The 118,614-nt window shown below is 26.6% G+C and overlaps 2 protein-coding genes across 2 annotated transcripts; one reads left to right on the top strand and one right to left on the bottom strand.

Annotated features, from left to right (window-relative positions):
• Nucleotides 1-11,615: 11,615 nt before the first annotated feature.
• On the bottom strand, nt 11,616-74,091 carry LOC129975291 (zinc finger protein 62 homolog). Its single transcript, XM_056088345.1, has 12 exons — nt 70,080-74,091; nt 63,063-63,119; nt 59,839-60,026; nt 55,219-55,499; nt 45,311-45,525; nt 40,860-41,131; nt 32,654-32,729; nt 29,781-29,999; nt 26,270-26,416; nt 18,415-18,591; nt 15,937-16,224; nt 11,616-12,988 (listed from the first exon to the last, which is right to left on the bottom strand). Exons 1-12 carry the CDS (start codon nt 70,216-70,218, stop codon nt 12,708-12,710), a joined length of 2,340 nt encoding a protein of 779 aa, XP_055944320.1. The 5' UTR covers nt 70,219-74,091; the 3' UTR covers nt 11,616-12,707.
• Nucleotides 74,092-100,068: 25,977 nt separating this feature from the next.
• Nucleotides 100,069-108,124, top strand: LOC129975988 (dual specificity protein phosphatase 14-like). The gene is made up of 4 exons (XM_056089309.1): nt 100,069-100,087; nt 101,593-101,779; nt 103,517-103,655; nt 107,088-108,124. Exons 2-4 carry the CDS (start codon nt 101,618-101,620, stop codon nt 107,345-107,347), a joined length of 561 nt encoding a protein of 186 aa, XP_055945284.1. The 5' UTR covers nt 100,069-100,087; nt 101,593-101,617; the 3' UTR covers nt 107,348-108,124.
• The last annotated feature ends 10,490 nt before the right edge of the window (nt 108,125-118,614 follow it).

Raw genomic sequence — 118,614 nt, 5'->3', positions numbered from 1 at the left:
TTTTTATAGTATATGTTAACAATGTTTGAGAATTCTATTCATAATTTAAAAAAAAAAAAAATCTAAAATATATGCACATATTTTTTTTTTTGTGCAGCATTGAAATTTTCATCCAAAATCTTAATAGTCCAGGTTAATATAAAAATTAAAGATTTGCTTTTTTCTTCCTTGGATGCTTTGAGCTTTTTGAAATCTTGATGCCTATTTTCTAAAAATTTGTTGAATATTTCTTATTTCAAGTTTATCAATGTACCTTAAAATATGTCTTTATTACTTGCATGTAAACTTTAGAACAAATTTAGATTTGATAATTCATAGTTATTGGTATTTTATTATATTTTACACTCAATGTCCTAAATGTATTTTATATGACAATTTTATATTTGTCAATCCTGTAGATAGTAAAAAGTTATATCACTCTGTCAATGGTAGCTTGTCCATTCAAAAACAATTAATGAGGTAAAATATCATTCTAATAGAATATAATTAATACAATTGCGTACGGCTTTCTGCGCACTCCCAGGGCCTGCACATTTCTGAACACTCTAGAAGCATGCTTGGTAAGCAATAGGATGCATATATGCACATATTTAATTTGCATTTGGTATTACATTTACATAAAGTATTCTTAAATATTACTATGTATTTTATACATGTATTTACTATATAAAATTTTTTTTACATTTTAACTATTATCTATTTTGCAGACTTGAATAATGCTTTAGAATGTGATATTTGGTAAAGCATATTCCCTTGCTTTGTAGCAGTATCTTGTTTTAAGACATTAAGGACCGCTCTCGCGTTTTCTCGAGTTTCGCTTCCCATCTGTTACGGACCGCTTGCGAGTTTTCTAGTGTTGTTTGTCCCGTCTGTTATTGCTTCATAAATATCAAAGTTATGATGATTTTAGAACGTATGTTTGCCCAAAAACGTGCTGCCCTAGGCGTATGTCTTACAGATTTTTTTGCATTAATGTGTTAAATAGTTGACTTTGTTTGGTTATGTATCGATTTAGCCGAAGAAACATGAAAACGGGAAATCTCGTGACCCGTACGCAATGTGTTAAAATACAATAAAGAAAACCAGTTTTTTATGTCTGAATAGTCCAAGATTTCTAATTGTATTCATCCAAATTGCATTAAAACTAGTTTTGGGTATCTTTCTTCACTCAGCAATTTCTAAAGTAACAATGATATTTATTAAACTGATGCGATTTTATCTGGGAAATATAAAAGTACAACTGAAAATATAAAATAGAAAAAGCGGAAAAAAATATGAGGCCAAATTTGACCTTAGCTTTGAGGGAACAGCTTCTTGAGCACCTAACCAAGGGCTGGATTAAGCATTTTTGGGACACTTAGGCAAAGATGTTGTGGTGCTCTCTTTTACCCCTCTCCAACTTCGAAAGTCAGATATATTTTTGTTCATTATATTTCTATATAAAAAGTTTTAAGTAGCAAATTTTGACAAACTGAAATAGAGAAACATTAAATTATGGATTAACTTCAAGAGACTTGATTTCAGGTTATTGTTTTTAAAAAAATTTCGAAATTGAAATTATAGTTTTTTTACTGAAAAATAAAAGAAAAAATGACAAAAAATTTTAATGTAATTTAAATTTGGTTTAATTATAAAATTGGATTTATTTTTTTAAAATTATGAAACAATCTAATATGAAAGTTACAAAAGATAAGTAAGAATATTTTTCAAATAATGTTCCAAAATATAAACGATACTTGATTTTAATTTGAATAAGCTCCGGTATGCAACCTTCGTGAATTCAGTAAAAGTGCTCTGAATTGCTGCAAAAAGTTTTGGAGCTCCTAAACAGTTGCAATTAATAATTTGCAAAGATCTTGCTGTGCCATCGCTAAATTCAAGGGTTAAAAGGCAACCTTTTTTCTTCTGATCTGTCACTGTGTTGTGCAACAAGCAATTTTTGATATTTCGAAGGCAAAGTGCCATGCAGCTCTAGGCCAGTGATTTTTTTATATTGCATAGTGATTCATTTTCTTGGTTTTTCTATCACTTGCCCCTCATTTTTGTTGTTAATGAACTTTAAATACAATAAAATTACTGAATAAATTTTTTAAAAACGAGAGAGCAAATTTTAAAAATATCAAGAGAGACTGCAGTCCTAATGGATGAGCTGCCGTTGCATCTTGTAGATATGAGAATACCACCACATTATGTATAATTCTAATTCTGTATAGTTATTATTATGTATAATTATTCTAATTATGTCAGTTTCTGATGCTCAATATTGTAAACAAAGTAAATTAGTAGAAAATGTTTGTTTTATTCAAAGTATTATTTTCATTCCTCCGATATGAATTCCTGCCAAAGTATGAATATTTCTCAAAATGTAAAGATTTTTTGAAATTAGTCATATTAACCAAGTGACTTTGTTGTTTTGCATGTATACTATATGTGTGTGTCAGAAAAAAAATGTTTTTATACTAATGTTGTGCTTGTAAACGAGATTATAAAATGTTATTTATAATAAAGCAGCTTTGTTTGATTCAACAGTTGTCATTATTTAGATTAAAATAATAATTTTATAACAAATTTTAAGCAAATTTTCAGTATAGCCTACAAAAATAGTAAAAATATATTTATATAATAGTCTTTAAAGAAAAAATATTTTGAATACTAGATCTATTGTGATATGTTTGAAAAAATTGAACTAACACATCTAAATAGACATTAACGATTCATTAGTGAAAGTTTAAATGGATTTTAATTAATATTTCAGTTATCATGTAAAAATTGATTATAAATAATATATTGAAAATCATAATTAAAATGCATTTAAATAGATCTTTAGAAAATCATTTGTTTTTGCTGCAATTCAAATACAGTGTAAGAAAAGCTTAAAAAAATAATTTGGATGAATGCAGAGATTCTGTTTTATGACTTTTCACTTAATGTGTATAAATATGTCTAAAAAACTCCATCCTTTTAATATGTATATAATATAATTAGAAATTTTCAATTTTAATTAGTTTGAATTAAATTTAATCAGTTATTATTAATTTTTAATAGAACTGCAAAAGTTTATTGTATTCCAACTGATCGAAATACTTATGCAAATTTTTATTTTCATGTGAGCAGATTACTACAAATCATATGCCTTTATAAAAAGATGGAACGAATATGCTTGTGCTCTAAACTGATTGAACTGGCGTTTTCAGAGCTGTATGCGATTATTGTAATTTTGAATCTTGTTCAGATGGTGAATTAGTATTTTATTCACATATTTTTGATAGGAATATTCCACTTATAACGCAATGAAAATTCAATATAAATGTCAGATTTTTGGTAAAAACAAAACTCAAATGATAATCTCTCATTTATAAATTCAAAACTAATGGTCAGGTACGTAAAATGTTTATAGCATAGTAATTTTTTTTCACACTCTTATCATAGCTTGATACAAACTAAATGATATAACTAACTGAGCAGATTAAGGTTCTATTTCACTTAGAGACTAAGTGCATTGTTGGCTTTTCCTTGGATTTGAAAGGAATGTCATTTGAAGTCATAAAAAATGTGTACATATAAAAATTTTGTTTTAACAAAATTGTGAGTTTAGTGTTTGAGAGTTTGGCACCTTTAAAATATATGTAATATTTTGATAATACTTAAATATTTAATTGTAATTTTGTTAATACTGTTAAAAGCATACATTTAATTGGAAAAATTCATTTAGACATGGTGCCTATAAACAGACACATTTTTAATATTGTGTCCCTGGCATTTCCTGTTGCTATGCTATAGTGATGTCCTGTAACATTATTATAATTTTATAAATATTTGGAAATTCTTACAATGGAAAAACATTAATGATCTTTATAGAAAACTGGATTTTTAAATTCATCAATCTAATATGTTTATCACATTCTATATCCTTTAATAAATTTTATTAATATAATTTTATTAGAGAAATGAACATACATTTGGAATTTATATCAACAGTAAAAGTCAATTGCTTCAAACTTAATTTTTGCAGGAATTTTTTTAATGTATTACTAAAACTATACAAAATAAATTATGTTATATTTTATAAATTAAAGTTTAAAAAATATTTTATAAAATAAAGTGAAAAATATTTTTATGTACAATAGCAATACAATTGAATACTATTTTACTGTTATTTTCCTTTTATACTTTTTTAAATTTCAAAATGTAATCAGTTTAATAAAACTTTTCTTACACATTGCATTTAAAATATTTGGCTCTTACAATATAAATGAAAAAAAAAACAAAAAAAAACTAAATTTTGATGACAAATAAATAAATAAATATATTTTATTTTGGTAATTGTTAAATAACACACAAGTTTGAAACTTTTACTATTTGCAGTTAAAATCTTACAGTACTAAATAGAAATAATAAGCATTACAAAAATTAATCTAATGGTGGGATTCAATATGATACTTCAGGGAATAATTAAAAGAACAGCTGTAATTGCACATATGACAGCTGTATGGTTTTTCCCCTGTATGCACACGATTGTGTACTGTTAAATTGGATTTACGACTAAAAGTTTTATGGCATATTTTGCAGATGAATGGGCGACACTTTTCTGTTCTTGGAAGACACACATTTGTTTGCGATTGTAAAGAATCATACACGAAGTGGTTTGAAGAATTGTTCTTGAAAAATTTTTCCACTGAGCTTCCTAAAAAGAAAACACTGAATGAGTTATTTCTCCTTATGAATGCTGTTGTTCTTTACAATAAGTGATTTTCATTTTATTACAGTACATTTCAAAATATTAACCCACTGGATAAAAGCACTGAAAATGCATTTGAAAGAATACTTGAAGTAAATTAAAATACACACTATTTTTGTGACTGAAAAAATAAATAAATCTACAAATGTGTGTTAAAGTAATATTTACAATTTAAAAACAATAATTGTTAATTTATTACTTTCAAAATAATGTTAAATGTTTTCAAAATATATGACTATTTAACCTTACCTTAGCATCCAAAATGCTGACCTAAACGTTGTAAATTGATAGCCGTTTATGATGAAATATATGATTTCTCATATTTGGTATACTTGCACTCATTTCTTCCTACAGCCCAAACAAAAAAGTGACATTTGTTCTTAACATGTATCTTGGCAGCAAATGCTTTCGATTATATAACAGAAAAGCATTCTGCTATATGATTCGATTCGAAAACAAAGTATCTAAGTGGTGGTAGGTAGCTTAGTACTATGAATGGTACAGTAGTGTGTTCACTTTTAGCATTACTCCTCTGTTTCCATACAAATCACAAGACATCAATATGTTTTTAAAATGATTCAATTACTATATTGAACTCAAGCTCCATTTTGATACAAAATAATCTTTGAACATTTAAATGCAGTTATGAAATTTTCTTTAGATTTAATATTCTGATATTTGTGCAAAAAATATCATATAAATTATTTTTAGTCCATTAAAAATGAAATTCACACTGACTTATTGAAGCAATGCAAATATATTTTTCAAGCAATATGTATGTATCATGTAAATATGTATTTTTGGAGCCTTTTTAGACGGTCTATTGAAACCAAAATCAGAAAAGGAAGTACAGTCGTTACAAAATGATAAACAGAATTCATAAATTTAAATCATTGTGTGTATGAATCATTATATTTACGTGTAGTCATAAAATACTAAGTAGTCATAAAATACAAACAGATTTGGTTCAAAATTTCATAAGAGTTTGTATTTCAGATACTTGATCTGTGTACCACATTTTATTTATCTAGCTCTTTGTTTTTTATAGTTATAAAACTTATTGGTGCTCGGGCAGTTGGATAGAGAGTCTTCTTCGGATTGAATTTGATTCAAAATTTGGAAGGAATCTTCAAATTTGATGTAAAAACCACATGCCAAATTTCATCACTTATCTCAAAGCGTATTCGATTTATCATGTTTACAGACAAACATTCAGAAGTCAAAAATGATTTTTTTTTTTTTTTTTTTAAATTCAGGGTGGAATAATTGTTAAAATGTCAAGCTCAAATGTTTGATAATCACAATATTTCTTTTATACTTTTTCTATAACATGTTTCACTTCTATAACTATTTTCTCAAATCTTAATATATTTTTCAATCAAATCAAAATATTTTTAAACACTGCGTTCCTACAAAATTTTGTGACAAAATTAAATACTTTTTATTGTGCACATTATTATTGCTATAATGAACTGAAAATTTTAAAAGATAAATCTACCTTACCTTACTATAATGTTTCAGACTAGATGTTCAACTTTTCGATAATTATTTTTTTTTAAAAAGTAGTTCGAGAATTTTTCATAAATAATTCCAATGTTAGTTTGAAAATATCTTAATAACAAAATACAGAAGTTTCTAATTTAATTTAAAATTTATTTCAATGATTTTTTTTGTGCAGCTAACCCTTCCAGCAATTAAATTTTAGAAATTATATAATAGATGTTGTTTTATAAAAGTAAAAGAATATGATTTTTGAATACACATATATTCAAAATCTGATATTTATGCACATAATGATGAACAGGTAATACAGGTGTTTTAATACTAAATAGCTTCTTTTTTTACATCTTGCTACTTTTATGACATTATTCATAAATATGAAGATTAAATAAATACTAAATTAAGTTACAGAGCCACTTAAGATACACAGTTATAAATTAAAACAGGACATCAAGATATTAAATCAATATGCACAGAATATACATGGTTCTTTAAACTAAACCTGTGGTTAAAACTTCGATGGCAAATATTACAAATATGTGGTCGCTCTTGTGTATGAACTAAAGAATGTCTTTTATAATTAGATGAATCATTAGATGAATAGGAACACATCTGACACTTGTATTTCTTCTGATTATTTTGGGAATTTACAAATTGTGTGAGTCCTGAAAAAGACAAATTAAACAATTATATTTTGGAAAAAAAAGATACTATAAAAATTTCTCATACATTCCTTTATTAAGTTCTTCATATATAACAAATAATTTCATACATAATAAAAATCACATTTACATTTATATTTAATCAATCAAACAATATTTAAATCTGAAAAGAATTTCACATTAAACACTTATCCATAAAACCAGAGCATTATTGTCTAAAAACTTTTCCTTCATTATTTTTCTCATAATATATAAAATCTATAAATCCCAACATGTTTTAGAAAAATTGGCAAATCAAATTTCATTTAATTCAAAACTAAACGAGATAATAAAAATATTTCCTCTTTTGGTAGGCCAGGGGGAGGAGAGATTCCAGTATCCTGGAATGTATCTCAGAGCCAAAATAGGAATAAAACATTCAAAAAATCTTGAAATGAAAAATAGAAAACTTAATTAAAAAATGACAGCTTTAAAAAGATATTGAGAAAAAGAAAAATAACAAATAATTAAACTGCTGTGTAGTTATAGTAAAAAATAAAAAATGAAGCTAACAGTTTATAATAAAATTTATGAGCACGATAAAAATTTGCCTTGACATGTATAGAAAAATTATTAACACTTAATAATAATTAACTGAGCAATTTCAAGTTAATAATAATATACTTAAAATTAGTCACGATAATAATTTTTATACAGAATATGGTGAAGGAGCAATTATCTTCGATAAAAATTTATTTAGGTTTAAAATTTTTTTTATAAATTGGTAATTATGTAACAAGAACAAATTTTATTCTTCTCATATTTGTTATAGCTTCCTAAAAATGCTTTAGAAGCAAAAAATACACAATCATTAAATTTGTCTTTGAATTTTTAACATAAATAATGGATATCAAATCTTTTTTTCTTTTTTGAATATAGTATTTCTTCCCCAAATCGGTTTCCCATTTATTTCAAAAGATCTTTGAAAATTAGAAAAACAATTTTTTTAATGAAATTAAATACAAAGAAAAATATGGATATTGTGATTTTTTAAAAATTGCTTTATTTTGCAATAACAAAATAAAATATATATTAATAAATATTTTTTAACAATATGGAACATTTACTATGTGAGGTTTCATCAATAAACTGCATGTCTTAGTAATTCTAAACTTATTTTTTAGAAATTTATAATTTTATTTTGAATTTTTAAATTTTATTTTTCATTCTTTAAATTATCAGATTAAAATCCTCAATATTTAATGAGGTACCCAACAAATATATTTCAAAATTCTTTTTTAATATATTTTTCAATTTATGTTTTATATATTTGATAAATAACCATAATAACACATTTATTCTCAGCAAATCATTTAATTAAAATTTTGAAAAAAAAAAAAAATTGATGCAACATTCTAACAAAAATCCTAATTTCCAATTCATCAAGAAATCAATAAATTTCATTTCATCTTTACAGTATATATTTGTATAAAATAGAACATTATGACATAAAATTATGATGTACACAAAATAAATGATTTTTCAAATTAAATCTATGGTTAAAACTTTTATGACAAATTTCACATATATGTGGCCGTTCTTGTGTGTGAACTAAAGAATGCCTTTTATAATTAGACAAATCACTAGACGAATAAGAGCACATCTGGCACTTGTATTTCTTTGGAGTATATTGGAAATCTATGATTTGTACATTTCCTGAAAAAGACAAACATCATGTTAAATATTAGAAATTATATTTTGGGATCATAAAGATGATTTTAATGAATTTTTTAAATATTTTATGCTTTTCTTTTATGGTATCCTTGTCTTATATTTTTAGAAAGTCTATTTAGAATAAGAAATTAATCAAAAATGCAATCATTATGAAATTCAATTAAAAATAAATGTTTTCTAAACCAAACTAATAAAAGATGCATTGTATTTAGAGAGTGCTAATGTTGCTAGCACTAAAACACAGATGAACTTAATCAAATTAGAAAAAAAAAAAAAATATTAAGTTTAATGTAAACAGAAAGAAATGATGAATCCGGCCTAAAGACTTTCTCAAGGGTCACCCTCAGGCAGGGATTCAAACTAGGGATTTTTCCTGTGAGGGGTCTGACTTTCGTCCAAAAAATATTGACCCCTCGTGACCCGAAAATCCTCAGAAATTGAGGCCTTAGTGATATACCAGTATCACAAAAACAAAAAATAATACAATAAAGAAATTATAACTTCCAAATCCAAGCAAACCACAATAGAACAAAACACAAACTACAAAAGACTGGGAAACAATTCCTGCCTGAGAGTGACCCTTGAGAAAGTCTTCAGGCCGGATTCATCATTTATTTCTTTTAGCATTAAACTTAATTTTTTTTCTAATTTGGTTCTGTTTAGGATACATATGCACAAGTATAAATAATCAATTATTTTAATTTATTAAATTTTATTAAAGTAATTTTATTTAATTATTAAAGAATCGCTCTAAGAATAAATTATTTAGATTCACTAAGTTTCAATTATGTTGGACAAAAATTGTTAAACTATTTAAGTATTTTTTTATATATAAAATGAATTTTGTAATTGTAAACATATTTCACATGAATAAGAAAATGTATAGAAATATATATATATATATATAAATCAGTTCTAAACATACAAAACGTATAACTGAAAATATGATTTTACAGCTTACAGGATTAACAATAAAGTGAATTACCTTTTTATCCTCTACCTTTGATTTTGATATAAATATTCATTAGCATCACTAGAAAATAATTCAAATATGTATTCCTGATTTCATCATAAAGTAATCTGGTTGTTTAAATTTTTGAATGTCTTCTATAGAAAAACTGACCATAATCCAGTCAAAAAATTAACTATAATTATTGTCAATATAAATTCCCTTATTTCCGGAAAAAGTGGTTTCAAAAGATATCTTTTCAATTGTATGGTACTATTTCTAAGTAGTCATAAATAATGCTTCGATTCTTTTAACTATTTTAAATTAATGGATTCACAGAATCAGCTTCAAATAACATTTTTTTAGAAAGCCAGAAATCTGGCATATATATTTGTTTAATAAATACTATCAAATTTGTAACAATTTCATTTGCATTCTGGCTGTGATTAGACATATAATTTTCAAGATGGTTGAATAAAGGATTCTGTCAGCATATTTCTATAATCTGTCCCATGCCTCTGAAGCATTTTACATAAATTTGGGGAAAAAATTTTATTGATAGATTTAAGTAACGAAGTCTCGATATAAAATTATAGTTGGAAAGAAGAATTTCATTCTAACTAGATTGATGAACAATGTAACAAAACTAAATTCTTCAAACAGCCTATTTCCTGGATACTTTAGTATATTTTAAGCTGAAACAGTAATATGCTTTAATTAGGAGCAAATCAAATGCAGAGGTTCGATACATAATCTCTTATTCATTGCAAAGATTGGAATACAATAGCATATATCACTTGATATAAGAAATCAGAGTTTAAAAGTTGACAAAAGAAAAAAAACTATTCTAATAAAATTAAGAGCACTTCTGCAATGAACAATATGTAATACCACAGATGTGAATGAAAGCTGATATTATAGAGTATTTCAAATCAGAATTTTTTACTTAAAGTTATTTTTACTATAAAAAGGAATGATGGATAAAAAATATTTCTGCATTAAAAGAATCAATAAAACTTTCTATCATATATATATACTTTATTTTTCAATCAAATTTTAAAAAATGAAATCCTAAAAATCTATTTTTTCCAATTAAATGCAATAATTCAGAAATATCACACATACACACACACAATGCAATTGTACTTAAGCATGTAAATTTATACCAATATTTTTCACAATTAAAAAGAAAATGTAAATTTTCAGTTAAAAATTAAAATATTTTTGTATTTACTTTTTTTTTTATTAAAACCCATTTTTCCCATTGGTAATTTAAAGCAAAAAATAAAACATAACAGTAAACATAACAAAAAAAGCAGTAACTTTTTAAATATAAACAGTATTATGAAAATAAATATGTAAAATACTTTTGAACTTTTTAAACACATTTTAAAAGAATAAAATTTTTATTAGGAAACAAATGTTTAGTACATTGCGTGCCACGGATAAGCTGGAAATATTTCCCAAGGAGAAGCAACTTTTTCTTTTTTTGTAATTCGCATCCATTTGTCATCAAATTTTTGTTGTATGATTTGATTAAATTGTTTTTATATATTTTTTATTTGAGCTTATTTTGATGCTGCTCATACATGAGCAATGCAATGCCTCATGCATTTTATTAGTTTACAACTGCAAAAATCACACTTAAAAAGCGTTTTTCTACAGGACACAATATTATGCACCTATATATAACTCAGTATAATGCCATATGATTATGAAGGTGGAAATCCCTGTTGCACAAGTGTGCAATGCGGCTTGGAAATATTACCATCATGCAAAGACAGCATAGCATGTAATGTGTTAAAAAATTATCCCAGACTCATACTTAGTTTTTAAATATATGGTTCATAGGTTTGGTTTAACAACCTTACACGCTGAGTATACATTTACTGAGTATACATGAATGAATTATTTCAATTTACATATTTTATTATGACAAAGTTAGTAGAATGCTGATTTGATTTTAAGCTCTTTTTTTTTTTTTTTTTTTAAATGTGTAATAGAAGCATAAGATATCGATAAAAAACTTTTGAGGAATTGGATAATTCTGCTATTCAAAGTTCCAATATTACTTTGAAAGCATTATAAAAAGAAATCATTTGAAAGTACCAGTTTAATTTCATAGAAAGATATAATTTTTCATTGAGTATACAGGCAATTATGCTTTTTTTTTTTCATATACGAAATAAAAAAAAAGTAGTGTAATTATCAACACACACACAGTGCATTTTGTTTGCATTATATTAGTCTATTTGTGGCAATGATAGCACAAAAACGTTTTGAGCTAAGTAGTTGAAATTTGGTATACAGTCGTTACACTACATTAGTAAATTTCTATATGAAATTTTGAGCAAAATCAATTCAGAGGAAGTTTGTCTGTCTGAATATAAAATAAAACGAAACTTCAAAATAAAGAGACTTAAATGGATAAATTTTAAATAAAAAAAAGTATAGATAAAACAGATTTAATAATTAATCGTAAGTATGAATGGCTATCAAATTTGAAATCAAATCCCTCAAGAAATTGATTTTTGTCTGTCTCTTATCTTCACAAATGAAGTAACTCAAAAAGACAATGACTTAAATATAATAAATTTGGTATGAGATTTTGCGATTGCAGTTGTAGTCCTGTGTCAAATTTTGGTTTCAATTGATAAGGGAAAAAAAAGTGTCTAAAACACTAATTAAATTTTCTGATATAATTAACCATATGGCAAGGATCTCTTGAGAGATCCTGTAAAAATACTAAATTCATGCCAAATATCAATATTTTGTACTATTGTTTGTCAATGCCATGCAAGGTCTTTGCTCAAAATTAAATTTTATGTGGCGTGAAGGGGGGAACTACAACTTTATTAGAAAGTATGTGAACAAATTTGGTGGAGGTTTTCCCACTGATTTTGAATCTCCCTCTCTCTGACACACACACACAGGGAAAGAATACTTCTATATAAGATGCAACATGTCATTTAATCTAGTAAATATAATGGCTAGTAAAAACCATGAAGTAAATTGTAGATTGAATTCCAGTAAAAACATTTTATCTACAAATGCATACAAAAAATATCAAATTAAATAATCAAAATATATGATAGTACATCAAAATGAGACACATTATTTAAATATGTGAGTATAACCATGTGGTTTAATAGATATTATGACACTGTGCTTTATGATATTTTAAATTTTCTTTCTGAGTGAAACTCCGCAAGCAAATTTCACATTGAAATGGCTTTTCTCCAGTGTGCATTCGAAGATGACGTTGCAAGAGACTTTTATAACCAAATGTCTTTTTACAAAACTGACATTGATGGACATTTATCTTCTGGAGAGCACTTTTAGTCGATACAGCAGTTACTTGTTCTATACACTGCTGTTGCACAATTTGAAGCATACTGAATGATGTTTTATCTAAAAAAAAGACAGAAATTTCTGTTTTTCAATTCCTTGAAATAAATACTTTTAAATTCTTTATCCCTCTAATGGCCCATAATAGCTCATCTGCTACACTGGGCATTAAAGGGTTTAAATGTATAAAAAAAGTAGGACTATTATAATATAAAACAATTTTAATGAAAAAAATCAACAAGTAAATCTAAAAAAATTACTGCATATAGCAATTGTACAGCAAAATTCATATGAAAAAAATCAAGGAAGTTGGTAAAAGAATTTAGTAAAACTTTTAATTGTAAAGTAACTAAGATTTGGCTAACATAAAAATGATGAGGAAAACTGAAAATAATTCTTAATGAAATATTATAGCATTTATTATAAATTGGATGCATTAATGTAAATAGGGAACAACTAAAAAAATGCAAATATAGGAAATTACTTCAAAAAAAAAATATTTGAATAAAAAAAAAATTAAAATATCGAAAAGTTTTAAATATAATAATCATATTATAATTATGTTATAAAATTTGGGCAGTTTAGGTTTGTATTCACTCTCAAGTGCAATATAAAATGGCCAATATGAAATCAATTGGATCTGAATTGCATAACTGTATCTAATTAATAGATATTAAATATACAAAATTTTTCAAAACATTTTCTTTGACAAGTACTAAAAAAATCTTTTTTTACACACAACTTAACAATTCATTATGTTTTTAAAAAGTTCACTATTTTAAAGGATAAATTTAATGACAAAGGTATTTAAACACATTTAAACACAAAGGTATTTAAATAAGTCAAATAAATGCAAAAAAAAAGTTTAAAGAGATGGGAAATTTTTGTAATATTTTTAACAATAATATAAAGTAGTTCTTTAAAAAATTAGTCAGATGTTCTACTTTTCAAGAAAAACTATGCAATTTGGAAATTGCTTTACAAAATTATTGCTTGGCTATTAAGCAACGGAGGGGGAAAAAGTTCTTTCATTCTTGATAGAAATTTACTGTTCACAACAACAACAACAAAAAGTATGATTAGAATTTGTTTATTCCAAATTAATATTTTGTATCAAATAAGTCTTAAATAAAATTAAGAAAAATCATGAAGAAAAGCTAAAAAAGTTATTCCAATAAAAAAATATTTCACCAAATTACATGTAATAGAATTTATGTATAATTTAATAAAAAAAACAAGATAATATAGCGATAATGTTAGCAGATATAATATTAAAAAATATCTGCAGTAATAATAAAAGAACATATGATCACATAAAAATTCATAAAGTATTCTCTATAAAGAAATTTTATAATGAATTATAACCGAAGCACAGATTTCACACTATTATATACATTCAGTTCTTTAATTTGATAAAATAATGAATATTTGTAATAATTATTAAGTAGTAAAATCTCCATACAAAAAAGAAGGAATTAGTCAGATTTTTAACAGCAAAATTATTTTATATTTATTTGTTTCAGATATTTGCAATAAATGCTCAAACCATTGTCCGGAGATGAGAATTTCTGAAAGAGAAACAAATACCAAACTTATTCAAATCTAGAAAAAGTATTCAGTATGGAGATGAAAATTTCTGAAAGAGATACAAATACCAATCTGATTTAAATCTAGAAAAAGTATTCATTTATTACATAAAACCCGAATTTTACCAAATTACAATTAATAATTTCAAGACATCTTAGCATTATTTTTTTGGTTGTTTGTGGTTTTTAAATCAATTAATCTCAGAACTGTCAGTTTAATTAAAGCCATTAATTAAAATGCAACTTTAAAAGCTTAAAATATAATTTGAAACTGCTATTTTATTAGAAATTTATAAACAATGTTTAAAATAACAACAATGAGTCTACAGGTATAGAGATTTTTTTAAAAGTAACTTACTATTATTTTTATAGAAAATTTTTTTGTGTGATAAATATCTTACACTTTCTTAATTGATATTTCTTAATGGAAGAATGTCTTTAAGAAACATAATATATCACAAAACATAGATCAAATCTATGTTTTATTAAAGACAAAAAGGTTTATGATAATGAATAATTTTACTTTTACATATGAGTTTACAAATATAAAGCTTCTCTATAGTTAAAAATTTTTTAAAGTTGCATTCTTTAGAAAGACTCCTGTCTTGAATTCAGAAATTCAGAGAAAACATTTTACTGTTGGTTAAAAGAATATAAATAAAAAGCATGATTTAGTAACCAACAGACAGTCGGATATATATTTTAGCATCAAAGTATAAAATTCATTAATCATGCATACTGATATAGATGCAAAGATAGATGAGATCACAGATGTCATCCTTGGTTATCGGCACCACTTTTCAAAACTACAATGTCTGTTTGAAAACAGACTTTGTGACGACTAAAAATTATACACAACTGAAATAAGATTAAAAATTATCCAATATTTAGTCTTTTAGTAAATGACGTATGAAGGAAAGATAAAGCATAAAATACACTTGCATTTTAAATTCTACCAATTTATTTAATACAATATTAACTGGTATTACATTAAAGAGCAAAATCACATACATGAAGTAAAATATCAAGTCACATTTTTAAATAGGTTAAATTTCATTAATGATTTAAGAAAGTTATATTACGTCTCTTGCAGAAAATATACAATATGTAATTCAACAAAATAGAATTTAAAGCATATAATAATTAAAATATAAATAAATAAATAAAAGGATCGTTGAGAATTTTAACTTGTCATGGCTTGAAATATTATTATTTTAACAGCCAAATAATATTTAAAGAGCAAATGCCAGCATAAAATTAGTACATATTTTAAATGATTTCATCAGTTTTCTTGAAACAGCCAGATATATTATGAAATAATTTAACTATACATTTCAATTAATAAATAATAAATTTCAATTGATAATAAATTTCTAATGGTATAAATTTCAGATATCCCAAACACTAAATAGTTAAGAAATGCATTAAAGAATCATTAACATTTTTTATACGATATAAAAATATTATGCTGAGTAGCTTTGTGAATTTTTAAAGATTCTTTCTGATTGAAGCTTCTGGAACAAACTTCACATTGGAAGGGTTTTTCACCAGTATGAACTCGGACATGGCGCAATAATTTACTTGGAGCAGTGAAAACTTTTGCACAGTATTGACATGTATAATCTGGTTTCCTACGATCATCTGTTGCTCCATCAGGAAGGCTGGATTGATACAAATTGAGACCAGAATGAGGCTGAGTTATTTCCATAATAGAAAAAGATGCAGATACTAAAATAATAATAATAATGACATATTAGAACATAAGCACACATTTAAAAGTAAAGCTAAGAATTTTTGACACTTCTGACAAAAGATATTTTTATGAACAACTTTTAAAGAATTTCATTGAAAATAAAATAACGAAAATAGAACGGAATGGAATAAATAAATTAGGACACTCATCAAAATTATGGTAACATAAATGTATACTTTTTTTATAAGAGCATCTTATAAATGAATTTAAGAACAAAGAATTTTTTTAATGCATGCATATCATAGGAAACAAAAAGAGTCTCAATCAATGATGATTTAATTTCAAGAAATTTAATATATTACAAATTTATTTAATACTTTTATACTTTAAAAATTTTATACTTTATTCTTAATACAGAAAAAGATACATAGTAATAAAACAGCATTTTAATGTAATATAGCATAAAGAATCAAAAAGCACATTTTTCCTTTTAAATATTACAATTTTAAAAATCTGAATAGCACTTCAATATCTAAATTTTAAAATCATCTGAGAATATTTGCTGGTGTACATTGTAAAGTATATATGAGTTAAACTCATCATCCCTTCTCTCATTTATAACATTCAAATTCCAATCACATGTTTAATTAGAGAAAAATCTATTAGCTGAATGATTAATTACCATTAGTCACAGATATGAACAGAAATGTATAATTTGTAACAAATATGAGAACAGGAATATTAATTGCATTTGTTGAGAAAGATATAATAAGATCAAATAGTAAAAAAGAACACAATTTTGTAGAAATATTTACAAGAATTAAATGAATTACTGTACATGATTTGTTTCACATTTTTTTTATTTGCATTCTTAACAACAACAAAAAAAAAAATCATTTGCTATTTTATAATACTTAATCCCCCTGCCTTTACACTAGTCATTTAAATTTACTTTGTAAGAAATATATCATTTAAACAAAAAAATTAAAAAGGAAAATTTCAACGAACGGTTAATTTTTGATTCAATTTGTTAATATTGTAAACTTGAATATTATACAAGCTATTGGTCAATTTACATTCCTTTAACAACAAATATTGAATTCACAAACAGAAACAACACAAATTATATTTTATATCAACTGAATTGTTTGTATTTTTTATACTAATGATTGAATATTCACAAATAAGTTCAAGTTAACAATTACATTTTTAATATCATAAATCATTAATTAGTTGTAGATATTTTTAATAATAACATAACAAGTATGCCATTTTTAATATTTTTTATATATAAAGACACAAAATCAATATCAATTACAAAGTCCACAAAAAACAAATAATTAATTTTAGACATAATTGACACATTTACATGCTTTTATTTGTAATATAATTTTTTTTCAGGAATAGCAAAATCATGAGATTTAAGATCTACTTATTGCTAGTTAAAACAAACAAAATTTTGTGCTTCTTTTTGCAGTTAATAATAATTTTAATTTTTGTAAAAATGATATTCGAATTAAAATTATTCAATAAATTCATATTGTCATTTAAAGATTGACTTTCATTTACAAGTTTTATGCAGATATCTCAATTTCAGAACTTTCTTAAAGTGTTAAAAATGTATTTCAGCCAATGCAATAGAATCAAGGAACCAAAGGCTTGTAGATGCTCAGGAATCAAACACGTCAGAAAAAAGAATCACATTGAAATTTAAAATCCAATAATATTTTAATTTAGATACTCCCACCCACATTTATTATTGAAAAGCACCAGAACAAAAACCTTATTCAAATTATAATTAAGACTCTCGTTTTATAATTCACCATTCATGTATTAGAATAAGAGCTTTACAGTGTTTATTAAAACCAGTAGCCATGTGAGAACATGCCTCAAAATTCTGAATAATGATGATATGAAGATATCTAATTCTTCCTCACGTTGTAAATTCTGAGAAATTTAGAAAATAGATTAATGATTTAAATAGTTTAAATTTATATAGAGAAAAAAAGATTTGAGAACAAAAATATTAATACATAAACACACAATGTCAATCAATTCATTTGAAAATAACCTCAATGTTTAAGTTTTAATAATACAGATATTCATATTAAGAAAATAATGAAGAGTGCAAGTTTCTCCCATTTTTTCCAGCACCAATTAATGATTTATTATAAAATGATTTTTCAATGATTCATTACGTGTAAAACATTTGCCACATTGATTACATTTAAAAGGTTTTTCTCCAGTGTGACTTCGGAGGTGTTGCACAAGATGACCTTTTTGATTAAATTTACGACCACAATATTGGCATTTGTGAAATGAAAATGAACTTTTCCTTGTTTGAATGTTTCTTTGGCTTGAAATTGATGGTGCCACAAAACTGTCAAAAACTACATGCTGACCTAAATGTACAAAACATTCTTAAAATATCTTGATGCAATAAAAATAATACAAAGACATAATAAATAAAAGATGAAGCTATGGAAATCAGTTATGAAAACGGCATATATAAAAAGACATTTCCTTGTCAACTTTAATCATAATATAGAACATAACACAATGTGAAAATGTAGAAGACCATATACAAATCTTTAAATTTAAAAATTACAACGCCTTACTGAAAGTATTAAAAAGTATTTCATCTCTAGATTTAAAGGATCCTAAACATTTCTTTTCTATTTAATTTGAAAAGTAATACACTTTCCAAAAATTGAGCAACATTTGCTACAAAAATAAATACATTAGCCCGAATTTGACTAATTAATATTGGCAATGCAACTCTTTAATTTGTTTAAAAATTGAATTCAACATAAACAAATTGCTCAATTTTAAGGCAATGAAATATTTATTAATGTATTTCAAATATAACCTCCTAAATGGCCAGTTGGTACAAAATAAAATTTTGAATTTAAAATTTGAACTTTTAAGATATTCATTAGAGAAATTATTCTAAATATATTCAACTTGTTGATTTTTCAAATAATTTCTTTCTCGCTCTGCGGTTACGAGGCTTGGTGGCTGGATCGGCAGTGTGTGGCACTTAGTTTTCAGGTCTTCAGTTCGAAGCGAACAAATGTTTTTATATATTTTTCTTTTATTTTTAAATTTAATTTAGCTGTATTTCTCCATTATTCCTGCAGTTAAAATACATTTTTTTTAAGTGAGCTAATGATAACCACTAATGCTATCCACAACAATCTTTTAATCCATAAACAGTTTCTGAAAAATTCCTTCAAAATTTTCAACACTTGGTCAATATAAATTTACATAGTTCATGAAGTTATAAATATAATTATTTTGAAAGTGATGTGAGTCCACTTTTTGCCAAGACATACTATTAGGGTCAAAAGTTGTATCACATAATTTATCTGTTTGATAATATTAATAAATAATATAATAACCTACAATGATATGTACACTGGACAAATTAGGAATTTAAAATTAGCTTTAATGTGGCTTAAAATAAGCAGTCTTCTCAGAACACCATAGAAATTACTGGTCATAAATTTTGATATTCTAAACCCTTCTGAACTATTGCCGATTTTGGAACTATTGAGACATCCATAAGAAGAAAGAAAATTACTATATATTCCTAATTATTATTACACTATCATACAACATTACCGAAAATATAAAAAATGAATTTTATTTAAAATGCAATGAAACGTTTCGTCAAAACTATTGGAAAATGCAATTCTATGATGAAAAAATACTACAGATGAAAGAGTAAATTGGCTAAAAATATGTCAGATAAGGCATTTAAAAAACAAACAATGAACAATTCTAAATAAAATTTCATTTAACGAAAATGAAGAGTTTAAAACACTAGGCTTATCATTCCAAACGAGAAAGACTACAAAAATGTGGAAATATAATACTACCACCTTTATATCACCATACCAGGCCCATTATATATGAAAAATTTAATGATAGGATGGATCTATTGCTTTACATGCTCCAATACAACATGGCTACTTTCAGAAATCTCACATGATGATAATTAAAAATGACACATGTTAATATAAATAGTAATAACTTTAATGACATTATCTGAAGAAATACTGAAATAAAGACTTTTAATTTTTTAACACGTTTAATAAAAATTTCATTAAAAAATTAGTTTGATTCAACTGAAATCCCATACTTAATATTTCACAAATGTATAATTTTCATGTTTTGTTGATTTGGAAAGTGGCGTAAGTCCATTTGAGGTCATCAAAAGTTTAAATTTCTTTTAACTGATACTTTAAAATAAATATTTAAAAAAACATAAAATGAGTGTATTACCATACTCCAATATTTTTCAAACCATTCTATAGCAAACTCTTAAATATTTAAAAATAATATAAAATGGACTTGTACTATTTTCTAAGAACATGACTCATACATCAAATAATAAATAATTTTTCCTATTGCAAATGGCAGTATTGCATGATTCTTAAAATTGGAGAAAATGTTTCATTTGAAAATGATTTAGTTATAATCATAAAAAGATGTTACAGCAACCTTATTATTTATTTGCATTATTAGAAGTATTATTTATATTTTTGCAATGTTCATGGCCTACAGTCTGAAAGTTAAAATTTTAAGTTACTTACGACAATTCAAATTTTTGACAAATAATTGTTTGGAAGAGAATTGAATAAGCTACAGGTATTAAAAAGAAAATTTTCTGCAGAGAACAAATTTAATTTTTTCTTTATGTGTGTGTATTCCAGTAAATTATCAAAAGTTGATTCCACCTCAAGTCTACAGCCTTCCATAGAAGATAAATTGTACGGCTTAAAAAATTTCTAGATAAATCATCACACACACATATATAAAATATTAAAGTAGGACGATCCATAAAATTGGAAACAAATACTGAAGGAAAGGATCCATTTTAAAATAAGTTTTTTATAAACAAATATTTAAGAAATTCTTAAGACATATTCTGACTACAGCTTTCCATAGAATACAAATACTAATTTGACAGTGTTGGTAATAAAATTAAGGATATTATACATGATTCAATGCAATATTTGATTTCCTCGCATATATCTGAAACTAAAAAAAGACAAGTAACTTATATAATTTTTTCTAAAATAAACAATTTATTTTTCCAACAATTTTAATTGAAAAATAATTGCTAAAATTCAAAAATTTCAAATGCAAAATTTGTTACTTGATCATAATTAAGTAATACTAGAGAAGTTCACAGCATATAAGAAATTTCGTTCGTTAAAAAACATGAAAAAACCATGTATGTAATAGAAAATTTTAAAAACACATATTAGGTCAAAAACATATAAATGTTACAAAATCTGTGACATACAAGATACAAATGAATATTTTCAATATTTAGATTCTAAATGGGACAGTGCACTATTTTATGAATAAATATTAATGCACATATATTTGGTCATTTATTCAAAAATATTCAACAAGAAAATTTTTCTAAAAAAATAAAAGAATATTTGCCTTTTTACAATAAAATGAAAACAAACCACAATTTTTTTTGTTATAATTAATATAGTATAAATTTGACATCAGTAATCAAGATTTCTTATGCTTACAAAGTTTAGATTCAAAAAATAATTAATATGAAAGAAATTTCTCTGTAAAATAAATCATAATGAATAATTTTTTTTTAATGAGCATTAAACTTTATGCATAGTTCCATAAAAATTAATATATGAAAGCAATATATCAAAATGCAATAAATAATAAAATGAATGCAAAAGAAATGGTGCAAGAAATTTAGTTAAAACAATACCAAATCATATTAAAAAAGAATCTTCCTCACTTTTATCACAGCTTTAAAAATTAATTCAATAAAAGAGAAAGAAATGAATCTTCTTATTTAAGATAATCAACAGTTAAAATTATGCCATTAGTAAATACTCTTGATTGGAAAACTGAAAGTCAGAAAACATAGTACATTCAAGCAAGTCTCATGCTATGATGAAATTTGCTATTTGTTGAAGGATGATGCACTTGCAAATAAAATAAACTGATGTCTTCTCAAGAATAAATGAAAAGAGTATGACCTATGAAAGATAAGCATGTATTTTAATAAAGGAAATAAGGAATAATATACAATAATGCATGGATTCCAGATATAATATCTGTAATAAGAATGAAAAGCATCTAAATCCCTTTTATTTTACAAAGGTATATTATTGCCAAATGGAAATTTTATGCAAAATTAAGATAAATCAAAGAGATTCAATTTACTAATTAAAATAAATATAAATTTTTGGTATAAACTAACTTTGATTATTATTTGCATTTCATGAATATGCTGAGATGTTATTTGGGCAATTTTAAAAACTTTTTTAAAAATACTACAAAATATTAATTGAAAATCACAGTTTCTTTGTAATGAAAATCCTCACATAAAGCCTTTAAAGAGTCTTTAAAAGTTAATAGTATTACAAAATATTTAAAGGAAAATTGATACATTTCAGCAAAGCTTCTATAAAACTTATGTCATCTTAATATTAGTAGAGGAAATAAATTGAATAAACAGCAACATTTTGCTTTGTAGCACACTATTTCAAAGGAAGTATATTCTTTATACAGCTATGTTTCAAAAGTACAAAAAGGAATGAAAGAAAGAAGAAAATAATCAAACACTTGTTTGACTAAAAGCTTCCAAATTGGAAGAAGAAGTAGATTTAGAATTCTATAAGATTCATTAAAATTGTGTACTAATCACAGCTGAGAAAGAAAACTAAATGAGCAAGACTCATTGTGAATTTGAAGCAAACATCAGTTTTACAAAGTCGGAAGAATTTGTATGTAATATCTATAGAGAAGGTGTGAATTTTGAGTGTCAGGAGTTAATTTTTTGGAAAGAAAAAGTTTTAATTGCTTATTTTATACATAGAATGTGCTGAAATAAAATTAAAAACTAAGTTAATCAAATAATTTAAAAATACATTTTCTAACGTATTTTTAAAAAATATAAAGAAAAATAATTGTGATATTATAAAAAAAGACACAAAACCTTTATCTTTAAATTTTGGACAAGAACGAGAATGAACTTTTAAACCCTGCATAGATTTAAAACTTCTTTTGCACAGACACTTATAAGGATAAACTGCATTGTGGGCAGAAAATAGTTCACTCTGTAATATTTTGTCTTTCGAACTTCTCGAAACAGGATCATTAACTGATGAAAGAGTACCTACATTATGAAGGAAAACAAACAGATTTAAAGTAAAGGATTATTAATATATATTTTTAAAAAATTTACATCAAAAATTCAAAGATTAAAGCTTAGAAAATCTATCTTACAAAAAGTGAAAACGTATTTTTCTTTTTAAAATTTGTCAATTTGAAACAAACAAATGAAACAACAACAAATAATCTAGCCAATATTGATGTCTATTCTTTTTCTGATAAAAATATATAAGTTTCTTGAACAGCGATTTCAACTTATGAGAACAAAAGAAATAAAACCCGATTTCCTAACTCTATTAAAACTGCTTCACATTTGAAACTTATATTAAAGGACTGAAAAATAATAAAATATTTAATATGCAAATGGAAAATTTTTAAATTTTATAAATAAGAGCAAATTTATATGAACATAAAAACATTTATGAACTAATTGAAATAGTAGAGAACGTAAATTTTGGAACATCAGAAAAAGAATAAATTGCAGAATTTTTTATGCTATAATAAGAACATATGAAAGGATAGAGGAGAAATTATCAAAATCAATATATATGAGCACAGCTTATTTAAGAAATGGAAGAAAATAATATACTTTGCAATGTTTGTAGTGATAATATTGCTATAACAGAAGAAATGATTAACAGTTATGTTAAAAAAATAAAATTCCTGAATAGCATGTTCATAACAATCAGTTTATAATAAGTACTAGAACAAAAGTTTATGTTATGATAAATCATATAATTAAGTCCATGTATGCAATCATTAAAAATAGAAGAAACAGGTTTCAAATAAATACTAAATAACTATGCAAAGATTAAGCTATGCTATGATTAAGAAAAGGAAAATGTAAAATTTAACATCAAAGATTGTTTTTAATAGTATAGTTAAAGCAATACTCTGCAAATGCTGAAAACGACTACATTGCCAAAGAAAAGATTATTCACTTTTTTAAAGGTTTGCTTAGAAAATAAAGCAAATAATTTGATAAAATAAAAGAATATTTAACTAGTTAAACAATTATTAATTGCTCATTAAATCAATAAATGAATTAGTGGAATAAGAATATTTAAAAATTATATATTTAAGCAAACAAAAATAGATATTAAAATTTTAAGACATTTTACAAGTACCTATCTTAGAATGTCTCTGATAGTGTAGCAGTATTTCAATGATGTTTTGAAAAAAATTTACTATGGATGATGAATTTTATTTATCTCTTCAATTAACAGTATAATCTGAAGTGCTATGCTTTTAAAGTTTTTATACAGAATTTTAAGTAATGCATGGTCTTCAATATTGATCAACATAAATTAAATTTAATTCAAAAAATTATAAAACAAAGGCAATCAAAGGAAAATTTTTATTAATAAGTGATGATTACTTTTATTAATTAATGAGTAGTCAACTCTTCATAAGTAAAAAAGAAATTAGTTTTTTTTCTTAGCCTTATAAAAATGAATTTATGGCAATATTTGTTGGTTCTTTAAGGCTCATAACCAATTTAGATGAGAATTGCCAACATAGTCAATGCAACTAATAAAGTTGTGTATTTAAGAGGTAAAGTATCACCTGAAACTTTATTTTATTAGAAGATTGTCAACTATATCATTCACAAATAGGAGGCAATGAATCCTTTTTCCAAAAATTTCCTCCCTACTTTCCTAGAATACTTTTTGAAGGTGAAAAATATTTATGTTATACCTAATATAACTTTTATTTCAGAACTATAAATTTTATTTAAAAAAAACTTAAAAATGATATTTGTTATTTTACAAAATATGAATTTGCAAAATTAAAGCTTCTGTATAGGTAATATTTTTTTTTTTAAAAAAGTAATAAGTAATGAAGAGAAAGAAAGATTTTCATTAATTTAGAGGAAATTTTTCATAATTGATTAATAAATAAATTATTACAAATATTAAATAAATATCACGACTGAGCAAATGGCAGACAGTCTGCCAGATAAATTTTTTAACATTAAAATATAAATTCATTGTTTCAAACATTCTGGCAACATGGATAGAAGTTTGAAAAAAAAATAAATCCCAACTTAGATGTCAGTCTTGTTAAATAAGCACACTTAGATATTATAAAGTTTGTTTCGAAACAAATTGTGGTTATTCAAACTGAGATATAATCATAATTAAATTAAAAATAATTTCATTAAATATCAAGCTGTTAAGGAAGTGATGGATGAAGATCATAAAATACATTTGCTTTTTAAGGTGGTCTGACTATGTATGTCACAGATTAGGGATTGACATTAAGTAAAAAATAACAAGCAAGAATTAAAATAGCTCATTAATTTTCTTAAGAGACTTTCCACAATTAAATTACAAATGTTCCATTTACTTTCTTTCAAAAAATATTCAATTCAACCCAACAAAACAAAATTTAGAGCCGTAATATTTAAAATATGAATAAATTTGTCATACAATATAGGGAGAAAAAAAATAAAAAAGACTAAAGGAAAGAAATGTGCGAATCTTGACCAAACACAGAATTAAAAAAAAAGCTCATTAGGAGCCAGTTAAAAAAATGGCATATTTATTTTATGATCTAAATGCTTATGTACAAAAATTAAATAAGTTTGCATGTAGTTATTACACATTTCAAATAATTTCATTTGTTGTTTCCTTATATTTAATTATTTCATCTGTTGCATCACAATATTTAATCAGGAAGTGTAGATCAATTAACAGTAATATGTTTCTAATGATCTAAATTTGAGATCACCTAAACACTAATATAGTTAAAAATGCAATAAGGAATCATCAACATTTTTTTAAGACATAAGATTATGCCGAGTGGCTTTGTGCATTTTTAAAGTTTGCTTCTGGCTGAAGCTTCTGGAACAGACTTCACATTGGAAAGGTTTTTCACCAGTATGAACTCGGACATGGCGCTCTAATTTACTTGGAGTGGCGAAAACCTTTAGACAATATTGGCATGTATAATCTGGCTTCCTGTGATCATCTGCTGCTCCATCAGGAAGGCTGGACTGACACAATTTGAGGCGGGAATGAGGTTGAGTTATTTCCATAATAGAAAAATAAGCAGATACTAAAATAATAATAATAAAAACATGTTAGTACATAAACAGACATCTAGAAGTAAAGGATATTTTTATGAACAACTTTAAAAGCGATACTTTGAAAATTAAGCTGTGAAAATGCAATGGAATTGAATAATTAAACTATAATAATCATCAAAATTATGGTAATATAAACATGTACTCCATTAAATAAAAGTATCTTTTGAATGAGAAGAAAATGAATTTGAATGTACGCATATCTTAAAAAATAAAAAAAGCATAAATTAGTGATTATTAAATTTGAAGAAATTTAACAAAACACAAAATTATTTCATATTTTTATAATTAAAAAATTCTTTATCACTTAACACAGTAAACAAGCATAGTAATAAAAGAGAAATTTTTATTTAATGCTGTGTAAAGAATCAAAATGCACTTTTTGTTTCCGTTAAATACAACAATTTTAAAATCTGAACAACAGCATTAAAATAATCGGAGTGAAATCGCCAGAGTACATTATAAGGTAAAACTGAATTAGATTCTATATTTTTTCTCACTTACAAAAGATCGAAGTTTTCAGTTAAATTTATAATTATATAAAAATAAATAAAAATCGCTTGCTTCAGGGCTGCTGTGAACAGAAATGTGCCATACATAACATACATGGTAACAGGTAACTTATTATATCGTTGTCATGAAATAAAATAAGATCAAATAAAGATAAGGTTTAAAATATTTGACTCTTTTAGTGCCCAATTTAGGATTAATTTGAAGAAATCTTTACAAAATTCAAATGAATTATTGTAATAATTTTGTTTTAAAAGATTCTCTTAATTGTATTCTTAACAAAGGAAAAAAATTCGTTTGGTATTCTTTTTCCTTTATACTAGACATTTAAAATAAGTGTTAAGAAAATCACTCTTAAAAATAATAAATAGAAATATAAAATTAATGGACAAATCATCAATTTTTGGTGTAATTTATTTGTTAGTGGACCTGAATATCATACAAGATATTAAGAAAATTTATAATTCTTAAACAATACATATTGAATTTGCACGTGAATAATAACATAAATTTATGTTATATTGAATTACATTCCTGTTTATACTGATTAATATTTGTCAAAAGCAAAAGTTAATAATCATAAACATTTTGAATACCAGCAATCAATAGTTAGTTGTAGATATCTTCTAATACTAACATAGCAAGAACAGTATTTTTCATATTTCTCAATATAATACACATATAAAGAAATGAAATCTATATAAATTTACATAAAATCCAATTCCTACACTTGGAATTTTTTTGATACATGAATCAAGATTATAAAATGGCATGTAAGAACATATGCCATTGTGATAAAGCAAAAAATTTTTTTAATTGATAATAATAATATTTTTAAAAAAAGCAGGGATTAAAACAATTTTAATAATGGAAACAGTTAATATACATGAAAATTTTGATAAGAATAGAAATTTATTTAGAAAAGGCTGAAATGAACTATGAAAGATCCAATATTGAAATGAACACTTAAATCATAATTAAACTCGAGGCATTTTACAATATGCACAACTGAAATGCAATGATTTTCTCTGCAATAAAAATTTAAAAGCAAAAATAATATGCAGGAAGACATCAAAGATGAACAAAAAGTATGAAATTTATTTTAAACACAACATATTAAATGAACACAATTAATATTAAATATATGTTTCCATAAACTGAACAGTATATGAAAAAAATTATAAGACTGAATTCAGATAATCTGATGGTATTTTAATTCTGCATTGCTACAATCAAATAAAAATACACAGTAAAATAAATGCTTTATCTATATTTTCAGATAATTTATTCCTAGAATTAAAATAAGAAAAATGCTTTGTAGTAACACAACAATTGAACAAAAAGTTTTTATAAAATATAAATATATCATTGCCAAATTACAATTGGTTCCCGTTTGTACTGATTAAACTTGCTACAATGTTTAAATCCACAAAATATGAAATAATATCTGGCATAATCGAAACATTAAAATGATTTTGTTAATCATGTTACTTTTATACATTTTTTTTTATCTCACAATTTCTAACATTAGTGAAGTCATGAGATTTAAGATCTTGTGAATTCTTTTACTTCAGTGAACCCAAGTATATTAATTATCAAGGAGCATTTAATTAGCAAATAATAGAATAATTTTTAGCATTTGGATATAATTTAGAATAAAACATAATAATATGTTTTCTTTAAACAATTCATATAATTTTTGAAAAAAAAAAAAAAAAAAAAAAAGCATCCGATTTAGAATTATTTCATAAATTTATAGTATCATTTATACTGTCTACATTTAAAAAACAAGACTGATCGTTTGATCAATTACCTTAATGCAGATTATCTCAAATCCAAAAACTTTCTTATAGTGTTAAATATAGTTTAACTTATAGTACAGAATCAAGGATCAAAATACATGTACCCTAGGCACGACCCATGGAGAATATATCAAAGATAAAATTGAAATATTTATAAGATTTTTCCAAAACAACATATAATGGGAATAGGAGAAAACAATTTCTTAGGGGTTCCCTATTTTCACAGCTATAACACTAACTTTATTTATAAATGCATGTATAAGACTATAAGAAATTTTTTCTCACAATAAGATTATATCTAAAAAATTGAGATGATATTTAAAGTAAATACTTAGAAAGTTTTATGAATTGTGATAATCTTAAGATAATTAATTTATTGAAAAAAATATTTTAATTGTAACTTAGTTATATCGTACATTTTTTTAATTCATCAAACATGCTAGAAATTTTTATTCAAATTTAGAATTGTTTTAAATTAGAATCATTCTTTTTTAATTTGTCGTTCAAAACAAAAAACTTAGTAAAATTTAGATTAAATAACATTTTAATTTTCAGCATCTTTTTAATTAATCATTCTAATGAATTAAGAATTTTAACAAAACTGAAGAACAACAGCTTTAAACAGAATTTTAAATATTACATAAAATTTTGCCCAATTTTGAAAGTTAATAATAAATTGAAACAAGAGTTAGTATATTAATGTCTCATTTAGAAGCTTAACAAGGCTATTTGAAAATATACCTCATAATTCTGAACAATAATCTAATGAAGGAAAACCATATCTGAGCAGTTATACCCTTAACTCTAATGTTAATGGATTTGAATAATTTAGAAAGGAGATAATACATTCAAATACAATACACAGAATAAAGAGCTCGAAAAAATAAAAATACAAATTCATCATCACATAATATAAATCAGCTTATCGACACAATATAGAATTTTAAAGTTTTAATGCCAGATATTGTATGCAATATATATATATATATATTAAAGATTTTTTTTTCTTTTTCCATTTTTTAATTATGATTTGTTATAACATGATATTTCAATGATTCATTTCGTTTAAAACATTTGCCACATTGAATGCATTTAAAAGGTTTCTCTCCAGTATGGATTCGGAGATGCTGCACAAGATGGCCTTTTTGATTAAATTCTCGACCACAGTACTGACATTTCTTTACTGCAAATAAACTTTTTCTTTGGATTGATGCTGTCAAAGGGCCAAATATTACATGATGACCTAAATACATAAAACAATTTTAAAACATATGAATATAGTACACAAAATATAGAGGCACAGTGGTTAATACAAAAACTTGGAAAAAAATCAGTAATTAAAGGTATGCATAAAAAGATTAATCTCATTAGCTTCTTTAATCATCATAATATTAGTATATAACACAATGTGAAAATATAAAAGACTACTTAAAAACTATCAAATTTAAAAATAATAATTCAATTTAGAAAGGAACAATATAATCTCATCTCAAAATCCCTGATCATTTCTAATAAGAAATCTTAAACATTTCTTTATTTCTAACTCGAAAAGTAATGCATTTTCCTAGAACTGAGTGGCATCTGTTATTAAAGTAATTCAGATGAGACTAATTCAGCTTACTAATATTGGTCAGATCAGCTATTTAACCCTTTCTAGGGCCATGGGAAGTACGCTTCCCACCAAATTTATTAATCTTTGCATGAAATTATGTAGGTTGGCATAAGTTCTGACAAATATTTTTAGGAAGACAGAAACTTAGATGCTTCAGTTTTTTATCTCAAACAAAATGACGTCTTGATTTGTTACTTAATTATTAATTAACCAAATTAATTAATTAATCAAATTAAATTTATCTAATAAGCTAAATGAATCCCTTTTCTAATTCTAATTTCAAGCCTAAAAATATTTTAACATAATATGACTAGAAAAAAAAAATAGCCCTTTACAGGGTTAATTTGTTGAAAAACTGAATTTTACAGACATTAAATGTTCTCTCAGCTACTAATCATTGTTGTCAAATAGGACAAAACACTTTATCCCCATGCAACACCTGTTAACACATGCACCAATTGTTTGAGTTTTGAGTTTATTAGATTTATTTATTAGAATTATTATTATTTATCTAATGTATCATTAATTGCCACAGGGAACTAAAATTTTAAATTGCATACGCCAACTCAAAATTTTGAGCAATTTTGTTAAAAAAAGATTTTAGTAAATTACTGTATTTGATAGCAACTTTTTCATAATAAGAATATCCTAATAAATTATCATAGGAAGATTTAATAAGAATATTAGTCAACCAAGTCTACAGCTTCTTTTAAAAGATATATTATACATTTTATTTATCTGAAAATTTCTAGATAAATGAACGTAAGTTTTTTTTTATGGTATAATGTTAAAGTAAATTGATTTATAAAATCAGCAATGAAATGTGATTTTATTTTAAATTCACAATTCCTTTTCAAATTGCCAAAGATATAACACTTGATTGAGCTTATTACTTCAGTTATTTAATTGTCATCATATATTTTTGCAATTATAAAAGACGCTGAACTTAAAAGTTTGATTTTTTAAAACAAATGAACTATTTACCTTAAAATACATTTTTATTTAAAAAGTAATGTTTTCAATTCGAAATTTCACATATGAAACTTATCAAGCATTACTTTGAAACGTAATGATCAAATAATAAGTTCATAATAGATGAGAGATTAAAAAAAAAAAGAAAAAGAGAGAGAGAGAGAGAGAGAAATGCATTTCTATAACAACAAATTTTAAAAATACTTAGAGTGGAAAGCATATAAAAGCTATAGAATCAATTTCAAACATAAAGCAAATACTTTAAAAATTCATTTTTCATTAATATTTTATGTCATTAAGCTTATTTCAAAACAAGTAATCATATAAGAATCTTCCCAAGACACTTTAGTGACCAGATGTCCCAGTAATCTAATTTAGTTATTCATGTAAACACATGTATTCTTTGGATACTGGAAAATATTAAAAAAAAAAATTACTGTAAAAAAATAAAAAGTCAGATTTCTTTTTTTATTATAATCAATGTTTTATACCAATTATAAAAAACAGATTTATTATGACAAAATTTTGATTAAAATGATAATAAATATAGAAATAAATTTCTCTTTAAAATATCACAAGTTTTTTCTGAAAAAAAAAAAAAACCCTATTAAATGATAATTAGAAAAAATATATATAATAGCTATGGATAAATTATGTTACATTAAAAAGTAAAAACCAAAATAAGTAAATAAGAACAGTATTAAATTTTATGCATGGTACCATAAAACTTTATACGTGAAAGCAACATAGCAAAACTAGAAAATAATAAAATGATAGCAAAAGTAATTACACACACATACAAAACCCCATTACATTTATTCAAAATATTTTGTAGTAAGTCATGTAAGATTTAAGTAGATGGCCAGAAATGACTTCGAATACTATATTTCAGTGACCAATTGTCTGCAAACAGTTGGATCACATTTGAAAGATTTTTCTCTAGAGTGACTTCGAAGATGCCGCTAAAATGGACCTTTATGATTAATTTTATGGCCACAATATTGCAATCTTAAGCTGAAACTGAAATCATCAAACATTATAAGCAGATGAATACTAAGTGAAGAAAACACACTATCAACCAATAAGTAATTGGACACTTGTGATGAAAGAGATAAACACAATTTATTCATATTCAATAGTTGGTAGAGCCTCCACCTGAGGCAATTACAGCCTTAATCCCCGGGGCATAATTTCCACAAGTGTTTGAACGATGGACAGTAATGTTTTCTTCCACTCGGCTATGAGAAGACATGCAAGTTCTTTCACAGATTTTGGACGATTGCCGTACGTCTTAATTCGACGATCCAACTTACCCCAGAGGTTGTCTGTAGGATTCAAGTCTGGACTCTGGGCAAACCAATTCAGTCCGTTCTCTCCATTGTCATCATACTAATGCATGATGGACTTTGAAACGTGACAAGTGGCGCTGTTATCCTGGAAATAACAATGATTCAACCCAGTAAAATTACCACAGCGTAGGAAGCACATTGCTGTCTAGAATAATAGAGTATACGTCGGTGTTCTAATTAACGTGAATTGGGATCAAGGATCCGAGTCCATATCACGTGAAACATCACTAGACCATAATTCCACCACCACCACCAAACTTTATAAGCCAAATCCAGTCTCTGCCATCTGACAGGTAAAAGATTGAACCTTGATTCATCACTCCAGAGAACCTATTTCCACTCATCTACGGTCCAATTTCGACGTGCCTTGCACCACTTCAATCGAGCAGCGCGGTTGGATTTTGTAATCAAAGGTTTATGGGCGGCAGTACGACCATAGGAACCAAGCAAATGTGCTTCCTTGAGGATGGTATTTATCGAAACAGCAGTCTCGAATGCTTGTTGGAACTCCTGGAGAATGAGTGCCTTCGGTTTTTCCGAATTTCTTTAGGTTGTATTCGTCGGGCCCTATCTCTTAGTTTCGTGGGTCTGCCAGGTCGAAGCACATTCGTACAATCACCACTCACTTTACACTTCTTATTCAAAAAACCACTGTCGCTTTTGGAATGTTTAATTCAATACATATGCCCCTTAAGGATCGGCCATTTCTATGATGTCCTACAATTAGCCTTTTTGGAAGTCAGGCAGCTCTGAATTTTGTGGCATCTTGCATGCGACTAATGCCAATGATGTTTCCTATACGATATTTACGTACAGAATGCATGACGAAGATCAGAATCGCAGATATCCTCATTTGCATGGGTGTAAAAATACTTACTTATAGACAATGCAGTTTTAATACAGCTGGACATGGCAGAAAATGGCAAAATAGAAAAAAGCTAAAAAAGGCATAGTTACGAAAATTCATGTCCAATGTATCCATTTTAATCACCAATATAACTATTGAATATTTTACATAATTATATTAGTATATCACAAAAGATAAAAAAAAATATTACAAATCATTCGAACTTCTTCAAATTCAGCAATTATGTCATCTTATTCTAAATATAAAAAATTGTTCAATCTTTTAATGTCAAAAAGTCCATGATATTTCTTTATCACTTAACTAGAAAAGAAAAACATTTTTGGAGAAATGAGCAATATTTTTTACTAAAATAATTATTTTAAGAACCATTTGGCTTACTAATTTCATCAGATCAAGTATTTAATTTGTTGACATATTGATTTTAACATAACCTGTTTGTTTAATTTCAATGCAATGAAATATTTATTTATGCATCCCAAATATTACCATCTGAATGATTCAATTGGCTTCAAATTAAAGTTTGCATTAAAAACTTCTTGTATGATATTGCTTAGAGTAACTGTTCCACATGCAACTTGTTTTTGTTTTAATTAATATCTTAAAATCTTTTGATAGAATATATATCAAGTAATTATTAACTTTGTAATAGTAAGCATTAGTACAGAACGATTCTTACTACTGGAGCGCAACTTTTACTTGAATTTCATCAAGCTGCAATCATAGAGTAATGTTAATAAAACAAGTGTTCTGATCTGAAATTTTTGCATGCATTTTTTTCTTTTTTACTAATGTTGTATCCAGCTTCAACCTTGTTCCTTCAACCAGGGCCGGCCATCTGGGGAGTGCGGCTGATGTAATGCATTGGGGCCCCACGACTCAGGGGATCCCAACATGTTGAGCTAAAATAATGTTCTGAATAATAATAGCGACATGGAAAGAAGAGAAGAAGAAATTTTACTGAAATAATTGACAGGTTTGGAAATATATGAAGTTTACAGATATACTACATTCTAGTGTTTTAACTTTCTCCTTATGATAAAAATGTAATTTACATTTCGTATCTATTATAAGAAATAACAATAATTAATGGCTTTAATATAAAATAGATGAACTATTTTATATTAAATATTAAAAAAGAATATAGAAGACAAATTAAGTATTAAACTTTATGTATGGCACCAAATGTATGGCAGTACTAAGACACCAAAGCAAAACAAATAAAATAAATGCGAAAGAAACTATGCATAAAACGAAACAAAACATATATTTAGGGAAAAGAATAATATCAAAGAGTTCGTTAAAAAAAATCATATTCACGTTCACTGTAGCTTTAAAAAATAATTTAATCCCAAGACAAAGCATCTTCTTATTTAAAATAATCATCATTTATAATGACTAATAACAATTATGCCATAAGTTTTTCTTCAATTGAATACTTTTGATTATTTATTACTTGTAGAATTAAAGGTCAGTGGAATGCAATAAAATTAAATTTACTTAATCTTATGATGAAATTTGTCATGTGATGAAAAATTACCACTTGTAAGATAAATTGATGCTTTGTCAAAAACAAATGAAAAGAATGTAAAACAGTAAAAGATATATATTTTAACAAACAGAATTAAGAAATAATATTCACAGCAGAGAGGTATTTTTTTTTATTACTCTGCCAGATTATTGAAAAATGAAATAAGCAGGATTTTGATAAATAAGAGAGCATAATTTTCGAATTATAATTAAAATAACAAATATTAAGAATAAACTACAATACCTGATCTCTTATGTTAATATTTATGCTTCAAACATATGAAAAAAATACCATTTTGACAAATACTATCTCACAAGCATTAAAAAATTATATGTTAATTAAAAAATTGCCTTTTTAAATCATAAAAACTTTTATTTAAAACCTAACAAATCTTTGTTATTAAAATATGAATGACTTTTTTAGTAATAGAACTTTCAAAATCATGGAAATGAAACAAAATTTAATAGTAATTCAAAATATTTGTGGGGAGAAAAAACAAAAACAAAAAACGATGAATCTGAGCAATGCTTTAATGCAATTTAATTTAATACATAGTAATATTTTTCTTCATGGCCCATTGTTTTAAAGAAATTATACTCTTCATATTACTTTGTTTCAAAATAACAAAAAGGAAAAGAAGAGGAAGAAAAACAGTAAAACACTTACTGTTTTAAAGAAATTATACCCTTTATATTAATTTGTTTCAAAATAACAAAAAGGAAAAGATGAAGAAAAACAGTATTTAGAATTCTTTAAGAGTGCTAAGACTCAAAATAACTAGGTATTAGTCACAGGAAACTAGTTGAGGAAAAACATATGACCAATACCAGAGTCAGATTTGCTTTATAGGAAGGGAAAAGTTATAACTAACAATTGTGCATATAAAATATGTTAAAATAAAATTATAAGCAATCTTGGCTAACTAATTTAAAATATATTGTTATCAGAGGAGAGGGGAAAAATCAGCCTGGAGGGTGTATGTTGAAACTCCAACAGCCTAAGTAAAGGATACTTGATTCTTTTTAAACACAGAGAAGCAGCATACTGTTGAAGAGTACACACAGACAACATTTGTAGTAAATAGCAACACATAAACAACAAATTACTATTAAACAACCCTAACAGTACAAAGCAATAAAAGAGAACATGCTAGAGATAAATGCCTATGCTCCTTTGCTTTTATAGTTCCTTTGAAATAGCATTGGATGTTCAAGAATATATGCTGGAGCTGGAGTCCCAATTAAGAATTCCATCAAGATTTTTGAATATTTAAAATATTTAATTTTTGTCATAAAAATTATCACAGTCAGCATAATTGATTCAGTATAAATCTCTGTTCTTTATTATGAAACTAACTATACAGGGAAGCAACATTACAGGTTTGTAACATTATTAAATTTGTAATCGAGAGCAAATTAAAGAAAAAGTAATTAATTCTACAGTTTAAATGTTATTTGTGAAATTATTAAAGAAGATGCATTACCTTTATTTTCAATAAATGGACAATAACGATGATGGATTTTAAAATTACTTAGGGCTTTAAATTTTACTTCACATAAACACTTATATTGAGTAATTGCATCTATGTCAGAAAATCCTTGCTTCTGTAAAGTTTTGTCATCCGAATTTTTCAAAATAGGATCAGAAACTGATGACAGAATACCTTAATTATAAAGAAAAACGAATAGGTCTAAAACAACATATTATTTTTAATAGATATGAAAAGAATTCAAAGATTAAAACGTACAGAAAATCTATCATAGAGAAAATAGCATTTTTTGTAATTTATCCACACAATATAAGCAAACAAACAATACACACACACACACACACACACACACACACACACACACACACACACACACAATAAAGAGCACGACTAATACATCATATTCTTTTTCACAGAAACATAAATAAGTTTTCTAAATTCACAGCTGATTTTTACTTATGAGATCTAAAAGAAATAAACCCTGCTCGTTTCTTAGATCTAACACCACTGTGTTACAGTTGAACTTTGCTTAAAAGGACAGACAGACAATAGAAATTAAATACACAGATGGATAAAGTTGTCATAAATAAGAGTTTTATGAATGACAAGTTGAAGTAAAGAACATGCTGAAATCTGAATCAATAATAATAATAAAAAAAAATGCTGTGTAAAAATGCCATAGTAACATACAACAGAATTATCAGTATCAATGATAGATAATGAAAAAAACAAACAAAAAAAACTCACGAATAATGTGGCACAACAATTAATTCACAATAAAAATTGGAATAAAGTATTATACTATAAATGAACAAATATAACATGATATATTTTTAAATGAGGAATTAAAGTAAAATATAAAACTTGAAACAAGAGGCTATTTTTAATAATATTCTTACAATAATACATTTAAAATGCTAAAAACAAATGTAATATGCCAAAGAAAATAAATTCCTCAATTTCTTTTTTTTTTAAAAATTTGTTTTAAAAATTATAAGATAAAGATAATTTGATAAAATAAAGGAATATTTAATTAGATAATATCCTCAACTAATAGCATATTCTTATGTGTCATGCCTTTATTGCTGCTAAATGCAATTCTAAGAAATATGATTAATTTTTGTTATAACCTTGCACCCCCACAGTCTTTGTACACGAATTAATTTTAATACTACTCTAATAAGACAAAAAAAAAAGTTCAATTATCATTAAAGTTACTGGAGAATACAGTATTAATGTTTTGGTATTGACAACTCTAGGAAACTCAGTATTCGATTTTCAAATATAAATTGATCATCTTCTAAACAATATGAAATAAATCTAACTTCATCATATCAAAATGATTATAAAAAGAAGACCCATTAATAGTAGAAATAAACAGAAAACCTTCAATAATGCTTTTAGAAACATTCATAAATTTAAGAAAAACTTATTGGAAACATCAATTTTAGGACAAAATCGCTATGATGGTGGTGTAAACAAGATGACATTCATGAGTATATTAAGTTTAATGTATATGAACATCATTTTAAATTATAAAAAATAGCTATACAAAATTTGAAACACCAACAAAATCCTTTGAATACCATTTTTCCAATAAGGATTTCACAGGAGAAAAAATCTTAACCTCATGCATTATAAAATTACTCTCTTTATGCATAATAAGTATTTTATTTTTTACAAATGTGAATACATGCATATGAGGATATTTTTCTTTTTTTAGGACATGAAATTTAAATATATTGAATAAATTTAATAAAATACAAGAATTAAAGAAGCATAAACAAAGATAACATGATACAGAATATAAATTCTATAAACACACATCTGGACTACATTATTTAAAAATACATAACTGCTTCTAGAATGTTTCTTCTTTTGTAACTCCTCTATTACTGAAGAAATTTGTCAGATATTATCTAGAATTATTTACTTTAAATGAAATGATAAATATGTAAACAAATGAAAAAATAAAGGCTTAATGTTTAAAAAGCAATCTTCTCAACAAGTTGAAAGGCAAAAGCAGAATCCTTTACATCTAAGTTACTTTCTGGCAACAAATTTTTGATGTCAGAAACAGTTAAAATTACGAGTTGAAAATCACATTTCAGCCTTTAACTTTTAAGATATTGCAGTTACCGAAAAACTTAAAATACAAAAGTTGTTTGTCTTAATGAGGAGCTAATCTGACTAATCGGATCTATTTTTCTATCTTCAATATTAAGAAAGGTATAGCGAAATAAAAACTTCAGCCTTTATTACACCCATTATTTTCATCCTCTTTCAGTTAGATGGTTTATTTACGAACTCATCTGAGATTTTTACATTTGGAATAACATATTTCAAGGTAATTAAAATCCAAGAAAAATTACTCTAATTAATCTGTTCACATGGGTAAAACACTGTACACATATTATATATATAAACTTTTAAATAACGGGTGATTTTGGGTTTATTGTAATTAGTTTTTGATTTAGTTGGTGGTTAGTTAGTTTGGTTCTAGTAGGTGGTTTTGGGTTGTTTACCAGTCATGGTTAGGGACTATGATTGGCAAAGAACTGAAGAAATTTTCCCAAAGTCTCGTCCTGAGAATCATAGAAATAGGCAGTCTTCCTATGAAAATCTACCAACTATTAAAAAACAGAAACACCCTTCAATTAGAAAACAGTATTTAAAGCAAAATATTTCAATTATAAACTGAACTGATGTACCAAAAACAGATTTTTTACCAAATGCCACAAACACTGAAACTAACTTTATTGTAATGAATTTGAAAATTTTTATTTAACTCCAAAAACAAACATTTAAAAATATTTTACCTCTTTAAAGCAAACTAAGAGTTGTCAAAAATCCATGCACTCTGTGAATATTATTTTATAATATGCATACAATATATAAAAAAACGAAAATATTTTGAATATACATTCTTTTACTCAATATATTTCTATTATTTCATGAGCAGTAGAATGAATGTTTCACTGTACCTTATATACAATACAAACTGAGCAAAAATTGCATACAATAGTTAACTGTCTGTTTGTAAATAAACATATATATTTAGCTGCATATATTTTTCTCTGAGATTAAAGAAAATATAGTTTAATAAAATAATTACAATTTGTAATAGTTTTGTAATCTTGAGATATTTTGTACAGTACAGTAACAACATTTACAACATTGAAAGTAATATAAGTGAATCATAAACCTATTCTCAATAAATAAACAATAAAAATTATAAGAATTACTATCTAGTCAATGAGTTGAATACTCATAAATTGTCATTCGTTCTTTCATTTGAAATTTAAAAAAAATGAAAAAGAATATATATATATCAGACAGTTTTAGATATCAGTTTTGTTACCAAACATTAAAGCATTTCAATACAGCACCCAGTTTAATATAATCTAAATATATATATATATATATAATATGAACATGCTGCATAAACCGAGAAAAATAATACAAAATACCAGATGGTAATACTACTGTTTCGATGCCAGTACTACTGCACACTTAATTGTTTCGATGACATTACAGGAAATTAGATATTATTTAATTTTTTAAAATGAAGTTGTAGCTTTTTTTCTTAACAGATTAATTATTAAAACAAGGTATACAAGTAATCTAGGATATGAAATCAAAAAATTTATATTTTATCTTTAGTTAATGACTTGAGTTTTTCCCCAAACTAATAATAAATCACAGTAGAAACATTTGCATAAAAAAATTGTTTTGCTACACGTTAATAATACTTTTCTCACTTAAAGAAAAAACAATTTTCTGGCTCAGATAGAAATTATAAATGAATATAACAAATAATGCATTTGTTATATTTTGACAATATAACAAAATTTACTTCAACTGAAAGTTTTTATTTAGAATTCAAACAAGTTTTGGAAAGAACTGTGCTGTTTTAAAATTGGACTTTAAATTGATGTATTCATATTTAAAATATGTTTCATAACCTGTTTCAAATGTACATCAAAAATACATAAAGAAATACTAACAATTACTCTAAAATAACTAATAATAGGAAATAACAGGACAAAACTTATTTGAAAAAATATAAACTCTATTAGATTCATTAATTTCTATAAACCAAACAATGAACAAGAATCAAAGTTTATAGTAGTTTTCAATCAAAGTGGTAGTTTTCAATCAAAAATCCAATTTTAAACATTAAACTTAGATATTAGAGAGAACAGAAAATACTTTATAAGCAAATTTTTGGTAGAACACAAATCTTAATTATTATAATCTTTCATTAAAAGATAAAAGTTTAAACTGATGACTTGAAATGGGTTTGAATTCGATGATATTTCAGAGACTGATTACTTGAAAATAGCCGAAAGCAACTATCACATTTGAAAGGTTTTTCTCCAGTGTGAACTCGTATATGACGTTTTAAATTAGTTTTCAGGGCAAATTTTCTACCGCAGAATTCACATGGAAATGAAGCGGGTGCATCATGCATGGCAAGGGCTTCAGCTTTTGCAGATGTATTGGTATTTCTTTTTTTCTGCTCTTTGAATGGAGAAGCTGCATCATGAAATATTACTAAAATTAGAAAGATAGAATGTAATTATCGAAAAACTAAACTATTTTCTATCAGGTATTGGCACAGTAAACAGAAATTCAATATATAAAACGAAACATATTAACACATTTGTCACAAGTCAACAACATCTGTTTGTTTCATTAATGCTGTGAAAGCCATAGTGGATCTAATAAAGTAGGCTGATCTATGAGCTTTTGTTCAGCACTGCAGGATTCACTTTCTGTGTTTTTTACTATATAAAGTGACCAATGAGGCTTTTCTGCACTTTTACTTAAAAATATTATCTGGAAGAAATATAACAATATGTTCATTTAAAGTAAAATTATTCCATTAGTGTTGCGATAAGTATGTGTAATGGCATATATATAAATACATATAAACTTTGTTAAAAAATGTATTAAAATACCAAATATGTTTATATATTCTCACAGAATAAGTTTGAAACCAATAGTAATTTTGTAACCTATTTATATAAAATACTATGCTGATCAATATATTAAGAATAAAAAGAAATAAAATTAAAAACTTTTATTTTATAAATGGATTGCAAGAATTATAATAATTATTGACCTCTTTAATAATGAAGATAATCAGAATCAGCAGAATGGTTCAAAAATAACCATAATTACATCTGATGAATAAGAAAACATTCACTATAGAGTAATATAAAAAAGGAAACTTAAAATAACATTGAAAAATTTGTCATCAATGATCTGAATAAATATGTAAACATGAAAACAATTGCTTAGTTTAGATGGATTAAAGTCAAAGTTTGAAACTATATGATCCACATAATTTTGAATTATTGTTAGATGACATCAACAAGAATGTTAGGAAGATTTATTTAATGTACAATTATAATCCTCTTTTGGTTATATTATATTAACAGATGATTAAAAAATGATTATATTTTACACATATAATCATCTTTTTGCAAAATGGACCAATGATGAGTCACAATATGTGACCTTCCGATCTTGAACCAAGACTGCTTTGAGATTAAAATGGGTCCATTCTTTCTAGAAAGGACACGATCATATATAGAAAGCAATATAAAATAAATTGATTTATTTTCATTAAATTATATGAAATTAACAAATGATTTAAGATAATTAAAAAGATGTTTTCATTTGTAACCCTACATCCATGTACCCTATATTCAGCTGATGTACAATGCAGTTCTTAAGGAAAACATTCTAGTTAATTACTAACTGCTTGCCAAAGGCACCAAAATAGGGTCAATGGAAAAAGAATATAGTTGCAAATATATTATTTTGTAGTTCAAAAGATTTGATCGTGATGCCTGCTGCATCATAATCAGCAGCATGATCCTGCTGTTTCTAAAAATTCCAAAGACTTCTAGGAGCAGAAAATATAAAAATTTTCAAATATACACATATATCAAATAATAATATATTTAAATTAAATATAATCAAATATAAACAATATATTTAAAAACAGAAAAATTTAAAATTAAACATTAAAATTTATCTATTATTAATTCAAATATAAAAATTTTGATGAATATATAAGCAGCTAATTTCCAGATAAATTTATCTCACAAGCCAGAGCCTTCAATTACAAAAAATTCTCAATGCAAAACATCAGCCTAAGAATTTTTAAAGATCAATTATGTCTAAGACAGCATATTTCTCCTCATTTATTTGAGATACTTTTGCATTTGGAAAGAACTTGACGACCTATAACAGCAGTCTGCCTCTCAAAATTTTTCTGATCAATAAACTGATAATGTATTTTTAGGAATGAAGTTTGTCTATAATCATATATAGATTATGATCAATTCCCATATTAACAGCATCAATGCCAGACCTACTAATATATGGACAATACTTCCCTGTAAGGGGGGGGGAGATAAAAATATAAATAGATAATATAAAGGCATAGATGGAAAATGTAGGAATTAAAAACAAAACTTCATTCCTAATAAAATATTATAATAATTTTGGAAAAATTGGAATAATTTTGGAAAATAAAATTTGATCAAATAAAATCTGCTTTCAAAGCTTCATGAGAAACAGCTTGATTTGTAGTTAATAAAAAAACAATAACAAAATACAAAACATAAGAATTTAAATAAAACAGATATATCTGTTCAATGAAAAACCTTTGTTAAAACCAGCACAATCAGTTAAGCTTTGACACAATGAAATGAAAAGCCAATAACAGGAAAGATCCTTAACACTGAAATTTATTACAACTAATAAATGGAATATTTTGAAAAACATTAAAATTTTTATAGCAAAATTACAAGTGCATAATAATCAAAATAAGAATAAAAGATGTCGCTACAATCTTTTAAAAATCATAAAAAAATTAAGACAATAATAAGGTTATAGGACATATACAAATATTAAGAGAAATAATATTGTATCAGTAATCACAGGAAACAGACAAATTCAAAGGTATTCCAAACTTATATAAAGGTTATTCAGAAAATAAAATTCCCATAGATTTTATCAATATATTGTATTTAGTATAAATGCTTGAAAGATTGAAAACATTGATATAATACATGAACAGAACTTCCTGCTCTATTTGTTCTTGCAGTTGCATTGCCTGAAAATACTGATTTTTATTCTCGCAAATTGAAAGGATAGGTTTGAAAATTTTCTGAACATACAGAACACAGTGGTAATCAAAACTCATCATCAAATGAGAGAAATTTATGGGTTAGGTGAAGGTAATTTTTCCGGAGTCATCAATGACAAGTGTTGTTCTTGATTTATAGCCAAGTGCAGCTCTAATAGCATAATGTCATATGAGATAGTATACTGATTATGAAGCTCATCAGCCAATTTCTATGATAAGCTGACACTTATTACATGAAAATGTCATGAAACATATGTTCATAAGATAATCCCATTGGGGAGGGGGACCTCACATACGAGGATGGGAAGCTTTTGGTATGGTGTTGGTTCTTGCCACCTGGATGGGTACAGAAATGCTGTGGGATTGACTTTCCTCTACCGATGAAGAGACACACTTCCTGTAGAAAGGATTAAATTGTGGCCAGTGATGGTCTCAGGACTCAACCTCACTTCTCGCTAATGGTGCAGTGGTCCGATCATTCAGATTAATCTATACGCTTCAGGGCAGGTCAGAGTAGTCAATTTGTGATGTTCAGAAAATTGTATGATAATGGATATTGTGGCTGATTGTTAGGAGCGAGGATAGAACATGGGACCTTGTGGTTCGTAGCCCAGTAACAAGACAACAATACAAAAGCAATTATTCGTGTAGCGTAGCTGTTAACTGGCTTATAAGATTTCACCACAACTCTCCCTCCAGTGAGTTGGAGGTGAGACGAACGGTATGGCTGTTGAGTCTAATGCGCCTGTACCCATTTGAGTAGCACCTAGCGTTATAGTGAGATTGTGTGGGTGAGTGGTTGCTGTTGCTGCGTCAAGTGAGTCTGACGACTTTGTGTTGCTGTGTCAAGTGAGTTTGACGACTTTGGTTTGCTGTGGGTAGATGGCGCCACAATAGCTGTACAAAGGGTGCAGGTTCATCGTCCGAGATCACCAGTGCGGCAAATTGGTATGAGTGGGGATAGAATCTGGGAACTTGTGGTTCGCAGCCCAGTAACATGACCATAATACAAAAGCCATTGCTTGTGTAGCGTAGTTGTTAACTGGCTTATAAGCTTTCACCACAATATCAAAGAAAAACTACACTAGCTTTTTACACATGCAATGCACTTTTACACAAAGAAATACAAAAATTGATCTCAGTATGAAACATCCCAGTAAGTGTTTTATTTATAAAAATATGTTATCTTCCAACTGAACTAACAACTTTCCACATCAAAAAGAAGACGTTTCACTGGAAGCAAGCAACCTGTTCCAAGTCTTATTCCTGTGATTCTTCTGCCAAGATTATATAACTAAACCTTCACAAAATTACTTAGACCTGATTAGTTTTCACTAATTTTGACACTAAGCTTCAACTACTATAAGTATAGCTCTATTTATGAACATAGGAAATCTTTATTTTCTGGTTGATTTTCAAAAAAGTAATCGTCTTTTATTTATAACAGTAATATTACATTAAAATTGTTGGATGCATTGATTTTTAATAGTATAATAAATATATAACAACACTTTATGATACTAAAACATTGTGAGTTTGTACAAGATGGTATTTCAAAGACTGATTACTTGTAAACCGCCGAGAGCAAAAAGTACACTTATATGGTTTCTCTCCAGTATGCACTCTTAAATGTCGTTCTAGGTTATCCTTTCGATTAAACGCTTTGTTACATATATCACACCAATGATGAGAGTCCTTTCTAATTACTGTATTCGATATGTAACTGATGACAGCACTTTGAGTTTTTGACTGAAGACTGCCATAAACAAGAGCAGCTATAAAGGAAATTCACACCGAAATTTATATACATAATAGAATAAAAGACAAGATATATTTTATACTACAAAATGTATCAAACCATAATACAAAGTTCTCTTTGCATTGCGCTTATCAATTTTACTAAAAATAGAAAAATTATATATAAAAAACTATTAACAAAGCTTTCAACTTAGAATTTTTGATTAAATAATTTTTCAATTCAAAGTACATTTCTATAAAGATTTATCAGTTTATTACATAGTTAAAGGAAGTCCAAAATGAAACCATCTCAAAATTCATTGAAATTATTCAGGTGACGGTGAAAAAAAAAAAAAAAAAAAAAAAGGTTAATGGTTGTTTTAAATACTTCTTTGTTATGAAGTTCAACAAACCAATCTGAGAGAAGAAATACTTATGAATCACCTAACAATGTTCCGGGCAGATTTTAAAATTTATTAAATAGAGAATTATATGACCTTATTTAATCCAATGTTTATTTGATTGTATTCATAGAAGTAACAAATGAAAAAAAAATATATTTATTTTCATTGCAGTTTGTAAGTAAACATAAATAGTTTGATCACTTACTTGAACCAGCAGAAGTTTAGCTAAATGTCTTTTTATGCAAATAATAATAATTCACAGTAAATCAAACTAGTATAAACAAATTCAAAATCTAAAAATTCATATTAAAAAAATATTTATTTACAATTCTCAGTTTTGATTACCAGTAAATTTTTGAAGTTTAATTAATTTAACTTTAATTTTAATCTCTTTTTTAAATAAGTAATTCAAATCTGTTTCTTTAAAAGGAATCTGCTTAAATAGTTATATACATCCTATTTCAAAATCCACAAGGTTTATCTCATTTTGCCAAAAGTAAAGATTTTTTCTTCCAAATGATAGCATCAATATTTTAATCATATATAAGTTATCAACATTTTTACCATATCTTCTATCTCATATATAATATCAAAAATTTTTTTTTGGCAATTTTAGAGACAAGTTTTTGACAAATGTCTAGTATTTTTATGATTCTGCAAAGTGGCTTCTTCACAACTAGAAACAAGCAATAAACTTGGCAATTTGATGTCCTAAAATTTCTATCCTTTTCTAAAAATTTTAGTTGTCTGCCGTAAGTACATTAAAGCTCGATTAAAATCTCTGTCGAAAGAGATTGTTACTTGAAATCTTGCCAAGATAATTTTTTCAATTTATAACAACAATCTCTTTTACAAGGACAGCAAGACGATCAACCAATTAACACAAACAATACATTTCCTTATTGCATTATTTGTGATATATATTTATATAATATGTATTTCAAGATATTCAAGGAGATGATACAAACATACATAAAAATCTTATATGTTTAGAAAGAAATTTCAATTACTGATATATATATGTTAAACTGGAAAGATTGCAGATACATTTAAATTCATTTAACTTATGCCAGAAAACAGACAAAAAAACTTCAAATTATATAGAATAATAAGATGCATCATAAAATAAATTTAAAATAATAACAGATATATTCTACATAAAAGATGTACTCGCACATAGTTTGAGCAAAATTATAATCTACCAAAAGAAATAATTGAGATCATATTAAAACATCAAGCATATATATATATATATATATATATATATATATATATATATATATATATATATAAATTAAAAATTAAAGGAAGAAGATTAATAGAGTCATACAAAAATAACCATCACAGCATAAAGAAAAAAGTAAAATAACTTTTAATTAAATAAATATCAAAATTCTATTTGCAGTTCTTTAATAATGCTTTTCATTCTTCAATATTATATTATATATATATAAAAAGGTATAACAGATTGTATAATATTTTATTCTTATAGATTTTTTTTATTATTTAAAAACATTAGAGTATGTTAATTTAAGTAATAAAAAATGCATTATCACATGTCATTGGTAGTTTATATCAGAATGCAACCAGAATTCTTTCTAATCACCAGAACTGTAATGTGTCCCTAAATAGGATGACCGAACTCTGCCTTTGGCGACCACTGCTCCTGGTAACCCCTCACACTGCAAAACGAACGTTTCAAGTCTTTTTCAGTCAGTGTGCAATTCCCTTGCGTGTGTATGGGACAACTCCATGTTTATTTTTTTGGATGTAATTTTTATAGTATTAGTTAATTAAAATTTATTTCAAATAGTACTTGTGTCATTCCTACAAGAAAAATTTTGCAATAACTATAGTGTAAAAATTGAAAAATCTTCATTCAGTTCATTTTTATTTATTTCTTTTTACGCTTACCAAGACGACATTAGCTGTTAAAATACTCAGACAATTAAGCATCAATACCAATAAAGAAAAAAAATTACTAACTTTATTTTTGCAAGAAATAACAGATAATTCTTTAAACTAATATTTTATAATTATATATATATGTCTTGTTCTTTTATAACGAAATTAGTTTTTAAATTTCCTATTTAAAGAACATTTTAATGTTAAATTCTTGATCTTAAAAACAGAATGATAAACTAAGTTTTAGATAAATTCAATTACATATTCAGATATAAAAGAAAAGACATTTCTAATTAAATATCCTGATTCCCCCGAAGAACAGTCCTGTAAGGGGGTTTGATGCACATTAAATCCATCATGGCCAAACATCCTCCCGCAGGTGTGATGTGGTATGGAGGTGCCAACTCAAGTGTTGTCCTCGTCATCTGACCGCGTTCAAAATTACGAGGTCCGTCCCAAAACAGCTTTAATGTTGCTTTACAATGGGACATTAATATAACTAAACTAATTAAATATCAACATGAATCTATTTTTTCAACAAAAGTCAACTATAGATTTTGACCCTTCATAAAATATAAATTAGCTTTTTTAGCCACATTGAAGTTTAATATGAACAAATACCAGGTCTACAAAACTGGATTTTGATTTGTTTACAATGCAAAAGTTAAAAAAGTAAACCAATTATGTACAGAACTAAATGACAAGAAAGGAGAATGAGGCAACCACAGATTATCTACAAAGTGACTGAAAGAGACCATAAATCAACATCAAAATACTTTCAACAGCTTTTAATTACAGTAGGGGCATACTCATACAATTACAACTTAATAAACAATGCTTTTCTATACTTGTAAATTTATTGTTTTGCTTAAAAACCATGATCATGATTTTTTAAACATTTCTTTTTGTTATAGATTTTTTTTTCTAAAAGAATTTGAAATTAACATCTGTGAGCAGTTTACCAGAGGATAATTAAAAGTTTATTGCACGTAATTTTTATGAAACCAGAAATAAATCTTAAAAAAATATTCCATAAATAAAATAATAACTTTAAAGCATCTATCCTCAGAAGTAGCATATAATCCACAAGGATAATATGTCTAACATCTCAGGAAAAATAAATGTATAAGAAACAATTGTACAACAATTATTTCATAAGTAAGTTACAATATTATAATAGAATCTGGTCACAAAGCACATTATAAAAAATCATTACACAATAATTAAAAATAACAAAGGTATCACAAATTCTTTAAATTAATATTTAAACATAAAATACTAACCTTTTGAGTTACAGATCTAAACATATGTATAAAAGACCCAACTTTTATTTTCCCTTAAAAAAAATTCACCCCTGCCTTCATAACATATAAATCATTTTCGAAAAAATTAGAATTCATAAATATTTTTTTCTTCTTCAAATCTCAAGCAGGAAATTATCTGTAAATATATCACATTGATTAAAACTAAAGAAATATAAAAGTTTAAAGTAAAAAAAAAAAAAAAAAAAAAAACTAAGCATAAAGTTACACAATATATTGAGATTCGACACATTATATCGATATATAACACTAGTACCAATCAATTTCAATAGTCTACTAATTTATACTACTAATTACATTGTGGCAGTTTATTAAAAGCGAGGATAGAACCTGGCACCTTGTGGTTCGCAGCCCAGTAACATGACCACAATACAAAACCAATTGCTCGTGTAGCGTAGCTGTTAACTGGCTTATAAGCTTTCACCACAACCGTTATATCCGCAGCTTCCAAATCTGGCACTTGTATACTTTGGAGGTCGGCAATGTGCACCTCCGAGCGATTTTTCAAAATTTTTAATTAATTAAAAATTAAGCGAAATGTTGGCATTTTTCCGCTATAACTTCAGAAAATTGTATGATAAAGGATATTGTGTCTGATTGTTAGGAGCGAGGATAGAACCTGGGACTTTGTGGTTCGCAGCCCAGTAACATGACCACAATACAAAAGCAATTGCTCGTGTAGCGTAGCTGTTAACTGGCTTATAAGCATTCAGCATACTCTCCCTCTAGTGAGTTGAAGGTGAGACGAATGATATGGCTGTTAAGTGGTGATGTATTTAGCTCTTGATTCATATGTGCCCATACCCATTTGAGCAGAACCAAGCATTATGGCAAGCGTGTGTGGGTGAGTGGTTGCTGTTGCTGCGTCAAGTGAGTCTGATGATTTTGGGTTGCTGTGACCCTTTTGTGTTGCTGCGTCAAGTGAGTCTGACGACTCTGGTTTGCTGCATCATGTAATCTGAGGACTTTGGTTTGCTGTGGGTAGATGGCGCCACAACAGCTGTACGAAGGTTGAAGGTTCATCATCCGAGGTCACCAATGTGGTGGATTGGTATGAGCGGTGATAGAACCTGGGACCTTGTGGTTCGCAGCCCAGTAACATGACAATGATACAAAAGCAATTGCTCATGCAGCATAGCTGTTAACTGGCTTATAAGCTTTCATGACAACACTTTTGGTTTTGATAGTCTTTAGCAAAAAATGACTCATAAATAAATAATGAATGACATGTCTCAAAAATAAATAATACCAAATATACAAGTATAAATGTATTTTATTTATAACAGTACATAAGAAATTACACTTAAATACAGTTTACATGAGAATTCACACTTAAATACAGTTTCTGTATTCAACATACAGAAGAAATGGACTTAACAAAATGGAATTAAAATAATGATTTAGATAAAATGGAAACTAATTAATTTTATGAGAAATCACATTCACTTTGCATTGAAAAAAATAAAGGATAGTAATTGATAAAAATAAAGTGTTATAGTTATATTGACTCTTTGCACTTGGATGGTGCTTCTCCCTCATCATTCAAGACAGTGCATCATTTTGATGTTTTATTTTTCAATTTTGATTGTTAAAAACACCTACAGATTAGTAAAAAAAAAAAAAATGTAGATTCCTTTTTTCAAGGAAACTTAAACTTAAAACAATTGTATGTATTTATTTTTTGGCGTAATAAATAAGCCCATGTATTAAGTGAATAACTATGCATTGAATTACTTTTCCGAGAGCAAAGGGTTAAATACAAACATGAAAATTTCAAACCGATAATTGAAATCAAAATAATTTAAGCGAAATAAATATAAATAAATACAAAAAACTGAATTTATGCATTAAAAGCCCATTTCACCTTACAGCTTTCACAAAATTCTATAATTAGAATTTAATGAATAGTCATACAGCCTTTCTTATAATTTCTAAAACATTTTTTTTTTTGCAAGTGGAATTGAAATTTCTTCCAATTCATTATTATTCACACACACAATTTCAAATAAAATTACATGAAATATCTAAATATTTCACATATGCAGTGAATTTAATAAAAAATCACAGAAAGAAACATTAGGGGATGGGAAATGAAATTCAGAATTATAGCCAGATGTTGACAACACATTCAAGCAAACAAACATCCATTCAAATATTCATAACATATCATTGAAGACCATTTGACATTGATGCATTTTTTTAAAATTAATAATAAGCCAGTCCTTGTGGTGCACAAGGCTTACAGAAGTAAGTAGAAACAACTACATACATCGATAAAAATATGTACATATAAAAATAAGGATAAAAACAACAGGAAAAAATAAACAACAGAGCTAATTAAAAATTGAAGCAGCAAAGGCAATAAATTTACAGAATGAGAAGAAAGCCATCTTGTGGTCGACCAAAACATGAAGTGGAGATGGAAACTTAATATTACAGGAATCGAGATCCACAATAAAATCTCTTCTCCCTTCAGTAAGTTTGGAGCAATCAAAAAGCAAGTGCTCGACATTTTGAACTCCACCCACGCTGTAAGAGCACAGATCAGTGTTCAATAATCCAAATTTCTTGAGATAATAATTGAAATTTGGATTATCGAACACTGATCTGTGCTCTTACAACGTGGGTGGATTTCAAACCCCACCCCTGATGCATTTAGGGCACAAAAATCCACCAGACATGTTGAAACTTATGTGAAAATGAGTCTGAATCCCATAATCTTCCAATCTGACCTTGTTACTAGGTTATGTTTGTTGCTTATCCACCTTGGATTGAACATCAATTCAAAGCAAGTCTAAGAGATCGGGAAAAGAGGGATGCAGTAGCTTCTGAGCACCAGAGGGCAGAAGTCTCACTTTAACACATCTGATGACACTCACAAACTCGCTTGCAAAACCCTTTTTTACAGAGGGGCTCTTTCACACACCTCACAGATATATTACATGGGGGAGAACAACCATGCGCAAACCAGGACTCGAATCCCGGATGCTCAGATCACAGGGAAGACATGCTACCCATAGGCCAGGACGCTGGTTTACTAGGTTATGGAGGTCCAAAAAAGAATACATGTAGTTGCAATCAACTTTTGTTGCTTAAAGCTTCATTTACTATTTGAGAATCTTATTTATTTATTGTTTATATCAATAGAAAACAATCTGTTATGAGAAACATTTCTAAAAGTTTATGCTACTATTCCGCTAATTTCTAAAAAAATTATTTTTAATCAATAAAAATGAGATAAGATATTAAAATACAACTTAAAATGAAAGAGATAAATCACATGTTATATGACAATAAAAGATATTTATAATAAAGGGATATAACAAGAAATTCTTTTATAAACAAGTAAAAATCAAATTATATTTACACCAATCTTTAAAAATGCCATCTATATGCATAAAAAATAAAATGCATAGTTTATAAATTATGTAACACTAAAGATATAATATAAATTTCACATTATATTAGATGAAAAAAATATACATACTTAATATATTTAAAACTATAAATATGCTCCAAATCATAAGGATTGTTTAATAAATAGAGAGCCAAAGTTTGTCACGAGACACCAATATATCATTCGACATTAAATAATTGTGGTAGGATTAGTCAGCACACTCAAGGAAATATACAATGGAATGGAATATCAAAGTTGATGCAAAGAGAACAGTGAAAAACATGCATCAACCAAATTATTCTTTCAAATTAACAGCAAAGAGCCACAGAAAAAACTCTGAATACCAAATTTCATAAGGAAATAATGGCTTTATAAAGATGTATTATTTAATTAATACAATCACTAAAACTTTCCTTCCGAGTTACATACTGAAATAAAAATTTAAATAGGATGACAGTTACTCTCTACATGTTAGACTTTTCACTTTGAGATTTCTCAAAGCTTAATGAGCTAAAGAAATCTTAGACAGTTTGATAGAACTAAAATGCCATTCTGATGTTGGCACAAAAGAGGTGGCTCAAAAATAATTTCCAGAGCAATCTAAGAATCGTAAGAGAATATAATTATATATTAAGTATTTAATAGCAACAAACATTTCAACAATTATGGTAAAAAAAAATGTTGAGTTGTAATACAACATTATTGCACTAGGCATGACTCTTTGTTTACTAAACAACCCTCAAACTAGCTTCAAAATTAATTCATCATGATTGTAGATGAATAGATTTTATTTTGCATTTGAGATAAATTAAAAATGACATACATTAACTTTGTGATACTTTAAACCTTCATTTCGCTTGAAACCTTGTGAGCACACATTGCACTTAAACGGTCTCTCACCTGTATGAACCCGTTCATGTATTTCTAATAAAGACTTGAATGGGAATTCTTTTCCACAATATGCACACTTGAAAATTTTTCGAGCTTTTGAAGTTGAAGTGAGGGCAGAAATCAAATTTTGTCGAAATGATTTCTCACTAAATTCAGCAAATGCCGGAACTAAAATCACAAAAAAGAAAATGTCAAAAATTCAAATAAATAAATGGAAAATTTAACAAGTTAAACTGCTGATGAATAAAATCTTGTAAAATTATTAAGTCTGAAAATCAGCAATAATCATCAATTAAAAAAATCATTCAAATTAGAAAACAAGCATGCAAAATCAATATTCTGAATATTCTATATCATATTATCATACACATCTACTATGAAAATTAATTATAAAAAGATGCTATTGTTGAAGGTATAGAGAATATTGCCTTTGCAAATCCTTATTTGTTTTTAATAGTCCAGTTAATTTCAGCAAAAATTAAATATCAACATATAACACAACACATTTTCAATGAATTACATGCTGCAGAGTTAATTTTCCTAATCATAATTCACAGCTGAAATAAATTTTAATAAAAAAAAAGTTGATAGAAAAAAATTGAAAGAAAAAAAAAAGAAACATGGAAATGAATAAATTTTTTTTCGAATGAAACTGTCTTACATTTCTCTAATAAAGGTGATAAATAAAGGTTCTCCAGTATAAAACTATAGACCACAGTCACAACCATGAACTTCAAAAGCTTTCAAATTTTTATATTAAATTCCGCAAATGAATTTTGTTCTTTGTAGTATAGTAAAAAACCCTAATTATACATCTTGGATGCATGTTTATAGAGAGATTGAAACTAAAAGTTGATACAGAACTACAATTTTTAGTAATAAATTTCCATACCAAATTTCAGTCATCTAAATTTTTTTAGTCATGTTTGCAAGTATGTAGATATACAGAACATCAGGTGGTTAACATTAGGACAGAACTGATTCAAAATGTGATAGAGATTTACACTTCAGATGGTAAATTTGTGTACTAAATTTAATCTATTTCAATTACAAAATCGAAGTTATAATCGTCTACCAATCAAATTGAATAACATTATGAATGATTAGCTAATTTCTTTCAAAATATGAGGATTGAAAATTTACAATTACACAAATATTTGCATATGATTGTTTTTCTGTATTGAATAAATTTTTATTTCTGAAATAAATGTTTTCATCTAAACTTGGAATAAAACCTTCTAAAATTAAAAATAAGCAAAAGCAACAAAGTTCATTCAATGAAATGTGAAACTTTGAAGTGCATAGATGACTATGTGAGAGACACTACTAATATTTCTACACAACATGGAAAGTATACATTAAAAAAAAAAAAGACTTTTTGTCATCAACTTTCAGAAAACCAAAGTGATTTAATATCTTCCACTTTATTTAATGAGATTTTGTAACTGGAAGTATCTGTATAAGTAAAATATTTAGGGAAATAAATGTTTGCTTCCAACTTTTTGGGATACCATACAAAAGGAATTAAACAAAATATTTCAATTATAAGCAACCCCCGAATTTACAATATATTAAACTTAGAAAAATAATAAAACACCATAAAGAGTAAAACATAGTCCAATTATATATCAAAATTTTTTTTAAAAATGTTATATAAAAATTTGTAACAGAAATAATTACCATGAAAAAAAATACACACAAAATTCAATAACTTGAATTGTGTAATTAATAAAAGTGAAATATGATGAACACACACACAAATATATATATAAATGAAATATTATTATAAAAATATTTGTTTAAAGACATTTTATTTTGACTAATAAGGATGATGAGCTTGTATTCTGTGATACTTCAAAGCTTGATTACTCTTGAAACGTCTTGAGCACACTTCACAAGCATATGGTTTTTCACCTGTATGCACTCTAAGGTGACGCTTTAATTCTGTTCTTGTATGAAAATATTTTGGACAAAATGAACACTGAAATTTCTGAATAGACAATGTCCTTCCTCTTTCTTGTCTTGATACCCTTGTTGCAGGTTCCCATGCATTCATACGCATCTGAGGATTAGTAATAGCTAATAAAACAAATAAAAAGTAATAAATTTAACAACAACATTCTATTAAAATGTACTAAAAATGGATTTTAAAAACAATTTAATTATTTCCTATATTTCAGTCATTGATTTAAAATTATAATATTATAAAAATAAAAAAATTCTTTTAAAAAATATGAATTTGAAATAAATTTGCTTTAAATAGAAATAATTCATCATTTTAAAACAGATATGCACAGTAGACGAATCCTGTAGAAATGACAATTAATAATTCAATAAATTCTTCTTCTCTTATTAATACATGAATCCTTTTATTATAAAATAAGCTAAAAATATTTTAGTTCAACTCACTCTTTACAAGCAAATAATCAAATAAAATACATAGAAAATAAAATGAATGATTTAAAATATAACTATGAATATTCAGTTATAATTTCCTTTTATAAAAATAATTCCTGACAAGAAAATAAGATCAAACAGATAATAACAATATAAATTTAATTAAGAAAAACATTTAGTCTTCAAGATGAAAATGTCAAATAACCTTTTTATTCATCACAATACAACATTAAAAAAAAAGAATACAGAATTATAATGAGGGAAGGTTTAAATAAAATAATCAATAATTTTTAGTTCAAATTGTCAAAATAACATCAGCATCTGAAAATTTTTAATAATAGTTATATTTTTCCTCATATTTTACTTTTGCATATACCTTAAAAAATGAAATAAAAACATGCAGATTTAGTTAGAGAAAATAGTGTTTATTTCATACAATTTGAAACATTTTTAGTTAAAATATAATAACAATATAATAATAGGAAAACTACCATCTACAAATGCCAATAACAGAGATATGAAAAAAAAATTATAAAAATAAATTGCAAATTTTTAGCTAAAACAAGGTCATGCTTTGCTTTAATGAAGAAATCAAAATAAAAAGAATACATCTCAGAAAATTAAAATAATCTTTGTAGCATATCCATATGGCATACTCAGCTACATTAGATTCAAGGCACAAAACTAAAATGCCTTTTTTGAATGCAATAATTTTAAAAAAAAGCAATAATTTTAATGTTGGGTAAAAAGGCAGTTGATTTTAATTTGCACATTTTACACAAAACAAACATGGGAAAATTTGTCCACAATCATTGCAAAAAACTGCATTCTGTTTCATTACTACATTTTTGATAAAAAAGCAGAAGGTTTGAATGAAATCCAGAACAAAAATATCAATGCAAATAAATAGAAAAAACAATGAAAAACAGTTTATTAAAATTATATATTTAAGATTTGTTAAATCAAAAGATTTTAACAAATGCAGATTTTATTCTTATAACATAGTATTCTAACAATGTTACTTCTAAACATACATAATGGTTAACAAATCCAAGATTGAGTAAATAATGAGTTAAAATATAGAAAGCTTTCTGAAATCCTACATGCTTTTTATTCAAAATTGTCATAATAATACATATCTGTCATTATAATACATACACTGTCAATATAATACATAAATGAGTATATGGTATAATAATTTACTTTTCTGGTCATACAAGCATAAAATAAAGAAGAGGGGAGGATTATGCTTAAAAAATATAAAGAAATGACAAAACTGAACAAATTTTAGTCCTGTTCATTAGAAAGTTACATAAAAGGCACAGGGGAAAAAAATCCAAGAAACATTTTACTGGTTAATGAATTTAAATAAAAATATTATCTAAATTGAAAAAAAAAATAAAAAAGACAATAAAAATTTTATATTTGATTAGATTAAATGCATATTAAAAACGATTCATTTTTGAATTAAGTGAGGAAAGCATGAAGAATGATTTTAATTAAACTTAAAAGCATTAAGTAAAATTGTGGTTCTGTACTTGGTGATACTTCAATGCCTGTTTACTTTTGAAATTTTTAGAGCACTGTTCACATGCATATGGTTTTTCTCCAGTATGAACTCTAAAATGACGGATCAAATCTGCTTTAGAATAGAAGCACTTAAAACAAGAGTCACATCTATGTCGTTTTGCAACAGTTTTCCCTTTATCTGAAGTGCCAGACATGCGATGATATGCAAGGTGACTTCCTAAAATAGTAGACCACTCAACAGCAGTTAAGTCTAAAAACACATAAAAGTTATGTATTTTAATGATTTTTATAAACATAATAAAAAACAATTATAATTTATTCTAAGCAATTAAAACAATAGAAACAGTGAAATAATTTTGAACTGCATAAGTGGATATGCGGATGTTGTGAACTAATATTTTTCAGTAAAAAAAATAACTTTGAAAATTACATAACCTATTCTTTTTAATAATGTAATAAAATTTTTTGAATATAAAAGAATATTTTATTGCACCTTTTTTCAAATGCACAGATGAATATGATCAATATGACTGCATCAAAATTAAACATTAAAGAACAGAAAAAGTCAGTTTGGACATTTGAAGAATTAACAAAAATATAATTATTAATACTTTATTAAAAACAAACTGCATATAATACATAATAAATAGTTTCAGTTATATGAAGGTAAATGATTTTGTTTACACATATACTTCATTGTATATATATTGATAGTTGAACAAAAAATTATCATGACATTATTAAGAAAGAATGCCCACACAAAAAATTCATTTCGTTTTAATTTTAAAAAAATCAACTTGTTAGTTAAATAAATCAAAACATTCAAAATTTGCTTCCACACATATTAAAATTTTTTTTTAAATAAAAAATTCAGCACATAATTACTAATATTCCAATGAAGATAACGAATCCTCATTAATAGATAAGCAAAAAGATAATTATTGTTTTAACACTGAGTCAAAACTGCACAACAGAAATCTGTGTCCAAAACAAAATTTAAAAATGGCTTTTTTAAAGATAAATAATAAATTATTTTAATGACAAAATTAAAAAAAAAATAATCTATGTTTATTTCATATCTATCATAACTTCTCTTATTTTTTCAAATATATTTTAGTTTGAATAGCAGAATACTACAAAACAATGTCAATAGAAATAATTTTTCAGTAATGTACTAATATTTTAAAGATGATTTTCTGGGAGTAAAAAAACATAACTTTTTAAATCAATCATTTAATCATTCAGAATATGTAATCAAAAAAATTGATTTTAGACATTCATTGAGCTGGCCTGAAAGGCATTTAATTTTTTTTTTCTCCTCAAAGCCAAAGAAGAATTTTGGATCAGAAAGCAACAAATAACAATTTAGTAATAATGAGATGCATATTCTGTCATATATACATATGTTTTTCCATATAAGAAAGTACACAATAGAAAAGTATCTCAATTGGTATTTACCCAAGGAGATACAATGGATTTGATATTTTGAATAACAATCAATACACCTATTTATCTTGCATCTAACTTATTAATTGAAACATTCTCAGATGTGTAAAGAAAGTAAATTGTTCCACCACCTTCTCATTTGCTTCAATCTCGGAGAGGAAACATGGAAATTCAGACTTCACAAGAGTGTATATTCCGGTATAATTAATAAAGCGTGATTATGCTCTATTCAATTAGTGTGATAAATTTTGGAAATGAAGTGGGATAATTTCCAGCAACAACTTTGCACCAATTGCAAAATCAAAACCGTCATAAAATGAGGAATTTTGTTGATTTGAAAAGAAAAGAATTTTAAAATGTTCATTTATTTCAAACAAGAAATAAACACATTTAATATTATGCACACTTGATAAAGAATTATACCTTTACATCAAATGATCTGAAGAAAAAAGTAAGACTGAAAACACAATAGACAGTATTTATCATTGTTTGATGCTTTCAAGTTTAAATGTATCACTGCTAATAAAAGAAGATATCAAATAGCAAACATGGACAAACCTATATTTAGAAAGCAGTTGCATAAGACAAAAGTATATCAATATAATGACATTTTTAAATTATAATAAAATATTTACTACATATAATATTAATTATTTTATACAAGAATGTATAGAACTTAAGAATAATAACAACTATTGGAGATAAGAAATTGACACTACAGCAAAAGCAATAGGGCTCATTATTCTCAAATAGCAATTAATATACTTGAGTAGATTTTACAAACTAGAAATTGATACCCTGCGAAATGAAATTCTGTAATTAAAACTAGTCATTTATTAAATCCATGGTATACTCAAAACCTCAGAAACACACAGATTTGATTCAGCATTTATTCAATCATTTGGAACTTTCTAAGTAATAAGAGGAAGGGTTGGGGACAAATTAAATGGATTTTGAGACAGGTATAAGAATCGAAACTGTAACTACACAAAAGTTTTATGATTTTGAATTTGATGATATCTCAATGCTTGTTTACTCTTGAAATCTCTAGAACATATGTCACATACAAATGGCTTCTCTCCAGTATGAACTCTTAAGTGACGCACCAGGTCATTTCTGAAGTAAAAACACTTAAAACAAATGTCACATTTATGTCGTTTGGCAGGAGTCTTCCTTCTATGTTGAATATCTGAAACCTGATAATTCACATCTTCTAGGCTTCTTGGAAGGGCAAAACTCTCGATTGCGGTTAAAGCTAAAAATAAATAAAAATGATTTTTAATAATTTTTACAAGATGTGCTTTGACGGTTGAAAAAGGAAATTACCTTTATACTTGAATGCAATAAATAATCAGTAATCTTAGAACAGAATCAATTTCACTTCTGCTTTAAAATCAATCAGTTTTGAAAGTACTGGCATAATAAATATCTCTTTAAAAAATGGAAGGTTAGAAAATAATTAGCCTTCCATGTGAAGTTCAGTTTATATAAAAGTAATATCTATTTTTGAATAGAACTGCATAGGCTATTTTGGGGTGGAACTTGCAATTTTGATGAGATGATACGGATGAAACTTAAACCACTTATTATCTCTAAACTTCTGAGTAACTCTACAGGAAAACATTTAGCTCTCTATGACAGATTCAACAAATTCCAGATAAGATTTTGAATCTAACAATTCCAAATTTGAGTATACTATCAGATCATTTTTCTTAATAAGGGAATGTATGAAGAGATTTATTAGCATTTTCAGTTCATTCATTGAATCTTTATCTGAAAATGTATGCTTGTTTAGTTTGAGAACACAGGATTTCTTTCTTTCAAATATGTCTTTGATGCCTGCTCTGCACATCTCTCTCATTGCAGACAGAAAGCAGAAGGCCAGCTAGCAAGACAAATAAAATCCTCTCACTGCAGAAGCAGAATCTCAGCTTATTCTACTTTTCCCAGTCCAGGGTTATGAGAATAATGAACTCGCACAACTAAAAATTATTCCAAAATTATTAATTACTAAAAATTATTTCATTTATTCTGAATTGTTTGTATTTTTTTTAAAAATCATGTACTAAATTTTGTTGTAAGAAAGAAAGAAAAATTCAGCTTGAACTGATGAACAGTAAATAATAGAAAATAATTATACATAGTTTTTATTCTTGTTCTCATAACAAAGATTACAAATTTTGATTTGGATGTGATGCTATCATTAAAACAATTGATTACTAATTACAACAAATAACAATACAGCTTTACAATAACAATTAATAAAAAAATAAGAAACTTAAACAATTAAATATGAAATATTAATGTTCATAAATGCAACTTTAAAAAAATACACAAACAGAAATATTTAAAAACATTAAAAAATAACTAGATACAACACCAAGCCATATTAGAAAAATGTATTAAAATTGGAAGTACTGATTAGTAACAAAGTAATAAAGGATTTTCAATAATGTATGAAATGCAAGATTGTGACGACACAAATATGACAGAAGGTAAAATACTTTTTTTTTCTTTTTGTCCCTCTATAACAAATTTGAAATCTTGTACTTGTTAACACAATATATTTATGTGTCATAAATATTTGCTTTAAATAATTACAAGAACAATGCTATATCATAACATTATTTATTAACGGAAACCATGCATAATCAGCTCATTAGTTATATCACACCAATAATTTAATAAAAATCTTCAAATGCATAAACATTATAACATCTAAATATATACAATACTTGTTTGATTATTTTTAGACAAAAGTACCATAAATAAATCAAAATGGAAATCTTAAATAATTCACAGTTTTAATAAAAAATAATTTAATAATTAAAAAAGTAAAATGCATATTAATAATATAGAGTTCGTCATTTAAAAACTTTCTCTTTTGTCATTAAATTTTCAGCATAAATTAATAAAATTATGATATATAACACAAAAACATATTTTTTTTAATAAAAAAATATTTCTAGTTTTCACAATACATAATTATATTTTAAGCTAGCATTAACTACCGATGCATTGTTCTGAAATTTAAGTAGTTAAGCCACAATCGTGAAGTTTTATTCCAGGAGAAGTCATATTAATTTTAAATTAATATTAGCACAGATTCATTTAATATAAATATACCTTAAGAAAGATAGCCCAGATTTTATTTTTCTATTTTTTAAAACAAACAAAGCAATCAATCAAAATGTTCAAGCACTTTTTAACAGCAAAACTTAAACAAAAAAAAAACTGAATTTACACTACCTTTTTGTTTAACGAATCTTTATTGAGATCTGACATATTTGTGCTTTATTAATTTGTGCACTGCTTTAAAAATATCACCATTTATGATTTAAACAGGCAACATGACATTGGTGAATTTATTGTATAACAAATAGAATGCCAAGTTAAAAAATTCATAAATATATATACTTTTTTAAATTACACAAATATGTCAGAGAAGGGAGGGGGAGGGATTTGAAGAAGAATACGATGGAAATGTTTCCTTTTAATTCACAGCTTTGATGATGTTTACTTTTTACTAAGAAAGAGATATTATGGAATTATGCAAATAAAGAATATATATGAAATAATTTTTAATGACAAAATAAATTTATAACCAATTGCTATCTGCTGATTGATTCAACTTCAAAGACAGTAATAAAAACATCTTTTTTTCACTGTTTAAATGGAACAACATGAAAAAAACCAGTTTCAATTTCATCAATTTATTATGCAAAAATACCACTCAGTTTCTATTTTCACCAATTTCATTAAAATCAAATAAAAATTGGATATTATGAATGAACTGTTAGATATAAATGACTTGATAACTAAACACATATTTTAAAGAAAAATGAATGCATTTTAAAATGTATACAAACTCGGCATCCCCACAAAACTTTTCCCAACTCCTACCACCCATCTTACTAATAATTCAAGATTAAATCTCTCTTTCAAATATTCCTAAAGAATAAAATAAATAACAATATTTAATTAAATTTATTCCATTTCAGTAAATGGAAAACAATACGATTCAAAATTAAAACATAATAAACTTCATTAATTTCTTTAAAAGTAATAGATCTTCAGCATTAAGTGCAGCTTCAGTATTCTGAGCTATTGAGAAATTGCTCCCATTAAAACATGCACATTTAACTTAAACAATTCCGACAATATATAGGAGCACAGTGATCAATACATATATTTTTTCTACATTTGTCACATAATTTATTTGTTTTTCTGTCCCTTGATCTAGGGCAGATATAACATCGTGCATATTTTCCTCTTTGCTTCTTGAAGTTACCTTTCAATGATTCTTCCAATTCTACTCTTAAAACATCAGCAGGAGACAAAAATTCACCTATATTCAATGAAATTTTTTAACTATATTATATTATTGAAATGTCATAATTGATAAAACAAGAGTATTAATAATCTGAATGGACAAAAATTCATAATATGAAAAATACTACCTACTAAATCACTTATTAAAGAAAAATACAAACAATTTTCTATGAACAAGCACAAAATTTTGGAAATTGTCTGTAGTTTATTTGTAAATGCAGAAATAAAGCTGCATTTGCATTGTTTAAAAACCGATTTTCGTGAAAATTTAAATGACCAAATACTGCACATAATTATAACATTTTAATGTTGAATTTCACATTCCTGTGAATTAATATTCAATAGAGATTCGGAAATAAAAAAAATGCTACAAAATTAAAGAGAAAAATAACATTTCATGTTAATCCCTAATTCTCAACTAAATATTAAATAATCAGTAATAATAAAGAAATTTTTATCACAGCAAGATCTGCCTGATTAAAATTGAAATGGATATCAGTTTAGTTACATTTAGTTTTTTCCTCATTCCAGAACTTAAAACATAAATAATAACGATTTATGAAAGTCTTTCCACAACAATATTTAAAGCAATCTTAAGATAACTTTAATAAATAGTCTCATTAAACATTCATGGTAATACATATTTTTTCTCAGGTGATAAATCTTGTTTCTTTTGAAAAGAAAAGGTTACAAATATTTACCGATAAGATAAATGTAATTCCGGAATTTGAATATTGATTCAATTCAAGCAAAGAAATAAACTTCAAAATCAAATTTTGTCAATAGTTTTTTTTCAATAGCAGGTCTTAGAAAATTTTGAAAGAGAGATAACATTTCATTATAAAAAAATAAGTCACAATTTAATTATTTATAAATAAATAAATATTTTATATATAAAGAGATGTTATAGTAATATACAATACCAAGTTTATCTGAACCCTTCTTAATGCAATTTTCATGTTTCTGCTTTATTTATTATTCAGTAGCTGTTAGTTTGCTAATGAAGGATTGAATACAAAAGACAATCAAAGAATTCAACTTATATAAAAGCAGCATTTTATTATATTTAAAAATAATTTATGAAAATAAAAACTAATCTAGATCATGGAAACTAATATAAGAAATAAAAATAGAATATTGTATTAAGGACTTTTTTTTAATACAAGGACAATAATAAGACAATGAAATATAAAATTTTGAATACAGCTAAAAATTAGGGCTACTTTTTCAATTTTTTCTATAAAAAAATCTCGGATTTTTTAAAAATTAAAGTTTACGAAAATGTAATGAAAAATAAAAATCGCATTAGCCCAAAAACAAAGAAATAAAATCATACCTGCAAATCACTGAAAAATACAGTACAAAAATCTACATTGTCTTGTACGCTAAATTTTTAATACAATTAGTTATGTTATACTTTTCAGAAAAAAATAAAAATGCATAATAATGCGACACGGTCTGTAAGGGTAAATATGGAGACGTTACGTAAAAATAACAAAATATTGAAAATACGCATCATTCTTAAAAATGGTTGATATTTATACTTATCACATATACATACAATACAAAATATGATACTGTCAGTTAATCTTATGAAAATATTAAATCTATTATATCTGAAATGAATAAATGATAAAATTAATCTGAATTCCATAAACTGGTTGCCGTTTCTGATTCTGTAACAGCAATAAACTATAGGTTAAGAAATTTGAAATTAATATATTTTTTTCAATTTTCCTCCTTAAGGAATAATATAATCAATAAGAAATTACACAACCCATAATGCAACCTAAATAAAACAGCTAAATGGAAATTTGCCAAAGTAATTAAAAATAAAATTCTGTACAGCAACAAAGAATAAATTGCAAAAATTGGGAACAAAAATGCCATCTTTAAAAAAACTGTATAAATTTCATTAATGAATATTCAAAGACAAAACTGTAGATTGATTTAAAATTTAAATGAGTACAATAAGAAAATTAACTTAAAAAAAAACCTTCAAAACATTTTAAAGCATTTAAATTTTCCAAATGGAATTTACCAAAACATTTAGCACTGCTTTACATTCCCCTATCTCCACAGACATCAGCAAGTTAAAAAAAAATTATGGTAACCTGAAATAATCCGACACTATATCTTATTTAAATTCATTAATTTTTTTATTAATTCAAAACATGATGCAACATCATGGAAAAACACCAGTTAGTGGTATCTAAAATATTACCAATAAAAAATAGTTATAATGAAGTAGGTTAGTGAAAATATTAATTTCCATTATGAAAAAGTTAAGAGGCATTTAGATATTATGAAATACTAGGTATATGTTTTGCATTAAACATGTTCCTAGATTAACACTAGAACTACCAAGACCATCATTCTAATGGTTTTTAAATCATGCTTAAAAATTTTGATATAATTTATTTGTTGTTATAAAACTTTATGATGAGTTTTAATGAAATATACGATCAATTACACACTCCTATTTAATTTCCACTTAGCCATTTTAACTTTCATAATCAGTATGACCTATACCTATTTATACCAAGACCCATCAAAATGACGGCCTTAGCAATTTCAAAGTTTATAATATTTTATGGATCATCTATGTAATGATGGATATCAATATATATTTACAACGCTTTCAGACATTTCCTGAAAAAATTTGAATGACATTTTTCAAATAAAATTATATTGATTGATCCAAAATGTTCAGCAGCTGTTATAATGGGATCTATTTTATTCTGATTCTGATTTAGTTTAGAATTAATTAAAAGCTCTAACTAGACATCTTATAAATGCAAATACAAACTGTTTTTTATTAATAATTAAAGATTATTATATTAATTACACTTTATTATATTCTTTTATTTACATTAACTAAGTCAAAAGTTAGAAGGCCATGATGATCAAACCCCATCAATTTAACGGATGTGGTTAAAATAGGTATGTATTTGACATCAGTAGTTTTAGTGCTAATTGATGCCATATTTATAGATTTTTACATGATAGCATTTTCACATCATTATGTCAAAAAACAAAGCATTTTTTAAAAAATTAACATTAAAAACTTAAATTTGTATTTATTTCAATTTAAATAAAAATTAGATAATATTACTCACAAATGATAAAGGACAAGAGAGTTGAATGAAATTATGTTCTAATAGCACTATTGTTTTCCTTATGAATGTCTTTGTCAATACTCCAACTTTTTTTAATAGATATAAATACTATCAAAATATCAGTCAAAAAAAGACTAGATTTTCAAATTTTCTCTTATAGTCAGATAAAACAATCTTCTATATAACTTAAACCTTTGGTTTTCTTACATCCAGAACAATTCGATTTTTTTTAAAACTTATTAACTGAACCTTACTTTATAGTATGAGTTCAATAATTCTTAGTTATGAATTAGAACTGTTTTTTGCAATAATCCATTTATGAGCTTTGTAAAAAATAATCTAAACAGATTAATTAAATATGCAGAAATGCAGCATCTCAATTTTAATAAATTTATAAAAATTCTTTACTTATTGAAAATATAAAAAAAAGATGTTTATATTAAAAACAATATTCAATTTCTTTTGCACCCAAAATTCAAGATATAGCATTGCATACAATGAAAATTTAGTAAGTTTCAGTAAATTATTTCTCTATTTTTTAAGGTAGACAAATGAAATAAATACTTATGAGGTAATTTTTTTTTAATAATATTGAAATGACTGCAAGCAATGATAAAGATATTAAAACTTCATTAAATAAGATCCGTACATGCTTCAATTAATGCATTAATTAAATCTTAAAGTTAAAAATCTATAAAATGTATATAATTCATTATATATATATATATATATATATATATATATATATATATATATATATATATATATATATATATGAATATAAACATAAGATTTCTGGAAGTTTTTAACAGAACAGATTAATAATATATTGCACCACCACAAATATCCCATTGATTATTAGATAATATTAAAATTATTACACAGATTAATACACAATGCTTAAATTGAAATGATTCTTTTTATTAAATGAGATCATGTACAAATTTGAGACTTTCATTCAGTGTTTAAACAAACTTGCAATAAGCAAGTAATGTATATTTACAAGCAAACCTACAACCAATTTATGATATGTCATTGAGTTATTTACAAGTAATGCCAAGTTTATTTGCCAAAAAGAGACATTTAATTATACTTAGTAAAGAAAATCACTTAAGGTTCAAAAAATCTTTAAAAGTACCATTTTGATTGAAAATTATCAGTTACACATCAGATTTCACAGAAAATACATAAATGAAGTATTTTAGTCAAATTATATCTTTAAATTTAAAAAAAAAGGGGGGGGGGGAAGAAATTGCAAACAAGCTTAAATAAGAGGCTCCAAAAATAATGTTAAATAAATTAGATTATATAATGTACATATACAAAAATTAATTGCATTTATTTTAATAAAAATCATATATGCTTAAAAAGATTCTTATTAAATCTTTAACTAGAACAATGAAAATGAATAACAAACATCACCAATGTAAATTTATATCATATACAAATCATTTTACATTACAAACACTTTCTCTTCAAAACAAAATTTTCACAAAACTCTTAACAATTACAATAAATTATAACATTTTGAACTCGTAAGAATTTTACAAATCAAACATTCTTTTAGGTTACCATGAAATAGTAATACAAATTCAAATAATAATAGGAGATGTACCCAGAATACTTTTATTAGATAAATTAATTATTAATTTTACATGATTTTTCTTAATATAACATTCCCTTTTAAATCTCATTGATGCTGTAATATAATTTTTGAAAGAAAAGGAATTGGTAGAAGAAATGGATATGTTTGTTGGAATAAATGGAATGTTTACCTTTTTAAAGTAAGAAATGTAACAAATGTAGACTGAAATAATTCTATAAAAATTAGTTAACAGCCTATTAATTAATAACAAATTTAGTTAACTGTCATCAGTTCTAGATATCTACAAATTACACACCAATAGTAATTCCAGAACCTGTGTGCAATTCTCATTGCCTATTTTTCATTAAGAATTGCAAAATAAAGTTAACATAATCCATGTTTCTAGTTACAATTATATTATTAACAGTATTCACCTACTTAGTCACAAGAATTTACATTCAAATCAACATGTGAAGAAATTGTTAGTATGTAATTACTGTGTATATTAACTTTAAAGAAATTATAAATATGACATTTGACATCACAAATATATAACCATTTTATCAAATAAAAATTTTCATACTATATTATCTAATATGAACAGGAACTTACATTTGAATTTAATAAAAAGTTTAGTTCTGAAATTAAGGAAAATACTTAATTTTGTAAGAAGTTTATATATCTTTACATTTAAAATACATTACTAGATGCTTCCCAAACTGCCAGATATCACACAAATTTCGAAAATTAAAACATCTTAAATTATTCCTTACAAGTGATATAAGTGTTGTGAAAAGAGTTGATAAAACTGTAGTATCTGCAACTCATTATGATTTGCTCCCTTCACAAAATCTATGGAATAATCTAATTACTTTATTTAATGTTTTATTTCTCTAACCAATTGAAGTATGATAAGCACTACAGCCAAATAGCTTGCAAATGAGGAAGAACAGGTAGCTGTTATAGGTTGATAGGTATAACAGATTGTATCTTACAATGAACAAGCTGAGTCTTAGTTTTGCATTGAAATTCTAAGTTTAAAAGCAATTCTAAGCTTTTAGCCATTTTTTATTGCTAATCTAAAGAATTAATTTTTTAAAAATTTTATAATTTAAAATTTTGGCTTATAAAAAATAAAATGCCGACAATTTCCAGATACATCAACTATTATTAAAACCAAAGAAAATATAAGTGAAGAAACAGTTTAAATCCTAGATATTAGAACTATGGCACTGCAATCTATGGTATTTTAAAGCTTGGTTACTCTTAAAATTTTTCCAACATATATTACATTTAAATGGCTTTTCACCAGTGTGAACTCTAACATGCTCTTCAAACTTGCTTTTAAAATAAAAAATTTTCGAGCAAAAATTGCATGGATATATTTTCCTTTCCAAGGATCTAGTTTTGTATTTTTCAACAGCAAAGCTATCTGGATCATGAATAATTTGATGCTTTTCAATTCTTTTGACTCCTTGGAAATAAGAAAAAACTGCTGAAATACAAGAAATTCAGTCAGAAAAAAAATTTTTACACAAGAAAGTGCATTAATGAAAAGTTATTATAACAAATCATATGAATGCATCTAATTTATGCATTATATTTTAAAAAACACTGATTAAAGAACACAAAATATATGGCAAGCTATACAAATTAGCTTTTGCTATTAACATTCTTCGTAATAATACTAAAAGTTTTTCATAAAAAACACCAGCTTGAGAACTTGTAGCATTCCAAACCAATCTATCAGACAAAAAGCTATTATAAATAAATATTGACAAAGAAGCTATTCTTTTACTACCAATATTTTCAGTGATATTTAAAATAATATCAAGGAATAACAAGCATTTAATCTAAAATTATGAATGCAAGCTTAACCAGGTACAATCATAGTACTTTTTCAAAAAAGAAAAACTAATTTCCCACTGTACATGGTTATTAATTTGATTATTTTTACAGCAACGGAAAAAAGATAATAAAGATCAGGCATCCAGATATTAGTTAAAGTCACTATTTAAAAAGTTTTGAGACATAAAGTGCAGAAAGGCTGAAAGCAGTTATTCGAAATTATTCATTGCAATTTTTCGTCATGTAATGTCATAATAAATCAACAAACATTAAACGAATTAATATTAACAACCACGACTAATAATTTAAAACAATTCCAAATCATCTCTACATTATATTCAGAAAATAAATTTGCAGATAGATGCTGACAAAGAAGCATAAAGTATTGAAATTACAAAGGTTATATAATATAAAATTCATTTTAAATTATGGCGTGCACAAATTTTGTGATATTTCAAGGCTTGATTACTTTTGTAGCTTTTAAAACAAACATCACATTTAAAAGGCTTTTCTCCAGTATGCTTCCTTATATGAGCTTCCCAATTGCTTTTCTTAAAAAACATTTTAGTGCAAAATGTACATTTGTAATGGCTAGAAAGAGCTCGACTTATAATTAAATTACTCTCCTCAGAAGTGCTCTTTTCCTCCAGAAAATGCCCTTTTCTCTGATGCTGGAATTCATTCAACAACTCATAATCCAAAGTAACTAAAAAAGAAAAATTTAAATATGCAAAATTTCAATTTTTAGACAGAAATGCTATAAAACTGGCTAGAAATAAACAGAGAAAGTGCCCGGTAATAATCTTTGTGGTGAATTTGGATTTTTAAAAAAAATGGCAATACGAAATAAAAAGATATTTTGAAGAAAATGAAATACGAAAAAAACGAAACATGACATTAAGAAACATTACTTTAAAAAAAAGTATATCCAATCAAGTTTTACTGTAATTTATAGCCCTTGTGTAAGAAATAATGTTTAAAAGTTCATTTAAATCCCAATCAAGTGTTCAGGAAATAAAAGAATAAAGAGTGCTTAAATTTTCTCAAATATTATTTGATGCTTATTTTCAAAACTTTTTAGTGCAGTAAAAAAAGTAGAATACATATTTAGGTAAAGTGTTTATTCTTGCTGACAAATCTGACCCAAAATTTGATGTAGATCAACAACAACAATGGGCAATATTTATAAGAAAGATCTCATCTATTTAGTCTGCCAAATTGAATTCAAAATTTTACAAATCCTATTCAGAAACACACAAAAAGACAAGCATTCGAATGGCCGAAACCTATTGCCCTTAATTAAAATCTGAAATACAATTAGCAAAACAAGCAATTTCTATTCATTCAGATTGTATTTTTGAGTTATGTTCACACACACATATACAGATTTAATTTAAAAAAGGCTTTAAAAAAATCTTATTTATAAAGCAGTCATTCACATAAAGAGAAAAACAAATGTAAAAAATAGTGATTCATTTAATGAGAGATGTTTCACAAAATGAATAGTGAGGAAACATAGCAACATGGAAGTTTTTGTCAGACAATGTTGTCAAATATGATTCCGAGGAGTTTGAGAAGTGCCTGGGGAGCCTTAATCAATGAGATTTTGTCTCGGGCCACATTAAAGGGCTATGGGTGACTAGCAACAACATCAATAAGCTGGTGGAAGAACATAGGCAGAATTAAGAGCTTATGGATCTGCATTCTGCATCAAGGCACAGGAGTTTGATCAAAGGGGAAAAATTAAAACTCAAGAGAGCAACAACCATCCCATAAAATAAGGGATGTTGAAAGCATGATAAATTATTGCACTGAACCTTGAGAAACATCACCTTAACAAAGCAGTAGCTATGTGTATGTTATGAATTCATTTAAGAATAATGCTGTATCTGATTCTTAGCAAATCATGAAGTGTAGAAAAATAAAAATGTCTTCAAACAATTTTCTAGTTAGGAAAAAAAAAAAAAAGCTTGCATTATAAATAAACTTTTATAATCATAAATGTGAGTTGTTGTTTTTTTTTGGGGGGGGGGAGATGAAATGCATTATTTTTATTTTACATGGATTTCTAAAAAAATAAAAAAAAAAAATAAGTTTCACTTAACGATTATGAATTGCATTATGAGTAAGAATCAGGAACAAATTGAGCTCATTTAGCGAATTTACTGTATATATATCTATTTGAAGGTGGGAAGTGAAAATATTTTTGAGATGCAGCCAATTGGAAAACTTTGATGCTTGACTGTCTCAATTTATAACCTGATTTGTCATTTTTATGATTCCTCATCACACCCATTATTCACAATTATCATATAAATACTTATAAGTATGAAATAAATCTTTTATATATAAAACAATTCTTATTAAAATACATGATTTCAAATACAAGTGTGAATAGTTTATCTATTAAAAAATGCTTTAATATTCAAAACATTTGATGAGATTGCATAGTGTGATATTTCAATGATTTTTTACACTTAAATAATTTGGGACAAAGAATGCATTTAAATGGCCTTTCACCAGTATGAACTCTCATGTGTTCTTCGTACTTGCTTTTATAATTAAAACTTTTTGCACAGAAATCACACCGATATTGTTTTCCTTTTAAAGACATATCTAATCTGTATGAAGTAAAAGTTTCAGGTGAATGGCTGCATCCTCCACTTTTTTGAATTCCACAGAAAATTTGGGAAGAAAGTGCTGAAACAAAATACAATGAAAGAAAAAAAATCCTGCATTAAAAACATTTTATCTATATAAATTAATTTTAATAAAAACGATTCACTATTATTCTAAGAAACTGATAAAAAAATTTTGGTAAACGATAATATAAGAATCAAAACAGAATAACAATAATAATATTAATAAATATAATCCCTATATGTTGTAGGAGAAATTTATGAGAGTTTAAAGGTAGATCAAATTTTTGGATGTCATCTATCCCAAATATTGTCAAATATTCAGTGCATATACAATGAGAACATAATTACATACTGAGGGAGGGAAGATTATTATACCTTATGTATACGAGATGTATGTGTGTGCACATATATATACACAACGCATGTACACACTCCTCTCCTCTCTCTAAACATATTTATCCATACATGCACACACACATATAAGTTGGAACCCATCTATCAAAAACATCTATAACAAAATTTCTTCGGGATTAGTAGATTTCCAATAGAAAAGGTCTTTCTATATATGGAATAAAAGATTTACATTTTAACAAAAAATAGTTACATGAAGAGTTATGTAAACTCTTTAGCTCTAAAAAGATAACCGAGAATGAAATATTAAGGCACAGTAGACAAGTTTATTTTGATAAGTAAGAAAATATCAAAATAATCATATTTATTATAACTTGATCATTATTCAAAAATTTATTGTTTGATTTGTACATTTTCCCTCTCAAATGAATTCGACAGCCTGACAGCTAGTCTCCTTATCTTCTGAGTTAAAGGATAAGAGGGTGGCCACACAAATCTGGCTAAAAAATAATAATAATAAAAAAAATAACCTATGTTTTTTTTTTCTGTACATATATATGTAATATAAGATAAAACACACAGTGAGCACTTATGTACTGTTTATAATAAAATAACAATATCTCCTAGTTTCTATTAGTGGCAAAAGCATGGGAAAGTAAACAATAATTCAAAATTACCTAAAATGATATATTATATTTATATATATATATGCAACATTATTTTGGTTGAAGCAGAGTGCAGGTTTGAAGACATAGACGAGACATTGTATTTTTAATTTCGTTTTATTCTCTCTTTTTTATCCATCTTGGAAAAGCAATTTATTTACAAGCAGATGCAGTGCGGCCTAAAAGCAGATGTAAGAAAGATTGAAACAAATGATCACTAGTCTTATATAACATAGGATTTCCAAACCACATACTGATGGAATACATATGTTGACCTTTGACAAGGGCAATGGAATATCACTTTCATTTGATACGTAGTACTGATGGCGCATTATTTTTACAAAGGGATTAATTAAACCGAAAGTGGAATTAGATCACAAAATAAGAATATTTTTAGAATGAAGTTACTATGGGCTAAATTAAGATAAAATCTTGGAAATTAATTAAGTTGAAATTAGAATTAAAATATCATTACATATATATATAAAATAAATAACCTTTTTCTTTATTGCCTAGATTTTCAATAGAAAAAAATTCACATGTTAAGAAGGAAAAAAACTTTTTGATAACTTACCTCACACTATTACAATTAAAGTTATGCAAAATTAGGAACTTGGGTGAAATAAAGCACAACATTACATTCCTGTTATCATTATACAAACCATTTAATAATTACTTAACAAGGGGGAAAAAACACTATCAATTCATATATTTAAGGATCAATTTCTGCAACTTCTAAGAATTTTTCCATTAGTTCCATTTCTTTCTTTTCAGACAACTTAATTTGTACAACTTTTTTTTTTTTTTTGCATTTTTTAAAACTTGTTTTTCTCATAAACTTTTTTAAAGTTTCATAATACTTTGCATGCAATAATTTTTAATATTGAAGAAAACCTCAAGAATTTGGAAAATTTAAGAACCTTCATAAGAAATTATCATATACATAATTACAGACAAAATTAAAAAAAAAAAAAAAAAAAAAAAAAAAAAACTTTCAGATTTTTAACAAGCATATCTGCTTTCCCCAGCCACACTGCCATGTGACAAAACAAGAAATGTTTTTATGACTTCCGTAAAAGAGAAAATTCTTTGGACTTCAAAGCATTTGAACAGGAATCATCTAAAAGAAAATATTATATTACTCAAACTATTCTTTGTATTCACTTTTCAGATTTTTCAGAAAAATTTCAAATGGAATCTTTGCACGTACTGGACAAACAATGGAAATTTGTACTTTCGAATGAAGAAGTTGAAGGAAAACAACCATTTGCATTTTCCAAATAATACTGTATTGTTTTTCAATAAACATGGATTTAAACAAGACAATTTTTAAAAGAGCAAAATTTTTAGATATGTCTTTAAATATTTTTTTAGAAGTATTCTTCTCAAATATAAAACTTTTTGCTAAAAAATATATTTTTATAGTTTCAAGTAGCTCCACTAGTATTCAAATAGCTTGTACTGATTATTTCCAATTTCAGATTTTTTTTTTCTCATTCTTGGAATTTGGGCTGATCTATGTAGAAGAAAAATCAAAATAGGGATCAGTTTATGAAATATAACAGTCGGGAATTGTGTTTTGTTTCTTAAAGAAATGGTGACAGTTGTTTATTCTTGCAATATTTAAAGAGATTGACATTTTTTTTAGATGGAAGGAAAAATTTAAAATTTGCTGTAATTTCCCAGTTTTATAAATTATTTTTAAATATCTTGCATTTTCCCAGTGTTGTGGCAATCCAAGATACATACCACAGTCAAAAATTTTTTTGATTTCTTCCTATTTCTTTTATATTCCCATAAGGAATATACATTAAATATGAAAATGTTTTATCAATTCTGATTCATAAAATTTTTTCAATTCTGATAAAAATTTTTCAGAAGACAGGAAGTTGTTTACAAAACAACAAACATTTGATGGCAAGTCATACATTCTTCTTAGTTTAAGTAATACCATTGCAAATTTGGAATGATATTTTTTACTTAAAATTCAATTTACCATTAAATTTCTTGTAATGAGTATGGTCCCTAAATGAAAATGATTCCAAATGTGAAAGAGAAATGCAGAAAAATAAAAGAAAAAGCAGAATAAAAAGATGCAGCAGAAAAAAAAAAAAAAACAATTTTGCAAAATTGCTTTTTTAAATGCATTTGATAATTTCATTCTTTTAAAACTTAATTCTAGAAAGTTAAAAATGACAAAAGAGTTGTCATATGTTTTTCAATGTAATGAAATTTCCATTTATCTAATTCCCCTCCTTAATTTGTTAATTATAATATATTTGATATATATCAAATATTAATACAGTACACATAAGGAAGTTCTCAGCTGAGAAGTTTTGAAATTACTGAGTCTTTAAGCCTAATACAAAATTCTGATTGAGATCTCAATGTATTTTAAACTAATTGATACATTTCAGAAAAGTAATTTTAATCATCTAAATACAATCTATTAAGTAATAAAACAGTAGATTTAAAATTAAAAAAAAAACTATTTAGTTTTCACAAAGCACTTTCTATAATCCAGGACAAATAAAAACACTACAATCCAGGAAAATAAAAACACTTAGTATGGCATCCAACTGTGATGCTTTTGCAAAAGCTGCAAGCTTGTAGATGCATACTGCTCACTTGCATAGTCTCTGATTAAAATAATTCTCTAAAAGAATCTATACCGATTTAAAGAAATGAGGATGACTAATTATTTTGTGTTGTTTTAAACACCGATTGGTTTTGAATTCTTTGACACATATATCACATCTAAATGGCCTTTCTCCAGTATGTCTTCTCACATGTGCTACCAAAAGACTCTTAAAAGAATATCCTTTTGCACAAAAAGGGCAGGTAAAGCGATCTGCTGAAACAGTTGCAGAAACGCCTCTTCTTTTAGATTGATTCTTCTCTGTTTGGGAAGGTAACACATTCAACATCCAATCAATAGGTACTAAAACAAGAAAACGAGGTTAGAATACAATCAATAATCTTATAATAAGAAGAAATGATTCTATTAATTAATCAGAGATATTTGCATTATATTTCATATTAATTTTAAACCTCAGAAAAAAATGGTTTAACTTTGTCAAGCGGCCAAATCAGAAGGCAAGACATTCTTAAAGATTATTCCTAAAATTGCTAAGAGCAATTTATGCTATTTTGTAAAGACTTTGGAAGAAAGAGAGAGGGGGAAAATAATATTACTAGGAATATTCAGTTACTTGTAAAAACAATAGAGGTAAACAGTTGTGAATGCCTATTTGGTATTATTACATCAAAATAATTGGCCACTTGGAGATTAAAACATTTTTTTTTAAAGAAAAGCAGGAACAAACATGACATAGTTTAGAACAAAAGCAAAGCAAAAAGTTGAATTTTATTTAATAATCCTTTGCACTAAATATAAACAAAGAAAATAATATGTTTATGTAACCAAAAAAATGAATAAAAAGCATTTGACAAAAAGAAGTATATTTCAAGTACAAAAAGTACTTGAAACATTAACAATATTGTAGAATTATGAGATAAAAATTAATTTATCTCAAGGATGATAAAATTTGACATTGAAAAGTGTCATGCCTACAGGAAGCTTTAAAAATAAATTTAGGTATTTCAAAATTAATCACAATGTTGGAGATCCCAGAATACTGTTTTATTAATATGCTACAAAATAAATCATTCAATTTCTCTAAATCCACATTATAAACAGGTAATTCAAATGCATATAAGAGCATTTCATTTTTTAAAAACAATCTGTGTTTTTATTAAAAAATAAATTATTGCATCTTATATAAATGATTGATATAGTATTTAATATCAATCATTAAATACTATATCAATGTTAATAAGTTATTTGTAATTTTATTTACAAATAACTTAACAGGAAATAAACAAAAAGTGCATAAATTTATAAATATTTAAATCACAAAATGAAGCCACAGATGCATTTTAACAAGAATGTAATATTTATAATAGAAATATTCAGAATGAAATACAAGAATTCATTTATTACAATTTTAAAGATTCACACAGTAAGGTTGAAAATTACATAATTCTGAGAATTTTTTTTTCAGCAAACCTGTTAGTTTTAATTTTTAAACCTTAGGAGGGACGTCCTACAATACATAATTTTCCAGTTTATATTATCTAGAGTGAAGCACGAGATATCAAATAATTCTTTAATTTAATCAATACAGTAATTAATTTGATTAGTATAAAAGGTATCTTGCAATCCTTTTAAAAAAATTTGAAACATTACTTTAGTAAGACTAGATGAGCTTCTTACCAACAATAAACCCCAAATATTTGAAAAATGGCTTCTGAATTTTTTAAGATTTTATATTGCACCTTAGAAAATAATTAAAGACTTATTTGAAAAATATATACAGTACACTCCCGATTATCCGCGGAATTGGGTGGCGCGGCTGCCGCGGATAACAAAAATCGCGGATAATCCGAAAAAGCTAAAAACTGGGAATAGCAAAAAAGAAAACAGTCATTCCAACTTTGAAAAATCGTTTTATATACACTAAAACGTAAAATAAACAGCAGGAAATGTTTAACTAACGCTTAATATTTTAGTATATCACTCAAAACTAACCTAAAATGCATTTTGTTAATGAAAACGGAAAAGTGCTTTGTATTTAGGAGATGCGTCAAGGATACAAGAAAAATTAATACATATGTACTGTTTTAATACTGTAATGTATTATGTAATTACAAAAGCATAACTGTAAAACTGCACCTTTTTGAAAAAATCAGTCAAAAAAAAAAAAAAAAAAAAAAAAAAAAAAAACCTTTTTGCGGTAGGCGCGGATAACCCGCCCGCGGATAATCGGGAGTCTACTGTATATAAAAATATTTTTCAAACAAGCTTGCTAAATATTTTTAGTAAGCTGACAGTAATGAAATTTTAGGAAAAATTCTATTTTAGTTAATTCTCAATTTTTAGACTACAAAAGCTAAACTTATAAAATTGATGAAACTAATAATCAGTTTGACCACAGATTTTAATGAATAAATATAGCAAAAATATATTAAGTTGAGATACATTTTATACATCCATATATAATCAATGCAGAACATTTTTAAAAGAAAACATTTTTCTTCATCATAGTATAGTCGATTAAGACATTTTATTTACAACCATCTAGTTGTAGATTTCAATATATATATATAAAATTGTATGGTTTATAATGGATATTAGATACTTTAGATAACTTACACAATTAGAACAAAAAACATGAACTTCATCCATACACAGAGTGAAGTAGAAAACACACATTTAAATATAATGTAAAAAATGAAATTAAAATACTTAGAACTAAATTTAACAAAACAATGAAAAATCAAAAACAGCTTATACCATTCATTAAATAAATACAATATTCCTTAAAGTTATGCAATGTTTGCATTTTCAGTTTAAAAAATGTTTTTCCTCCCCCCCCCCCAAATTATATAAATGTTATCTTTCACTCAATGTGGAATATATATATATATATATATATAGGTAAATCCTACAAACTCTGCAAGTGTATATTTTTTTCAAATTCTAGATCTAAGAGGTAGACCTCCTCTTTGATCGTTGTGCCCGTTTTCCAAGTCTCAACTATAATTATGTTGATAATTTGAAAGAAACTTATTTGGAACGGTTGATTTCATTTCAAGATGTATTCTGATGTTGCTTGGATAATAAAGTAATCTGGTAAGAAATGAAATATAATTCAGTAATATATTTCTCAAAAACAAATAATAAATTTTTTATAAAATTCACATTTCAGTTATATTTTTGCAATAACATTTTAAAGAATTATTAGACTAGCAAATTATTTAAAGTATTTTATAGAGTTATTAAAAGCACACTTCCAATGGCATTTTGTTTCAAAAAGTACCTCACAATACCGATAATTATTAAGATATATTGTTGCTAAATGGTTTTGAATAGTCAACTAAGTAGAAAGATTAATAAAGGAGTCAGCAGAAAGAAGTAAAAAAGCCATGAATAAAAATACATTTCAGCCAAGATAAGAATGCAAAAGTTATAAAAAAAAGTTTAAGCGAAAGTTCAGTTAAACAATGACAGAACTATTTAAAGATAGAGTGTGTAATTTTGAATCGCAGTCAAATGACAAGCATGGGATTTGAGTTGACATTCTCCTCTCTAAACTTCTACAATGGAAAAATGACTGACTCTTGACATCAAATTTAATATGTCAGACAAACATACTCAATGACTTTTCAATAGAATCAGGTTTCAAACATGGAACCCTTTAACACCAGGGCCAAAACTTGACCATTATACTAGTAACATTTTGAGAATGGGAAGGGGGGGACACTATAAGATTAAAACATATAGTATTATCAATAAACTATTAAAATTATTATATTGTCAAAATTTCTCAGCTATATAAGAAATTTCACTCAGAAATAAAGATAGCAAATCCCTAAAATAATCCAAAATTTTGAAAAAAATAATTTTATTATGAAAATACTTGATATGTATTTATCCAGCAACTATCTTTTTGATAATTTATATAGGTCTGAAATTATAACTCTCATCAAAGTTCTAGTAAATGAGCACAAATGCTGCCTACAATAAGCAGAAAATAAATGCCAGAGACATTGTAGTATAATCACTAGAAAGATGGATATTATAAACATATTTCTAATCAACATTTTTTGCTCTTTACTAAAAAGCACCGATTCTCCATAAACAAATACTTAACTAAAAAAGTTAAAACAAAAACTGTTATTCTCCATTAAAATAATTACAAGCTCATTGTTTTGGTTACAGGAACAATTATTAAAAATTCAATGCCAAGAGATATTAATCAAGAAACTTATTATCAGAATTATTCCAGGTTTTATGTAAGGTTTGAAAAAGTAATATACATACTCAATATGCAAGAAGAGATTTTAAATTGTTAGACTCAAATAGATTTATAAGTTGTGACAAATTTTCAAATATTTGTTTTTAATAATGAGCCATCTATTTAATATACAATAAGGAAAATTAGCTCAAAAGCTTTCAGAAATATATTTTATGAGCTGTCATAGCATGATATTTTAATGATTCATTCCTTTTGAATGTTTTTGAACATTCTTTGCACTTAAAAGGTTTTTCACCAGTATGAATTCGTATATGATGAACCAAGTTAGTATTATTACTGAACATTTTATTACAGTATGAGCACTGATATTTTTTAAGAGACAAGGTCTTAGTCAATTCTTTTCCACTGGCTTGAGCTGCATATATAATATCACGATGCTGGGTATTAAATACTCGCTGCAATTCCTGCTGAAATGTCACTGAAAAAAGAGACAAATATTTTTTAGGAAATGAACAAGAAAATACTAAAATGCAATCAATTTACCAATGATTGAAAACAATAGAAAAAAAAAACAGAAGGGAATACAAAGGTTAAAGATAAAAGAAAATACATATACATCTTAAATTCGATTTTCCTTACATATTTTCATTACACGCATATAAATGTAACCATTTGCTCAAAAACCATGCTCGAAAATTTATAAAATAAGGATTTAAGTTGATCTTAGATTATCATAATAACGCAAATACTTTACTAAAAAAAGGCACATGAAAAATCTATAGTAATATGCAAACACATTCTTGGATTCTATAAATGATGCTACCAACTGTAAAAAAACAACTTTTACATCCTTTTTTCTGTATCACTAGTACACTGAATTAATTTCTTTTACATATGTAATTTAGAAATGGTATCAATCTGTAAATTGCAATAAAACATACAAATGAAACATTAGAAAAACAACATTTTGAATTTGACTAAGTGAGAGAAGTTTCTGAAAAGTACAAATTTGGATACCTTTTACAATAATTTACATTTTTTTGATTCTCTCTCTTTCTATTTGATCCTAAAACTCTTGAAGTGAATAATTATACAAGAAGGATCAAATTCACAAAATGTAAAAGTAAGCAATTAGATCTAAGATCTAAAAAAAAGTCACTCAAATGCATAAATGAGAATAATTTTAAGCAGCCCTAATAGATGAATTACCAATGCTCATGCCATTTGCACCATAAGAAAAAGTATGTAAAGTAGAGAATTGCAAATGATAGAATAATCTATTTGTGAATGCTTTAAATTGTCTAATTAACTGATAAGGCAGGCTTCTTTTACATTCACAACTTTTAAAAAAATTAATATATTCCTAAAGGATGTATATTTTACATATTAATCCATGCTGACCCAACCACATAAATAGTGTAGATAGGCTGGAAATAGAAGAGATAGAGAAATACTTTACAACATAGCAAAACAAATCTAGCACTAATAAACTAAGAATATAATTACAAGAAAAGTACATTTAACATCATAAACACAATAAAAGAAACAGGTATCCACATGGATTTACTGACAAAAGACTTTCTGCTTTTGGTTTGAAGTTAAGAATTTAAAATTCATACATATCAATCCAATAAAGAAGGAAATCATCTAGAAAAAAAATTCCTTTTGCCAAGCTGGAAGACAAAACTAGATTCCTTATCATATACATTTTTAAATTCGTAAGACAAAAATGCAGCTATAGATAATGACTTCATTGTTGTAGCAAGATTCAGCACTGATTGCAAAATAAATAATATTAAGTTAACAAAGATTATAAGAATTTAATACAAACAAATTTGTACCAAAGAAAAAAATATATCAAGTAAATATATAAAATATTTAACAACGATAAAATATATCATTTTTAAGCAAATGCACAAAAATAGTATAAGGTGTCAAGAAATAATAATTTAACTGTATTTTAGATACATTTGAAGCAATTAATTATAGTTTCCCATTTTTCTTCTTTCAATAAACTGCAGAGAATAACAATGTCACTAGTTTTTCTTAATTCATTTTGGAATTAAGATGATCTTATCTATTGCACTTTTGAATATTTTATTTACAATAATAGTTGCCTTTTCTTTAATACAATAAATTCTCAGTAATATGGCATATCTTACCCCTTCCCTAAAAAAAAAAAAAAATACCTCTGTATTAGTGATATTCATTTGAAAAATTCATTTAAATAACAAAATTTATAGTTAGTGCAAAAAATATGCAAAATTATACAAAACAAATTATGTGACTTTCAATAAATAAAATTTAAAATCCGAGCAGTCACTTATTTTATGCTTTGACAAATTAACTAGTATTTATTGAGGAAAACATCAGATTATTACAAAAGTCAGCAAAATATTAATTAATTGTTCCAACAACATTTAATTTACTGAAACAAGTCTACTATCCAAGAAACAAACATCTACCAAATTTCAAATGTCTATCCCTAAGATTTTGTGACTAGACAGTGATATTACAATTTTATCAATATTATAATGTAGAAATAACAATTAAAAAAATTTGGCTTATTTTAAATTGTGAAATAAAGACAAAATGGATACACTCACATTTTTGATTCCAAGATAAAAAAATATCCAAAAATTTCTTTAAGCTGATCAATTTTAATCCACATGCCTTTAAAGAATCTCATATTATTATTAATAAATGTAGAAGCTTTATTTAATGTTTTGGAAAGTGACAATATAAATCATGTCAATAGTAGCAAAAAGTAAGGTTGAAAATTACTCTTCAGCTCTTAATTTTTAAGCAATTTCAGCTATAAAAAAAATTAATACTAAAATTGTTCAGCTAAATGAGATGCCAATTTATTTACTTTGGTATCTTTTTACTTACTTTTTCGATCTTCAATCATAAGGAAGATATGGGGAAATGAAAATTTATATCCAATACTACTTCCATTCAATTTAAACTAGATGACTTAAAGAATTCATTGAGATTTTTTACTCTTTTTATAACATATTTTAGGTAGTTGAAATCGATTAAAAATTATTCTAGATATAAAGTTAACAAGGCAACATATGCAAAGTGTTATACATACATATATAAACTTTTGAGCAAAAGGTGGTTTAAAATTCTAACGACCATGATAAGTGAAGGTCTGTATACATTTTTCTGAATTTGTACCAAAAGAAGAAAATGCAACAGACAGTCTTGCTACAAGGAATCTCTACCTGATACAATTAAAAATAATGAAAGATAAAACATGCCAAGGTAAAATACTAATTACAAAAGAAATAGCACATTTGTACTTAAAAGAAATTAATAATAATAAAAAAAAATCAAAATCTCACTAACACTGTCATAATCATTATGAAGCCAACAATAAATTCTAAATATAAAAATAAATATGCAAAATTTTACGATATGATCACAATACCTGAAGAGAAGAAAATTAAAATATCTCACTGAACACAATAAGAGTATAAAGTAACTAATTAAATTTTTCATAAAGTTAGCTATAAATAAAAAATATCAAACTGAAACCACCAGAAACCAAGTCAAATAGGTTTATAATAAAACTAAGAAAAAAACCAATACAGTAAATGCTAAAATTTAAAAAATAATCAAAATAAAATTAATACAGATAAACAAATACATATATATACACACATTTACAAAAAGATTTTCCAGTCAACAAGCAAGAACTTAATCACAGAACTTGAAAACCTCACTTAACATTTTATTTGAAACAAGAATCTTTAAATATTATATTTCATAATTATCTGCTGGTTCTTAAAAATGATTTTTTAGTGGATATAATTAAAAACATCAGGATAACTGTCTCTGATCGCTTCACAAATATAAAATGAAGAGTGTAATTTCAAATCCATGAAGGCAATAAAGAAGCGAACTCTATCCCGATTAAAAGTAAATTTCAAACTTGTTACAAATTAGGAATTTACGATCCACGCCTGACAGCTAGATCTTAAATCAAAAGGTACTTTAAATAATTTGTAATCCTAGGCAGTGTACAGTATGAGACCTCTTAAAAAACACAGCAAATTTTGCCTTGCATTTCAACACTTTAATTTCCCCAACATGTTAAAGATAAATTATTTATTTACGTTACTTATTCATTTTAGTTAATTTATGAAAATGCATGCATTCATCAGTTGATTATGCCTCATGATAGCACAGCACAACAGAATTATACTTAAGAAGATGGTTGGTGCTTATAAATATCGCAATAACTCTAAGTGGATATAATGAAAAAAGATATTAACCTCACCAATTATATTTGATGGAATTATAGTATTATTCTAATGTATCATGATTCATTGAACTTTCATTTAAAAAAAATTATTTATTTAGAGATTAAGTTATTAACACTTTTTAACTGACTTGCTTGTGTTCCCTCATCAGTCAGTAGTTTGCCTAGTCAGAAATCTAGCATTGTCCGAAATACTTTCTCAATTCTGAATTGCAGTAATTTCAGCAAGTTTTCCAATTATTTACATATATGTATTTTATATAGAAGCATGCCACTATACACTTTAAAGACTTCCTTGCATTTTCATTTCCTCAAATTTAATACAGTTATGTAACAGATGGATTTCAGGCACACCTTTCCAAAATGAGCCTAAATATGTAAAGTCTGTTACATGATTTTGAACCAACTCTAATTTAATAAATAAAATTCATGGAACCGATAATTGCTCCTGGAAAAATGTGTTACTTTTTTTCTTATCGTGTTTCACAAAAACAGTGATTGTATTAAATGTGTACTTTGAAGACAATACCCAATAGTATAACGGCAGCAAATTCAAATGATAATTACTAAGTAATAAATAAAAGCAATATAACACAATACAAAATTAAGTAAATTATAATTAAAAAATAAGACAAAAATTTGAATAAAATTATAAACGATATATAACTTTGAACACTGTAAAATAAAGAGAGTTATAAGCTTAAAATCTCAGCACAAAAGTTTTTTTCATTCCTAATTTCAAAGCAGATCCATCGCTGTGGCAATATTTTTCATCCAAATATATCTGCAAAAGTCCTAATACCTGAAAAGAGAAACAAAAACAAGGACATGAAGATTTTGAATCTATATAAGTGACAAATATAAAAAAAGTATTTAAGTATTTATGCATAAATGTTTCAAATATATAAGTATTTGTAGTTCAATATTCCAGATCATTATATTATTCATTTGCTTATTGTTTACCATAACTGTTCATTATAAATTTTCATCACAAAGGCATGTTAACTTTTATTCTTTCATTTCAAATATTTACATCTCACAAATTACATAAATGCACTATTATTTGCACCTTTGCTTTAATCACTATTGAAGGAATTGAAGGTATTACTTAATGCATAAAATTAGTCATTGTTCTCAAGTACTTGGAAACTTTAAAATACTAACTGTTCTAATATGTCAGAAAAAAATGAAGGAATTTGAATTTTGGAATTAAAAAAAGGGGGCAGAAGGTACAATCATATGCATGGGATGGATGAATATTCGTAGAACATTGGTTAATTCTGCATTTTTTAATCTGTCCTGCCTTTCTACTGCATTTAGTTGGATAGTTGAGAGCATACTGTGTTTGAATTCTACCCTTGATGAAATGAATAAACAAGTCATATTTAAAAATGTGAAAAACCATTCACCATTTAAGCAACCAAAATTTAAGTACTCATTCCAATGATATTAGAAACATCCATTTTCATATATACTTAACTAAATAGGTGTGTATTTATATAGTTTCTTTCTTGAAAGAATTTAAAGAGAACATCCGAAAGTAACATTTTATTCTTCCACTGCATTTCAAATCAAATCATAAAAATTTATACTCATCTGAACTAAGATATATATATATATATATATATGCATTATTTCCCTATTTCTAATTCCAATGGAAAAGATAACAATATCAGTGAGAAAATATATTTATCTATCTTTAAGTTATTTCCATGGGGAAGAATTCTAACAATCAATCTATAAGAATCATGATTCTCATAATTGATTAATCAATCATATGAACAAACCTAAATTAAGATTTTCTTTATAAAAATAATCTGCATTCAAATAGCAGTCTATGATTTCTATACTTTTATCTCAAAACAGAAAGTTAGAGATTGTATTCAAATGACAGGCATTGAAATTATCCCACCTTCTAATTTTTCAAGCCAAAATCTTAAAACTGAATACAATTAGGAACATTGCAGGAGCTATATGGAGTATTCATCCATTTCAGCTAATTTAATCTGTTGTTTCAATTATAAGAAATCAACTGGAATTTGCCTGTCAAATATTTTTAATACCAGGTAAAATAAAATTCAACAAATTTGAAATTTTATATTTTAATTTTCAAGGGCTTCTAAGAAAGGCTCTGATTCCACAATTTCAGAAAAGATACAAGTGTTTTCTTTTTTTATAATAGATATCCTCTCTTCACCACTAAACATTTTATTAATAATAGACTGCCCCCCCCCCAAGATAAATGTTTCTGTCAGCTCACAGACTCTAAGTTCTGAACCTAAAAAGTATCACATCCTTAAAGATGCTCTTAAATGAATTTTTTTAAACATTTTATTCCTTTCTCGTATAGGAACAGCTAAAATTTGGACATTTTAAATTATAATTCTCATATGAAAAATCGCGATAATATATTTGTCTAGTTTAAAAAACACAAGAAAACTAGATAAAAACTAGGAAAAAACAAAAATCTAACAATGGTAGAATAAACCTTAGAATGCCATGTAGCATAAGCATAGGAATTTAAATACCAGCAATTCATAATGAATAAATAATAATAATAAAAAAAAAAGAAAGAATCAATTTCCAGTTTTAGTAACATTTTCAGAAGCTAATCCTTGGCTACACTTGCAGTCTTTTGTCTCTTTCTGTATCATGAAAGTACAGTTACACAATATTTCTTCAGGCAGTCTTTCCATGTTAAAGTGGATTAAAAAAATCATGAAAACAATTCTTTACACACTATTTACAAAATTATTGGAAAGAAAATACATATTTTCATATTCCTATTCAGCTTGAGACATCACGTCAGTAATATATCTAAGGAAACAAATTAGCCAATGACCATTCCAAAAATTTTTAAGCATTCAAACTCCTTTCACTGATTTTCTTGAAAGAACTAATTAATTTTACAATTAAATAAGCTACTGATGAGGAATTACTGGAATCAGATAAAAAAGCAATAAAAAGGAAATATCCAACAACTAAGTCTTTTTTTCCCAGCAAAAATTTTGTCTTATTTCTCTTTAATTATATAATGAATGCTTTATTCTTCTATTTTCTAACTAAAACTTTTTAACCAATGGAAGGTTATTTAGATATGGTTTATCAATATTACTACCATATATGTTTGAAAGAAATCCAAATTGAAGCACATGTCTTATTTATCCAAAATTTAAAACAATACAAGAGAAACTTTGAGCAAAATCAAAATTTTCCCAAAGCATTTTTAGAGAATCTTCATAAATCAGAGTTGTCAAGTAAAAATATCAATCATATAAATTGTTTTAAAATTTTTATGATTTGCAAACTGAATGAAGAATGCTAATATCATCCTCAAATTTTTACATTTCAATCTACCCCTCTCAATTAGAGACAAAGCAAATAAAAAGAGATTTTGAAAATCAGAACTCGTTTGTCACACATGAAACTTATTGATATTTCATGAATTTTTACACTGAATTCTGTCATATTTAACAAATATCACTGAGTATTCAAATCTTTGAGGTATCTGAACAAATTTCTCATACTCCAAATTTCCACACCACATTTAAATTATAATTCTTGGGCTAAACCAGATTTAAGAAACAACATTTATCTGTTTAATGAATTCTTGTGTCCCTCCCAATTATATCATAAATCTACTCATATAGTTTATTTTTCCATCTTCTAATTACAAAAACACAAATCAGCTATTATAATTTTCAAAAAGTAGGATTAAATAGAAAAATTAAAGATGAGAGAAAATACGGATGCTTATTAAACCACCATTGTGAAACCATTTACAATCAATGATGAACTGATAATACATAGAAAATTAAAAGTTAGCACATCACCAGTAGATGACATAATATATATATTTGGGTATATTTGAGACAGGAAAAGAAATTGATGGAATTTTATTTTAAGAGAATAAATAAGTACAATTTTTGTTTTTGGTTAAAATTGAATTATGTTTGAATATGTCAATATTGTATATATATATATAGAGAGAGAGAGAGAGAGAATAATATTCAAGAGTAATGTGTATATTGATAAACTATATTTCGCTCAAAATACTGTTAATCTAAGTCAGCAGTGACAATACCATAAAAGTTACCTCACATTCAGAATATATACATGTAAAGACATTTCAAAAATATAAATTAAATCTTAATTAATTCCCAAAGTTTTAATTTAACCGATAATTGTTCTAAAATGTTCTCTTATTTCCTGTTGAAATTACACCTTTTTTATTTAATTAATGCTACACAAGCTCTGTAAAACTACTTTAATCAGCACTTCCACATGCTCCAAGTGAAGGGATATCAAACTAAACAAATTCTTTTAAAAGAAGTCCCCCCCCCCATTTTTTTAATACCTAAATCGACACATATTGTGAAAATCCTTAGCAGAATCTCATAGTATAAAATCACGGGGAAAAGTATTTTAGTCTTTTTTGCTCTTGTATTCCACTGTAGATTGACGTATCTTGTAGTTTTTTGCTAGTACATAAATTATGCCTCCTGGTATTGAAAAAATCAGAAGTTTTAAAAATTTCAAAGTGTCTCTTCTCTCTTCAGCCATGAAACTGCTTAAAAATATGTGTTTACATATAACTTTTACATTAACACTTACTTTTGCAGTGCAAAACATCAGAAAATAATTACATGTAATTTTAAATTACTTAATCTGCTTGCAAAGCATATTTCCTATGAAAACATTCAATCTATACTTATAATAAAGCTCAATGTGTGTGTGTGCGTGTGTTGGCGCTCTACAGGCCAGGTCATTTGACATACAGCTATCAAATTTGGTACATGTATACCTTAGAGGTCGGGAATGTGCACCTGGGTACCTTTTTTTGAAATTTTAATTAGAATTTTAATTATTAATTAAAAACTAACTTTCCCGCCAAAAAATCTTTTCATTTCCCCACCTCCAAATGAGTAAGGCTTCAGGGTTTTTTTTTCCCACGCTAACGAGGATAGGCTTAAAAATCTTCCATTTTTCCCACCGCCAACTTTTCCGCCAAAAAAATCTTCCATTTTCGCCACCGCCAAATGAGTAAGGCTTCAGTATTTTTTTTTCTCCCAACAGAAATGAGGCTAGGGTTAACGTTTTTCGGCGGATTATTTCAAACGATTCTGTTTATTTTCTTAATGTTTTATGCATTTAAAATTAAACATTGTTAATTAATCCATGTTTCAGATTCATTCTGAAGTACTTTTGAATTAAAATAACACAGAATAGAGGAAATTAAAAATGTATAATCTGCATAGTGTTACCCCAACTGGCGTAGAAAAATTCACGCATTTGCGTTACCGTAATTGGCGAAGAAAATTCACGCATGCGCATTCTGTTCCGATTGTTACCATGACAACCATTATCAACGGACGATTTAAATTATTTTTAGGTTAGTTGCATGCTTTTGTAAGTAAATTGTATTTATGTTAGTTATATATATATTTTGTATATGCTTATAGTTTTAAGTACATCGTTTTTTAAGTAGTTTTTTTTACACCTGTTTTCGACCGATTATTTTAAACGATTCATTTTATTTTCTTAGTGTTTGATGCATTTAAAATTAAACATTGTTAATGAATCGATCTGTTCATGATGAATCTGAGAAAATTTTGTTGACAAATTCTGAGATAATACATAAATTAAGAAAGATATTCTTTAGTGCCCATAAAGTTTAAACGCTCTGTGACTCTATTATCAGTAATCATATTATTAAAAAAAATGCTTTGTTTCAGTAAAAAATATTATTATATTAAGCGCAGATTAATCATTTACACTTTAATTTAATGTAAAGCATAAATTCTACGGGAGCTAACAGAAAATTAGAGATACAGATTACGTTATGGCTGAAGGTCTTTATAATATTATGAATGAATTGAAATGTGAAATATTTTAATGAAGAAGCTATTAAAGTAGGAATCACATAAAATATTTAACTATTAAAATTTTAACGAGCATTAAGATTGGCGAACCGGCTGGTCGCCAAAGGCGGCTAGTATTTCATAAAAGCTTTCATAACTAAGATTCATTTAAGTTACAAACTTCTACAAACCTAATGCATAAAATGTTCATTCAAGAGAATGAACAAGATCAGAAAATGATTATAAAAAATTACCATCAATTGACAGAATAAGCATCAAATAAGAGCAAGAAACAAATTGAAGATGAAAATATCAATTTCAACAGCCAATTAAAATTGCAAACTTTTGATTTAATGGCCAAATATAAATTTCTGTTTGGGAAATAAAAAAATGTCAATTGTGTTAAGAACAATACTTAAAATTGGAGATTATAACCAGAATACGCAGAGAAAAATTATAAAATATTCTCTCCATATAAAAATAAATTAAATCACAATGCTCCATTTATTTTTCTGTTGAATGCTGTTTCTTAATAATCAAAGAGTAAACAATTCTATTATCTATTAGAGATTTGCTAAAATTTGAAATTCATTCTTTTGTAGATAACAACACGAAAACCTCATGCTTAATAAAAAACCATTTAAAAAAGTTTTATGAAGGATTATACATTAACACCAAAAATGTTTTTTAATAATATTTTTTCAAAGTATAAAAACATTCTAAACACATTTTTAACATGGATGAATTTTTTTTACGAGACAGCACAAGTTTCTTCGAACAGCATGGAAATTCTCACCATTTATTTCAGCATTTAATAATCAACTTCAGTAATAAGGGGGGGAAAAAAGCACTGCTCTTTTCCTATTTTTCAGAAAATGTGCCCATATACAAAGAATCTGAATTAACTCTCTTGGCAAATTTAAAGGTTAAAACTTTCCAATGTAACTTTGTTTAACTTTTTAATAATTCACTTAATAAAAGTTTATATATCAACAATCCCTTTATATACTATTTTACACGTTAACAAACCAAACCTGTTCCAAATACAAAAATTCTATTCAAAAATATTTATATTTAAAGAGTTAACCAAATGCAAGGTAATGATTTTAGGCAAGAAAAGGGACTTTAGGAATGTACATTTTAACCTACATTTCATTTCTCCACTTTCTTTAATTACAATTTTTTTTTTTTTTTTTTTGGAAATCATAAATTAAAATGCACTAAAATTTCAATGTTCATCCACTTTAATAAATACCTTAACTAAACCATTGATTTAAATGCACTTACATGTTCACCTAGTTTCAAAAAAATGAAAGAGGTCAAATAGATTCACAATGCACGGAAATGCTAGAACATCTACTTATTAATACTTAAAGAAACTATAAAAGTGAATTCACTTATGAACTCTCAATATATTCAAAACAAAAGTAGAAAAAAATTCAAAATAGTTTTACATCTGACTTAAAGATTGAAATGCTGTTTCGGTTTCAAAATAACTGAAATTCATATGTTTATAAAATATTTGAAAGGAAGGGGGAGAGGTAGTGTTTATATTCTGCAAATTTTGAGCAGTCAAAATGAAAAATATGAATTCTTACATAAATTTGGTCTGAATAAAAACATGTTTTTAAATGCAATAAAATCTTTATTATCTGAGCTTATTGACACCATAATCATTTGGGAATCCAAAACTCAGTTCACAGAACTAAATTTAAACTTTGACTTTTCTTTTAATGTGATTTTCTGTAATTATCTATTTGAAATTATAAAAAGCTTCTCAAAATTTATTGTAATATAACATTATTATTTCATTACATAATATTATTTACATTATTATTTCATTACATTAATGTCATATTACGTTTCATCGTAATACAATATTATTGTTATTGAATTTCTAATCAAAAGATTCGCTAATGTTAATCCATTGTTCCAATGACACTTTTAGAATATTCTAGAGCGAATATCCCCCTAACCCTTCACAACAGCATGGAGCTTTATAATAGATTTAGAGTAATTTTTTTAACGAAACTGGATGGTCTACTTAAGTATTAAAAATGATGCACTATTTTCATATACAGAAAATTAGTTTTCCAATGCTAATTTTGACAGCCTTAGCAAAAATCTGTATAAATTTACAAAAAAGATAATAAAAAGCATAGTTTGATTTTCTGGTACTAGCCCATTTAATAGAGATTTGGGTTGATAAAGATTTGGATAATTGTAATTCTACCATAATAATATTAGACAAAAAAAAAAAAAAGAAAAAAAAAAGGAGAGGAAGAGAAAGAAAGAACTACACTTAATCCTGGATTTAAATATTGTTCAAACTACATGGTTTACATTAAATCTGATTGACATGCAGGGAAAACTTTATATGAGTATTTGAAATTTCTATTTGATGCAATTTGACAAATGCAAATATTAAAGCTAAAAAAAAAAAAAAAAAAAACTACAAAAGGATTTTTATTTTTTTATTTCTCTAAATAAATCAATTTCGGTATTTATCATGTTTTAATTTTCTTTTGTCTTTCATATGTTGCAGCAAAGAAAGTAACAAATGGTTAATGGAATGAAAAAAATATATCTTTTGAACAGAAAAAGAATAAAAATTTACTTAAGCATAAGTTCCTGAAGTAAAAAAGAATGACATTTTATCAGAATAAACTAAATTTATAATAAACATATTTGAACCCCATATTATAATAATCAAACATTTAATTATTGTAAAGTTTTCAAGAAACTAGTCTACTATGTAATTTGAGATCAAGTGCATTAAACATTTTTCACACAAAAGTAATAAAATGTTTTGAGTTCCGCAATGCTACATGAATATCATTTATGAATCTTTCATAGGTCAAACTACTTTTTAATAATTCAAGAAATATTTCAAAAAATTAATAAATCTTATCTTAACACCCGATACAATCTTTTTCTTTCCGAAATATATTTATTCTAAACCTTCAAACTACACTGAATCAAAATGCAAAATCATTCTTAAAATTTGTTAATGCTTAACAGAATTAAAAGTACATATTTCAATAAATTCTTTTTAAATTATGATAAAAATTAAAAAAAATTTTATTTTAAATTATTTTCTTTTTAAAATTATGGTAAATCACCAAGATAATTATAACGTATATCCCAAGAACATTTTAAATATTGAAAAACTTGTAAAATATTAAGAAATAAATGTGTAACTTTTCTACATTGCCACAAAAATAAAAAAAGAAAATTGAGAGTTTTTTTTTTCTGACATTATTATAATATAAATTTGTGTATTCCTTTGATTTACAAGAGGTATGTGCTCGGACATATTAGAATTAAAAACAAATGTCATTTACATTTCAAAATAACACATTTAAAAAAATTTTTTCATGTTTTTCAAATTGGTTTGCAGATCAGTGCAATCAAATTTGTTTTGCTATCAATTGATTAAAAACTCAAAACTTAAGAACGATTTAAAAATTTTGTAATATTTTACAATTTTGTTTAAAAGCTCTTTTAAATTACTCTTCATATACAAGATACTTAAAACAATTTTTAGACAATAACCAATAATTAAATTGATTTTGAATGTGTGAGATACAAGATGGCCCTTTATATTGTTCAAGGGTCCAAACTTAATTAAGATTTACTAAAGTGGTGGTCTTTAGAAGCCAAACTTCCCATTAGTATTGCATGCAAAATACAATGGCTTCGAAGTACAATACACATAATACCTCTTAAGCAGATGCCAATATGCACACAAAAGAAATCTATTAGTATACTATAAAGAAAAGGCTTTTTAAAAGAAAAATAAATTATTCTAATTTCAATTTCTGTGAGCAAACAATTATAACGAAGATAAAATGACATTTACTGATAAAGAACTTGAAGTTTAAAAGAATTTAAACAAAAATTAGCTTTAGAAAATTAAAATTGCATGACACATACTTTTTTGGCATTATATTAATTAAGCATCAGATTATTAATACAATTTTTTTTAAATCAATTGATCGACAAATTAAAACTTTACCTAATAATCAGAAAATATTTACAACAGAAGATGTAAAAGAAAGTTTAGGGCATAAAGTGGCCACCGCAAATTGACAATTAAGAAATTATGATAATAATAGGGAAAAGCAGGGTAGTATTGTGTAGTGGGCAATTCTGTACATATATTAGGCTCCAAAAGTTAAGGTTAAACCAGTTTTTTTATGTATAATTTGTGAATGAATGAGCATAGAAACAAGATATTTGTTGGAAATGTGCACTAAACAGTTCCTTAAACCAGTTTTTTTATGTATAATTTGTGAATGAATGAGCATAGAAACAAGATATTTGTTAGAAATGTGCACTAAACAGTTCCTTAATGAATGTACTGTAGAAATTTTCTTAAAATCAACATAAACATGAGTTAAATAAATTTTTTTAAAAAAAGCAGTATCGGCACAAAACTCTATTTTTAGAGAAAACAGTACATTGCAGTTTTATATTGAAATATATAGCAGAAACAATACAAAAATAGGTTCTAATAAGGATTGTGTCTATTCTTAGCTGCAATGCATTGATGACATTGACTTTTCATGCTGTTAATTGAGTTATTGGATACTAAAATGGGAAGGGAAGACCAGACATGAAGTAATCCTTGTTCAGAATACATAACATGGAGAAGGACTTAAGTAGCAACTCATCTCCCAAAGTAGTCTATCAGATTCAAGTCTGGGGATTGAGATGGCCATTCCATTCACTCCATACCATGACCCGCAACATAATCCTTAATAAATTAAGCTTGGTGCTGTCATGCATTGCCATCCATCAGAAGAAAATCATTACCAATAGCAGCATCATATTGTATAAGAATCTCATTTTGATATCTTGCATTTTAGAAAGTTCCTCCATGAAAACATGCAGATAAATGCATTCTTCTACCACTTCTGTAACTGGTTTTCAACATTATTGGATTGGTTGTTTCCGGTGCATTGCTTCCTTCAGACTATCTAATAATATGAATTGTGAGTGAGCCTGGACTTATCTGTGAAGAATATAGAAACACATTGCTGATTAGCCAAGAAAAGTGCTCTTTAACCCAATATAATGGGCAGTTCTGTGTGCCCTGGCTTTAAGGTAAGACATACAACTGGTCGTCTTACATTCAGACTTGTGAAGACACTTTTCCCACTCTAGTAGCCGATTCTTGTCCCTATTGCTACAAAATGATCAGCCACGAGTTGATGCACAATAGTGTTTTTCCTCCTTCGGACTGAAAGAGCTAAATAATGGTTTCCTGTAGTTGCTGTATTCCTGGTCAGCCTGAAACACGTCTTCTACACACAGAATCCTTGAATTGAAACTGAAGTTGCTTTAAGTCCTTCTCCAAGATTATTAGACGAGATGGAACGAGCCTGTCTTCAATTTCCATTTTGGTACTCAATAATTTAATTCTCAGCATGGAGAATCAATACTGTCAATGCAGTGCAGTTAGGATAGACATATTTCTTATCAGAACCTATTTTTGTAATGCTTTTGCTATATATTTCTACATAAAATTGTAATATGCTGTTTTCTCCTGTTTCTTTTGTTATACAGAATGGAGTTCTGTGCTGATTGTACATTTCTTTTAAGAATATAACTCACATTTGTATTGAACTTAACAAAATTTCAATATTGCACTCATTTTCAAGTTAGACACAAAAGACAGATTGTATCTTAATTTTCGGAGGTCAGTGCCGTTATTTTTGGTAATAAAAAGGGCATCTGCCTATATGGTAAAAGAGATATGTCAGAACAAGCTCCTTAATTTCCAATTTTTCATTTTTATTAGAAAATTAACATTATTAACATTTTTAAAGTAAAACTCTTTTTCAAAGAAAAACAAAAACACTTACAGTTGCAAATAAAATAAGATCCAGTGTTTCTTAATACAATGCTAATTTTTAAATCAGTTTAGCACATTTGAACTGAAATAATACTTACCAAGTTAATAAATTCTGTACAATATGACATCGCTTCTCTTTTTACCTAGTACAGCAATAAGTGTAAGGTATTGCCTGGTACCAAAAATTTAAATAATGAATACCTTGTTTATTATATAGTTACCTCAAAATTATACATGAAGTACTAATCGGAGATCTTAGGAGCCTTTATAACATGCTTTGAAATTAACCAGGATATTTTGTGGGCATTCAAAAGTTGGTTAAACAAAACAATACACTAACCAAATCTAAATAATTTCAATAAATTGACAAAAATAACTTGGATTGGTTGACATTATTTCTGACATACATTCTGCCCATAATAATAATAAAAAAAAAAAATTAAGTGATTTTTAAAAATAAAAAATAATGGAAAAATGAATCTTTAATGTAGATGAAATCTAAATAGTCAATGGTTCAAAAGCCTGCAAAAATATTTGAACAAAACAGGTTCGCACAACAGTACCCAGGGAAAGTGAATACCACATGGTCTGTACTTTTAATATTGCAGAAATCTTAAAAATTAGCAAAATGGTAGTAAGTTACTAAATTTGCTATGGTGGAACTCGTGAAAATGCGAGTGAGAAAGCTTAGTAAATTTTAATTTTGTCACCTTAAATTAATTGTTTATTCTCTTAATAATTTGTTCATTATTTTATTAAAATATGAGAATTTTAGATCAAATTTGTTTAATATTTAAATTTATGTTTATACAATTCATATAAAATAGTGCTTTCACTCTCAACTTACAAAATTTTAGTTCAAAACCAGACAGGATGTGCACAGGATTCCCCCACACAATGCCATTACCTTATTATGCAAATATACTTTTGGGAAAACTTATTTTGAAAAATATAAATTGATTGGGGAAAAAAAACTATTTTCATTTCTCACTTAATGGTGGCAATGAATGCATATTAAAAACTGTTCAGAGAAAATTATTAAATTTACAATCACAAAACACCTTTATAGGTGCAGAATTCCATCATTCTGCCCTAAAATTGACAAGACAATGAAATTTCACTGAATAATTATTATAGTGTTAAAGTATCTATTCAAATAATCTAGAATAGAATCAAGTAACCTGGATATCAGAAATACTCAAGAAAGAATCTTCAAAAATTAGTGCTGAAAGTTTGAAAAGAAACAAATAAATATTTGTTACATTCTGTTTTGGTTTACTGTTTGAACTATGAAGCAAAAATTAACTCTTTTAAAATAATATATTATTATAAATTCAATTTTAGTCATTCAGTATGAAGAGCAATGGTTCAAGCTTTTTAAAAAAAATCAACACACGGAATCACAAATGTATGATATATGATAAATTATATAGGTAAATGGCGTGAGCATAAATCTTTCTTCAGATGAAAATCGGCAATTATAAACAAATGATATACACAGATATACTGTTTGCCAACGAATTCTAAACCCTCCATGATTTTGCACATGCATTAGGATGGGTTCAATTCCACAAAATAAGGGTGAGGAGGGACGATGAAAGGTGGAGATGTTTACATCTAACTATAAAAGTAAATTACGGAAATGTGCGCATCCTTCAATGTCTCACCCCTTAGCGTGATGGTATTGTCGAAAAGCGGTTGTCTCAGAATACTGAAGCGTATGTGTTCTAGCTTTTTAACATAATGTTTATAAGCAGAGATATTAATGTCATCAACATAATGACATACAAAATAAACATCCAAACAATCTACAGGACATACCATTAAGCTTATAAGCTATCAAATTTGCCTCAGAGTTATATTTTGAAAAATAGGTATTTCAATAAGCAAGGATAAAAGTTTAACAATACACTTATTTAAAAATTTATCAAAATTTTGTTTTCCCTCAATAATTTTACAACATATTATTTCACAGAAACCGATTTCAAATCCCTTTAAATTAAAAAATTTAAATTTAAAAAAATCAAATTATGCTAATTATATTTTGGTGCAATTTTTTCTTTAATTTAAATAAGTTTTTTTCAAATTAGCTAAGAACTCGTTCAGGAGCATACGCCGGAAAACAAACCTCCATTCCTTCCTTCCTTTCAAATTATTTTTAAATATATTTTACAGCACTTTTACTTTTCATTATTTTAGAAATTACATTCATATATTGTATGTTTATGTATATATATGTGTGTGCCAATACAATATCATTTCTGTGTTTGTTATTAAGAGTATATAACTAACAAGAGTAACTAACTATATAATTAAGAGTAGATTTTAAAATTAAAGTGAAATCTAACTCAAAACAATCATTCAATGTTTCATTCTAGAAAACAGAATCTAATTTAATTTTTTCACACTTCAATTGTATAAATTAAACTATTTTATTTTTTACTTGTTTTTCCTATTCACAATCATTCTCTTGATTTTGACAACATTGAGAATTTCTTTCAAAAATATCTTGATACCAGGCATTTATATGAATAAAAATATAATCTATTTAAAGCATTTTCCCTTATTAAATATAAACAATAATTTACTTTCGGTTTTGGTTATGATCTACACACAAATATTTTTTTCTTCCAATGCAAGAAACATGGATAGATCTTGAAAATAAATCCCCCCCTCCCGAATTTATAACCAAAATATAAAAATAACAGACATAGTTGATAAAATAAAAATATGCAAGATTCACATACTTATAAAAGGGAAATAAAGTCAAAATAATTTTAAACCTTGAATTCTTCTTCTAGTCAGAATTAGTATCCCGTATACATATATATATATGAACATTCTATATTAAAACATTCATTAAAATTTGTGAGGAATTTATCCCGCTTAAAAAAAGGCCACATTTTTGCATCTATCAAAAGATTATTAAAAGACGGTATGAAAATAGAAGGCAAGTTCACTCAACATATTATAAAATGTTGCTGACGTTTAAATCATCACAACAAACATAATTTGCCAATTTGCGATATATTTCTTAGATTAAGATACGTTTTCGTGGAATTGGAAGCTCTCAATAGAATTCAATCTCTGTTTTATGCATATTTTAGCTTATGTGACATTTCTAAAAAATTTATAAAAGCATATACCACAAAATCTACACTTACCATCACAGAAAGGCTGTTCCAAAAGAAGATACTGTAAGTGAAATAAAAAACATTCGTCAGAGCTTTAAAAAAAATTCTCTATATCCCAGCTGAGAATACAAACAAATGACATAAAGGATTCATTGTATTAGTGCGCATGATCCCGCCAAAAAACCTGGAGGTGGGTGGAAGGAAAAGTAACTTCATCTTCATTTCATCTTTTCTTTTATTTTTTAACATTAAAATTAATCAAAATCTGTTGAATACATTTCGAGTAATGATTTAATTAATTTTTCGCTGAATCAACAATGTTTTGATAAAGTAAAACCCGCAGTAAAAATAGGTATTCAATATGTCAGAAATGTTTCATCAGTATTTTGAAGCTTAACACCATGACATCAAAACAACCCATTAACAAGAAAAATACTATACTATTATAGTCTGTGTATTTTCTGTAGGCGGTTCAAGGTCACATTTTCTAGCTGTCTCGCAAAGCTGAGGCAGATACTAGTGCCACACTTTTTTTTTTTTTTTTTTTGCACAGCTGTTAAGTTATTCCGAAGATAAGGTATTCCCGAAACGTACTGGCGTGGAAAAAAACAAGCTTTGCCGAAACCATGGAAATGGAGAAGGAGAAAGAGTGAAGAGTAGGGAAAACGAGCGTTCTTGAAACGCCTGCAGAAATTACACAGACTATAGGAACTTTCCATTATGCATTTTACAGCAATTTCGCTTCCCGATTTAAATCTACCTGTATTAAAGTATCAGGACACCGTTTATCACCTAAAATTCATAAGTGTGTAAGAACCTTCAGCATTGGTAAAACAACGTTTTATGAATATTTACCATTGAAAATATTAAAAATGTGAAAAAGCAGTGTAATAATAAAATTTTAGTATAGGATGATGGATTCATTTTCATATAAATCTTTGTGATTTCACTGAAAACGCCGAGTTGGCATAGTGGACAATAGGCGTTCATTATGAAAAATGCAGTAGGTTAGATGATATTAGGACCTTATTTTTATTTCTGTAATTTTTATTTCTACAACTTGAACAGCATGGTGAATTCAGTTTATTTTAAACTTTTCTGTTCTCAAAAAGAAGACGCTTAATGCCAATAATTAATAGTATTTAATTTTGGCAATTCGGAATTGTTTATTTTAAAATTATTGCACAACTTAGCGAAATCGAAAGTACCGCACATCCCCGTTTATTTTCGTTTTGACGCGAACGCTTGTAGAGCCATATAGTAAATCGTTCCAAGATTAATTGGAGCTTTTGTTAATCTTAATTATATTCTGTATGTTTGGTGAGTCAGAAAAATCTAACATGAATAATGATATTTTTAAATCAATAAGCCTATGATTTCGAATACTTAGTGTTTTTCGTTGTATTTTCATAGACTTGACTTTTAAAGATATTTATTTTATTTTGGTGTTTAATTTAACATTATTATTAATAATCTCTGATAACATTTCCCGAACTTCATAGACTTTCAGAGAAAATATAACTATCAGAGAAAATATAACTATAATTTCATTTTTTATTACAAACGTATGTTGTTGTGTTAATAAGAAGGGGGAAAAAAAAGAGTAAAAATGAATTAAATGAGTAAAAATATGATATATTAATTTTGAATGTATAAAAATTTTAATTATATTTACTGAATTATTTACTTATTTCCGTACTTATATACGTGTAAATTCTGTTTTTTTTTCTTCTTCAACAAAACGTTTGATACGATTGTTTATATATTTATCAATATATAGCCAATGAATCGAATTTCTTTATATATATATATATATATAAATGGGTTAAACTTGTATGTCTTTTCTTGAGTAAATACATACACTACTTTTTCATTTTGATATCTGAATTACTTATCGGATAACAGTATCATTTTGTTATTTATGTTTTCAGTCTCATGGCAAAAAACTCCACTTTTATTGAGTCAGCTTTTTATTTGTTGGCCATATAAACTTGTTTACATTGAGTTTTATGTTTGATATTAAATATGATTCGTTTTTCCAACACAGAGTTGATAAATAGTGTCTTGAAATTTTCTTGTGTGTTGTTGCAACTGTATAATTTTTTTTTTTTTTTTTTGCAATTTTATTTTAATAATTTGTTCTGTTATTTACTTTAACATTATGTGATCTGTTTATTAAAATATATTTGTAAATTTTGAAATATTGTGAAACTATTGTGAAAGATAGATATAGGTCTCTTAATTGAAAATATTGCTTTCTCTTATTTTGTCTATATATAAATTTATTAAGCAATTAAATTTTACAATTTTTTTATGTTTGATTTCAATTGTAGGTTATATGCTACCATTTGGGCAATCATGTTGTGTGAATTAAATGAAGTCACTGATCATCTTTTTATCTCAAGTGCCAGATCTGTTTCTGATGATTCTCTTCGTCAGAAAGGAATAACTCTTGTTATAAATTGTAGTATGATGACGCCAAATTATTCAACAGCCAACATCAAATACATTCCAATTATAGTAAGAATGTAAAAATATTTTTCTATATGGATAAAAGTAATGTTTAGATATTAAGTTGCATTTTTATATGATTTTTTTACTTTCAAAATTGTTTGTTCTGTTACATTATTTACTTAGATTCTTATGTTGGGATACTTTTCCATTAGTTCAAAAACATTTGTTACCAAGCTTAAATTTATCACATATAAGTTGAAATAAAATATCATTTTTTAAGCTAAGGATTTATGAAAATATTACATGATATTCTTTAAACAATAACATTAGCAGCATTAGCAGAAAAAAACGTTTAATAATGTAAAGGAACTGAATATCAGATGAAATTTGTATGCACTTTGGCTGTCTGTGTCAGAATGATGGGAAAATTATCTTCTAAAACTGGTTTCAATGTTATATACAAATATTTGTACAAAGTTTTTGATAGTTTGGCATATTATGAATAAATTTAGAAATAATGTGTATGCAACATTCAAAAACACTACAGGGACTGTTAAATTTAGAACTACCAAATTTATTACATAGTTCTTGGGTAGTGGGTGCTCACTAAATAAGGATTTTTTGGAAAGGGATTTTAATACAATTTTAGATTCAATATTATACACAATTTTACTACTCATTAACTTTGAAGTTTATTATTGCACTAAAACCATTTTATACCACTTTGAAATTTAAAAAATAAACTTTTATTGTGACTTTAATTTTATATGTACAAATCTTTTCTTTCATTTTTATAAGATTTAAAAATATTTTTAAATGCATTTTATAGTATTATTTTTCACTCTTTCAGTTAATAGATTTAAATATATTGAGAGATATCACTTTTTTTTCTTCATGTTATTGCTGTTATATTATTAAAAGTAAAATAAGAGGAATTGAGTATAAAGCATTACCATGCTTCATTCTAGGATTTGATTCTTATTTATTTATCTCTAAATATGTATAAAATTTTAAAACTTTTTTTCATTTTTTTAATTATTGCATATTATAAAAATTAGCCATTTTTGTTAGGACCTTCTTGTTTACCCAAATAATTGATTTTGAGTTATTAATATTAAATGCCTTGATGATGCAGTTTGAATTTTATCAAAACCATCATTAACGACTCACTTTTAATGACTTTTAATGTAATATACAGATTGTATATTACATTAAAATTTTATAAAAAAATAAAGAAAAATGTATTTATAAACGAAATTAAGATATTTAAAAAGGAAATATTATGAGCTTTTTAAAGTAAAGCAAAAAGCATTTTTGTGAGATAAAAGTTCTTATAAATATGATAATTAATTTTCTTATTTAAATCATAGTGATTACCCATCCAGCAATAGTTAAGTTACTATTTCACATCAGATTAAACTTCCGGTTACTTGACTTCTTCTACATCTTGTTTCCTCTCACTAAATAGAGTTTTCAATGATATGGAAAGCTCTGTCTAAAGGATTTTTGACAGTATTTAAAAGTTCCGTTAATTAGAAAAGTGCATTTGAAAAATGTTCAATGAAGTAGTCAGAGAGATACTCATCTACAATTGGTTTGCATTTGATTGTCATTTGACTAGCAAGAGCAACTTTTGCTGTACATATATTAGTATATATAAATATATGAAACTAAGTAAATACTTCTGCTTTATTTTGATATTTCCTATGATATATTTTAACCAAAAGAGAATAAAATTAATTCAGAACTGAAATCTTCATCTAAATTCATTTCTTACATTGTGAAAATTAAATTTTTTTATAGCTTGAAGATAACGAAAAAACAGATATTGGGCGCTATTTTGATGAAGTCATAAATTTAATACATGAAGAATATCTTGAAGGAGGAAAAACGCTTGTATATTGTGTTGCTGGCATTAGCCGTTCAGCAACATTTTGTATTGGTAAGAATTAAACATTTTAATTAAACTCTGATTAGTAATTATCAATTGTCTGTATGAAGTAATTTAATTTTTTTTAAAAAGTTTATTTCTAGATTATATTACTTACCTAAAAAGTTTCTATACTTTAATTGAGTCATTTTGTATTATAGTAATTAATAATATTTTTTAATGATAAAATGCAAATAATTGGTTCATGTCGTATCAAGGCTACTATTTTTTTGCAATTTTTGTTAATTATAAAAAAAGAATGGAATTAAAAATATCTTTTCTCTTATTCAAATTTATTGTTACTTGATTATAATTCATACTTGTATGCATGTTTTATAAGCTATATTAATGAGAAAAAAAGCAATTTTTTTAAAATTAAATACTAGCTAATATATATACCCAGCATTGACTGGAAAGAAATTATTCTGATAGTTCCTTTTTGTTTGTTTATTTTTTAAATGAAAAAGTAATCATTTAATGAATTAATCAGAAAATTTTCATTAAAATCTGTTTCTACTTCAGTTTTTATGAGCAAAGTTCAAAGTACATATATAACATATATTGCAAAGCTTCACATGTCCAATTTTTGAAAACTGCATAATGTAGCTGCACCTAGTGTATGAATAAGATATATATAAATAATAATATGTATAAAATATATTTAATATTAACTTTTATGAAATATTACAATGCACAAAATCTTTCTATTATCTGCATCTTTATTTTTAATCAAGTTAAAAAACTGTTCTATAAAAGAATTTTAATAACTCCTAATTCCTCAAAAAATTACAGACATTCTCAAATGATCTTCAAAAACTGCCAAAAGTTGTTTTCTTTCCTTTCAGTTATTTATTGTTATTAGTGAATGACATAAAATTTAATTAAAAATTATGAATGGCAAATTAAGTATGTTTCATGCTTGCAATATAAAATATGAAGACAGCCATCCATAATGAAATATGAACTTTAATCTTTAAAGATCATTAAAAGCAAGTAGTCAAATTTCAAATAAATTTTGAAGTTGCTGAAAAAAAAAACTAAAAAAAAAAAAGAAAAAAAAGCTCATTATATTATTTCTTTTTCTCACAGAAATGTTTGGTACTCTTATGTTTTTAAATTATAAAGTGCTGTATATGAATTTAAAAAAAAATTAACCATTTATTGAATTATTCCAAAACCTTTTTTATACTTCATAGTATTTCTGTAGGATACAAAAGATTTAAATATTTCTGGTTTATTTATACAGTTAAAAATTATTTAATGAAGATGGTATATGATTTGCTTATTTATGCATCTTTCTTCTTGAACAGCAAGGTACATTAATTTCGTTGATATAGAAGAATTGATTTGTTATTACATATTAACCATACATTGTTTAAATTTTCTGATACTTGCAATGCATTTTGAAATTAAGTTTGTTATATAATCATTTAGTTGCTTGAAAATATTATTACAGTACAAGAGTAGAAATTTTTGAAATTTTGTATCTTAATTAAATGAATATGTTTATTTTTGTATTTGAAATCTTTCGGTTAAAAAATTATAGCATTAAACTTAATATTGAAATTTTTTATTATAAATACTATTTTTATATCAAAATATCTGTTTCCATACAGATAAAATAAATTTGTGTCAGTTTGCAATTAAAACAAACAATGTAAAAATAAAATAAATATCCAACATTTCCAAATATAAGTCTTTTTGAGTATAAGCCAACAGTGTACGTTTCTTCTTCAAAAATTTTCCTAAAATTTAAAATTGGTTATATAAACTTAAATAAAATTTAAAGGGAAAAAATCTTTTGGATTTCAACCATGGAGGTGAAAATATTGTCAAGCAGATAAAATGAGTGACATCAAATCCCTATGAAGTTAATCGCTATACACCATTGATGATAGTTTTTTAGTACTTTAGTCTTTCATAATGCATTCTTTACAAAATTATTCACCTAATTATGTTTAAATGATTGCAGCATAGGTTACTTATGTTATATATCAAATTTTCAGAGCTATTCTTTAGGTGATTAGATCAAGTCCTCTCAATTGGAGGTTGCTCTGGAAAATTATCTGCTCTTCTTTAGTTGACAGATTTAACTAAAATAAGAATCATTAGTGTTATTAGAGGGCTTGCAATTGATTTTAAGAAAGCTTCTTTATTTTCACTTTATTGTATAAGAAGTATAAAAAGTAAATGTTTATCCTATCCGAAAATTCGACTTCTGGACTTTTATGAGTTTTTACTTTATCCAATTATTCTGAGTTGGAAAACACTTCATTTGAAATTTCATCTCTCTCTGAATGTGGCATTACAAAAAAAAAAAAAAAAAAAAAAAAAAATAGAAAAGATGGGGCATCAAAATTACTGATTTCTATCAAATTTGTTATGAAATTAAAAAATTTATCTCTTGGTATGTTTATATGCATTCAAAAATTAAAAAAAACAATGCAGTAATTCAGATAAATAAAATGTGAAGTGTCATCTAATCAAATGCTAAAGTGCATTAAAATTTAGACTCATAAAGTCGAAAAGGTCCAAAATGTGTTCCCCAGCTTTCTTCATTATATTATATAGTGTGTAAATGCATCTTGGAAAGTCAAGGTTAGCATACTTCAATAATTTTTTTCTGAACTCAGTATTTAGATTCTTAAGAATTCAAAAAACACATAGAGATTAAAATTGTTTCCAATTGGGCTGTATGTCTTAAAACTGTCCTTGCAAGGACTTAGTAGAATTGAGATTATGATAATGATCTGATTTTTATGATGATCCAAATGTTTTGATTTTTGTAAATTTCAAATAGTTTTAAATACTCATTCAGAATTATTTATTTTAGTGTAATGTTGTTGCTATATAGTATACTTCAATCATCTGTACGATATTTGATGTGTACTATTAGTTTGATTTGTTACTAAAGTATAATTAACAGGGTTTTTTTCTCTCTTGAAGATTAAGGTTTCTGAAACTGTGGCAATAATAATAAAGCTTACCAGTAATGAGATTTTTTTTTTTTTTTGTGATGTACTGGCTGTTTTGTAATATTTGTGTTAATTTATTTGAACAGCTGGACAGACAGGTTACTTCTGAATAGATTTTGCTCCAAATTCTATTCTATTCTATAGAAAAATACAAATTTGGTGTAAAAATAATATACCAAATTTCATCAATTTGGCTTGAAGATTTCTGCATTATCTTTGTCACAGACAGAGAGACATTTTCCAAATATATATTTTTCAAACTCAGGACGCTTCAAAATGTGGAGATTTCACAAAATCTTAAATTCAAATTTTGAAGGACTACAATACTTCTTTATACTTCATATATGAGAAAGTAAAAAATTTGATAATTTTTAAACATGTTTGCAATATATGGATTTTGTTATTCCTTTTTTTGAATCTTATAATTGACTACCTAAAAACTAATTTTGTATCTTTATTACTTTTTTAGCTTACTTAATGAAGCATAACGAAATGAATTTGCGAAATGCCTTTAGACATCTCAGATCAAGGCGAAGAATAGTCCGTCCTAACAATGGGTTTTTCAGACAGTTGATAGAATTTGAGAAACGTCTTTACAACGAAACTTCAGTTCAAATGGTCCGTGTTCCAAATGCTGATACACCTGATTGTATGGTTCCAGATGTTTTCTATGAAGTATGTAAGGGTATTGTTTGGCTTAGAAGCTGCAAGAATTCTTTAAGAAGGTGACTCGGATGTTTTTTACCAAAACATCCGAGCTACTTTGAATACTTGTAAATATTCATTACATTCTAGTACCTGTCTTCAATGCTCATAAACAATTTTGTAATATGATAGAAAACAAAGGTGCATGGTTTGTATTGCGGAATAGATTATGTAATTTTGTAAGATGTATTTTATTCTTGATTATTTTATTCTTTTATATAAACTAAAAATCTTTAATATTTGGGTCTTAAAATAGTTATAAAATATTTATTTTTTAAAAGAGATTGTCATTTTATCAATGATTTAAAACAAGGTTTCTTAAAACTGGTGTTTTTATTGGAGAAGAGGATTTTATAGGATTGTGTGCTATTGATAATATTAATAAAATTATCTTGTGCTACAAGATTTTTACTGCAATAATTGATTAATCATTACATGTAGTTTTCTGAACAATTTCCTTTTATTCAAAATAAGTAATGAGAATTTTTAACTGAAATATTCTTGAATTCATAAAATTTAAGAAACCATGTTTTAGAAACAATACATCATTTTGAAAAAGAAAAACTGTTTTATCCATTTTTTTTTAACATAAATATGTTTGATATCGACTAGATTAGAAATTGATAAGCATATGTGAAAATTTTATGTAATTTATAATCTTACATTGAATTCATTGCTTCATGTTGAAAACTGACAATGTCTTGCATTTCATATTAATAATTACTGCTTCTAGTAGTAAGAATTTTATCAGTATGAGGAATACCTTGTCTTATATATAAAATGTTAAAAGCAGCTTAAATACTCGTGTTTGTAAATTTTATTAGATCTTTGTATTTAAAATAAACTGCATTATAATTAATTTCTTAGTATTTCTTTTTATTCTTGTATATTTTTTCTTTTCGAATAAACTTATCTTCTTTTGTGGAAAGAAAAAATAAATCGGTTAATTTAATATCTTCCTTATCATTCTGGGTCCAAAGGGAAATCAGTATAACTAATAACAAAACTAGAAAATTTCAATTGTTGTTTAACTAGTTGTCTACTTGTAAGTTTATATTAAAATGAAAAATGGTTCTAATATATTAATAAAAAAATGAGCTAGTGGCTATTAATAAACAGATCCTAAATTCACATACATTAGTTTTTTGAATACTTATTTACTCTACCATATTAAATCTTGTATGATATTCATGCTGCTAAAGTCATTGTGAAGATCTTTAATTATATTTTAATTGTAGCAAACCATGACCTTTAAAATAAGAATTGGGAATGTTCTGCCTGCACAATTTTCTTTTTATATATATAAAGATGTGTTTATAAAGTAGAATTTAAAAATGCATTCATTCAAGGGTGCTATGTAAGGAAACATTCTTGACTTGCATTAATCAAAATCTTGTGAAAAGTAACCGGATCTTCAAATATATGTTTCCCTAGGCTTATCATTATGGTTTTCTACTTGTTTAATGTTTATAAACAATTTTACATTCACTTCTGATAAACTCGAGGTTTGAAATTTTGTGCATTTAAGTATTTTTGATAACACGCTATTTCAATTCTTTACTGTTTTTATCATCTTGTAATAAATTTGGCCAAAACATCGATTTCAAAATTAAATAATATTTATAAATCAATAGAATGATCCTCCTAAAACTTTCTGGCATTATTCTCTTATAAGGGTATTTACTTCTCTCCCTGCATAATTGTGGAAATTGGCTAATGCCTTGAGTGCTCAAATATTTTTTCCACATATGTGAGTTGTGTGTTTTATAATATTCTAAAGAAAACAAGCATTTATGTACTAACTCCATACCATTGTGACAATAAATAAGAAAGATCGATCTTTGCTGCTTTTGAGAGTGGAATGGCGAATAATTGCTGACATGTGGTTAAAGCACAAATACTGGAAAATCTTATATGCATTTTGGACACCTATTTTTTCCGATCCGACTGGGACCAAATTTTACATTAATTTACAATTGTAATCTCAAGGTCAATACCAATTTTTATTAATTTAAGTCAGAGGGTCCCAAACTTTTTTTTCTCATGGACCACTTTCAAAGTTTTACTATTTTCGGTAGACCCCCTGCTGCTACATTTCTACTGTATTCCCAAAACTCCTAAAAATATCACCCTAAATTGGGGGTGTTAAGAAGAGAAAAAAAAGTAGCACATTTTCTTGTGTCCTATTTATTACAATAATACTTGTGGTTATACAAAATTTATAAACATTTAGTATTACAAACAATCAATAATTGACAAAAAACAAGACTCTAAACAAGCATCCTGGACGAGCGGGCGCACGGGCAGCATTTTGCAAGTCTCGACATGTGGTGTATACTTGAACTATTATCTATTGTTCTATTCAATTTTGTGTTTGAACTGAGTCTTGAATAGTTTTGAGTACCTACCTAGTGAATGATGTTACCTGCCTACGTTGATAAGTAAATCCAAGCCAAAATTTTTGTTCTTTATTATGAAAACCGGAAAATTTTTCGTGGACCCCCACTTACAACTTGTGAACCCCTGTTTTCTTTTCACGTCTACGTGGACCCCCGTGCGGTCTCCTATGGACCCCTGGGGGTCCACCTGGACCACTTTGAGAACCTATGATTTAAGTCATTGCATTTACATGAGTCTGAAAACATAGACTGACAGACGATCAACCACCTTGATAGATTTTGTTCCAAATTTGATGTAGATCTACATCATAGATGCTAAATATGTGTATGAATTTTTATGTATCTAGTTCTTTTCATTTTGTAGATATCTTGTTCAGTTGCATTTGTGCAGCCATACAGATTTCCGCTGAAGGGATTTCGTTCAGAATTTCTTAGAAATGTTCAATGTTGGAGCTGTAAAGACCACTCCCACTGGGGGGGGGGCACTTCGTAACTGAGGATCAGAAGCTTTCGGCATGGTGGTTGGTTCTCGTCATCCTGGAGGGTACATTAAAAGGTGGGGGTCTGTCTCTTTCCATCGATGATGGGACGTACTTCCTTAGGGAAGAGTTGTACCGTGGCCGGTGATGGTTCTAAGGATTCAATCACAATTCCCGCCAATGTTTCTGTTCCGATGATTCGGTAATTCAGATTTTTCCGTGTGCCTTCAGGCGGGTCGGCGTAGCCGATTTAAAGTTACTGGGAAAACCATATACCAAATTTCATACATCTAACTCAATGACAATTTTGAATTATCATGTTTATAGACAGACATTATTCCGAAAATGTGTGTTTTCAGAATCAGAATCGTCTGAAATGTGGAGATTCGTCAAAATCTCGAGTTCGTATTTTGTGATTACAATACTTTTTCTTTGTACATTTCGTAAACGAGAAAATAAAACTTATAAATTAAAAATTCGAAATTTGAAAATAATTTGAACAAATTTTATGTTTGAACGAATTAATAAAATCCTTAAAATTGGCTTAATGATTAGAAAATAAGAAAGTTATAGATATCCCAAGCACCATTCTTGGAGGGCGGCATAGTGCTAAAACATTTTAAAGAGATATGAATGCTAAATATAATGGCATATCTTGAGCGCTTCTCTTCGTCGCTCAGTCAATTTCTTTAAAAATTATTTTTATATGATTGTTTAAATTTGCTGTTTTATTGCAAAAATTTCTTTCTGAATTAAAAAAAAAATAATAATAATAATCCCAGCGATGCGTTTTTGATTGCCCTACTACAATGCCCTTCTTTCTCTGCTATCTACATAATTTTAAAGTCTACCTGATCTACAAGAGTTGCAGATATTCGCAGTACCACCTCTCATAGATTTTGATTATTTGCATTCTGCTAAACAAAATTCTTATATGGTCTAATATGGCAATTTGAATAATGTCGACATATGAATTCGATACGCTGCTTGAACTTAGTTTTGCAAATATTGTTATAAATTAGGGGTTCTTCCGATTTGTTAGTCGATGAAGAAACAGTTCTAGCAAATGACGACTTTTATTAAATACGAAGAAACGAATACACAGACAATAAATACACAGTCGAGACGAACACACTTTATACACAGCAGCACACTACAACAAACAGTAGCCCGTAAGTAGTAATCGGTAGTAATAACAACCATATCACATAAAGCGGCCAGGCAGAATTCAGCAGGAGGAGGGAATCTCCGTAGCTACTCTCTACGGTCTCCAAACGCCTGCAAATCTCCGCTGTCTCCTCGCTTTAGCTATATCCAATTGCCGACTCACTACTACACAACTGGTTACTCCTCACACGACTCGATGCTGTTTTATAATAAATTGCAGAATTCGGCACACAGCTCAATTCAGCAAATGCTTGAGCTCCACACAACGCTTGCGCTTCGCTAGATTGATACAACTATTCGCCGTTGACTCGCTATGCAACTCTAAACTTCTCGGCGTCTCTTTCCACGACTGTCTTCAGCTTAAACCGCCGGCCTTTTATAGTTCCCGAAGCCAGGCAGAGAAGGTTCTTGAACATTCAGACATATCTCGGTTCCTGTTAGCTCTATCACTAAAATTCTGAAAGATTCCAATGTTGCCTCTAAAGTCCCCAAATGGTCTCCTAGTTTGTCGCCAAGCCCTGAGATCACTGATTTGGCATCCAAAACGGTTTTTCCAGTGATTGAATTAACTGTGCTGGGAAGCACCGTTACAGATTTGTAACAATATTTTAAGACTTTCACTAAATATTATAATTTTATTTTTAGCCATAATACCTGTGTTAATATTCCGGAATGGCAGCGCGGATATAAAGAAAAACATACGATGTAAAATTTTCTTTTGTGTGCAAGTAAATAAATAGTATTATGCTGTTGTTTTAAAAATGTATAATACTTTCATACAATGTGGAAAGTAATACTCACAATAAAAAAATCTTTGTGAATGTAGCTCTATGTTGCGTAAAAGCAGCAGGAGTTTTCTGATAAAATTTTACAAACGGACCAGCAGATTAGAGGTTGCAACAAGTTTTTATCATGTATCTGCTCGGTATCATTTTTTAAATGTGATATCGAGTCTCGAACATCCTTCTGGCATTCTGGCCTTGAAATTAGAAAAGAAGCTACTATTTCAAGTTTCGTCCTTATCATTTGAATCTCTGTACAAATTTATGATCCTATTAGCACTAGATATTGTACGATATCTTCACTATGCGGAATATCGTCACGGCCAATATCACCAAAATATCATAACAGTGTTATTGGGCAATTTGTCCCAATAGGGGAAAGTTCTCGCATTGTTTTAAAATATAACATTTATATAATTTACCTAAGCCTGTATTGTATGGATTTGCAGTGTGTGCACGACGTTTGGAATATATCCAAAAAGCATTTTTCTACCTTAATATTTTGTATGAAATTAATAAGTTTGTAAAGGTGATTCGAATGTGCATAGTTAAATTTGTTAGGCCTATCAGCAATTAATTGGCAGCAGACAATTAACTGCAGCGCCAACACACGCGCATTAAAATGTATCTTAATTTTTAATTAATTAAAATTCTAATATTTCAAAAAATCCTCTCCGAGTTGCACATTTCTACTCTCAAAGGTACATATGTACCAAATTCGGTACCTGCAGGTCAAATGGTCAGGTCTGTAGAGTGCTAATAAACACCCACACTTTAATCTTCCTAAATAGCATGCAAATATTGTATAATATTGTATGGCATTGATCAATATTCGCAATATTGTTAAATATTGTGGAATATTATTTAATATATAATATCACACAATATTGTATAACTGGCTGTGCTACCTGGGCTCATAATTTTACCAGCCACTTTTTTATAAACTTCTTACCATTTAGCACCATTTTTTTTTTCAAATGTAATTCTATTGATATGTTTATCATACTCACCCCGAAGTACTTAGCCCTTAACTACCAACCATTACAAACGCGTGCCAAATTTTACGGAGAAAGGACTGACGGCGAAAAGAAAATCTTATTTCTTTGAATGAGATACTGAATTTAGTACGATGTTTTGAAAAAACAGGAAGGATTATCTACGAAATGGCAAACCATCACTGAGCTAGGACTCTTTTTGTTATAAGTGTCATAAAAACTTTTATAGAATAAAGAGGATTCTGGAATTGTCGATTCGACTTATTCTGCTCGGAATGTTGGATCTATATTGTTGGTCATGATACAGACACTTCCCTTGCTACTACTTGCAGATATAGATGAAAGACTAAATTTCGTTGTATGGGCCCTAACAGAAATGGAATATGGCCACAATGGTTGCTTAACGTCATGTGGATAGACGGAGCCCACTTTCCACTGCATGATGACATCAAGATACAAAACAGTCGTATCCTCCAGAATGCCTGCTCATGCCATCGCATTCTCCTCATGTGAGACTGTATGGTGTGGTTTCATCATGTATTTCTTTTTTGAAGAACTTTACCCTTGTATTTGACTAGAAAACCTGTATGGTCACTTCAGAATGATATGTTACGTTCTAGTGTCAATATGTTGTGTCTGTATTGCAGGGAGGATATGTGTTGCTTGTCATCATCTTCACGCAGGATGATGCTTCGCCTCACTTTGCACGTAGAATCAAAACAGTTCTTTTGGACAATATCATTGAATGCCGGGTGATAAATTGAGAGTGTAAATTTAAGTAGTCTTCATGATCATCGGATTTAACCCCAGCAGACTTTTGTTTATTGGAATACTTAAAATTTCGTGTGAACCGAGTCTCCCCGGTCAATACGAAAACTGAAAGATGTCATTTGACGTACTGTCGGTGGCACCAATTTATATATACTACACTTAGTTATAACAGACGTTATGACTTCCTCGCCTGCCTAATGTCTTGCGGTGGTGATGAACATGCTGAACATTTTCCACTTTGAAATAAATGCATAGTGATATGTTATTGTGATCTGAGTACTTTTCCGTTAGCCGGTCGCAAGTGAAAAATCGCCAAATAATGTAGAATTCCTCAAAATTTCTTACGCCAAATTTGCGTTTGGTTCACAGTTGGCGACATTTGCGCCCGGTTAACGAAAAAGTACCGTGATCTGTTTTAACCAAATTTAAAGAATTATTAGAAATAAATATTAAGTTTACAGCCAAAGAATCAAAAAGAAAGATATAATGAATCCTGATTGGTCTGATTTGCAATAATTTGACGCATCTCACTATAACGTATGCACGTGTTCTTTCGGTTATATTTGGAATCGTTTTTTATATATGAATTTTTAAATGGAATGTGGTTTTGGGTTCAAGAAACGATGATTGATAAAAACCTATAGAAATTTTCTTAAAATCGTGTTACAAGAACCAGTACAATAGGCAATCTTCTAATAAGGAATCTATTTAAAATGCAGAAGTTAAGTTTAAAATCACTTTTTAGCCTATCACTTCTAAGCAAATACGGTTATTCAATAACTTTTAAGGCAAATGTGTTCGTTATGAAGAAACAGTAATTCGCTTACTTTAAATTACCTGTCTATTTTTAATTGTAAAGTATATAATTATGGGCAAAGGAAATTTTAAATTCTCCACATTCTTTGAGCTGGATGACTCATCTAAGTTTTTTTCCACTCCCTACTATATAACTATCGCTCATTCGCATCTAATCAAAATTACCTTAGTTAATTTATTCAAAGATAACTTGAGCAATATTTATTTAATGATAAGGAGGAAAACTGTGCTCAAATGTTTCCGAAGTCATGCCCTGAGAATCACTAAAATCGGTAAAATTCTTCGTTTTATTATAATCAAAACCAGAGCATTCAGTATTTAAAAAAAAGTCACAGCCAACGATTTTGCAAAAGTAAACTGATAAATACTGAAAATAAGATATTTAAATGTAAGTATTGTTTTTTCGAATATCTGTAAAATAAGTATAGCCGTGTTTACCTTTAGTCTAGAAAAGTATTTGTTGAATAGTAATTATGTTATGTCGCTAACTCAAAGTCGTGGTCATAGTAACCAATAACTGGAGTATGGACTACTTTTCAGTTTGGTACTCAATACAAAAGTTGTTAGCCAACTAATTTTTGTTCTTTCTCTCGATATAAAAGATGCTAGTTTAAAAGAAAATTTTTTATTTATTTTTAAAAAATTTCTTTAACCACTTCGTAGTCTGTAACGCGTCTAGCGCGTTCAAGTGAAACTTCTGCAGGAGGACCGTAACGCGCTTCAAGCGTTCTTCTATATTTTAAAACTTTTAAACGTTTAAAACGCTTTGTAAATATTTACTTGTTCGAGTTTTTAATTTTGTTTGTTCTAATGCGGTGAGAAACAGAGGAAAAACAGAAATTCTCGCTGTCAGGAGAGGACGGCGAAAGGGTTAATATTAGGGTTTGACGGTTTTCAAATCCAGGTTTTAAAAAACCGGGTTTTTAAAGTAAATTTGTCACATCCGAAAACCGGTTTTTTTAAATTAAGAAAACCGGTTTTAAGAATTCATATTATTATGTAAAAATTAATTTTGAACTTATTTTATTTGCTATTCATTCTATGCAACGGGCAGCTAACACATTTTTTCAATGTTGCAAGTTGCATTGGCCAGTGCTTGTGCACTCCACAGTTGCGCCTCGAATTCGTTAATATATGTTTTTCATGAACATCCCTTTTCACTTTTTTTTCTAGGTGAAACAAAAGTTTGAAAAAGTTCATCTCTTTCTTCTTTTCGGATGTTTTGTCTATTGGTATGAAGTCGGTGCTAATAGAAAGGTCAGCAATTTAACTGGCTCGTTTCGAAGAACGTGTGAAAGGAATAAATAATTCCCCGTTTTCTACTTCTTGATCACAGTATTTAATGATATCATATAAAATTTTCTTCGTACCACTCCTGAAAGCTTTTTTACACCACTTGAACCAGCCAAATCAATACAAAATATTGCTAAAATAAAATGCTGTCAGAAATTACATAACACTCACATACACGTGAAAAAAAAAATAGAACTAAAAAAGTATCTAATGCGAGAAATCCAAGGTCGAATGTGTTCATCGTTCCGCGTCTCACCCCTTAATGAAATGGAATTGTCGAAATGTGGTCTCAGAATCCGATCCGTTTCGAGTCACGACAGGTTTGCTGAATATTGTGAAGGTGAAAACTGGAAACAAAAATAAAAAGTAGTTATATTTGGTAAAAATAACGTAAGTATTAAGTATGTTTAATTTTTATGTTTATATTTTTATCTTACATTTTAAAATTTAAATTTTATTATATAAATTTCTTGTATCAAAAATTAGTGTAAAATAAGAAGTTCTGGCTTCTGTTTAATGGAATTTTAAATAAAACATAGAGTGTTAAAATATTCCATATTTTCTTTCGTAACGTTTTAACATAAATTATATCTTTAGCTAGGCATCAGAATTAGATTAAGAAGTGCTTTTTTTTTTTTTTTTTTCAAAAATCCTAGAAAATGTATAGATTAGATTATTTTAAATTGCATTAATATTAATAGTTAAAATAGTAAAATTGTAAAATAAATGTCAAAAATATTTATTCAATAACTTTAATATCATATTTAGATAAAAAGGAGAAAGTCGGAAGTTTGGGATAGTTTCAAAAAGTTCGGGACAGACAAGGCAATCTGAAATCATTGTAATAAAATGTTGAGCTGCAGAGGATCATCTACGAGCACTCGACATAATCATTTGAAAGCAGTTCATAAAATAAATGTCGGAAATAATATAATTGTTTAGTTTCTTGAAGACCCTGAAGAAAAACTTACAAATCCAAAGACATTGAAAGCTGAATCTTCATTATTTGAACAAACGAATAAAAGAACAAAAAAACTTAGATTTGTAATTTGATGTCAAACTCAGTAACTAGTAAACAAGAATTTTCAATTTCAAGCAATATTGTGTCCAAAATAAGAACGAGATTTAGCCACCGTTCAGTGGATATTTTATGTTTTTTAAAATCCTATTTTCTTAGGAGAAATTAAAATTCGTGAAAATAATAAAAATATTATTTGATATTTTTGTTCGAGTTTTCGTTATTTTGTGTCAGTAATATGTATATGTAATCTTAAATTTTGTTTTTTATATTTTGACTATGATATTGATTTCGTTTTTTGTTATTTTATATAAATTAAAATAAAAAAGAAGAGGAAAAAATATTTTATTTTTCCCTATTCAATTTTTTTTTACAAAAATTCGAAAACCGGTTTTTTAAAAAGTCGGTTTTTGTATAAACCCTAGTTAATATAGTGTTCAATATAGTAATGAATTGAATATTGTAAGTTTAAGCAATATGCACTTGTTTTAAGAAAGGGGATTTAGATTATATATTCACTAACTCTCTCTCACACTCACTCACACACACACACACGCTCACTCATTTACACACTCACTCACTCACACACATGCATACACACTCACTCACTTACACACACTCACTCGCTAATACACACATACACTCACTCACTTACATACACGAACATATACACACTTACTCACTCATACATACTCATCCGTTTTTTAAAACCCAGCTATAACGTCCAAAACCTGATAAAAATCTATAATTCTTGAAATAAAAATATAAAATAGATTTCATCTATCTAGATCACCGCTTTTTTGTGTTATCTTCTATACATGAATGTGGGCTGACAGAGAGGCTGATTTCTCATTGATGGATTTTGTTCAAAACTAGATAACAATCTATAATTCTGGTGTAAATGTCGCATTCAAATTTCATATGTCTAGCTTATTGCGCTTTTGTTTTACAGGTAGACAAACCAAAATTCCGACTTATGAGAGAGTTCTTCCTTTTACTTTCTTATATATTAATATATTATTTCGCATTTTGTGCTTTTTTAGTATAACGAAAAAATAATCCAGCAAGCATTCGAATGCCTTCCATTCGATTGATTGAGTTGAAATCATGTTAGTTTACATCTATCAAGCTCTTTAAGTTTTTGAATTAGTATGTTAACATGAATGTAAATGTACAAATAATAGATTTCCTTAAATGGATTTCGCCCTAAATTTGATAGAAATGAACAATTTTATTGTAAAGACCGCAATCAATTTAACTAGCTGGTTATATTTTAGAATTATCGTGTTGAAAGTCCAATCGCATGGCAGACATCAGTCTGTAATTTTTTTTGTTTTTAAATAGTATTGTTGAAAACTGGGATGCTCAGCAAAATTTTCTTTTCTTTTCTTTTTCTTTCTTTTTTAATGATTAAAATACTTCCTTCTTTCTTTTCTAAAAAATAAAAAAAGGAGATTTCTTTCCCCCCAAAAATGCTCATATATTCTCTGATAAAGATGTTACTTCTCCCTCGTATAAAACTGTGCCTTTAGACCAGCCATGAATGCGACGAGTGCTCAGATTTTTATTTT

This window comes from Argiope bruennichi, chromosome 7 (genome assembly GCF_947563725.1).
Source record: "Argiope bruennichi chromosome 7, qqArgBrue1.1, whole genome shotgun sequence".
Taxonomy (NCBI): domain Eukaryota; kingdom Metazoa; phylum Arthropoda; class Arachnida; order Araneae; family Araneidae; genus Argiope; species Argiope bruennichi.
Note: the sequence above shows the minus strand (reverse complement) of the source record. Positions and strands in the feature narration are given on the sequence as shown.

Bases quoted from the DNA above. Each gene is read 5' to 3' on its own strand.
- LOC129975988 (XM_056089309.1), top strand. From the start codon at position 101,618: ATGTTGTGTGAATTAAATGAAGTCACTGATCATCTTTTTATCTCAAGT. The intron at 101,780-103,516 runs GTAAGAATGTAA...ATTTTTTTATAG, and splicing joins TCAAATACATTCCAATTATA to CTTGAAGATAACGAAAAAAC. The intron at 103,656-107,087 runs GTAAGAATTAAA...TTACTTTTTTAG, and splicing joins TTCAGCAACATTTTGTATTG to CTTACTTAATGAAGCATAAC.
- LOC129975291 (XM_056088345.1), bottom strand. From the start codon at position 70,218: ATGTTTTTTAAGAAAAGCAATTGGGAAGCTCATATAAGGAAGCATACT. The intron at 26,417-29,780 runs ATTAAAAAATGG...TTATTATTTTAG, and splicing joins TCATGTTATAACAAATCATA to TATCTGCTTATTTTTCTATT. The intron at 18,592-26,269 runs GTAAATTAGAGC...TTGTACATTTAG, and splicing joins AAAGGTTTTCGCCACTCCAA to GTCAGCATGTAGTTTTTGAC.